General features: G+C 45.2%; 4 protein-coding genes across 26 annotated transcripts; 2 read left to right on the forward strand and 2 right to left on the reverse strand.

Annotated features, from left to right (window-relative positions):
• Window positions 1–1,485: 1,485 nt before the first annotated feature.
• Window positions 1,486–24,756, reverse strand: EIF4ENIF1 (eukaryotic translation initiation factor 4E nuclear import factor 1). 3 transcript variants are annotated; one of them, XM_081893289.1, is made up of 19 exons: window positions 24,638–24,756; window positions 22,619–22,729; window positions 20,985–21,058; window positions 20,751–20,878; window positions 20,099–20,394; window positions 19,407–19,608; window positions 18,165–18,340; window positions 14,754–14,889; window positions 14,309–14,488; window positions 11,676–11,902; window positions 10,936–11,007; window positions 10,053–10,245; window positions 9,618–9,697; window positions 8,610–8,749; window positions 7,754–7,856; window positions 7,297–7,426; window positions 5,679–6,023; window positions 5,000–5,164; window positions 1,486–3,053 (listed from the first exon to the last, which is right to left on the reverse strand). In XM_081893289.1, exons 2-19 carry the CDS (start codon window positions 22,700–22,702, stop codon window positions 2,827–2,829), a joined length of 2,958 nt encoding a protein of 985 aa, XP_081749415.1. In that variant the 5' UTR covers window positions 22,703–22,729; window positions 24,638–24,756; the 3' UTR covers window positions 1,486–2,826. The 3 variants fall into 3 exon arrangements, with proteins under 3 accessions (XP_081749415.1, XP_081749417.1, XP_081749416.1); XM_081893291.1 differs by lacking the exon at window positions 24,638–24,756 and adding an exon at window positions 24,393–24,516; XM_081893290.1 differs by lacking the exon at window positions 14,309–14,488.
• SFI1 (SFI1 centrin binding protein) lies at window positions 24,486–60,512 on the forward strand. Of its 12 annotated transcripts, none has more exons than XM_081893238.1 (34): window positions 24,534–24,587; window positions 27,169–27,249; window positions 28,274–28,360; window positions 30,838–30,990; window positions 31,522–31,593; window positions 32,247–32,357; window positions 33,515–33,609; window positions 35,274–35,391; window positions 36,921–37,023; window positions 37,501–37,657; window positions 38,916–39,077; window positions 39,609–39,679; window positions 40,275–40,367; window positions 41,118–41,215; window positions 43,881–43,947; window positions 44,757–44,887; window positions 44,987–45,068; window positions 45,719–45,897; window positions 47,294–47,369; window positions 48,298–48,393; window positions 50,429–50,505; window positions 50,662–50,764; window positions 50,935–51,031; window positions 51,711–51,871; window positions 52,024–52,098; window positions 52,482–52,556; window positions 53,242–53,418; window positions 54,490–54,752; window positions 55,483–55,578; window positions 56,162–56,426; window positions 57,021–57,183; window positions 57,520–57,652; window positions 58,798–58,900; window positions 60,013–60,512. In XM_081893238.1, exons 3-34 carry the CDS (start codon window positions 28,338–28,340, stop codon window positions 60,118–60,120), a joined length of 3,783 nt encoding a protein of 1,260 aa, XP_081749364.1. In that variant the 5' UTR covers window positions 24,534–24,587; window positions 27,169–27,249; window positions 28,274–28,337; the 3' UTR covers window positions 60,121–60,512. The 12 variants fall into 12 exon arrangements, with proteins under 12 accessions (XP_081749357.1, XP_081749364.1, XP_081749355.1 ...); XM_081893229.1 differs by lacking the exon at window positions 24,534–24,587 and adding an exon at window positions 24,878–25,023; XM_081893233.1 differs by lacking the exon at window positions 24,534–24,587 and adding an exon at window positions 24,878–25,023 and having other exon boundaries at window positions 53,242–53,412.
• On the reverse strand, window positions 60,357–97,551 carry PISD (phosphatidylserine decarboxylase). 7 transcript variants are annotated; one of them, XM_081893399.1, is made up of 9 exons: window positions 81,315–81,437; window positions 80,189–80,310; window positions 73,132–73,559; window positions 70,436–70,601; window positions 64,834–65,070; window positions 64,285–64,423; window positions 63,909–64,046; window positions 63,123–63,283; window positions 60,357–62,711 (listed from the first exon to the last, which is right to left on the reverse strand). In XM_081893399.1, exons 3-9 carry the CDS (start codon window positions 73,320–73,322, stop codon window positions 62,487–62,489), a joined length of 1,257 nt encoding a protein of 418 aa, XP_081749525.1. In that variant the 5' UTR covers window positions 73,323–73,559; window positions 80,189–80,310; window positions 81,315–81,437; the 3' UTR covers window positions 60,357–62,486. The 7 variants fall into 7 exon arrangements, with proteins under 7 accessions (XP_081749525.1, XP_081749528.1, XP_081749524.1 ...); XM_081893402.1 differs by lacking the exons at window positions 70,436–70,601; window positions 73,132–73,559; window positions 80,189–80,310; window positions 81,315–81,437 and adding exons at window positions 88,352–88,527; window positions 91,388–91,485; window positions 97,382–97,551; XM_081893398.1 differs by lacking the exon at window positions 80,189–80,310 and having other exon boundaries at window positions 81,315–81,443.
• Window positions 97,552–99,913: 2,362 nt separating this feature from the next.
• LOC309359518 (ovotransferrin-like) lies at window positions 99,914–116,816 on the forward strand. Of its 4 annotated transcripts, none has more exons than XM_081893330.1 (17): window positions 99,914–100,467; window positions 101,171–101,334; window positions 102,496–102,595; window positions 103,539–103,715; window positions 106,218–106,380; window positions 106,475–106,539; window positions 107,062–107,219; window positions 108,089–108,275; window positions 108,985–109,133; window positions 109,437–109,527; window positions 110,730–110,789; window positions 111,104–111,286; window positions 112,583–112,739; window positions 114,254–114,336; window positions 114,675–114,859; window positions 115,310–115,487; window positions 116,302–116,816. In XM_081893330.1, the coding sequence occupies exons 1-17, from the start codon at window positions 100,407–100,409 to the stop codon at window positions 116,352–116,354; spliced, it is 2,214 nt and encodes a 737-aa protein (XP_081749456.1). In that variant the 5' UTR covers window positions 99,914–100,406; the 3' UTR covers window positions 116,355–116,816. The 4 variants fall into 4 exon arrangements, with proteins under 4 accessions (XP_081749456.1, XP_081749454.1, XP_081749455.1 ...); XM_081893328.1 differs by lacking the exon at window positions 99,914–100,467 and adding an exon at window positions 100,603–100,833 and having other exon boundaries at window positions 100,933–101,334; XM_081893329.1 differs by lacking the exon at window positions 99,914–100,467 and adding an exon at window positions 100,603–100,833 and having other exon boundaries at window positions 100,933–101,334; window positions 111,125–111,286.
• Window positions 116,817–118,789: the final 1,973 nt, after the last annotated feature.

Below are 118,789 nucleotides of genomic sequence, written 5' to 3' on the forward strand. Positions count from 1 at the left end.
TTTATATAGTAGTATCTTTCTTTAGTGTCCAAAAAACTCAGCTGCGCCTTTCAATAAAAAAATTGTTTCTATTCCCTTGCTGCCACCAGGTGGAATAGTGTTTGAATAATAAGTGAAATGCGAGACAATCTTAACATGGGTGGTTAGGAGCAGGACTCTTGTTCCTAGCTGCTTCCATGTAGTTTAAGGGGTCAATGCCTGTAGCACACAACAGGATTAATTATAGAGTATTAGTTTTGAGGTGTCTGCCAAGATTAAGCTAACACCAGGTGCATTAACACCCCATTAGGTAGTCCACGCCCAAGATCCATTAGAAACTTCTAAAGCTGCTACTCAGAACTGCTGCTCAGCCCATTCACAAGCATCTTGCAATCCACACATTTTGCCACCTTAAAGGTAAAGTTAAAGGGACCCCTGACCGTAGGTCCGGTTGTGGACGACTCTGGGGTTGTGGCACTCATCTTGCTTTACTGGCCGAGGAGCTGGCATACAGCTTCCAGGTCATGTGGCCAGCATGACTAAACTGCTTCTGGCGAACCAGAGCAGCGCACGGAAATGCTGTTTACCTTCCTGCTGTTTACCTACCTACCTATTTATCTACTTGCACTGTGTGTGCTTTCAAACTGCTAGGTTGGCAGGAGCAGGGACCGAACAACAGCTCACCCCGTCGCGGGGATTCGAACCGCCAACCTTCTGATCAGCAAGCCCTACGCTCTCTGGTTTAATTTACAGCGCCACCTTACATGACAGGAATTCCTGTGACACATCTAACTCACTCAACTCCCAATACATTACAGTGGTACCTTGGGTTTCAGGTTACAGACTCAACTAACCCAGAAATAGTACCTCGGGTTAAGAACTTTGCTTCAGGATGAGAACAGAAATCGCACGACGGCAGCAGGAGGCCCCATTAGCTAAAGTGGTACCTCAGGTTAAGAACAGTTTCAGGTTAAGAATGAATTAAGTTCTTAACCTGAGGTACCACTGTACTCATATGCCAAATTTCCAATACTGTGCAAGTTGAGGGAGAGCCAAAAGGGCAAACCTTGCAACTAGATTCATTTTCATTTAAGAAAGTTTTCCTTACAATGCAGCAGCTTGTGAGACTCTCCAAACCCTTTCAAAAACTGAAAGTTGGCCCCAAATGAAATACTAAACAGGGTGGGAAATCTTACAAACCTTTACTGTTTACCAAGCTGCAGGTTTCTCATTTTCTAGTTTCTTTCAAAATTCCCAATTAAGCTGCTGAAATTGGTATGTTTAAGCAAGCTGTGCAGTAAAGCCAGGACAAGCTCACTCATCCATTGTTAAGTATGAGCAAAGTTGCTACATTCAGACAGAACCTGAAGTTCAGTCCTCGAATCTGACTTATGCTACTGTTTCCATCTTTAATTTGGCTTTTAACATGTAGTCTAACAGGCAACTGATACAAAGAAGCCAAGCCCACTCACTTCCAACATCCTTTTACACAGCGAGACAAACAGCTCATAGAATTGACTTTATTTACAGACCGTTTGGGGGAAATTGTCACTTAAAAAAAAAGTTATGAAACAATCTTACAGGGAAGAGTCTATGACCACAAAGTATACTTAAACTAGTTCACTTTTTACAGAAATATTCAAGTGTTCAGTTATTGATGGCCCATATGGATTCCAGATGCCTGGAGCATGTGACAGGTCATTTCTGAAGCCTATTCTGGGCCATCAATACTAGCCACAGCATTGCTTTCAGAGTGCAAGAGCTGGCTTTGTTTTGGACTGTATCAGGTTGTCATTTCACTTTCAAGAGTGGGGAGGAAAGAACAGGCAACTACAGCTACACTTGTGATGGAAGAGTCGCTGGTGATGGTGGGCCACTGAGAGAAGCTGCTTTTGACCTTAGCTAGTGGAAGGCAATTTTAAAAGACACACCACACAGCAGCAAGGACAACAATCGGGTGGAGCTACTGTTGTACTGGTAATTATCTAAGGTCAGTTACGAAGGTCCGTATACAGCAGCCCACTTGCCGTGTCTTCAGTGCGCTGAAGAAGGCTGACACTTCCAATGAAGTGGTTGCCCGTTGGAAGTTTTTCTTGGACAGGAGTAGTTCAGGATGCACAGTGGCTGCTCTTTTCCCACTTTAGCTACCGCCACATTACGGATGACAAAAAGGATACCGTGGAGAAAGACTTGAGACTGCAACAGGCAAAGCGACTTCACCCTGTTCACTCACACTTGACAGATGCAGCACCTTTAATCTTAAACAAGTCCCACATGTACAGTGAAAAGATCCCAAATCATAGGCACACAAACTAAAGCGTAACTTTTTACTAGCTACTCTTATGTACAGCTGTATAAGGTTTCAAAAAAAGCTATCTGGTGGAGATATATATATATACAAAAAGATGTTTATACATTGGTCTGTACACAAGGGTCTATACATTTAATTTCCTGTGAGGAACCCCTTAAGCTGCTACCTCTATCCTCAAGAGGATTCCCAGCACTTCATTCACATATCTTACAAAGAAAGCCAAACGCAAAAAAGGGAAGATGCTTTCAGAATTGGAACTGGTCCTGTCTTGCATCAAAGTTCCTTCAGGGTTCACTGTTCAGTCCAGGAGATTCTTTTAATCTCAATGTAGACATGGGAGCTCGGACAGGTGCCATGTGCTTTCAGTCACTCAAAAAAAGAATGAACAAAAAAAAGAAGGGGGGGGGGAGAAAAGAAAACCTTGCACAAAGTGCTAAAACCAAAGCGCCCAAAAGGAAATGCCAGTGAAGCACAGAGTTCCGTGTCTAAGGAGGCAGCAGCAGGAAGACTAAGTACCTGCTCTTCAACACAGCTGCTTACTGCCGGTACTCCAGTTCGTCTACACTGATTACTTTGGATGGCATGGAAGGGAGAGGTTGCTGTAAGACGTCCGAACCAAACCATTTTGCAAGACCAACAGGGGAGCTACTTCGCTGGTTCGCACGGTGGTCAAGCTGTGAGTGCACATGAGGCAGTCCAGTCCGAGATGGCACATTCAGAGGGGGAGTTTGTACACCAACAGCAGATCCTTGTGCACTTGAGCCTGGGGAAGGGGGAGCAGGGGGAGGAGAGAGAAAGAAAGGAAAAATGAAATATATGCATTGAGCAAACATGAGGCTGCTTTGAAAGTGTGATGCGAAGCTTCAGTCCTGGTGGTGAATGGACTGTATGTTTGGCTCTGGGTCAGAAGCTCTTCTTCAGCTTTTCTAAGAGAACAGATAGAACTCCTGAAGCGAGTGGCAAAATAAAAGCTTTCTTCATCCCTGAACTCTATAACCATTCAGAGCACAGCTCGACCATGCTACAGGGTAGATGCAAGCAGTTCAGTCGCTAGTTCTGTTTGTTGCAGCAGTATTCAGGGGCCAGCAGCATTTCCAAAAGCTCTGCTTGCCAGCCTCCTGAACTCAAGCATCAAGAAGGCCTGGACTCTTCACAAGACTAGGTGGCTTCCGCTCTCCAAGGTGGAGAGAAGCACTTGAGCTCTCCTCCAAAATACCACTTGTGGCATGAGCCACCATCAGAGCAGTCTTTCCCACTGGGCTTATTGGCGCGTTGCGCCAGGGTGCAGGCCTCTCAGGGGCGCCCAGCGAGTCCCACCAGTTGGGCCCCGCCAACTATATGGCTGGTGGCGGTGGCAGAGGAAGGGGGGAGCGGCAAAGCATCTGAAAGCGCTGTCCCCCCCCCCATGGGCGGATGGGTGGATCACACGGCCGCACCAATCAGCACCCCCAACGGGTGGGAGGATGGCGCAGCTGCGGCAATCGGTAGCCCTGGTAGGGCTCCTTCCCTCCCAGTAAAGTGGCTCCCCTGTCCCCCTACCTCCCTGACTGACTCTCTGGCAAGCCAGCGGCTCGTGAGCAACAGCAGCGGCAAAGCTGCTCCTCTCCCTCCCTCCCCCAGCTCACTGTCAAACCGCAAAGCAGCTCCCCCTTCTCCCACCACTGGGGCAGGCACCTCCTTGTTTTCCTTTTCAAAAGGGAAAATAACTCATCAGTTGGTTTCCTCTATTGTCTTTCTCTTTCTTTGGTGTTGTGTGTGTGTGTCTGTTTCCCTTTCCTCTGCCTGCTGCAGTAAGCCACCAAGAGGCAGCAAACTTGTACGCTTCTGCCTCCCAGCCCCTCACCAAGCTCGGCTAAAAGAAGAGGAAGAAGCTTCAGCCGCCAAACAAAATCACAAGTGGATCTGTGTTGGGAGGCACACTTTGCCTCCCTCCTCCAGGTCATTTTCACCCAACGCATTGTCAAATTCACCTCTGCAAAAGAGCAGTCTTCTGCTTTAAATGTCCTGTTCAAACCTTAGTTTGCAGAAATGAACTTAGTGATCGTCTCCCCCCTTCTGCTTCTTTCTCTCCTCCTAGATGTCTCCACTAGCTAGCATTTATATGGAGATCAGTCCCACCCCACCCCCATTGTCAGCTCACTAAAAAAAGGTCAATAACTCTGGGGAATCTTCCCTAAAAAAGGTCAACAACTTTGGGGTTCCTTCCCTTAAAAAAGGTTGACAACTCTGGGAAGGGGGGGGGGGCACCAGAGGCATCTTTGCACCATGGTGCTGGATATGCTTAAGACAGCCCTGGCCACCATCTGGTATCTTCTAGTGCAGAAATAGGCCTACGTTAGTCTTGCTGAGCGATTTCCTGTGGGCTACCAAGGTGTTTTGAAACTTTACAAAACAAAGCAAGAACATAAAGGATTTATTAACACAGACTAGCTGCAGCATAGCTATTAAATATCCAGAATGTGAAGTTCTACTTAAGACAAGCAGTGCCTTGCTGGGCCTACTCAGCTCATCATTCTCTGCAAAATCTTATCAACAGGCCAAGGTGGTCCACTGAAGGATGGCAGCCCACCATCTGCTTAACTCTGCTCTAGCAGCAAGGAGAAGTACTGTAAGCTGCTTGTTTCTAAGTGAGAGTTTTGCTGTTCATGCTGGAAAGGAACCATTTAGAACACTGGCAGTCCCTGATTACCTTGGGAGGGAAAACCTTACCTGATCTCTGTAGCTGCTGCTGCATCATTGCCAGCTGCAGAGGTGTCCCAGAGCGAGGATTCAAGAGAGGATGGCCAGCTGTTGGAAGCGGGTAACAAGGCTGACCAAGGATGGGAGCAGACACTCCCTGGAAGTGAGTCAGGTCTACCCCAGGGGGAATCATACCTGGTAGGAAGGAAAAAAAAATTCCCGATAAGCAAATGATCTTTCCTCAGTTTTGGAGATTTATCTGCATTTCTAGCCCAACCATTCCCAAGAATTCAAGGCAAGTTAATAGCCGTTTTGACTCAAAACCACAAGCCACTGTTTAAATGGATTTGATCATTTGCTTGGCCCTGGTCAACACACTGCCTGTTTCAGGTTCTTAAGGAGATCCCAAAGAAATTATGCCCAAATCATACAACTGAAAAGTTGGAATGGAAACAAGAGGATCTTTTAGTCCAACTCCCTGCAATACAGGAATCTTTTACTGAAGGTGGGGCTCGAACCCATGACCGCAAGATTAAGGGTCTCATGCTCTACCCACTGAGCTATCCCAGCAGTCCCATCACTCATTTAAGTTCCACCTACAAGGTAACAGAATTCATAAAGGTTGCTGTGCTTAAGTATTCTTTCTAACCTTGCAGTTAATAAGATGGCCCGACAGTTTGTTCCTGTGTTAGGGAGGAAGAAAGATTACCTGCTTGCAGCAGAGGTGGAAGATGCTGAGGATGAATGCCTTGCTGCAGCATCCTCTGGACTAATCCCGGGGGCAGTTGATGAGTAGGCCGTACCATTGGTACATGAGGAACCAGGGGGACCTGGTGGACGGGACGGAGGAAAGTAGACCCTGGGACAGGGGAAGCCATGGTAGGGGTTTTTCTCCCAGTGGACTTCGGCCTGTAGTCTTGTTCTTTGGTGCAACGATTGGTCTGAGAAAGTGGCGTTGAACAGGCAGAGCGCTGTAGCGATGCTAGCTTGGTACCTATGGAAGGTGAATTCTCTTGATCTACGTGTTCTATGGACCTAGATGGCAGCAAGCCCTCTGTGGAGAGACAAGAGCAAATCACTTAAAGTTTACTATAATTTGGGGTGGGGTTTGGAAAGAGAGCACACTCACTGCCCATGCTGACAAGAAGCCACCACAGCCAAATTGGATCGAGCGGCTTATCCCACATTCCCACAACAACCCTGTGGTTGGGGTTGGCTAGGCTTAGCCTTTACTCCCCCCCCCCCCAATTTAACTTAAGAACCGCCTGCTGGATCAGGCCAATGCCTCAGGTACTCTAGCATCCTGTTCTCACAGTCGTCACCCAGGTGCCAATGGAAAACCCGCAAGCAGGACCAGAGGACAAACACACTCTCCTCTCCTGTGGCTTCCGGCAACAGGTGTTTAGAAGCATTGCTGCCTCGGACCATGGAGACAGAGCGTAGCCATCATGGTTAGTAGCAATAAATAGCTCTCTCCTCCATTCATTTGTCTAATTCTCCCTTAAAGCTATTTAGGTTGGTGACTATCACCGCCTCCAGTGGGAGTGAGTTCCATAGTTTAACTATACACTGCTTTTCCACAAAACTGTTTCCCCAGAGACCAGGCTAGAGAAGATTCTATAGCCCAGGCATCCCCAAACTCGGCCCTCCAGATGTTTTGGGGACTACAACTCCCATCATCCCTAGCTAACAGGACCAGTGGTCAGGGATGATGGAAATTGTAGTCCCAAAAACACCTGGAGGGCCGAATTTGGGGATGCCTGGTATAGCCCATGATCACATGAAACTTCATGCCTGAAGCAAGGATTTGTGGCCAGGCCTCTCTGGTCCAGATTGGAACCCCTCCACTACCACCACACTGCATAGCTGTGGCCCAGGCACAGCAGAGCTGGTATGAGCCACTTAACCCTCACAAGAGATGTTCCATGCCCTGCTCCTTCACAGTGCTAGCTTCCAAAGGTTTGTTTCTTCTCTACTCACCATTACTGCCTCCCTGTGCTTCATTTTCTACTCTATGGATGCAGAGGAAGCTACACCATGTACATTTGCCAGGCCTGCCTAATTTTGATTTGTCAATCACATTTAGATGAGAAGATTTAATGAATTTTGGCAGAGAATACCAAGTAGCTTGCCTGTCTTGTCTCTCTGCGCAACCCATGAACCACAGAACACTCTCCTGCCTATTCGCCAGCTTCTTCAGGAGCGACCCCTCCCTTTTGGCTTTACAGAGATTTTCTGGACAGAATTTATGGCACATGGTGGCATGGACTTATTTAGACCTCCGCTTTGCCTTTCACAACACAGATGGCCGCCACACCATCCCGTACCTTCACTGTTCCTCAGACCTTCATCTCTCTCACTGCATTTCAGCTTTGCAGGATTTGGTTCATCTTTACTTTTGTCTTTGCTTTCATACATCTTGCGTATCACTGAGGTAGGAGTAAAGGAAGGAGACAGCTAGAAAGGAAACAAAAAGATCACCAGAAATTAGTAGCCCATTGTGTGGGATAGTTTTTGTGCATTGGGCAGCTCATCTAGCTAGAAAAGTTCCAGAGCCCTAGATACACCAGGCAGTGCCTGGGACCCCAAGGAGATGCTATAGAAATGTACAACTAAAGAAGAGTTTGAAGGAGAAGTGCCACCACAACAATAATAAAGTCAAGTTCATCTGGTATTACAACACTACTATTAGCTGGAAATTGAAAGAGGGGTTCTACTACACTAAATCTGTTCCATTTGTCCTTTGTTTTTCATACAAAAATCAGGTCTTTCAATAGCACTAACCATGCTAGTAATGGAAGCAGCAGGGGCTGGAGGAGAAGAGGCATTCCCTCTGTGGCCCATGGGAGCAGGAGATTTTGACAGACGCTGTTGCTGCTGCTGCTGCCTAAGAAAGAGAAAACACACATTAACTGTTGCCCCATCCTCTTTCTGCCTGGGGAACAAGAAAGCTCCTTGGCTAAACTGTCCCGGGAGTCTGGCCTGCTCTGGTCTACTGATACAAATCAGTTTGGAGGCAGGATAAAAATGGGCTAGTTTTTAAGAGAGGAAATGGAAGGTACTGCTTAGCACAACACTAAGCTTGGTCTTTGGACCTGGTTCTTTGTGTAATTGAAAGAAAGCAGGACAGACTACCTTTCATCACTAGGTCAGAACTCTGGTAAAGAAGCCACAGTCCTTTCTCTGCAGGAAAGCAGGCTGGGAGAGTTCCAGCAGGACCTGGGCATGGCCAGGCAGAGCAACGTGGAGGGGAAAGCAGGTCACTTGCCTTGTGCCAAGTGTTTTCTAGGCGAAAGCAATTTCACCCTAAATACTACAGACCAATCCCTGCAGTTCAGATTCAGTGGTCCCCACAGCTTTTCATGCATCAATATCCAACAATCATTGTGCAAAATATATGCAATATATGCTATTACAAATATTTAATGTTTACAGGCACTGCTTGGGTTTAATGAAGTTACAGTCCAAGCCCTACGTCAGCAAAACTATTTATTCCTAGCAAACTTGAGACCCACATTTCAAACTATCTTCGCCAGAGCTCTGGGATGAGCCTCCTATGAAAAATAAGGTAGGACAAATAGACATAGGAAGGGAGCATTGAAATTGCTCTCCCAGCTACCAAACTGCTGTTTATGCTCACCTGTTCCTGAAGCCATCTCGGTTTTTGTCCATTTGTAGTTTGCCAAAACCCGGCTGGTAGAAGTTCGACACCTGCATGGTTAAGTCATGTGGAAGCGAGAGGCCTTCTAATGCTGCTTGCTGCAGCTCAAGAGGACTCATCTGAAATAAAGATTTCAGCAGAGTCGTAAGTCTAAAAGCCAAGGCTTTTAAACTGTTAGATTATTATTACAAATTAGCTGCAGATGCCAACACTAAAAGGTTTCTTTAGTGTTAACAAGTCTGTACCAAAAGGCAACATTCCCCTCTTAAATAGGAGGGTCACCACCTCATGCTTGCACTATTTAACCCAGATGTTAGGAGTAAGATGCTGAATTACAGCACAGTTGCAAGGAAAGCACTTCAACACTTCTGCTTCAGATTATCCTCCAACTCTATTCCGAGATAGCTTATCTGGTAACCCTCATTTTAAAGTATATCTCCAAAGACATTTGCCTATTGTAAAGGTAGAATCCAAATGTACCTATGATCTAAGCGAGAAGTCATTTCTCAAAACTGTCTGAACAGGACAGTAACAAGGCTCTAACTAGGTCAGTACAGGTATTTTAGATTTTCTCACTGGAGTGCCCTTGTATGCTGGGCAGAGAGAAGGAATGCTAACTGGAAAACAGGTTATTACCCCACCCTCCAGTTTCTTAGACCTAACCACACATCTCCCAAATCCTTTTGAGCTTCTGGCATGTTGTAGGAGCTACCTCTCCTACATTCCCTGTACACCCCAACATTGACCAAGATGTTTGCCTTATAATAGGCCACTCTCACCGTAGAAGTCCCAACTTTTCAACACGGCATGCAATTCTGCAAGGAGCCTAACATATGTGTGACTGAATAAAATACAATTCCTTCATTCAGCAAGATAGAATCGTTGCCGTTCCTAGCAGTGAGCCAGCTAGCCTAGGCTACATTCCACACCCATCATGATTCCAACTTAAAACACCAAAGGGTAGGAAAAGCATTCCTCCCCCCTCACCTGTGCAGCAGCTGGGCTCATCGACTTCCGGATCCCCTGAAATGGATCACCAAGCAGCTGTTGAGAACCTGATCCAAAGCCTGCAATGAGATAAGTGAGCAGCTTCAACATTAAGTGAACCAGTGGCCTAGTGGTCCTAAAAATCCTATAGAAACAGAGGGTTTTCTCTTAAGACATTTTGTTCTAGGAAAGCTGCAAGCTCTTTTGAACACATAAAAAAGAGCTACTGACTTTAGAGAAATCATCTGGACTTGTTAGTTTGCAATTCAAATTAATTCTGATCCAAGGTTATTATTCAGAGCCTGAGTCCAACTTTTTTTGCTTAGAAACTCTGAGTCGATTGTAGGAGTGTGAAACAATGAACTTCCCAGGAGTACCAGTAGGCAGGCAATGGATGTATCCAAAGGAAGCTGATGGGGAGATTCCAGCTCTTACCAATTGGTGAGGAGATCTGATGCCTTAGATAGTCGGCAGAAGCAGCTCGAGTCGGAAACATCTGAGAAATCGGAGGCTGCGGTGGAGAGGGGGCTCTTTGGCCAAGCAGAGATGAGACAGGTTCCAAGCCACTCATCAAGTTGTTGAGGACATTAGATGAAGCAGGTCTGCCACTGGATGGCCCAAGGATCTCCTTTGGAAATAACACAGGAATTTCAGATCCTCCAACTATGACGACTACTTAAAGTCACTTCCCAGCAGCACATAACAGAAAGAGATGCTCCATAAAAACAAGTCTGTCGAGACATTCCAAACTGCCTGTGGCAGAAAGAATTGCCTCCAGGCAAGCAGAATGGGAACTTCATCTACTTGTTTTCTTTTAGGCGGTTGTCAAATGGAGCACAGGTTCTCATTAAAACAGACATGGAAGGGCAGGCAAGCAGGCTGCAACTTTCTGTAAATCTGCAGGGCTGGATTACAAAACTTCTGCAGCCATACTAGCTGAGCCAGTCAACAAGAGCAACACTCCTGATTTTTTATTTATTTATACAAATATTTTTTAAGTCATTGTAGCAGCTGCATGCAGCTTCTTGTGGTAAGCTCACTGCCACTGAGTGCTGCAAACATCCATTTGCATGCATGGAGTATGACAGTTGGACGCTTCAGCTAGTGCAAAATGGGGACAGGCTACAACCAGCATTTAATTCCAGTGCTCAAAAGGTTTGCACTGGAGGCTCATACATTATTGAGCCAGGTTCAAGGTTTGTGTAATATCTTACAAGGCCCTTAGTAACTTGGGTCCAGGTTACATTAAGAACCACCTTATCCCTATTATTATTATTATTATTATTATTATTATTATTATTATTATTATTTACTCTACCTGCAAGATATTCTTTGTGGCCGATTGGCCTTGCATCTCAGGAGGCGTTATCAAGTGGCTTTCAAGGGTTTGCTGAAAATAAGGTGACATGCAGTTTTTGTATCACTTTGTAAGCATTCATCGCCTGCCCCATCCTCCCAGTGTAGCCCACCAGCACATGTAAGAATCAAGATAAATCTACCAGTGTAACGAGGCATCAATTTTATAAGTAGTTTGATAAGCAGGTTATAAGGATGCCAACGTCAGCTCACCCACTTTAAAGAAAGAGGTGGAGGAGATGGTCTTCCACATGTCAATCCTTACTACTGTCACCAGCAAACTGGCACTGGCTGAACCAAAGGTGGCCTGCTCAGTAGTAGTTCCCCATTTACAGAATGCCCCCTCCCCTTATATATTGATATTTAAGTTTTGGATGGTTGGTGAACAGTTTTTGCCCATGCTTTCCTGATCATTAGGAAACAAATGACATCTAATAAAAAGTAATGAAAGTTCATACAATTTCTAAAATTTAGATTTCCAATCTTTGTGCATTAAGAACTCTTACAAGAAATCATTTCCCCATGTCATGGGATGCATCCAGTAAGACGCCCACTCATATAGTTTTAAACTATTGATCCGAAGTATGTCTGCTATACAGTCATACAAGCAGTACGTGTTGGTATATGGAAGTGGTTTCAGTTTGTGCCCCAAGACCAGGTGTGGTTGAATTTCTATCATTTACGCACTCCTTCTCTACTTACATTGACTTTTGGTTGGGAGGGCAGAGTCCCACTTGCCTTCATAGTACTGACTAGTTTGTTGAAGGCGGACATATCGCCATCCTTAAGGTGCCGGGAATCTCTCATGTTTAGTGACTCTTCCATCTGCTCGGCCGTTAAGGGGGCGGCAGGTTTCCTCTCCTGGTCCACTTTCAGGGTTTTCAGCCCAGCTTCTACTTCTTCCACTGAAAGGACAACTCCTGAATGTGCTGAAAGGGGTGGGGTGAGGGAAAAGAGAGATATAATCAAGAACTAGATGTTCCATTGATGGGGCAGATTCAGGGATGACAGAGATTGCCAGAAAGGAAGACCACAAGGATACGGCACTAGCTCCATTTTTGTTCCAGGTCACTGCTTTAAAGCGTCAGTCATTCCAAGGCCATGCAAGGACTTATGCACATCCAACACCGAAGCTGTAGCTAAATCAAAAATTAAGATTCCAGATCTTCCAAACAGCAAATAAGAATCAAACAAAGAGGTGACACAGACGTCTTATGAGACTCTCAATAATGTATGAGTCAGAGATAACTCTGAGCCCTGTGAGTAACTTAGAAGCCAGCCCAACAGCTTAGCAGAATTTAGATTACATACAAGGGGTTGAAGCATATAAACAGCCACGCATATTTGTACAGTACAAGAGCTATTAGGACAATGGGTACACTCCAGCACCAAGTGCCCCTATAAAGCAAGAGGCGGGACAATAGCACTTTCCAGTGGACGACACCCCAAGGCACATGCACAAATGATCTGCAACCTGAGCAAGCTTTCTTTGAGTCACTAAGGATATGGACAATTTCTTCCAAAAATTTTTCAATGAAAAAAACTATTTTTCAAATAGTGTTTTGCCTAAAACAGAATAAAAGATCTCTTGGGCTTCTTAACTATGGGTCTCTCTCATGGTTCTAAGTTTTTACTTGCAATACCAGGGCGCTCTTGGAATGCATGCCTTCACTTCTATGCAGAAGCTGACATCTGAAAGCATATATTCTGCTTACAGGAAGCTGCACTGTCATGTTTGATCCTTATGTCGTGTCAGTCAATGCTGAACCACTGGTGTTTGAAGTCAGACTAAAATAGAGGCGGATTTTCTATTCACAAGATCATATGTATGCCTTCCATTACTGCACCTCAGAAAGATAAGAAACCACAACATGGTCAATTTAGACCCATCTGAGCAGAAGCTACTTGCCATTTCACAGAAGCAGTTAACCCAAGCAAGTTCAAGGCTGTTGTATAAAATTGTGACGCTCCGGTCTTGTGTTTTCCAGGAGCAGAAGTTGCCTACATCTACTATGGAGACTGAAGAGTAGTCAATAGAAACACCAAGTGCATTGTTTGTTGCACTAGAATGGCTTGTCCAGTCTTTAGTCACAGATCATGCAAAGCCACAAAATATGCATCACAAAGAAAACAGTGCTCTGAAGCAATAGTTAGCCATTTAGGCAAGATGCTTCCAGTTAGCGAACAGATATTGGAACACAGAGGCACCATGAGGTAATAGGCAGTCTTAGGTCTCGTTTAAGAGTTATTGGCCTAAGAAATGTAAATGAATGTATTTCCATAGCAGGAGTTGCCTTTTTATTTATTACAGAACAAAATTAGCACCCAATGCTGCAATTCAGATGCCCTGTCAGTCGTGCAGATGCAGGAAAGGACCCAAATCACTTAACGTTCAAGCACATTCAGCAAACTGTAGCAGGAAGGTAGAGACTGACATCTGAGCACAGGGCTCGGCATTAGTTTGGGTGGAAACCTTTACAGCAGGGATTTCCCAGTTTCCCACTCTGCATATTCACTGGATGAAAATTCCAACTCCTGCTCCTGACTGTCATCAGGATGCACCAAATCAAAGACACGTATTTATAAATTCCTCAGCATTTTTGCATGCCAGTACCTGCTGCTCAGACCTGCCAGCTGAGATTCTGAACTGAAACCAGATTATTATGCAGCATATGCAGCACATACAGGGGAGCTTCTGAACATGCACAAGCAACATGCAGATCAGCCATGCCAAGCCTTTTGCAGTACATGCAATTTAAAAAGGTGGGCCTCAGTAACCAAGACATACGGCATGCCAAGATTTCGGCAGGAGAATTTATGGCTCAAGAATTCATTTCCCACCTTCAGCCCTCACCCCCACATCCACTGCAAAGCTGCCATCTCAGGTACTGGCCAAATATATTTCTCTTTAATATATCCAGGTTTATACGACATCCAGAGAAGCCGCAGACTCCCTAGCTGAGAGATTAGTTGCAGAAAACTTTGCTTACGTTATTGAGGCAAGAGATGCTGTGGTGCAAGCTTGGGTGAAGAGCAAGAGCGGCTCAAGTGGCAAGCTTTGCAGTGCTCGAGGCTTTCGCCACCAGCTTTCAATTTGGAAATTGATTCAGATGCCAGGAAGGGTTGATACCAGGAGCTTCGTTTACACCAGGAGTTAATCCTGCTGTTATAGCCTATGGATAAGGATCAGGCAATAGCAAGGCAATGCAGATATCCATAGGGATCCCTGAAGTCAATCTTAGCACTTCCTGGCCGAGAACCAAAGCTTGGCACTTGAACATGTTTTTGCCGGAGGCACCCAGAGGCATCACAACAGCAGAAGGGGGAAGACTTACTGCTCTCTCTAAGCTTCTCCTTGTTGGCTGAGAGACTTGAGAGGAGGGGTTTTAAGTCCACTTTGGCTTTCTGCAGCATCTCTAAGATGTCCACTTTGTTTTCAGAATGGTCTTCCAAAGGAATGGGAGCAAAGTAGTTTCCAGAGTTCTGACCAGGGGACAGAATGCCTTGCTCTAGACCTGAAACAGTAAAAACCAGGACGACTGCCTTGTAAGTCTTTTCCGCTATACGGCTCTCAGGAGAACAGAGCAAAGAGGTTTATACTCTTGAGAGGAGACAGCATTCCACAGACAGACACACTCCTACCCAAGGAGTTTAGGGTTCTCCTCCAGAAGCTGAAGAATCAGAATGAAGGAAATGCCACTGGCAAGGGGTCCTGCAACATGGTCCTGCAACTTTCTAGAAGAAATACAAATGGCCATAGAATGGACAAGACAGTATTACCTGCCAGTCTCTCCAACTCTTCATGGGGTGTAGATCGAAGGCTGCTCGAACGGCTTCCGGAACGGCTGGGATTGGAAAACCAGCGGCTGAACCTGCTGGCCGACACAGCACCTTCCGCCAGCACATCTTCTATCATCTATATAATAAAAAAGGGGTAGTATTGCAGGCAATCATAACCAAGAACAGGTGTCTGGTCCCTGCATAATCCCTTTGACTGTAGCAGGCCTGCTGTTTCCAAAATTCTTCCAGAAGCAACCACACAAAGCCTGTTCCCTGAAGGTTAGTCCCCAAACCACTTCTGTTGGCAGTTGGCACTTTGCCCTGATGGCAGAAGTGTGTCATGACCTGGAGTCCATTAAGGGTCCTCAATTTACTAATCCTAAAGGTTTAGATCAATGGTGAGGGCCCTTTAGCCCTCCAGATGTTGCTGAACTACAATTCCCATCAGCCCCAGCAATAGCCAATAGTCAGGGATGATGATGGAAGTTGTAGTTCAACAACATTTGGAGGGCCAAAGGTTCTAGAACCTTAGGATAGTCAACAATACTTCATGCTGTTCAGCCTCCGCCAGTGGCAATCTTATTTGTTTTCTCAGAAGCAAGTTCCTATTGTGTCCAAGGGGACTTAGGATTCCAACCCAGGAGGTGCTACTTATATTGCAAAAGGCAGCTTCCAAAAAGAGGCACTTTTGCCTCCAAAGACCAAGACTTTGCTGCAAATATACCATGTCATTCTTGTATATGAAAACATTACATACAAATGGGCTCCGTTACTATACAGTCGTACCTTGGATCCCGAACGCCTTGTGAGTTGAACGTTTTGGCTTCCGAACACTGCAAGCCAATCGGAAGCCGCACCTTAGTTTCCAAACATTTTGGAAGTCATATTGGAACGGATTCCGTTCGACTTCCAAGGTACCACTGTATTTGTACTTTTATTTATTTGATAAAACTTATACGCTACTTGTTTACAAAAACCCAACATTATTGATTAAAACATTCAATAAAAACACATCAGAATTTTATATATCTGCATAGGCTTTTCTAAACAAAAATGTTTTCAGCAGGTGCTGAAAACCAAGTGAAGGCACATACACGTTCCAAAGTGTATATGCTGCCACACACCAAAAATGAGTTCTTACAAATGTGGACCAGGTATTATGTGGCACCTGAAGAAGTGCCAGTTTTGCAGATTGAAGCAGCTGAGGGGACCTCTTTGCATATCATAATGTATGTAGGGAGCCTGCTTGAGGGCTCCCATATGGGTCTAAACAGCAGTATATCAAATTTAAAACAAATCAATATGCTATCCTATATTTTACTAGAGTATCAAATGCTATTTTGACTGTGGACAAAATGGGACCCTCTATGATGACCTCTTATTGGCTTTACTAAAGGGAGAGTGGAACAGGAGTAGCACAGAGTTCAGGATGAATTCCTCCCACCTGCCCTGTGGAACTTGGAAGCTTGCTAGGTACCCACAGTTAAGTATTAACTAAATCATTTTTTATGCTATGTCAAGTTAACACCGTCACCCAACTTCAGACATGGCAACTCAAGGGTCCTTCTGCTCTTCACCGCACAGTACCACTATCAACCAGCACCACTGCTTCTGATTGGCAAACACATCCAAGGTTGAGCTTTGATAAGCTACTTTTGAAGGTGTTTCCTCTTTACTCTTATGAGGGGCGGGGGGAAGTCACTAGCCTATTTAATTTTTTTGCAGGCCATGCTTGAGAGGGAGAACCTACATGCATAGAAGTGAAGCCTGCGTTCTGCAAGCCTAGGCATGATCCTGGCTGCTGTTGCTCCCACCCTCAAATCCAAGGCAATCCATTCCTTCATCCACCCAATGTTTCCTATGAAGCCCGAGTTCCTCTTGCAAAATAACGCTTTGTTGTGAGGCAAGTCAAAGCCTGAGAGATTGCATTTGGGTGTCAGGTATTCAATATTGAAGGTTAACTAATCTTATTAGTTTATCTTAAGGACTGTATGTATATGAAACTATTCAGCTTTGAGTAGTCCAGATATACCTAACCCATTTTGGGGGATAAGGAGTCACGGATTCAAACTAATAATCTGGAGCAGGCATAGGCAAACTCCAGCCCTCCAGATGTTTTGGAACTACAATTCCCATCATCCCTAGCTAACAGGACCAGCAGTCAGGGATGATTGGAATTGTAGTCTCAAATTATCTGGAGGGCCGGAGTTTGCCTATGCCTGATCTGGAGTATCCAAATACATAAAATTTTAGGTCTTGTTTTTGGGAAGGGCCCTCAATATTTTGATTAAAAGTGAATTCAAGAAATTTCGAGCATCATACCTACAAAAAAAAAATGTGTGTAGCCTCAAAATCTTTCCTTGGATAGTTCTCTCCTGAGGTAACTGTGTATAGCTCTGTATGGACACATCTGGCAGATTTCAACCCCAACATACCTACCTTAGAATAAGACAATTTAAATAAAGCTTCCTGTTTTTAAAACTAAATATATCCGATGAACAAACAGGCATATTCACTTGCTGGTTTGGGAGAAAGTCTCACCTACTTAATCAAGTCAGAAGTTCTTGTAGTTGTGCTACCTCAAAATTGTCCCCAGTACTTCCTGTTAAAACTAGAAGCCTCATGGCTCCCACCACCCAAGTTCCCCATCTAAAATTAAACCGGAGTTTTCCATAATGCAGCTCATAACCCATACCACTACTAAACATATTCAAACACTGTTGCTTACAGTAGCCAGAGGAATTTTAGAAGACATAACTAAGTTCGGAAGGTCATTGACCTCATTTATTTGACTTGTTTCTTTATCTTTTTCTCAGTTCCTATCACAAGGAGCAGTATTTAAAATATTTTATACCCCACCTTTCCATAAAAAGCCTATACAGTGGCACCTTGGTTTAAGAACAGCTTAGTTGGATTAAGAACGCTGCAAACCCGAAAGCAGGTGTTTTGGTTTGTGAACTTTGCCGTGGAAGCAGAACATGTTTCACTTCCTGTTGAGTGTGTTCCATTTGTAAATTGAGTCACCCGCCACTATGGGAAAGCATGTCTTGGTTTAAGAACGTTTTGGTTTAAGAATGGACTTCTGGAATGGATTAAGTTCATAAACCAAGGTACCACTGTATTCCAGATGATCCAACTCAGCATAGCTCACCGTCTGCAAATTTTCACAGAAGGGTGAAGTACAAGAAATGAAGCCATATCATCACTACTTCCAAACATGCAAGTAAACCCACCCATGGCAGAGGGCTGCCTTGAAATATTCAAGTATTTCCACTTCACTTGACAAAGTTTTTCAAAGCCTTCTACAGAGCAACAAGACATGGGAAAAGCCACCACCAGAAACAGGGTGCATTAGTTCAAGATGGTAAGCATCATGGCAGAGTTGGGTGTTTTTTAAAAAAAAATACTTACCGAAGCCAAGCCAGGAACACTCTTATCTAGGTTGAAGAACTCATTGAAATCGAACTCTCCTGGAGCTGGTTCCGGCAGGACTATTTCCCTTGGGACTTCTTGATCAGCTACTGTCTCCTGGCCATGAACAGACTGCACTTCTACCTCTTCTGCTAACCCGCCATTGCATTCTATTCCTTGGGAGGGATAAAGCCAAAATCAGCGCACACAAAATAATTTCGAGAGGCAACAGGTGCCACTCTTTGACACCCAGGGACACAGCTGCCTGTTTCAATTGTTATACAGGTCTACAAGTTCATAGAATGCTTCCCTAAGTTACATTTAAATATGCATTACTCTCAAGTTTCATCACAGTTGCTCCAGAGAACATTCAAAACAGATACCAGAAAGGTGCCAATTGTATGCACTGTTAAGTTTTCAGGTGGCTAAAGAACTGTATTTCAGTGCTGCTAAAATGAAGTTTTTACAGTCTGCAAAAATGCATGAAGCCTTAAGGCCTACCAACACCCAGTTCCATTAGAATGCAGCCAGACAAGGGGCAGATGGGGCCAATTTAGCTATCTGTTCCCAAAAATCTCCCAAGCAAAATTTTGTTATTTACCTAGAATGCGTTAACACTACAGCTGCAATCTTAACTATGCTAAGTATGTCCCACTGAATTCAATGGAGCTCACTCCCAGCAAAGTAGTTAGGATTGCATTCCAACATCTTATCCTGATTCCAGATTAAGAGTGCATGAGATACTGTCCTTCAAGAAGGCTGAAAAAGGACCTCAGATTAAGGCCTTAAATCCCCAGTATGACAGCTACGTACCACATGCATCACCTGCTAGCATCACACTAGTTAACTTGCTCACCATCACCCAGCCTTGCTTAACTATTTTTTTCCTCCCACATCCTGGTCTAGACAGGCATCTGAGGTTTACACTCATTTAAGCAAATAATATTCTAAAATGAAATCCTCTTATGGCTAGCTTTACAGCACAGCAGAGACACAGAAATGCCCTCTATACCAAGTCACACACACCTAGGACCTATAATCCCACTCTAAAGAACTCAAGTAAAGATGCATATCATACCTGCATCTACAAGCCAGAAGACTGATCATGAAGCAGAGAAAGTTTAGTTAACGGCCAATGACAGAAATGGATAGAAGCAGACACTTCAATGCACAAAATGCCCCCCCTTCTGGGCCATAGAGTTTTTCCTCGTTATCCAATACACAAAGTTTCTGTGTTAATACCTTCCTTCAGAGAAGTTGGACGCCGTCTTGTTCGCTTCCGCCCTTTATGTTCTTCCTCTAGTATTTTATCATCAAAGCCAGTAAGTTCGATGGTTTCCGACTGACTTGTGGGGCCAGCAGAGAACCACTCCGGCTCCTCCTCCGTATAGGAGTCATTCCTGCGGCGTTCTCCAAATACACGCTTGCTGTCCCCATATTCTCTCTAAAGTTGACGGGGAGAGAGGTGGAAAACATTCAATATGTGGTCTCTAGCCAATCATAATAATCAACCCTTTAGTGGGATCCAGCTTTTAATTTTTTTGTGTTGAATCCAACCAAGTCCTACTCAGCACCAACCTACTGAAATTAATGGGTCTAACTTTGCCATGTCTGTTAATTTCAAAGTTTACCACCTAATGGCCCCAAGAAGAACCAATACCGGATACAGCCCTCTGCTTCTAAAGCAACATTCCTCTCCATCCCTCTTTGCTGCCAAATAGCCTTCAACACAATCCACAGGTTACAGGTGTTTCTGCCATTATCAGACGTACAGCAAAGGCATTTATACTTTGCTGTATAACAGGAAAGTGCTGTGTTGTTTTCTGAACTTGCTCTGGGATGCCCTGGTGCGACTTATACAAGTGGTCAAGAAAGTCTATCAAATACATGAAGCAGGCACAGGTACACCTTCCTGTGTGGTTTTAAGGACTAACCCTGAAACGCTTGTCTTTGTACTCCCTGTCGCGGTCTCTGTCCCTTGGGTCTCTTGAGTCCCGCGAGTCCTTCTCACCACCTCGGTGGTCTTTATCAAAGTTTCGGGCGGAGATTATTCTCCCACTGCCAATCCTACGGCCGCCAATGACACGGACACAGTCATTTTCTTTCTCCAGTGGGCTTCCTGCTCTTCGTGAGCCTACAGCTGCAGTCACGTGGCAGCCCCCTCCAAAGCTTCGCCGCTGTGGACTCAGCACCACATCCAAGTCATCTTCTTTTACCCGTTCTCTGGGATCTACAGGTTGAAGAGATTTTAGTTACGTGTCAGGAATGTGTTTATGTGTTAAAGAAAGTAGGTGCTACAAGCTATATTCACAAGCATGGCAAAATCATTTTACATATTTGCTGTGATTGCAAGGAGTTGAACTAGAGGACCCAGCCCTACAATTCTATGTTATATGCAGTTTAATTCATTACTCAAATCTGTCCTAAAACAGTCCTCACTACAATTTTAAGTAACTCTATGGAATGCTCCTTCCTTATTTTATCCTGCTTTCTAAAGCACATACTGAGCTCTATGAAATAGTCAAAGCCACACAGGAATCTCTATATTTCAGTTTTGTGATTTATGCGCTTTTGTGAAGTGCTCACCCACTATCCTTCTCATGAGCGAACTCCGGTCTGAATCCGTGTCCTTCTTAAGTCCTTCCACTGGTGAAGTCCTTCCAGAATTTGGATATAGTGACGCATGCCATTTTTCAGGATCCCAAACTCCATCACTGCAACGTTGCAAAAGATGCACATCACTCATGTTTGACCCCCTATATATTTAACATTTCTGTAACCAATGAAAGTCGTAAGTTGACTAATGATTAATAGAAATACCTGTCATATTTTTCTGAAAGACATGATGGCCTCCGTTTAGAATGGGGACGCTCTTTAATGTCCAAGAGCTCTTCCTGGAGAAAGGGGAGGGAAAAAATGATGGTTTTCTCAATTTTCCACCATGACAATTTATTGTACACCATATTTCATGCAACACAGCAAGAAGGCTTGTCTGGTATCTGTTTTGACTCAAAAGGAGTATTTAGAAAACAGCTGAAGGAGTGTCTGTTTGGGACAGGGGTCAGCAAACTTTTTCAGCAGGGGGCTGGTCCACTGTCCCTCAGACCTTGTGAGGGGCCTGACTATAATTTGAAATTCCTATGCCCTACAAATAACCCAGAGATGCATCTTAAATAAAAGCACACATTCTACTCATGTAAAAGCATACTGATTCCAGGCCCGCCCGCGGGCCAGAATGCGAAGGCAATTGGGCCGCATCCGGCTCCTGGGCCTTAGTTTGCCTACCCATGGTTTGGGAGGATTATACCTTCCAGCTGGAGTTTAAAGGATTTAGAAGCTGAAAGAATGTAAGATTCCCCATAAATAAGAATCTCAAATGCTTTCTGAAAGAAGTCCTTGTACATGGGAGATTGTTCCATGCAAGAGACATCAGTAATGTGCTGTCTGGTGGCAGTTACTGCAAAGTGACAACTGTCCTGCTGAGATTACTTTCAGGAAATCACACAATGGTCCATTTACTATATGTAGCAGCTATACATCTTTGAAGTACATTTCTACTGAAGGCTTTCAATGTTATTTTATACTGTTCGTTTTTATAATGTGGCCCTGCCTAGAAGCACAGGCCTTCTCCTGGAATACTTGGCATAGCAAAAGTGCAAAGCTAAATAGAATATATATATATATATATATATATATATATATATATATATATCCTGCTTTTCACCATGTAGATGAATGCAGGCATCTCTCCATTGACATGCATACCAAAAGGAGGTGGGGCAGAATAAGGAATTCCCCATTTGCATGTGTCCCGGTGATGAATGCAGCGGACCGGACCCCTCACATAAGTGGTGAATCCCCTATATATGAATTTTAAAACTAAACCTCCAACATTTAAAACCTCAAGAATCTCAAAAGACACTAAAACATCTGAGAACTATTCAGGGGTCAAAGGCCTCCAGCAATAAGCATTTTGACCAGGTGACATGAAATTAAATTAGATCTTAAATCCTAATTACATCTACAACTTATGTTCTGAAACAAAATAGAATTTCAGATTAATATTGTTCATTTGGTAAAATAAATTTGCTATCAGTCACTTCAGTGGCAAAAATTAGAAGGGTGGTGTTGCAAATCTTTATGTTTAGGTAAACTAGTTTAATATAAAATTATTGTATCATACACCAGCTTGTTTAGTGTGGTGACAAGTTGGAGCTCTCTAGAAGGCTGTTAAGTACACCTATCCCTTAAATGAGTTCCTTTTAGCTTTACTACAAAAACAAGGTTTAGGAATTAAATCCAAAGAAGAAAAATCTCACTGACAGTTCTATATTTGTATGCTCATTTACATGAAAATTACAAGTTTTTGCAGACTGATGGCAACTATTAACAGCTTGATTCTACTATCACTTCAGAAGCAATTTGATACTTATACTAGAAGCATAAAAGCTTACTTTTGTGTAGCGATGAGGGAATTTCATTGCACCAATCAATGTATCGCCGTTCACAACTTCTGTCATTCCCCCCTTTTTATCCATAGTTGCTTGGAGGCCTTGAACATGCGCCTGTTAAACACACACACAAAATGGAATGTACAAAACTATGCAACGTAGTTTCACTTCAAGCATTCCATATGCACTTATGACAACTTTTGCCATTCTGAGCACATTACAAGCACCTGGACATTTGATGGTGGCCTGTAGTATGATTTTTCAAAACTGTTTGCTGGCTTTACTCCTTCAAAGCAAAAGTCTCCAGGTCAAGAGTTACTCCTTTAAATAGTCTTTTTACATACATATTGTTGGCCAACAAGTTATAATAATAGTGCTTCTTTCAACAACCTATGAGTATGAAGGAGATAAAGCAACATTGGCTGACTCACTTTTCTGCTTTAGGAGAGTCAAGGACCAGAGTATTGACATTCCAGGATACCATGATGCCTCCCTGAGAAAGTTTCCCTATCAAGACCGCTGCAGTTAATCATAGCTATGTTTATAAGAGAGACCCTATGTTCAAGGAGACAGGCATCCTTATCACAGGTCAGAAGCACATGGAGAATGCCACATCAGTACTTCCAGATAGCTGGGGGTGGAGACACACCATATTCAGCAACAAGTCCTTCAAAGGGGGCCCAACAAGCTCTTGTGGGAGGGGCCGTAGCTCCCATGTTCTGCATGCAGAAGGTCCCCAGGTTCAATGCTCAGCATCTCCAGTTCAATAAGAAAAAATGGACAACAGGCATAGCAGGTAATGGACCCTCCTGCAGCCTGAGACCTTGGAGAGTTCTACTATTGACTAGTAATGCCTTCCTCAGCATGGCGGCCTCCAGGTGCTAAATAGGATGCTGTCAAGCCTTAAACCTGGGAACTTCTGCATCTAAGCCATGGCCTTTCCCCTGAACATAAAGATTCTAGTCCTCAAAGTTCTGAATAAAGGAATGTCTTAAATAGGAAGCTGCCTTGTACCAAGTCAGACCACTAGTTCAATATTATCTACAGTGACCAGTAACAATGGCTCTCCTAGATTACAGGTAAGGGGCATTCCAGCCCAATCAATCAATCAATCAATCAATCAATCAATTACCCTCCACCCTAAGGCCTTCCTACTGCGAGGACTGAACCTGCATGGAACCTTCTGCATGGAAGAAAAGTCCTCCTCCACTTCCCTCCATACTGTTGGACTCCAACTCTCATCAACCCCCAAGCCGGCGGGGCCAATGGCCAGGGATGCCAGGAGTTGTGGTCCAACAGGCTGGTTGGAAGAGACAGTACAAGGAGCGACACAAGCCATTCCGACCAAACTGCAATGGAGGTTGCCAAGGTGCTCAACAGGTAGCCATATTCGTCAACTCCTGCCAAACATTATTGCTATTAAACAGGGGCGCACACACACACGTACACTTAACCCTCCTCCAATCCTAACTCAGAACGTGGGAAGCCACAATCCTAGGCGGAAGGCGCCTCTCTTCACGCGGCGACCCCTTCCTTCCTTCCTTTCCTTGGGGGCAGTATCATCTCCGACACCACTCCGCTCCTCCCCGCCGCCGCCCCCCACTTTCGTCCCTTGGATAACCCGTGGCTGGCCGAGACAAGACGCTGCAAGCCGTGGAAGTGGGGTGGTGGAGCCGAAGCGGGAAGCCCTCCGCTTCTCCTTTGCTCTCAGCCACAGTCTCCCCCCGCTGACTGCCCAAGAGAAGGGGGCGGGCGGGTAGTAGCAGCGGCGGCCTACCTGGCAGGGCTGTTGTTGAGGCCGGCCTGCCCGCGTCGCAGGCGCAGTGGTAGTACGGAGACGCCCCGCCCAGGCAAAGGGGGGACGGTTTTCCGGGGAGGCCGCACACAGCGCCGGCGGAAGCGGGAAGGGAGAATGTGGCTCCTCGGCCCCCGCCGCCCCGAGGAGAGGCGCCCCCTGCCCCACGCCCGGCAGGTGACTCAGCGGAACCCCACCGGGGGCCCAGGCCGCGGGCGGCTTCTCACCTCCCTCGCTGGCGCTCCCTCGCTGGGTGTCTGGCCTTCCCGCCCCCTCTCAGTCCGGCCAGGGACGACGACGACGGGGGCGGCCGCCGCCGCCGCTCCCTCAGACGCCGCCGCTTCTCCCGTCCTTCCTCCTCCTCCTCCTCCTCTCTGTGCACACGGCCCGTCCGCTCCTCAAGCTCAGCCCCGCCTCTCCCTCCTCTCCTCAGCCGCCGTAACCGGGGCCTTCGTTGCCCACCCCTCCCCCTTTAATAGCCACGGCGCATGCGCCACACTCGCTCCTCGCCGAGCTCTCGCTTCCACCTTTCCTCCGGCTCGCGCACGCGCAGTGTAAGCCGGCGGGCAGGCCCGCAGAGAGCGTGCCGTTGGCGATTGCCTGCCCAAAACGGGTGGAGGGGGGCGGGGACACACACATACAAAACAAAGTATAGGAACTTCACAGACTACTTCCAAATTCGAATTCCCATTTCTCAGCTCTGGCGAGATTTATAGTTGTATAAATAAACCCGCACACAATAGGCAGGTGGCGATAGAGTAGTGTGTTAAGAGGCATGGAAGGGTCCTTCAGGCGTTTCGGCCGGACAGCCTCGTTTTCTTATCGATTGTTGCCTGCAGCGGGGAGTCCCCGCTCAGGAGGCGCTGAATGACACCTGTGCGTGGTTGGGTTGTTCTCTGCACTGCTTTGGTAGGGCTTTACTCCCCGGTTAGTGCGCATAGGGTTGCAGCCCAAGAGATTGAGCCTGTGCAGCGTTGCAGGGTGCTCTTTCAGAAGTTAAGCCCCGCTGAAAGTATAAAGGAACTCGCTTCCAAGTAATTGTGTGCAATAGGATTGCAGTCTCGGACGCGCAGAGCGGTGGAGAAGACTGCGATGCTTCCCGGCCGCGTACCTCTTTAAACTGCAAAGCCTAACCCCATTTACCTGGTAAGCCCCGTTTAATTTGGTGGGATTTACTCCTGAGTAGCATGGTTAGGATTGCACTGTAAACTATGAGATGCCTTTTGTGTGGTGGTGGCGGGGGGGATACTTAGCTATCCAAAGCAATGGATTAGCTTCAATTAAATCATTTAGCCCCGATGTATGTCACAAGACAGGTCATGAGATCCTGAATTGTACTGCAGCACGATCAGTTGATTCTCGTTAATTTTTGACGCGTTTTGTAATGACACAAACGAATATCAGTTAATGCGGATTAGTTATGGCTTCAGAAACGCAGATAAAAACTTCTATTTCATCTATAAGAATGACACACTCGCCTTTTAACCGCTCTGGCTGTGCTTAAAGTGTGTTAAGGAGCAATTAATTCTTTCTTGCATCATTTGGGCTGCAATCCTAAACACATTTACTGGGTGCTAAACCCCTCTGCCATTGGACACAATGAGACTTACTATTGAGTAAACGTCCATAGAACCACCATGTTGACATATGACAGACCTTTTTCCGCCCCACTGTTTACAATCACTTTTTTGCAATAAAGGGGGCTCTTGTTCATGAAACTTAAGATACTCCGCTTTGAAAGTACCTTTCCGTGCAATTCACATTTTCTGGGTGGGAAGGAATGTGTTTAGGGTTGCAAAGTTTGTTCCTCCTTATAAGAGCGATAAATCACCGGAGTACCCCCTCTCCTGCATATTTGTGGGAGAAATGAGAATGCCAGCCCACATTACAGTAATTATCCTATGGAACCAGAGGACAATGCAATCCTATGCACGCTTACTCAGAAGTAAGAAGCCCTAGTGCGTCCAATGGAGCTTACTCTAAGTCGATAATACTGAACAGGATTACTTGGGAGTCGGGTCTGTTAAACTGCGCGCGCCCCGTTGAAAGCAGCTGGGTCTGCTCCTCAAAGAAAAACGTGGTTTACGAATTGCTGGGTGGCTGTGCATCCCCCCCCCGCCCCCTCCACTTTTCATTCCATACGCTCCGTGGAGGACAAAAAGGCAGCGAAAGCTCACCAGGTGCTAGCCAGATGCAGCGGGACTTCAACTCCCATCATCCTCAGCGGGCAGTGCCAATGGAAAGGGATGCTGGGAGTTGAAGTCTCGCAATGTTTGGAGAACCCCCCGCCTCTGGTACCCGTCAACTTGCTCCGTGCGTGTGGATGGTTGGTTGGTTTTGAGGGTCTATGAAGAGCAACTTGAGTGCGGCTCCAGGCTCCCTCGCCCCCCCCCCCGAAGCCTGTTATTCCAAGTCAGAGGACCCTCCCAAGTGTAACTAGGCAGCTGTCCTGCCGCCGGCCCGCCATGGCGACCACTGGGCGTGTGCCGTGCCCCAGCCAAAGCGGAAGGCTTCGGCCGCCGCCGCCTTGCGGAAAGACGTTAGCTGAGGAGGCGGCCGCGGGCCGCCTTCCCGCGCTTTTTCCTGAGGAGAGGCGGGAGCCCCTTCTCTCGGTGATGCTTCCCTCCCAGTGACTGCCCGACACGGGCATAGCGAGAAGTGTCGTGGAGATGCCTGCTACACGTGTAGCAGGAGGAGGAAAGGGGAGAAAGAGATAGTAGACTGAGGAATTCTCTTTTTTAACACTCGGTTTTTGTAGACAAGAGAATGAAAACATCTCTGGAAACCGAAAATTGGCTTCTGAGGCAGTAGGCTGTGGCAAAAGCGAAACCCTAGATCAGTATCCTGCTATCCAATGGATCCCCTCACAAGGGATTATCCTCTGCTTTCCTTTGGACCATCTCAGTGAGGGAGAGATTGGGGGGGGTCGTCTTCTGAGCAGCCCAGGACTACAATTGAGGGGTTCAGGCCCTTGGGCTGGAGAGATTTGGAAAGGAGAAGAAAATAAAGTATCCAGCATCTAAAGACCCTTATGCAAGTCTATGATGCTACCACATTTGGGGTCGCTTCACCTCAAAAGGAATAGAGTTGGAAAAGGTACAGAAAATGTTCCAAGAGGATGGAGTGACTCTCCTATGAAGAATGGTTGCAGGATTTGGAAATTTTTTAGTTTAGATAAAAGCTGAGTACAAGGCAACATGATAGAAGTGTATAAAAGTATGCATGGGATAGAGACACGAGATAGAAAGTTTTTCTCCTTCTCTTACGGCACTAGAACTCAGATCCAATGAAACTGAATTCTGGAAGATTCAGGACATAGAAAAGAAAGACCTTCTTCATGCATCACATAGTTAAACAATGGAACTCCCTCCCTCAGGAGGCAGTGATGACCACCAACTTGGATGGCTTTAAAAGAGGGTTGGACAAATTCATAGATAAGGCAATTGATGGCAATTAGCCACGATGCCTATGCCTCTGCTTCCAATGTTGAAGGTGGCATACCTCTGAATATCAGCTGCTGAGAATCACAAGTGGGAAGAGTGTTGTGCTCATGTTCTACTTGTTCTACTTGTAGCTTTCCTATTGGGGCATCTCGTAGGATGCTGGACTAGATGGGCCTTTGGCCTGATTCAGCAGCTAGGCTCTTTTTATGTACTACCTTCAGTGTCAGAGGTACTGTGTCTCTGGATGCTAGTTTCTCCAGGTAGAATTGAGAATGTCCCCTGACTGAAACCTGGGAGAGCTGCCGCCAGTCAGTGTATGCAATATTGATCTAGATGGACCAATGGTCTGACTCTGTACAGGGCCACTTTCCATGTATGCTTACTGATTTTTAAGAAAATAATCCTTATGCTTTGACAAAGGATTTTTCTTACCAGAAAACAGTGGTCTGGGCTGGACAGTAGAGGACACAAGACTGTTAACGTTATGGAAAAGAAGGCTAAAGTCAGGTAAGAAACACTTAAACAGAAGAGCCTGTACTTAAAACTCAGCTGTGTTGTTGCTAGTGCTTAAATAGTTCAGGGGGGGGGGACAGTTTGTGAACAAGGATTGCTACCACTGCAGTGGAACTAGAAGCTGTAATATTACACAAGAAGCACATGGTAGCTTGATCAAATTATTTTTGTCTGTGCTACAGATTCCTGGATGTCAGACTTCCCCCTCACTTTATTTATTCATTTACAGTGGTACCTCCGGTTACATACGCTTCAGGTTACAGACTCTGCTAACCCAGAAATAGTACCTTGGGTTAAGAACTTTGCTTCAGGATGAGAACAGAAATCATGCTCCGGCAGTGCAGCAGCAGCAGGAGGCCCCATTAGCTAAAGTGGTGCTTCAGGTTAAAAACAGTTTCAGGTTAAGAACAGACCTCTGAAACGAATTAAGTACTTGACCCGAGGTACCACTGTATTACCTTTCCTCTAAGGAACTCAAAGTGGTGTATACAGTTCTCCCCCTTCCCCTTTTATCCTTACAGCAACCCTTTGAGGTCAGTTAGGCCCCTGAAGTTGGCCCCTGAACATCATGGCTGAACTTCAACAAGAAGCAGCCTTCTTCCTGCCCAGTACATTATCTCTGGTAAATTTACAGAGAGATGTGGTGCATTGTCAGACCTCCCTTTGCTGGAGGAGAGTGCTCATTCAACCACCAAAATATTTTTTTGCCAGATGGTCTAGAATATATTGTTTAACAACACCACAGTTTTTCCTTTCCACGGAATGCTGTGAGGCTTGGCTTCTCTTTTCTTGACCATTAATTCTTCAATAATTTCTATGCAGATTTATTTTGTAGGTTTAGCTTTAGTTCTGGAAGAGTAATCAAGTCTGAGCTTGTCAAGTGGTTGATAAAAGAGTTGTTTGATAAACCTAGGTTGTAGAGAAGCTGGAGTTGAAAGAAATATCACCTCCCACAGGTTGCATGCACTCACTGTGTCCCACTGTCACTTCTGGACTAACAGGTTTTGTGGGTTTTGAAACAGTACAGAATGCTGCAAAACCTGCATTGAGGAGGGTGAGTCTGCAGGCCACAATCAGACATCCTTCTTCCACATCACTTTTTACTCTAGGGGGGAAACCCTATAATGTCGTGAAGTAGGGTAGAAAATTCTCCATGGACATTTTCCCAGTGCTTTCTTTCTCCATGAAAAATGTTCTGTTTTATAAATTCATTAGTAACCATGAATGGATGCCAGTTGCAAATATAATATTAGGGAAGCTGAGTAGTTCCAACACTTAGCTTTGTTTACTAAATACAAGTACAGTACAAGAAGCATTCTGAATTAGAACACTTTCTAGGCATCAGAAATTTTTCCAGATGGTGTAATATGCATTGGATTTTTTTTAAAAAAAGAAATTTTATGGAAAAAAATTCTGGAAAACCTACATCATTGCTTTCTTGGGACTGGCACGCAGAAATTGACCTATCATATATATCATCAGTTGATCAATATACAATCACAGTTATTTATAACAATTTTAGCATATGTCTCAGACATATTGATAAATACAGTACAGTGTGGTTTTGTTGTTCTAATAACGCTGTAATTTTAAAAATATTTGCCTATTATTTGACAATGTTTGACCATCCAATTGTTCATTTTTATTCTATTTTTTGGCCAGTCAAATGTGCAGCCCTGGCCTATCTCCTAGTCTCTCTAGCTTTAGAAACAGCAACAGTATTTTCTATATGTATTAGGTTACATATGCTCTTTCATACTAAGGCAAATGGAGGCTGCAGACAATTACTTTTATAATTTTCCCTGTCTTAGCATGTTCTTTCTTGTACCAAAGCCCGTGATGTTCCCTAGAACCAGAAATTCAGACAGGCTTGTTCAAGAATGTGGTCGCTCACGGAATTGCCTGTTGTCATCAAGTTACACCATTCCTGAAAGGCTTGAACTGGCTGCCAGTTAGAAATTGGGCTAAGTTCAAAGTATAGGTATTGGTGTCCACAAAGCCTCATACAGCTGGTGACCACAATACCTTATCCATTATATATCTGGTGCTGTTGCTCTGAGGTCCTGCTAGTGGATTTCCCATAATGGGCATCTGGTTGGCTGCTGTGAGAAAAGGATGCTAGATTAAATGGACCTTTGGCTGATCCAGCTTCAGGACTCTACTTATGTTCTTTATTAGTCACTACATTCTGTAGGAAAGGGCCTTCTACAGATACTGTCACATCAAGAGGTCTAATATGTGCAGTGTAGGAAATGGGCCTTTATGAGAAGCCCATAAGCAAGCAGGACATGAGTGCAAATGGAGCAGCACTCTCCAATTGCAAAAGCAGCATCATTCTGAATGAACTGGGGTCTGGGGGAAGAGCGCTCACTCAATCCTGCTTCTGTGCTTTGTGAAAGTCTTAAGTTACCTAGGGACTTGAAAGCTTAGTGGCAAAAACAGCTTATCTTCTTTATTTTCTTTATTTTAAGTTCAAAGTTTATAAAAACACAGACACAGCATAGTCATAAAGGAGGTTCAGGTGGCCAATTCTCTTCTCCACGTCTGATTGGGAATCGCAGGATCTCATACCGTGTGACATACACTTGGAACCGAGGTGGGAGATTAAAAGAACTCCGTATCAGGTAATAGACATGTTTATGTTTTATATCTTATTTGTAGGGCTTATTAACCTAGTATAAAAAGTAGCTGTGTCCAGTAGGTATATTTTTATTGTATTCATTTTAAAACGTTGATCTGGCTTAATCAGTCGAATCAAGCAGGGGAAGAGATTTTCATTTAAAAGATTCCCCCACCTCCACTTTCCCCTTCCACAAAGGAGCTGCTCAAAGCAGGTTAAACGTAAAAAGCAAACGTAAAAAAGCAACAGTAATCAGATAATTAAAACACAGATTTACCAAACTCTGAACAATATCTGTACTCCTAATTGATACATTAAGCAGCAGCAGATTCACAAGTTTGTTAACAAGGAAAGTTTTTAACCTCATTTTTGAGGAAGGGTGAAGTAAAAATGTCATGTAAAAGATGTTTTTTAGTGGTGGACTTAAATGGAGGAATTAGCATTTATGTGTGAAGTTCCTGTTTGTTCATCTTTGGCTGAAAGTTTATAGATAATAAATACATGCTAAAAAGCACTGAGAGATAATGTTTTTCAGACACCTGGCTAGGAAATTCCTTTACTTGTGGATGAAGAAGGCATTTGGAAGAGTCCTCCCTTCTAGTGCCAGGTAAGCAAAGCAACTTCTTTGCTTAAAAATGATAAGTATTTCTCTGTGAAACTGGTCTACACAAGTGGACTTATGGCTAGTGCATGTGCAAAAAGTGATTATTTTGCTAAAACTGTGCAGAGCAGTGTCCCAGACAAGAGTGTTATTTTACATGGAACATGAAACTACAGTTCGGCCAAATCTGCTTCAGCCTGCAGTTTCAGATCCTGATTTGGGGGCAACTTGCAAACCATGCTTTTTTGTTGTGTCTGAACCATCACAGCCTCCTGTTGATTACTGGAGCACCAGGATGTTGAAATCCACAGCCTTTCCTTGTTAGCAGTGTCAGCTGCTGTGCTGTGATATTTTGGGAGAGACTGAACTTCTCTGGGCTTTTATTGCTGGTACAAAATGAAGAAAACCACTCATAAGAATTATTGAAACTGTAATTGTCTCTAGGAACACTTGTTCACAGATGAAGGGCATGTTTTAGCTCACAGTTCAGCATGCTTAAATGTTGTTGATTTCAGCAGGACTAGAGCAGTCCAATCTGTGAACTGGAAGTGGAAAAAATGATGACTGAACAGATAAAGGGCAGAAGTTTACAATAATTGATTTAATATTGTGTGTATGTTTCCATTGCCTTATATGTTTTGTATTCTTTCCATTTCTAGGCGCTATTATGATCAGAAGATACTGCGGAAAACCTTTGGAGGGTGGAAGGAAGAATGGTGGGTTATTTGGAAAGAATGGAAGCTCACCATCCGGGCTGACTGCCATTACAGGTCTGTTAAATGTACTTTCTAATACTACAGAGAGAAGAAATCCCCTGTTTGTTGTAATGCGTCAAAAAGCAAGCTGTGCTATCCTCGTCAGCAAGCAGCCAGACGTGTTGGTGTTTCTACAGTTCAGTTCAGTTTTCCTAAGTGCATGCATTTCTTCCTGTGCTCTTACTAGGAAGACACATTGGTCCAAACCATGGCTCACGCTAACCATAGTTTACAGCCCAAATCATCCTCAGTTTGATCATTACAAACAGGACAAAAAAGGGGGTCAGGGATGCATTGCATCGCTGCTTTTCTTCTTCCTTGATATGTACAGCTGAAGGTAATTGTCCTGCAGTTCTGTACATTTATATTTTCCATGATCTTCCAAACCGCTTTCTCATAAGCTGCCTGCACTGGCAATTCCCTGCTGTTTCTTTCCATTCCGGTGTTTCATGGCCAGTCACTCGGCCACCAAAATTCCTCTCTGGAACAGCACTATATGTAGCTTTACCAGTTCCTAGGCTTTGGGTACCCATCCAAATACAGCATGAACTCATAAACATATTTTGATGAATAATTACTTAGCAAATAAATTCACAAAAGTACTATCAAACAGAAACCCTCTCTATTGTCTTTTTGGCACCTACGAAATACGCTTCTCTTTCAACAAAGTGTCTTTATCCCAACTGGTATCTGTCCCGCGTTTGAACTTATTGTGTGTATGTGCTCCTGTTGCTTTTATAATTGAGTTTTAAACTTTTTATATATATGTAACTGTTTTATATTTGTTACTATATTGCAAATTGCTTTGGGGCGGCTTGTGGGAAGCAGTTCATAAATGAAATAAATAACAAGCACAACAGTAATAATTACTAGCCCACAAAAGTTTTTACTAGGCCGCCTGCCTACACATAACCCGTACATAGTCATTTTTAAACAAAAAAGGAACAAACTTCTCTGTCTGGAGGGGATTCTTACTTGCCTTAGGCAAGCAAGCAAGTGGTTGTTTCCCAGCCTGTTTTGCCACCTGCGTAAATAAATGAATACTTTCTGCGTTGCAAAAAATTACAATGCAAAAGCATTCCTCAATAGTAGTTTGGAATGAATCATCTGTATAGCAAATTGGTAGGCTGGGTTCTGACCCTTGCAAAGTATTATTTGTTTTTGTTGGCCAGGTATTTCCTGTACAACCTGATCTTTCGGGCCTGGAAGTCCTACGTACTCCTGCAGCGAGAGAAGAAGGTGACTTATTGTGTTGCAGATTCACATGGTGAGAGAATAGAATCTGTTGTGGAAGAATGGAGTAGGGAACTTGTAGCCCTCCAGTTGTTGTCAGGCTACAACTCTCACCACCCTTGAACTTTGTCCAGGTTGGCTGGGGCTGTTTGGGAGATGGAGTTGAACAACATCTGGAGGACCACAGTTTCCTCAGCCCTGGGGTAGAAGAGCCTGGGCTGCTGTGTCCATGCTCTTCCAGTGCTGCCTGCTTGAACCCAGCATTAAGCCTTTTCTCTGCATATTTTGCTGTGTGTTAAATTAATCCCAGCTATCAAAGGAAGCCTCTGCCAAAGCTCAAGGGGTTCTCCATCTGCTCTGCGGTATTTCTGAACAGCAACATGTATTTTGCATTTAGAGTTTTGTTGCAGCCAACACATTATTGGATAGTTCTCTGAAAACCTTGCTTGCTGTGAAATCCATGAATTTCTACTAGGACCTCGAATCTTACAGCACAGCAGTGCAAACTATGTTGATATATCTACTAAATAAACATTACATTAGCATCAGTAATTTAGCAGACATTTTGCTTAGCTAGCAAGTTGCATTGCTAATTTAATGACACCTAAGTGGCGCCACTCACCTTTTCCTTACAATTGTCTTTTTCAAGAAGCTTTAGCCCCGTGCTCTGTATCCCCAGTTGAACCAAAGTTTGTGCAACTGCATTGGCTTATCTTTACTCATTGCTCCCTCTTTTCAGTTTCCTTTCCCACCCTCCCCATGCTTTGCTGTTTCTCCCAGTGTAGAGAGGCAAGCACCTATATATATATTTTTTCCACTGGAGAAAAAAATACCCTTCTGGTTTTCAGATAAGGAAAGTGGGGGGTAGGACAAAGCGTTACTCTCCCTACCCCCAGTGTTGCTGCTCTGATCAAAAGTGGAGCAACACTTCCAGCAGCTGTTTTCAAGCTTAAATACTATATGTGAGGCATCATCATGTATTAGTTGGTCCAGGTGTCTTGTGAAGACATCTTTTTGCCCTGGTGGAACCATATTATTTCTTGTTTGTTTGTGCTTTTTCTAGACCTTTTAATTCTCAAAGTTTCTAAGCTGGGTACATAGAAATTAAAAGCATATGACAGATAAGATAAATGAAATTTAAGTACAAAAACAAAAAAGCTTTTCCAAAATGCCTGCTGAAATAGAAATGTCTTTCAAGCACCTGAAGTTGAACTGTTTTCTTATATGCTGCTTTTTATAGTTTTATGCTATGTTTGTATACTGCTAAGAGATACTTAAGTATTGACTGGTTTAGAAATGCTAATAAGGAAAAGTAAAATAATAAGTAAAATAATCAATCTGGAGATCCCATCATGGACTTACTACATTCCATTTGGCCTTCAGAGTCCTATTCATGTGAGTTCCAGAACTATGAAGCATTTAAGGTGCCAGTCCTCCCTCTTTCCCCAGTGTAGCCCTATTTGCAGCTGCTTGTTGCTAGGGTCTCCCCTTGCAGTCCTCCTGATGAGATATGAAGTTCCTTTTGTGTCTGAAAACAGTCTGCCGTCAGTCTTTTGACCAGCCACACCTCTCTCGTGGAGCCAGGCTTTTTCCGTATCGGCCAAAAAGGATTGGGAAGTTCTGTGTATTGGACAAAAATATGGAATCTTTAAAATACTCGTGCCTGCCATTAAAACCATGGCTTCACATTTTTCACAGCGGCAAAAATGAAAACCCTTTGGACGTGGCAGCGCTGGCTGAGCTACGTGGAATTGCGCCGGATGAAGTGCCGAATGCACTTGGAGGCCTTCAAGTTCAGGGAAAAGAGTGCCTTGCGGTGAGAACTAGTTCAGGTTCAAACAAGAGTTAATGGGGCACATTGGCGCTCCTGTTCCATCTTTCTACATATTCCAACCCTGAAACAATTAATTAATTAATTAATATCTCAATTAATATCTCACCTTTTACCTACATGGAGCTCATGGCGGTCTTAGTCTGAAACTCTAAACACTATACAGTGGTACTCAGGTTACATACGCTTCAGGTTACAGACTCCGATAACCCAGAAATAGTGCTTCAGGTTAAGAACTTTGCTTCAGGAGGAGAACAGAAATTGTGCTCTGGTGGCGTGGCAGCAGCAGGAGGCCCCATTAGCTAAAGTGGTGCTTCAGGTTAAGAATAGTTTCAGGTTAAGAATGGACATCTGGAATGAATTAAGTACTTAACCCGAGGTACCACTTTACCCCGTTGGCTTTCAATTCCACACTTCAGTGCAGACTCGCTCAACCTGGTTGTTAGTCTGGGCTACTCCACATGGACACAAGAGATTTCTGCACCCCTCGTGATTTGATCCCTCAATATTTGACGGCTGGCAGAGACGTATTATTTATTTACTGCATTTACATCCCACATTTTTTCTCGAAGGCACTCAAGGTGGCATACACAGTTTTCTCTTATATAACCCCCTCAACAACCTTGTGAGGTAGGTTATGTTGAGAGGCAGTGACCAGCACAAGGTCACCGCCCAGTGAGCTTCATGCCTGGGTGGGAATTTGAACCTTGGTCTTCCAGGTCCTAGTATAATTCTCTAACCACCATACCACACTGGTTTGGTCTCCTGCTTTTAATTGCTGGGTTTTTAAAAAAAATAGAAAAGGAATGTTTTTCATGTTGTTCTGTGTTGCCACCACCACTTAGTGCCACAAGAGCTGATGATACATGCTAATGATAAATAAATAGATTTCCAAGGAAACAAGAACTCACCCACCTCCAAGAAAACAGTTTTTGAAAACGACGGTGGTACCTCGGGTTACATACGCTTCAGGTTACATATGCTTCAGGTTACACACTCCACTAAGCCAGAAATAGTGCTTCAGGTTAAGAACTTTTCTTCAGGATAAGAACAGAAATCGGGCTTCGGCGGCGCGGCAGCAGCAGGAGGCCCCATTAGCTAAAGTGGTGCTTCAGGTTAAGAACAGTTTCAGGTTAAGTACAGACCTCCGGAACGAATTAAGTACTTAACCGGAGGTACCACTGTACTGTAATACGCAAAGAATGCTATTCAGTTAGTTGGTTGGCGTGGTAAGTTGTTTATATCATGTAAAGGATCAAAAAGGGACCAGAAACAACCTGGTGCCCTTCAAATGTTTTGGATTACAACTCCCATCAGACCTAGCATCACATGACCGTGGTGGCTGGGGCTGATGGGAGTCTTAGTCAAAGATGTTGGGAGAGCACCATGTTAACAAAAGCTGCTCTAAGAAGCAGATGGGGCTCTATAATTCTCCAGCACATACATTCATAAAACTCTTTGTTTTCATCAGAGTTAAAGTCTAAAGTGTGTCCTGACCTTTTTATTTTCAACAGACTTGCCTGGAGGTTGTGGAGAAAGAGATGGTCACAGAATCAAGTTGCTTGTGAAATGGATGGTCAGGCTCTACAGCATTGGGCCCAAGGCTTACAGTTTCGTGTGAGTGCTGGAAATATTAACCCTTTAAATCCTGTGTGCCTTTGTGTTGTGTGCACACACTAACACTGGCCAAAGGCCCAGATTCAGTGTTCTCTGACAACCAGTGCAAGGGCTGTTGTAGTAGCATAATAAAGCACAATATGAAATCCAGTTAAAGAGTTGCGCTAGCAGAGGTTTTGTTGTGGAACTGGTTGTGCAACAAGAAGTATAGGAGCTAGTGCAAACTGTGGCACAACTATCCATGTGAACCGTGCTGGCTCTTTTCACCTTCTCTTGCACAAGCCATTCTTGCTAGCGCAAGAGTAACTAGCACACAGCTGAATTTCGCCCATTAGCTAACAAAATTATTATTATTAATTGCTGTTTGTAATGATGGGTGCAATTTCTGTGAATTGTTTGCAGATAAGATCTGCCTTGCCTCTTCTTTCACTGCCTTGCTTTCGGACCCTTATTCTTCCTGTTCCTCCTTGTTGTCAGGCCTGGCTCAAATGGAAGGAGTGCTATACGTGCATCCAAGATGAGAGAAAGGAGGAGGCCAGGGCAGTGATGCATGAGCAGCACAGGGAGATGTGGAGGGCCATGAAATCCTGGCATGTCTATGTGCAACTCCGAAGGGAGAAGGAGCAGCAGGACAGTGAGTTGCGCACAATGCTTTGGGACAAAATAGAGTTGATTTCTCTTCCAGCACCACAGAATGATGCATTGCTTCTAAGAGAAGTTTTTGTTTTTCCCTTGGGGTGTTGGTTGTCTCCAAGTGGGCTTAGCATCTTCTGTTGCTCAAAGACAGGAATCTCGGTGATTGCACTGCCAGTATAGGATGGCCTGGTCCAGAACTGCAGAAAATCTCCACTGCCAAGAAATCCAGTAGACCACTAAAAGCCTGTACAGAAGGGTGTAGCATAATATTTCAAATGTGATGACTTTATTGCTTTGTTTGATAAGGGTGGAGCATAGTAGAAAACCATGTCTGGGTGCCTTTGAGAGCTACATACGTATGTGTGCCAAAAAAATCCCCTCTCTAGTTGGATATTTCAAGAAAAGTTGTTATTCAGTGGGAGCAGCTCCATTGAGAGGTTGGTTGTAGAGGAGATCCCATTTCCTTAGTTGCTGGAGGGGGACTTTAGTAGAATTCAGCATGAATCTCTAGATTTCTGGAAAGGCTGTGAAGTTAGAGGTACTACAGGTGGAGCTCAGTCCCTCTGCCCTTGCATTCTTGCGCCTAATTCAATTCTAAAATAATCTTAGAAGCAGAATTCCACTCTCTTACTCCTGTCACAGAACACCAAATTGTAGAGTAAACAAAACAAAAGTCCTGTTTTCGTTTTGCTTTTTGCATTAGTGATTCAGCACATTTTGTGTGTGTACTCCTAAAGAATCACAGAAACACAGAATTATAGAGTTGGAAAGTATCCAAGGGTCATCTAGTCTAGCCCCCTGCTTTGCAGGAATTGCAGTCCTGGTCTTCCAGCTGCCACCCTGGGACAAGAGCTCTAGAACAGCCTGTTACATTGCCCCCCTAGCTCAGCCCCTTCAGCACCCACAGTGGGGGCGGGGGCAGAACTTCTCCTCACTCCACCTTTCTGTACAAGCTTGAACAGTTGCTCCTGTGCAAATGCTAATTTGCTTTTCATGCAGAATACCATGATCCCTCATTTAAATACCATAAAAGCCCTGAAGCTGAATCAGGCCAAATGCCCATCTAGTCCAGCATCCTTATAGTATCCAGCCAGATGCCCCAGTGAGAAGCCCACAAGCAGGCACCATAGATTACTTTAGTTTCCAGCTCCTATTTCATACCAAAACATCTGTCGCTTGAATACCCAATGCTTACGCACCACCCCCTGACCCTGATCCTAGCACTGATAGGACATTTTCTGCCTCTTTTGTTCCAGAGCTGGCCTTGCAGCACAACCGCACCCGGGTCCTCTTTCAGAGCTTCTCGATATGGCGTCTGACTTGGGAACACAGACAGCAACTGCATGCCCACCAGGAGCACCTTGCTCAGCTGGCTGCAAGGGTCGCCTTGCGAAGAGTTTTCACACGATGGAAGCAGTGTATCCATATTCTCCTCGTGGTCCTTTCCAGTGGTTTGGGGGGACATGAGTAGTAAGAGTTGAGGTGCTTGTGTAAAATGATACTTCTGGTGTGTTTTTTAAAAAATGACTCCTTTTGAACATGAGGAACGGCTCTATATTTCAGTAGGTTTGTTCCAGGTCTGCAGCACTGAAGCAAAGACTGAGGAAAGCCCTGCTGTTTGATTCTGTGAGCCCTCGTGGCTCAGAGTTGGACCACTGTGTCACAGTCTTTAAGAAGACATGCGTGTAAAACCATGAAAGTATTCAGAGAAGTTGATCACCGGGTGCTTATTTTCTCTTTTGCCTAACAATCAGGAGTGGGCACACATTTGGAAAGTATATTTAAAGTAAAGGGAAGAATGTTAGGATAACGCAGATTAACTTGGTGGAATTCACAGATGCAGGATGTAGATTTTTCCCCATAACTTTTATCCAGGTCACTAATAAACTACTGAAAGGTTGATCTATTTTAGCTGTTAAGCAAACTTTTTTTCTTAACCTGAATAACAGATGTGACGTTGTGTGCCCAAAAAGCTAAGCACTATGAACGTGCTGAGCGCCACTACAGACGTCACCTGCTGGTAAGAGGTTTGCCATATCTCTGGTGGCCTCTCTGGAATGACCTCTGACCAGGAAAAGTTGGTTCCTCCATGATGATTCTCCCATGGGGCCACTTTCCACAGTAGCAAGCAAGCACTGTGTGTATTCAAGCAGCTGGAGGCCACAGCCAATGTCAGGTCCCTGCAGCATAATTTTAGGAAGGATGGGGCTGGAGATGAACAAACTACAACAGGTTTGGCCCTCCATTTGTTGCTGAACTACAACTCCATTCATCCCTGGTCTTTGGCCATGATTGCTGGGGCTGATGAGAGTTGAAGTTCAGCAATGTCTGGAGGCCCAAGGTTTCCCAGCCCTGCACTACAGCTCCATGGTCAATGCTCTTGTACTGTTCCTCTCTATGTGGCTTGTGTAGGAGAATATCCTGGTGGTTTACGCTTAGACAGTATCCCATTTTATACCAAAATCTGTTGTCAGAGGCTGCCAGTTCCCCATATCTCTTCTGTATGAAGCCGATCGTTATAAATCGTAAATAAGATGGGCTGTTGAAGACACACCTTTGCCTTTGAAGTAGGAGTGGCTTCTCCATCGTGCTTCCTGCTCTTTTGCTTTTCACAGCACTGTGGGATGAGTGCCTTGCGAAAGAATGTTACGGAAGCTTCTGTCAAGCAAATGAGGATAAACTTGGCTCATCAGCAGCACCAAGTCATGGTGAGTTTGACCATGTTCCCTGCTTCATTTACACTAAACCAGAACCTTTAATGTGCCTTCTGGGTCACATTGGCAAGAAAACTACCATCTTGTGTTCCTGAGTTGTTCCTGTGGTAGAAGCAGTGTAGCAAGCTACAGAAAACTCTGTGTGTGTGTTTGTGTGTAAAGTTAGGAACAGTTACTTACATATGGACCACTGCATGACAACATCATGAAAGGATCTTCTTTGTGTACCTGTGGAGGCCAACAGGAGTACACTGACTCTGACTGGGCTGGACTCAGAAATTATGGTGATGTTAGGGATAGGGAAATAAAAGTTAGGGATATGGAAGTTACCATGATGTGTCAGAGCATCCAATCTTCCAGGTAGCAAAAAGTTAGGTATCGTGTGTTGACCATAAATAGGTTGACCTACATGTGTGCTGTTGTCCAAATAAATTGTGGCCTGTCTATTTATATACAGCATTCAGAAGTATATTTAAATCCAATTTATTGGTATTTATATAATAGTTGTATCTTATTTTTTTTGAACTTATGCGATCACGTGTTATGGCACTTACTTACAATAATAATAAAGAGGAAGAAAAAGGATTGTCTGTCGCTTTTATCATTTGCCATTGAAAGCAAACATCCCTTTGCTGCTCTGTTGAGGTTTTTATTTCAAAAAGACCCTCTCGGTTGGTCTATCTGTGTTTAAGGGAACCAGGCTTTAGGGTGCTTCACACTCTGCCTCTTCCGATTTTCTTTTAGCTCTTGCTCAGGTTCTGGAATGGATGGAAGTCACGTTTGGAACAGAAGGAGGAAGAGCAATACCGTTCCTTGACACTGTCAGCTCATTCTCACTACAGGTGAGGAACCAACTATATTGAGGCAGCAACAGAGCTAAAACCTGGTAGCTCAATTCTTTTTGAAGTTTGGAATGCTCCCATATCTTAAACCTTCTAGGCCCCAAGTTGGTTTCCTCCAGAGGTTTCGGACAACAACACATATCAACCCCAGCATCCTGCAGCCATGCTGGCCAGGGCTGATGGGAATTGTTGTCCAAAACAGCCGGCGGGCCCCAGGTTGGGGGAAGGCTGTTCCAGGCCCATGTTATTAGGAATGAGCTCAATCTGCCCATTCTTTCTTTGTTTCCTTTTAATCTTACATCTATTACTATTACATCTTTCCATCTCAAAACTCACAGTAATCTTGTCTGAGCTCCTGGGAATCCCCCTGTTTAAGCACTAGCCAGACATAGCCTTGCCTAGCTTTTGAAACAGGATAGTAATAATAATAATTATTATTGTTACTACTGTTATTCATATGCAGTGGTACCTCGGGTTAAGTACTTAATTCGGGAGTGCGCCAAGGATGCATATTGGCTCCCTGTCTATTCAACCTATTCATCAGCGACATGCGAGCACCCCTAGTTAACTCATCTCCAAGTACACACGCGCCTAGACTTGCGGACTATCGCTGCCCACTCCTTTTATATGCGGACGACGCGGTAATTCTATCCTATACACGTGTTGGACTAACCAGAGCTTTGAAGATCTTTGCCACGTATTGTCAACTCAACCAATTAACCATCAACCATGCTAAATCCAAGATTCTGATTTTCTCCAGAAGCCGGAGATTATACGAATGGAAGCTTGGTGGAGCAAAAATAGAGCAAGTCCTAAAATTTCAATACCTAGGAGTTATTTTTCAACACAACTTGGGGTGGAAAGCTCAAATTCAACACCTACTTAACAAGGCCAAAACTTTGTCATATGCGCTCCTTCGATTCTTTTTTTCGGATGGAGCTTTGCATGTTCCCTCGGCCCTAAAGGTGTTCAAGGCAAAAGTGGTCGCCGTGCTAGCTTATGCTGCCCCGCTTTGGGCCGTGATGACAGATCTTGCTCCTCTTGAGACACTGCAAAATCAATTCCTGCGGCGGCTCCTAATGCTCCCCCTGTGCGTAAGCAACGCAGCCATGCGACTAGAACTGAAGATCGCATCCTTAGAAACTTGCCTGTGGAAGCAAGTCTTCAATTATTGGTTATCATTGTGGCATAGATTACCAAACCACTACCTTGTCCAGTGCTTATGGCGAGATGAATTCGCTAGCCTTTGGACTAGTAGAATTCATGCCAAACTCCTGAGCTATGGAATCTCTCCTTCAGATTCCCTAAAACTAGACCAAATTACTGCTCAAAGACTGATCCGCCAAAGACTGGATGACATCGATCTACAGCGAAATTATATGCTGGGGGGAGGTGTTTGTTCGCCCCAGAACATTGGTATCACTTTAACTTACTGCGTTCCATCATACCTCTCCTCCCTCTCGACTGTTGCCCATAGACTGGCCTTCACCAAAGCGAGGTTCAACGTTTTTCCCTCCAATGTCCTGAGACATAGATTCTCAAAGGGCCAAGCCCCCGCCACGTGTGAATGTGATAAGGAGATGCCGGAGTCGCTCCAGCACATCATGTTCACTTGCCCCCTGTTCAATGTGCCACGGGCAAATCTGTTGGGATCAATCATACAGAAACTAGAGGGTACCCCACCAAAATTCCACCTTGCTCAAATTTTGCAGGATAAGGATACCCATACGACCCTGAATGTGGCTAGGTTCCTGGTCGCTGTCCTTACCCAAAAGCGACGCCAAGGAGCACTACAAACTAACTAAGGCGTAGTATGCCATTCCATTTTATAGTATTTTATTGTTACTGTGGTGTTTTAGCGACTGTTTTTCCCCCCCCCATGTGCACAAGCTGTTATTTATGTGTTGTTTTTACCTGTATGGGCCTATGGCCGTAATAAATATTGTTGTTGTTGTTGTACTTAATTCGTTCCAGAGGTCCGTTCTTAACCTGAAACTGTTCTTAACCTGAAGCACCACTTTAGCTAATGGGGCCTCCTGCTGCCGCTACGCTGCCGGAGCACGATTTCTGTTCTCAACCTGAAGCAAAGTTCTTAACCCAATGTACTATTTCTGGGTTAGCGGAGTCTGTAACCTGAGGCGTCTGTAACCTGAAGTGTATGTAACCCGAGGTGCCACTGTACCACTTAATCAGTTTCCAAGCAGCAGATCAAGTGTTACTCTCTGGGTCATGGGAACAGGGCAGGGAAGGGGTACCCAATGTTGGTTCCCTTTGGCAGAATTTTACTACTTCATAATTGCTTGTGTTGGCATAGGTGGCTTTGTCACTTGTTGATGGTGACAAGAAGTGCAGTTGACACTGGCAGAACTGCTTGTAATGATACAAAGAGCAAGTCATTGATGGCCTTACTCCATCTGCTTTCTTTTGTGCTTTTGCTGGCTAAAGTCCACATGAAGCAGCACAAATGAATCCAGACTGTTGCATCCTCATTGCCCCCAAACCATGGAGACCTCTACTGAGTAGCATGAGTGGCAGGTTAACCCTGTGCTTTTTCTGTTAGCACTCATTCTGTGTCTGTAGGGAGCTGTCCTTGGTCCTGAGCTGAAGGGAACTGTCCACTATGTTAGAGGCAACTGTTGACAGAACTGCATACTTTACATTTCAGGACTGTGCTGCTGCACAGGTGTCTCAGGACCTGGTCATGCCATGCCAACTGGAAAAGGCACAGGAAGGTAAGGGGACATAGTCATCTTCAGACTATTCAGGCTCTGAATTTTCCAAGTGGGATCTACTTTTAAGTGATACCCTTTCCCTTCTCCATATTTATCCTTTTCTCATTGTGTATTAATTCCAATCTTTAATTGTCTCTCTCCATCCTTCTCATCTTTCTTTCTTTCTTTCTTTCTTTCTTTCTTTCTTTCTTTCTTTCTTTCTTTCAAAAAAAAAACATGGTACGTGATGCTGGCCTACATGGTTGTGTATCACCAGTCAAAGACTGATGTCTTATAGGGCTGCCTTCCCCAGCCAGACTCCCAGCTCCCATCAGCCCCAGCCACCATGAACATTGGACAGAGGTGATGGGAACTGCAGCCTAGCAATAGAAAGGTCGCTAGGGCAAATTTAAGTTCTGCTTCATGCAGTTCCATTGTGGTGTGGGCTCTTCAACACCCTGCTAAACTCTCTCTGCTTACTAGTAGGCCCTCTAAGCCAGCATTTTTCAACCTTAGGCTCCCAGATGATTCTGGACTACAACTCCCATCACCTGTAGCCATTGGCTAAGCTGGCTGGGGATGATGGGAGTTATAGTCCAACTGCTTCTTGGAAGCCAAGGTTGAAGAACACTGCTCTATAAAGGTAGAGAGTTGTTCCTTACTTTAAATGGAGCAGAGCCAAGTAAGTGAAGGCTGCTCTATAGGTAGCTGCTTGCCATTCTAGTCGCTTTGTATTGCTTGTGTGTACATGTGTCTTTGAGATAGCTTAAGCCTTCCTGGTTTCTCAGAGTGAGGCTTTTGCCGCTTTTGCTTTTGCCATATGTCTTCAGCTGCAATATGCCAGAGCCAATAAGCACTACGAGGGTGTGATCTTGCCTGCCACTTTTGAGGCCTGGAAGCGATTCAGGGATCATCAGTGCTGGTGGAGAAAGATGAAGGGGATGGCCGTGCGTTTCCACAGGTAGGATGGAGGGTCAATAAAAAGAGAATGTTGGGGAACAGCTCTTGGCATGCATTGAGTGCCTGATGAAAATCTAGTGCTCTTCTCCCTGCTTTCCAGAGAAATTTGCACAAGGCGATGGTTTGAAAGGTGGCGGCTGAGAAAACAGGAGCACCAAGAGAACCACATGGCAGAGGAAATGGTAAATCTAGATTTTTTTTTGTTTCAGGATAGTAGACAATTTCTACACTGCTGTTCTTGAATATACAATATCAGGGGGTTTCAGACAGGAGGCAGTGTTGGTGGATGCTTACCGTGTTACATTCTGAAATGTCCTTGCTGGCTGTACCTCCTTAATGTACCTGAGATGCCTGTGCCAAGTCGCAAATCTTGAAACACACGTGTCTCCCAGTGCCTCACCTTTAAGGCACTTTTGCTTACTTGGAGGCACTTGCCCTGGCCTTCAGAGACATTGCTCTCTTCTTACTCCTTGTGCACCAGAGAGGAATCCTATAATTCCAAACATGCTCTGGGTCTCAAAGTGATGATTAGGCCACTTGGAAAGAGGAAGTAGAAGGAAGCAGGGTATTTTTTGCACCCACAGCTGCCTCTGATGGTGCTTGTGCTGCCATTCATTCCAGCTCTCCTTCCTGGCTCCCCTTCTCATATTTGAGTGACAGTGTTGATGTATGAGATTTATTTGGGTTCCTGAACTCAACTGGATGGCCGTCTTCTTTTTAAAAGACTGTTTGGGTTATTGGGGGCAGGTTGCTGGCAAAAGAATTATCCTACCTTTGCAGGAAGCTTGGCACAGCATGAGCTGGCTTCAAAATCCCTCCTCTCCCTGTGTAGGCTGTTCTGCACTCTGAGCGACGGCTGCTGTCTCAGTCCTGGTGCTTCTGGCGCAGGAGAACTGTGCTTCAGCTGCAAGAGCGTGAGGGACTGTCCTTGGCCAAAGAGCATCACAGCCACCAAATCCTGCAGACTGCTTTCTGTCTTTGGAAGGAGAATGTTCAGGAAATAAAGGAAGGGTAAGGTAACAGAGAAGAATCAATCATAGCATAAGATAAGCCTGGCTGCTGGTGTTCCATTCCACCTTAAAAAGGGAACAGGCTGTTGTGTGTCATGTGCCTGTTTACTTCCTGCTTACTGGGAGTTTCCGTTTTGTATATAAGTTGTTCCTGCTGTTTTCCTGGACACAGAGGCAAGCAGTCGTGTTTTTCCTTTGTTCTGATCTACGTTGAATAAAGCTGTAAATATGCTCTCCTGTCTGAATCTTCCGTTGCGGAGATTGCTAAAAGGGTGTACACGAGACTTGGAATGTCTCTGAGGCTCATGTCGCTAATTGACTGATGCTGCTGTTCCACGGGAGACCGGTGATCGTCTGGAGACGACTGGGGGGCCTGCCTGATGGCTCCGTCTCCCTGGCAGTATCCCAACAGCTGGATCAGTAGCTCATCTTGCCCAGCATCCTGTTCTTTCAATGTCCAGAAATGTGTCCTAGTGGGAAGCCCACAAGCAGGGCCCAAGTGCAACGGAAACTTTCCCCATCTGTCATTCCCAGCACCTGGTATTCAGAAGCATCTTGCCTCCAACAGTAGAAGTAAAAGCACAGCCATCAGGGTTAGTAGCCACTGATATCCCAGGTCCTGCAGCTATAACTCCTTTAGGCTGACTTTACCTGACTGGCAGTGGCCATGTTCTTTCAAAAAAGGCCTACACCTTTGTCCCTTCAGCCTGCAGTCTGCATCAAGCCCACCAAGCCTTTGCAACCTGAATTCCTGCTGCTTCCCCTTACCTTGCTGTTGCCTTTATGGACATGAAGGGAAGCAGCAGACTGGAAAGCAAGCCTGATCCAGATCTACTTGTAGAGCTCAGTCCCCATATGACCTGCTTGAGACTCTTGTTCCAGAAGCTTACTAGCTGGTTCCTCTGCGGCTCCCTCCTTTGGCCCTGTCTTGGACAAGGCAAACAGGCAATTCCCAAGCAGATATCCTTCAGGCCTAGTAGTTCAGGAATAGTGCTACAGTGGTACCTCAGTTTTCGAGCGTCTTGGAAGCCAAATGTTTTTGTTTTTGAACACCAAAAACCCAGAAGTAATTGCTTCCATTTTTGAACATGCCTCGGAAGTTGAACGGCTTCTGTGTGTTTTCCCATTTTTCCAGTTGAACTTGCAGCCAGCTTTGCACCTCGGTTTGTTAACATTTTGGAAGTCAAACAGTCTTCCAGAATGGATTACGTTTGAGAACCGAGGTACCACTGAAACAGCATTACCATTTATAACACCACCTTGGGAAAGTAAGTACTTTACATGAGATAAAATGGCAGGCTGTGCTTTGAGGCTCACCACCTAAGACAGTAGCACAGAAGGCCCATGTCTATCCTGAAGGTTGAGAGAGGGTCTGCTGTGCTTCCGCTTCCCTTTAGGAGGACAAAGGAGGCCAGAGCTTCAAGCTTCCACTGTGTCAAGCTCCTTCGATGGTCTTGGAGCAAGTGGCGACAGGTGAGAGATATACCTGATGGATTTCACATTGGTCCTCTACCTGTTGTGGCTCACATTCCTAGCCTTGTGGGCAGGAGTGTGTGTGTGTGTGTGTGTGTGTGTGTGATGTGTTCTGCGTACCTTGAAATTCTGTCCCCAATAAGCCAACATTTTGTTACGAAATGAAGTAACATAAATTGGGTAGATCTGCATCTGTCCGCTGGTGTGGCATAATTCTGCCACACGTTCTCAAAGAAGTTTGAAAATGTTGGTAAGGATAAAAGGAACGAAAGGAGGGAAGAGCACAGAGATGAGGAAGAGACAGGGAGACTGTGGAATAGCTAGTGGGGAAGGTGGAGGAGACAATTGTCAGCCTCTCCTCCAAATGCTGACAATCGCTACCTTGCTGACACTTTGGCTTTGAAGATGCCAGTAGTCACTGCCCACACGGTTTCAGGCTTTTCTCTACAAGTGCTAGAAGGGTTGTCTTTAAAACAACAACATTGTGAAATCCAAGATTCCTGGGGTACCAAATCCTGTGACCGCTGTTAGATTCCAAATGTGAAGAACTTGAGACCATGAGAGAATTACAGCAACTGAAGGCAGAGTGTAAATTGTTGCTGTTGATTTAAATAAAATGGTTTGACTGTTGTTGCAGCCATTCACTGTAGGAGGCAGGAGAAAGATGATTCTCACAAGGAAGTAGGAGGTGTCTCCTAGTCCAACCTTTAGCTGATTCTTTTTTTCTGAAAGGAACACGCTTCTAAGTGCCATGTGAGGCTCATGGGAGGTTCATCTGGAGGGTAGCAGTTTGGAAAAGGCTGATCTAACTCATCTGAACAGCTCTAACACTCTGCTTGGTTGCTGTCTCACCCTGCCGAAGAAGCTGCACTTTCCTTTCTTCACTTTGTCCCACACAGTGACGTTCCGCTCCCCTTTTCCCTTGCAGTACTTGAGGCACCGCTCTGAGAAGTGGACGAAGCTGGTGAGAGCCGATGTGCACCACCAGCAGGCTGTGCTGCGCAGGGCCTTGTCAGCCTGGAAGGTATGGCTGAGCTCTTACTTGTGACACCCCAGGTAGCTTGGCTGTGCCCACGGACAGCAGCCCCAAAGAACCACCAAATTTGGCTGAACTGGGATGGAATTCACTGTTGCCTTTGCCTATTGATGTGGGATTCCTTTCCCTTTTGTGTCATATTGGTGGCATGTGTAGAGGGCTTTGCAATGCTTGTCATGAGGTAGGGGCTCTTCATTGCAAGGACAAGTTATGGGTGTGCTCAGAAGATGTGTTAGCCCTTTACATCAGGAATGCTTTCCTTCCTTAGAGCAGTGTTTCCCAACCTTTTTTGGGCAAAGGCACACTTGTTTCATGAAAAAAATCTCGAGGCACACCACCATTACAGCCCCGTGACGTCAGCGCGCAGCGTCACGCCGGGAGGGACATGAATTGCTAGCAAATTACATAATCACCTCCTTGAGGGCTGGCTCATCTTCTCCGAAGGCAGAACCCCATTAATTAACAGCACAGACTCACACCATAGCCAAGACGAGGGGGGAAAACCTCAGTCATGCACAGTCATGCACATGTGGGGGCTAAATTAGGACGAAGACCGGGCAGAGAGCAGGGTTCAAATCACCCCACCTGGCCAGGACAATCCCTGGGTGCTCCCTTGGGCCACTCGCCTGACCCACCTCGCAGGGCTGTTGTTGCGAGGATAACACGGGGAGAACCACGCGCGCCCCTGGGAGCTCCTTGGAGGAGAAAGCGGGCGATGAATGCAATGCACGAAATATATGAGAGGTGACCAGGTTTTGCAGGTGAGGGGCCCCCGCCAGCCTCCGCTTCCAACACCCGGCGCAACGACGCCGAAGTTTCCCCCCGGGCTCGGCTCGGGGAGCACCGGTGCTCCCCCCACGGCTCCCCTTCGCCCTCCCGGCTCTCTCTGCCGCCCACTGGGCACCCCCCCTCACCTGCCAAGTCCGGAGCGCCGGTGGAAGTTGCATGCATGCATGCAGGGCGCCGCGTTGCCATTGCATTGCACTGCACTCCATGCAACGCCTGCACGCATGCATTGCCTTGCACGCCCGCCAAGGGGTCTCCCCGCGGTCCGATGCATCCCCTCCGGCGCGGATGCAGCATTGCAAAAATAAAAAACCCCCGACGCAGCCCTACCTGGGGGGCAGCCTCCGCCTCCGCCGCTCCGCCTCCGCGGGGATCCCCGGGCTCCATCCTGCCGCCCGATCTCCGGAGGGCGCAGGCAGACTGTGCAGGGTCTGTGCGGAAGAGCCCCTGCCCGCCCGGCTGCCGCCGCTGCGCTCATTCCATGGCCGGGAGAAGAGCGCTTCAAATAAAACCCCCGGCCCGCCAGGCCACGCTGGGAAACGTAGTTCGCGCACCCCGCGCGGGCGCGGAGCCCAAGGGCGAGGGGACTACGGATCCCGGCAGCCCCCGCGCCGGGGACAGAGGAGGAGAGGCCGGGTGCAGGGATGGAGGGACGGGTGGGCGAGCGAGTGAGTGAGTGGCAGCCGCCAAGCCTTGGCCGAGAGCCAGGAAGGGCCTCCCCGGAGGAGGAGGAGGAGGGAGGCGCAGAGCGGGAGGGAGGGAGGGAACCCCAGGGGTCATCTAGTGACGGCGCCCCAATCGAAAATTTGACTTTTTTAAAAAAAATCTTTCAATTTTTAAATTTTTCCCGCGGCACACCAGGCAACATCTCGCGGCACACTAGTGTGCCGCGGAACAGTGGTTGGGAAACACTGCCTTAGAGAGAGAGACTGAGCTGCGAAGAGGAGCAGCTTGCCAGTGAAGCTGCCTTGTGGTCCACATCAGCCAGAATCCTTAGCAAAGAGGATATCAGACAATGTGGCACTTTGGCTCTCTGCCTCGGGGGGGGGGGGGAGCCAAGAGAAGCAGAAATGTCCTGTTTCTTCCAAGCAAACACACCTTAGCATTTCCTTAAAAGGGGAACCTGAACTGACAGTAAATACCGCTGATTGGGGCACCTGTGGGCTACACAGCTCTAACTTCTGCTTTGGTAAAATCTCAAAATTAGGAACAGTGATTTCACATTTTTCTCTTGCAGGCTTACCAGAGTCACATCCAGCACATTCTGTCCCAAGTAGCCAAAAAGGAGGAGGAGCATAATCAGCGGTTGCTACGGTAAGCCTTCTTAAATCTGTGGCGATTCTCAACCTGGTCTGACAGTCCTGGAGGAACCCTCTCTCTCAGCCCTCTGCCTTTTCCCCATCCTGGGCTTCACAGAGGGAAAGGATTTGCTCTTGGTTAGAGCTTCCCCCCATCTCTGTCGGCCCTCAGGCAAGCACTGTGCACCTGGAAGGAAAATGCTGCAGATTCCAAGCAAGAAGCTGAGAAGGCTGCTCTGGCAGAAGAGCATCACCGAAGAGCGTTTCTCTCAAAGGTAAATCCCATCAGGAAGGAAAGCTAAACTCCCAGTACAGGTCCCTTGTCCCTGGACTGGTTGGGGTGTCTCAGGCATGGCATGATGCCCTTGAGCCTCCAGTTGAGGAAGTAAAAGACAACACAGTATTTGAAGTCCTTAATGCTGCCGCCCCTGTTTTCTCTGCCTAGGTTGTGCTCAGATGGAGGGATGCAGCCTCCTTGTGTGCATACCATCGTCAGCAGGAGGCAGCAGCTGTGATGGAGGCCAGGAAGCATTTGCATGCAGGTGAGTGTGGCGATTTGCTTGAATGTGGCACATGATCCCAATACTAGCCTTCTGCCTCCTCCTGCATTGGGTCACTGGACTGGGACTCTTTGTTTGGCAGCCATATACCCCCTCCCTCGTGTAGTGGAGGAGGAAGGTCTGTGATGGGTGATTCTTCCCATGCATCAGTAGATGCAGGATGCATAGCAGCTTCAAAGCCATCCACTAGGGAAGGGCTGTGTGTGTGTGTGTGTGTGTGTGTGTTGTGTGGTTTTCTGCAGCTCTGGATTGTTGGAGATAGAGATATAGATATATATGATGGTTATAAATCACCCAAAAATAATAATTGAAGGTTAATTTTAAAAGCATCTGTGTAAAATTTATGTCCACAAAGCTTTTATGTACATGGGTTCCAATACAGAATTGCACCGTTCTCCAGGTTTCCAATCTCAATGTTACTTGTTGCAGTGCTGTTTATTAGGGAGCTGCCTTCCTCCAACCTGGTACCTTCTGGATATTTAAGTGCTGGAACTTCCGTCACTCCCAGCACCATATGCCCAATGCTGGCTGGAGTAGATGGGAGTTGTGGGGCAAAATACCTTGGAGAGCACCAGGTTAGGGAAGGCTACTCTGAGAAATAGGATGGGAGGAGGGCTGGGCTTCTTCTCGCTCACTATTTATTATCTTCCTGTTTGGACAGTGAGGCTGCAGGCAATGTTTCTTCGCTGGAAGGAGTCCTACGTTCAGTCCTCTAAGCAGAGAGGGCAGTTTGTCTTGGCAGCTCAGCACCATGGGAGACAGCTGCTTAGCAAGTGCATGGCCAGGTGGAAGCAGTATCACCTCCAGTGCATAAGGAAGATGGTGAGGAAATTTGCAGATTTCTGTCTCCAGAGGGTAGGAAGCAGTAAACCAGATGTGTGGAAGGCTTTCTAGGACAGCCTGATAATTTTCATAGGAAAGGGCTGGGCTCTGTGCCTCAGAGTGGCAACCCTTGTGCCTCTTTCCCCCTGCAGCTCCTGCAGAGACAAGGAGATCAGCTGTTGGCCCGGAGGCTTTCCTCTAACTGCTTCTCAACCTGGAAGACACAGGTGAGGTCAGACACATCCCTTTCCCCTTCCAGCCTCTGACTGCAGTGAGTCCATCTGAAGCCTGGGATGGAACAGTGAGGCTGCTGACTTTTTTCCAGCATGTGGCATTATGGGAAACCATATTGTGGGAGGGGGAAAAAAAGGAGTTCAACTAAAACATCTCCCCTAACCCTAGGTGCAGAGGAGATGAAAGGGGACAAAGGAGAAAAAAATTTCAGTTAATGCTGAAAATGCAAAAGAACTTCATAGCTTGTATCTGTGCTGGGGTTGGGATTTCCCCCTCCCTCCTTAACCTGGCCCACATGGTCTTTCTTTCTTTCTTTCTTTCTTTCTTTCTTTCTTTCTTTCTTTCTTTCTTTCTTTCTTTCTTTCTGCACCAACAGTTGGCGTACAGGCAGAGGGAGCGGCAGGAAACCATGCGGGCGCTTTGGCATTGGTCCATGTCCCTGCAGGGCAAGGTCAGTCTTGGCAGGCAAGAGAGGAGGTGCATTCACGTGGTCCTGTTTGGAGGAAGCAGCTCTGCTTGCAAGCAGACTGCCTTCTCTTTCTCCCTTTGCTGGATTGCAAAGCCAGGATGTAAAGAACCACACAGCTTGTTCCATGCGTGGGAGTGGGAGGGAGCTTTCTGCAGTTTGGTTAAGTACATATTACCAAGGAAAGAGGAGGAGGAGGGTGGAGACACAGGGTGCTCTGTTTGCAGCTGCAGCTGTGCATCTCCCAGCAGCCGTGGAGGGCAGTGCCATCTCTGTTACTAGCAGCACCGCATCGAAGGGCCTTCCACCTCTGGGCAGGGCTGGGGAGCTGCTTCAGCCTAGAGCATCATATCTTGAGAGGGAGCACAGCAGTTGCAGCTAATATATGTATTTCCACTACATATGTCAGACGTAAAAATGTTTTCAAGAATATAGGGACGATCAATCTCTCACTTGTGGATGTTTTTGCACCACCTCCCACACTGCTGACAGTTTTGGATCTATACTTGAAATTCTGAGAGCTTAAAAAAGAAAAAGAAAAACACTGGCATGTGTATTTGAGTTCCTTGAACCTGTTTGCTTTCTCCAGAGGGAATTTTTGCTGGTTCCTTTGTCGCTGATGAATACGAGAGGCTGTGCGGCCACTGCCACCTATGTGTCTTGCCTGCAGGTGTTTGATGCTTGGCTGGCATTTGTCCTGGAGCAGCAGCGCAAGAAAGGTCGGATCGAAAGGGCTGTGGAGATTTACCGGGCTGATTTGCTGCGGGAGGGTGTGACCCGCATCCTGAGGTACACGGCTGGCATGAAGGAATTCCGAGGGCACTTGCAGGCCCAGCATCAGGTGAAGGTAAAAGAACGGGACCCATCTTGTGGCTCCCTCTCATTTCACATCTATACAACTTTACCCATTTTATTTCGCAACAGGTTGATAACTGCTTCATACACAGTGGTTTCTTTTTTGCATGCTAGATGGATCGGATCCACAATGATGACTAACAATTGTTTGCTCTATTACCTGCCCTTCGCCCCAGGGTCTCAGGACATGTCACAATAATTTAAAGTACATGTTAAAAACAGTTTTAAACAAACTTCAGTTGCCAGAATAGAGGGTGTTCTGAAAATATTTGGTTGTTGCCTGTGCTGGCTTCTCCTCTCTGTACATAAGCAGGAATCACAGATCCCTTATAGGGTTCCACCCCACAGCAACAGATAGAAGCACACGCCACCCTCTCACAGGTACTCCAGGGACACGTATAGGCACAGTAGGTCCTATCAGGTCCACTGCCCAGCTTCTCCCTCTAGGGGGCACTACAGAGCCAGAGAGCGACATCGTCACAGGTGTGCCTGGCCCACAACTTGCCCCACTCAGCCTTTGGCTCTGTTCTTAATCTCTTTTGACATTCTATGTTGGATTGAAGCATTTGCTGCTTCTCCAGATTCAAAACTGGAGACTTTCCTCCTGACTACGGAGGAGCTCCTTATACAACTATCCTCCACCCCTCAAGACCAGACTTCCCCAGCCTGGTGCCCTCCAGTTATTCTGGACTATAACATCCATGAGCCCCTGCATCATATGGCTCTGTGAGCCAGGACTGATGAGATTTGTAGTCCAAAACATTTGGAAGGACACCAGATTGCTGAAGGCTCCCCAAGAAGTACAGAAATTAACAAGCTCCTTCTCTCCATTTCCCCTGCCCAGCCCCTCCTTACAGCAGACTGAAGGGCACACGCAGCCCTCGCTTTTGCAGCACCACCTTCCCACCAACCTACCATGTGTTTCTTCCTTGCACTCATAGATCGCCTGCCATTTCCCCTGCCCAGCCCCTCTTTACAGCAGACTGAAGGGCACACGCAGCCCTCGCTTTTGCAGCACCACCTTCCCACCAACCTACCATGTGCTTCTTTCTTGCACTCATAGATCGCCTGCCACCGTCAAAAGGCTGTCTACCGGTGCGCCATGCTCTGGAAATTAAAGGCCCTCTGCCAGAAACCCAGTCTGTCCAATCCGGGGGCCCCTCTCAAGAAGCGAGTGACATTCCAAGTGCCAGTGCCTGCTGCAATCTCAAGAGCCGATGGAGATCTTGGAAGGAGAACGAGCCTTCGTTCCACGGCAAGGCCTGCACAGAGTGACCACCAGGCCCACATTTTCCAGGCTTCCGGAGATTCCATCCTGACTGATCTGTGAGTAAGAGGCAAGGCTGCAACGCTTTACGCTCGCTTCCCCTTGAGCCACCAAACTGTGAATTTAATTGCACAGTGGCCTCCCTCATTTTGAAAGCCACTGCATATGCACAGAGGAAGGCTTCTTTTAATTTTAAAGAGTGGGGAAAGAATGAGTTGCAGCTAGCAAAAGGACTCGGCAGCAGATGGTTAGACTCTCTTCTCCAGATCTCATTCTCTCTCTCTGTTCCATGCAGGGAAGGTGTCATGCACAGGAAACTTTTAATGAAAATTTGGGTATTCTCCTGGGCCTTCTCCTATCCCTAAGGCTTTATTTGCCCTATCTACCTGGCAGTCATTTGCTGTTGTAATAATATTAAAAATCCTCTTAAAATTGACTAGTCTAACCAATCTTTATTACTAGCCAAAGGGCAGGCAAAGAAGGCTTGTGTCCCTTAGGATTATTGAGTGGCATGAAGTACTGGAATCATTACTCAGTTCTCAATAGCAAGCCTCAGAGTAACTGCGCTGGCTCTTTGGTTTTGTTTAAACTTGTAAGGCTGTAAGTGATAGGTACAGTTGCTTGTGTAAATCCACCTGTCAACCTGCTTTTCTTAAAGAAGTAGTAGTGCTGAGAACATGCTTGTAGGCACTCCTGTGCATAATTATCAGTGTGTAAAAGGTATGTATGTACCTCAGTGTTCCCTAATTCTAAAAAGGCCTCTAACCCTCCCTCCTATCCTCCCCACAGGCAGGCGGCCCGCCAAGGCAGGTTACAGCCCCGTAGACCTGACTTTCTGCTGCAATCTCTGGAGAGAACAGAGCTGCCTGGTCCTGACTTGAATGGGTAGGGAAGAATGTTCAACTTTCAGACATGACAAATTAATAAATAGAACAAAGACTACATAGGGGCTACTCCCACCAGCCAAGTTCAGGGTCACTTTTACCTCTAATGAAAGGGAAGATCCAGGATGACATTCTCACCACATCTTGGTACTTAATGGATGTTCAAACTAGAATAAAAATGTCTGCCCATCAACCATCCTGTTGATGAAATAAGAAGCAAGGCTTCTTATTTGATTGCATGGAGAATTTGGAGTGTAGCAGAATACCAAACTCAAAAACAAGACTTCTGCAACAAGAAGCTCTGATGCAAGTCATAAAGCTACACGGCCACAATTCTTCATGGAATCTTGTGGATGCCTCCAGATTCTTGGAAAACTTCTGCCTGGTACATAAAAGGAAAGGGCTGGGGGTGGGATAGGTGGGCACTTTATTTTGTAGAGCAAAGCTTAAAATGTGCCTGAGCTAGAAAAGTGGATGCTGACAGCTTGGAAGGTAACAGGAAGAGGGATTTTTCCAGATTCTTCCTTGGTGTGCTACAGATTCTTATACATCTAACAAATCTGATCTTTGTCTTCCTCTTCTAGACTAGAAAGCCTTGCTGGGGCTTTGCAGAAAACGACTCCAAGCCACCCACCTGATCTGTCTACGGCCCTTTTGTCATCTGCCCAAAGCAGTGTCCCTTCTCCACCCCAGTTCAGCAGCTGCCCCTTCTCAGCACCCCCACTTCCTCAGGCTGCTCCAGTGCTGTGCACACCCCCTTGGCCAGATAGCACAGCCCTCCCAAAGCCAAACCCGGAGCTGTTGCCACCTTCCTCCTTCATGACACGGAGAAGGGAGAGGCCAGGAACGGTGAGTTCTCACACCTTGTTTGCTGCTTCATGCAGTGGAACTGCCCTAGCCTTACACTCACTTGATCTGCCTGAGTCAGCTAAGGCTGCAATCCTAACGCTTAGCTGGCAGTGGCAGGCTTGATGGAATGGTTCAATCAGCCACATCCGCAGTCTAGCTAATTGCACCAACCAGAGTGGAAGGGAAAAAATGCAGCAGCGGGGCTTGCTCAGTGGATCCTGGCCTGACGCCCTCTTCGCCCTCAAAAGGGCCTGTTTTGGATTGACCATATTGCAGCATTACTTGCCAGCAGGGCTGGACAGAGGGACACCACTTCTGCTTCATCCAAACCCCCTCTAGCATGGCAGATTGCTGATTTTGATTACTCTGGAAGGTTCCCAGATTCAGAAGTATTTGCCTCTCTGTTAGTCCAGTTCTGTAGCACAGAGCTTATCCCTCTATCAGTTTCTAAGGTGGGGATCCTCTTATCATAAGAACATTCCATTCAAAGGGCTTAGGGTACCTTGTAGTTTGTTTAACACCAAATCCATAAGCACAGCTCTGATTGGTGTCTGGGACAGGGTTAAGTAACATTCTTGTTTTCCTGCCTTTCAGGTTGAGCCTTTGGGCCTGCAGCCTGGCCTCTATTCCACAAGCCCTCCGAGACCAACCACTGGGAAGGAAAAAGTGCTGGCAGACTCAAGGGCAGATTTCCTCCTGCCTGAAGATTTTTCATGGAGAGAGAGCCCTCCTCCCCAACCCACTTGTGGAAGGGCAGGTAACAATGATGGTCCTATGAGTGACCCACTTTTCTCACTCCCAGATAGCAAAAGGCTCTTTTTTTGCCTGCAGGGAGACATTTTGTTTCCTAAAGGAAGTGAGCTGCTTGTTTTGAGGCCAGGGGTGCAGTGGCTTTCCAGGAGGTTTGTCCTCCTACCTGGGTGTAACTGTGTGCCCTCCCGTTTTTGCTGCATCTGCAACAAGAGTAAGGGGGCTTGTCTCTGAGATGTGATCCTTCCCAGATGACCCACAGTTAATATGGCGGCTACAGAGAAGGGAGCAGAAGCTGCTCGGAGGGATTCCAAAACCCACACTGCCTTCCTTTTCATTTTAGGAACCAAAAAACCAGAAAAGGCAACAGAAGGTTTTACTCAGGAGGCGCTGGCAGTTCACAAACAGCTGGGAGCTGAGCTCCAGGTTATTGGGAAGAAAATGCAACTCTACCACCACAACCAGCAGGAGCTGAAGTACGTAGCCAAACACTACTTCTTCTCCTACTTTGCAATGCGTGTTTGGGCTTGTGTTTCCTCTGGGAAGGAGAGATCGGTTCAGGAAATCCTAGTTGGAAGGGGCCACTGCTGTAGTCTGCTGTGCTGGTGGGTGCAGGGACACAGTTCCCCTCCAGCACTCTTCCATGCCTCCCTTAACTGTTGCCCTCTTGTAGCACCGCCCAGTAATTCTTTCTATTGACGACTTCGGAGCAAGCTGTAGGCATATCCAAGGGCTGGCTCCCTTCCCACACTAACAAATTCAGGAAAGGGAAGGTGAAAAATGCCCTAACCAAGGCCGCAATTACCCCGTACATTTAAAGCGTTATGATGCTGGCTTCCCCAAGTAATTCTGGGAGCTGTGATTTGGTAAGAGTTTCTAGGAGACCCTTATTCCCCTCCCACAGCTATGCTTCCCAAAGTCATTTAACAATCCAACTCTCTTCCCAGGGAACTCTGGAAATTGTAGCCCTGGGAGAGGAAGAGGGGCTCCTAGCAATCTCGGCACCCCTAATAAACTTCAGCTTCCAGAATTATTTGGGGGAAGTCATGACTGTTCAAAGTGGTATCATAGTGCTTAAAACATTCCTGTTGCTCCTGAAATGCTTTTCCCCACAAACCTAACTGCAGGGGAGGGGAGCAAGTGTGTATGTGTGGGTGGGAGATTTATGTGAACTAGCCCTGGCCCTGTACACTTTGGCTCAGCCCACTCCTTTTGTCCACTCCTTTTGACAGAAAAAGATTCTCCGCCATCAGTGTAATAGTTCTTATGGTCCAATTTCCCCAGTAAACCACAGTAAGGAAACATCAATAGTGCTCTGTAATTAAGCAGTTATTTAGACAGATACTGGGATCAGGCAGGATTTGTTCAAGGCAGTCCTACTGCAGATAACGGCAGAGGGCATTACTGTGAAGGCAAAGCAACTGGAGTGGATGGGCTGGGTTAACCTACCTGACAGGTTTATAGAGGAGGAAACATTTGCACAGGGCTCACTTAAACCATTGCAAATCCTGTAAGTGCAAATGGTTGCATTGGGCCTAATAGAGGAAAGTGGTGGGGATTGGACCCCCGGCCTTGCTTTCATTTCACCAGAACAGGATGACATTCTGGCTTTTTATTCCAGGTCCTGCCAGCGGCAGCAGCGCCTTCTGCTTAAGTGGCTGGAGATGAGACCAGGGGATGAAGAACAGGTGGCTGTGCGTCAAGTACAAGAAGAGTTGGATCAGGTACAAACAGGAAGTTCTCCCTGCGGCCACTGAAGCAAAATTAAATGGCTGCAGCGAAGCCCACACATTTCCCAAAGGGCATTGCAAAGAAGAGTAAAACCTTTATTCCCTTGCTGCCATCACCACTTCTGCCATTATTCTATCAGCTCTAGGGCTGAGATGGTGTGAAAATCTGGAGCAAGAAAGTGTTTATAGTGAGGCTGGAGGGAGCCTCCATGTCCCATGAGCCTCAGGGCTTGCATGACTTCTCTGTTCTGCATTGCTCTGGGGCCCACCCCATTGCCACAAAAATCCAGATGTTCCTATTTCAGGATTTGCTTCTCATAAAGTTTCGGTGATTGCACTTTTAAAAGAACGTATCCCAAGTATCTGATGCTAGTTTCTTGTTTTCAGCAATAGGTATTACTATGCTGGTTAGCAACTAGAGGGTATTGATTAAATAAACTACTTGGTAGCTCAGCATGTTCTGGAGAATCTGGAGGAGGTGGGCCTGTAGTATTGGAGCAAACTCCCACGAGCTGAGGTCCCTTTGGTACCCTCCATAAAATATCTCAGGGGGCTGTGCCTCCCAAAGTTGCTGGGCATTGCCATTCAAATGGTGTGTGCGCCATGATCGATTAAGGGGGGTGGGGCTCACATGCCCCCCCCCAATATTTTATTCAAGATGGCATCCCTTCTGTAGCAAAGCTCCCCAGTAACATTGTGTTTCTCACTCACCTGTCACTTGTGGTACGTGGTTGCATGCGGCAGACAAAAAGGGGAAATATAAATTTACTTATAAATCAAGATGCATCAGCTTAGCGCTTAGAAATGGCAAACTGGCATATCCGCTTGTGAGTAAATCAAGTTTTTGTTAGTTGGAAGTTTCCACCACCCAAACTGCTTTTGAGAAGAACTGCAAAGACCTACTCCATTTGGGATTGGTCTGGGAGGTAGTGCTACCCTAGCAGTTTGTGCATGTTTTGTGTGTTGTAGCTCAAAGCAAGATTTTTGGATGAGGGAGGCTAGGAATAATTTCTTGGGGGCACAGATGGCTGCCTCTCATGCTAGCTGGGGCCTGAGCCAGGCTGCCCCTCCAAACTACCTCTCTTTGTGCTTCTGTTTCTTTGCAGCTGAAAGTGAAGATCAGTTCCCTCAAGAACATACTGGGAGAAGAGCGACAGCTAATGGAGTCCTACATCACACGTGTCCAGGATATTCGAGTGGCTCTTAGCACTTAAGCATGTTGGACTCGCTTGCATGATATGCAGTGGGATGGCTGGATGCTGTCCCTTTGCTATGCAGGGGGGTGGGGGGTGGCAGAGGAGCCTCCACCCCAGTAGCTGTACAAACACTGGTGGAGGCTGCAATCCAATATAACACATTTACCTGGGAGTAAGTCACATTGACATGCACAGGATTGCACTGCATGTCTCTTTACAGCAGTCAAATGCTTTCTTTTAAAAAATCAGCCATGGTAAGTCATTCGTTTTTATTTTAAAACATTTGCAATTAATGAGTTAATGTCCTTAAGTTGTACATTTTGACATACAAAAATACTGTGCTACTGATACAGTTGAAAAATTAAATGGATTCTCCGTGCAGGAGAAATTCACAGCGTCACTAAGAAACCCACTCCCATTTTGCTTAGGATCAATGTGACCTCCTCTGGCTCTCAGCAGCCTCAGGCCCCCACCACAATCTCCTCCCCTAGACCGGGAAGTTCATCCAGCAGAATTCCCGTGTCCTCAGTAAGCAGCAGAACCTTCAGTGCCGCTCTGCAAGCAGAGTAACAAGAAATTAAAGCTCAAAGAGGAACTGGCAAAGCAGCCAAGTGGAAGCAATCGAAGGAGCAATGGATGGAGCAAAGTTTACCCCCTTCGGGTAGTTTTGCCTTTTTTGATAATGCACTAATAGAGGAGCTGTGACCCATCATTCTATCCTATGGTTAAACAGGCCAGTTAGCTGGTTAGAAAACCCACCTTCACACTGTGCAAAGATACGAAGGATGGATGACCAGCCATCATCACCAAGGCCACTTCTCGGCCCTTCATCAGCATCAGAGACGGGAGCCACTATCATTGGAAACATCCATGCCTCAAATGGCACACGCCTCAGATGAAGACTTGCTCCTTTTTCTAACAGTCACCATCTTAAACTTGCCTTGGCTTCTTTTCTTATGGCTGTGCTCATTAAAAGGGGCAGCTTCTCTCGTGTGTGTGTGTGTACAAGGTAATACTAAAGCAAGGAAAGCATAAGGAGGAGACTTTTAAGGGGAGGGATGCAGTTTTAAAGCCAAAATGAGCTCAACACTCCTGAGCCTCAGCCATGTTCACAACTTGGTTTCTTGAGGTCAAGAACAAAACCCAGACATCATAAATAAACCAATCCCTTTTCAACTGCCCTCCCCCCCTTTGGCACCAATTTCTATGAATCCCCTCCCAGGGGAAAAAAGGCATAGTAAGTTTTAAGATTCCCCTTATTATTGGTCTACGCAGCAGTGCTTAATATTTTGCCACTGATCCCCACTTAGATGTGTGTGGGATGAAGGTTCAGAATAGAACTCTCAAGCTGGCTTTGGCAAATTTGGCTTTTAAGTATTTTGCAAGTCCAGCAAAGAGTGGGGGAAATGGTTAACACACATGAGAAAAGGAGGACTACTCCTTTTGCTTTTTAGGTAGACCTGGGCTGACAGGATCTTCTCCCCCAGTCCTCTGGTTCTGGCAAGTTGGCAGTAGCTGCGTAGAGAGAGGAAAGAGGCTTTCACTGCTGTCCACAGCAAGAGACTTCCCACTGCCTTTGCAGAGAGAAAAAATAAATCTGGGATTTTTTCACGTCCCCAGCTTAACAAGAGACTAGATATTTCCCATACAAACCAAAAAAAAGATTAAGGCCAGAATAGCAATACAGAATGGCCGGGTTAGAGTGGGCTCGAGCTACAAATAAAATAGGCTTCCTAAAAACAAAAACAAGATCAAGTCAAATGTGGAATGTGGACACAGTGTTTGAGGTTTAAAAATACAGTGCAGACTTCTGTTTTAAAGGGATAGTACCAGATTTATAAGAGAGGTTTCTAAAACAATGGCACACCCAGATGAACTCTTTAATGTTTCTATATTCCACTCTGCTGAGTCTCCTGGTTTTGGCATTGGACTGTTCAGTCTGGTGTGAAACATAAATTGAGAATACGGCTGGGTGAGAGACATAATTAGAAAATATGGAGCATGGGTCAATCTGACAGTATCCCTTGAAAGCAGGAATCTCTGCTCTCCTTCCTCCCTCTGACTGCAGCATTTCAACCAAGACTTCATCGTTTGGTGCCAAAGCAGGCTGAAAATGGCATCTTGGGGAGAAATGCCTATTTCTACAGGCACAGGGAAGAAGCAGAAAAGCCACCCTGGTCAACATTCTTAAAGGCCACAATCCCTGATATGTCTGCAGCTCTCATGGTGGGAATGCACTGCCGGCACCCCCCCGTTCTAAGAACAAGGGGGCTTTAGTTTCCTCACTCAGGTCCTGCTGAGCAATACTCCCACCTTAGAGAAACTTATCCTTTTACGAATTGAGTCCCTGTTGCATATAAAAAGCCCCCCTGGCAGTGGAGTCTCTAGAGAGATCCTAAGGCCTCTCCGAAGCGGATTTTCTGGCCAGGCTTCAGATAAAAATTAAAGTCCTTCGGTGCCTCGAAGATCAGGACGATGGTTGAGCCTAGATTAAACTCTCCTAAATGTTCTCCCTTCCTCATGGGGATGCCCTCATGATTGTTGTTGTTTACGAAGCTGAAGTCGTTGTATGAGCCTTTGCTGTAGCTGGGGCTATTTGTACGCAGATCCTGCACATGGGGAGAAGAAAAGAGGTGTTACGTAAGGACTCCAGGAGGGAAGCAGGTAAGTGCCTTGCAAAGAAGCCTGTAACGTTTTGTTACTCAACCACTGGCTACTTTAGTCATTTGTGAGTGAAGTGCAGGGAGGGAGGCATTTTTGTGGTGCCTGCCTGCCTGGTCACCATAAGAAGGTTCTTATTCACCATGGGCAACGAGGCAAGAGGCTACTTGAAACCTCGCTCAAGGCCCAATTTACATGTATTCACAGTGATACAGTTGCCGCCAAAACCACACCACCCTCTTTCCCAGGACCTATGAATTGTTCGCAGGATGCTCAAGAACACCTGCTCCCAAGTGGTGGTGTGGGGGGGACACACAGGACAATGACTCCTTCTCAAGTGTTTGAAAGGCTCGACTCACCTGATCAAAATAGATGCGAATTGATCCCACATTTTGGGCTCCTACTGCAGTCAGAGAGAAAAAACCGTGCTTCCAGTAGCCACTGAGTACAACGCGTTCATTATGGCAGAAGAGTTCTTTGATCCAGCGAGCAACCCCTGGATTCACAGACATGAGGGAGCCTATGGGGAGCAAGGAGAAAAATGGGCAGTGCCACCCTTTTATTTCCCCAGCCACTGTTGGGAGGATGAAAGCAAATTCTCAGAAACAGCTTGAATGAAGAAGCTTTCAGTTCTGTAAGACAGTCTTCCTGCATTAAGACACAAGTGAGGCTTTGGGCTGGAGAGTGGAAAGGGGCAAGCTGGAGAAGCCCCAAATTGAAAGGTATGACACCATTTATTACCTAGTAGCTTTAAAATTAAGTTAGACACCCAGGAGCAACAAACACAGGGGTACTTTTTTAAGGGCAATAAGGGAGGAAGGGAATCCAATCATTTATAGTATGAGCATGATCACAACCATTTTCCCACTTAAAAGCCTGCAGAAATATTAATTTGAGAAGCACTTCGAGATGGGATCACTTGCTATTTTTAAATGGCAAATTCATTCAGTGCCTTTTATATTCTGAACTCTTCCTAGTAAACCATGCTTCTCAAAGGAAGGATGATGGCCAGCATCAGGAGCCACTGGATTTTACGCAAAATCACAGAGTTGGAAGGGACATGACTTCACCGACAAATATTTATTAAAATGCAGTGTTTAGCAGCAACCTTCCACTGCATGTGTATCTCTGGAAACCTGGCCTACCTGGGAAGTGACGCCGGTGAGACACTTTCCAGTCGGTCGGTGAGTGGAAGCAGTGGTAGTCTCCAGGCGCCAGGTAAATCACACAGTGATAGAGCTCATTGCAGTCCTTTGTTACCAGCTGCTTTTGGAATGAAGAGGCTGAAAGAATAACGAGTAAAATGGTTTTTGAGGCTTCAACGCAATGTACAAAACAGGAACGTAGGCAGCTGTAGGTGAGACAGAAGCAGCTGCAAGGAGGAAGGGGTGGCTCAATGCCTCTGCCCAGTCAGGGCCCAATGCAGCTATTACATGGCATCCAGTGGTTGGTCCTTTGCAGATGCCAAGTCCAGTGGAATGATGTTGAGCCCCAAAGTGTGCCTGTGTGCACTGCACTTACCTGGCTTGCTTTTACAGTTCTCTTTATCAGCACGTGGACCCAGAAAGGACTCCAGTGAGTAAGTGATGCCTTTTACTTGCTCCACTTCACAGTTCTTCACTTGTCCAAAGCTGAGAATCTTGCCATCGGATGGACTGATCTACAGGGAGCAAACAGCACCAAAAATTCTCGTGTTAGCATCTGCCACTTCTCTAAACACTATTATTTTTTAAAACAATTCTATCCCACTATTCTATTCAGAAGATGATCAATGATTTTAAAAAACCCAACAGTTCTAGAACAATCCGCAATGCAACTAAAGCATAAATCAAAAGATTGGCATAAAAACCACAAAGCAGCCATCAGAATTAAGCATCAAAACACCAGAAAGAGGCCTTTTTAAACAGCCCATATTCATCAGCTCCAGTGAATCAGGTCTGATGCAGTTAACTTGGCAAAGAAACTCATCTAAAGGTGGATGGGATAGGGCCTTGATGGTGTTCATCAGCAGTGAGGCTACTGCTTCTCCATAAACTCAACACCACTGCCCCTCACATCTCTGCCACTTACCATACTGTGGATGCCGCAGACAGGTCGGGCTTGGGGCTTTAGCTTCCGCCTGAAGAACTCACTAAGGTTTCTGTAGTGGTGAAGGTCTTCCACAGCAGCCTCCTTCATGTTGACACCAAACGTCCAGATGTATAGGCTCAGGACCGGCTTCCGGAGCCAGGTGGGCAGCTCAACACTGTTCAGGCGCCCCCAGGCTCGGGAAAGGAGTCGCGTTGGCACAGATTTGTACAGGGAAACCTAAAAACAGAGGAGGAAGATGGGAGCTACTTCACGACACCCACTCACCTGAAAAAAAGAACTGAAAACCTGCCCTTGGCTAATTTTAATGCAAGAGATCAGAGGCTGCTGGTGGGGGAGTATGTTGGGAGGAGAATGCAATTTCCCATGTACCCTCTACTGATCTACAGAGGTGGAAAGGCTGGACGTAAAAAAGCTGGCAATTAAAGACTAATTAACATGGGTTCTTACACACACACACACACACACACAAAACACCCAAATAATGATCATGGCAGCTTCCACATTTTGGTCTAACCATGAAAGCTCCATTCATAGAATCATAGAATTGGAAGGAACTACAAGGATCATCTAGTCCAGGATTTCCCAAACTTGGGGCTCCGGCAGCTTTTGGACTACAATTCCCATCATCCCTGACCACTGGTCCAGCTAGCATGGGATGATGGGAGGTGTAGTCCAAAAACTGCTGGAGACCCAAATTTGGGAAACCCTGATAGTCCCAACTCCCTGCAATATTTCACCCAGTGTAGAGCTTGAACCCACGATCCCGAGATTAAGAATCTCATGTCCTACCAACTGAGCTATGTTGAGCATATCCTCATAGCATATGCACCTCAGATAGATGACTGGTTCTCTCCCCTGGATTAGGCAGTGAGGCTGGGAGGAGAGGCAACTCCGCAGCTGCTAACAACTTTGAAAGGGCCTCCTGTGGCTTCAGGATGCCCATCTGCTGAGGGCCACCATGAGCAATTTGACATCTCTGAGGATGTTGTGTCTTGGCAAAAGTATATAGGAACAGCAGTAGCTGCCTAACACAGTCAGGCCCTTAGTCCATCTACCTCAGTACTGTCCACGTTGACCAGCAGCAACAGCTCTCCAGGGATTCAGTCTCAGGCGTCTCTCCCAGTCCAACCTGGAGATGCTGCTCTAGACTGAACCTGGGAGCTTCTCCATGCAAGGCAAATGCTCTGCCACTGAACTGCGGGCCTCCCCCAAAGTAACAGCTCCCTGACTGCTGTACTGGAAAAACAAACCCATGGAGATCATGCACATTCTCAAGGAAGGGTAGAAGGGGCTAGTGGTGGCCCAGTACCCCTTCTACCCCTAAAGAACTCTTTGGGCTAGTAAGGACTTTGTGGCAGCACATACCCTGGATATGATGCAGGGAGTGGGAGTTGCCCCTAGAACAAGGAGGCCATGGTTCCATTTGCACCAGCACCCAGACCTTGATGCAAGAATCTTGCATTCTGCTGCTTCTGTGCAACTGGAACACATCTTAGCTATATTCCTGATTAATTGCTGTGACTGGCAAGGAGAAGGAGGAGGTTGCTTTGTATTCTGTGTGTGTGGGGGGGGGGTGCTAACTGTAAAGCAGGGATAAGATCTAGGTCAGAACAGGGTGGGAACAGGTTAAAATACTGTGGGATTATCTGTAGGCAACAAGGCCTGAGGAAATTGCTGTAGCTAATTCCTTCAAATCCCCCCTTGGTTAATCCTGAAACCCCTGGCATTCCTCTTGAGGGACGCAGAGCAGGGAAAAGAAAATCTCTCAACACAGCAGAGACTTTAGAAAAGCCATGCCACTGTCTGTAAATTGCTTACCGAAAAGAAAAGGGAAAAAAGCAGAGCATCACAAAACTAGCCAGAATGGATCTTCCAATAGCAAATCTTGCCAAGCTAACTGTATCCCCCTTGATAAAGATCATGCTCTCATTAGATCAGCTTGGTACCCTCCAGATGTTTTGGACAACATCAGTCCCATCAGTCCCAACCAACACTTGAAAGGAGGAAGCTATCTGGAATGGGAATGTCCAAAAACAGTACACCTCAAGCTGTGGAAGGGTGTGGGTAGGGTGTCCTTGAGAAGGACAGAGTGACAGGATGAGAGACGCAGCACAATGATAGACCATCTGCTTTACATGCAGAAGATCCCAGGCTCAGTCCCCAGCAGATAGAGCTGGGACTGTCCCATCTTAAACCCTGGAGAACTGCTGCTGTCAGTCAGTGTAGACAATACTGAGCTATATAGACCAATGGTCTGACTGTTCAGGGATGATGGGAGCTGTAGTCAAAAACCCCAGAAGGTAATGCATTGGTTGTGCCCCTCCAGCCCTTCTAGTATGAGTTCCTGTGGATATAAGGACAGTCTATAACTGTGCACCAGTATGTCAGGTCGGGGGTCATTCCTTTAGGATAAGTAAAGAGACTGCTGGTACGATGAAAAGGTCTGGCTGGTGCACAGGTGCAGCCCGGCTGCCATCAACACTGGGCAAAGCTGTTCAACGGCTTTCTGGCTTAGGAAGGAAGAGCAGGGTGCCCCAGCAGCCACTTCCACGGACCTATTCTCCTGCATCTGCAGTTTCCTACATGGCTGGCTATTGGCACAGCCATGTCAGGCGAGGAACAATGCCTCAAGGAGGGGTGGGGGAAGTGTCTAGGGTTGTATTTGCTCAGCTGAGTTCAGAGGGAAAATGCTTGGAACTGAGCTGTGATCATGGCACACAGACACACCAGCCTGTTGCCACTGAAGCTTGTACACTCGGGATAATGCAGGACAACTCATGTCCTTTCACTGATTTTAGCGATTTTCAACATTCCTAATTATGAGGCTCCTCATAAAAATAGGAAAATAATTATCTTTCTCCTTAAAAGAAACACCACCTTATTTCACTCATCAGAACACTCTGAAGACTGAGCCAGGAAGCAGAAAGAAAGCTACTTTTTATATCTCCTGAATTTTTCAAGCTCCCTTATGATCAAAAGAGTGTGCAACCCATCTGAAGCACTTGGTGTTAATGTGCTGGTGTCACCTGGGTTTAAAATGTGCACTTCAGCAACCCGGTGGGTTAGCCAGGGGGCAAAGTATAGCTGGTGATAAAGACCACATACTCAAGATGGCAACTGATACAAACGAACTGGTTTGCTGATCCACAATCCTTCACTCAGAAAATAATATTATCCTTCATACAGAAGATAATATTATGACCTTCAAAGAAAGACTAGAAATCTAGTATAGCAATATAGCAGTTAGAAAATAATATGGATTGAGAAGAGCATTATAATTGCCTTGACTAAGCAATCAGAATAATTTGAATATGAATCCAAGACTTACTATTTCCTATCCTTACTTTCTCCAGTGCAACTATTCTTTAAAATGATTTCCAAGTTTCCTACAGTATTTTGGAATAAAGTTGTCAGGGGCCAACAAGTCTTGTGGTCTGAGCAAGTGCAGGAGGGAGAATCTTCCTAGGTTACTGACTGGCAACTGTACCAGCTTTTATGTCAATTTCATCACTTAGGTTGGCGACCCTACCTAAGTACTAGATTATGGGTGCCCGTAATCTGAGTAGTGGAAAGTGTAACTGGGACTGTAGCTCTGTAGTACAGTAGCTCAGTAGCAGAGCACTTGCATTGCATAACGAAGCCCTCAGGTTCAAGCCTCAGTGGCAGCTTCTCCAGGTAGGGCTAGGAATGTCCTCGGCTTGGAACCCAGGAGAGCCACTGCCAATCAGTGAAGACAAAACATAGGCTGTTTGCTATGTTCTTATATTCCCTTTATTTTTTTGGCAAGCCTTTACTGGGGTCACTTTGACACATTCCAACATACTCTTGAAAACAACTCACTTGTGACACTGCTCCTTTTACTATCTTATTAGGAATGAAGCTTTCTTTAACCTTACATCAGGTCCATATCATCCCCCAAGATCTCACATTAATTGCCACTGCGATTCACCAAACATTTCAATCAGTTGAACTTTTTCCATTATTGGCATCCATTTTGGTTCATTGTGTGTTCTCTGATATTTGCCAGGTAAGTTCCTCAGGCCTAGAAGGCCCCAGGCTAACTCAGGGCCACTAGCTTGCTACACACATACACCCTGTTCTTCTTTTCAGGTGAGCTTCTGCTCTACCATTTGGAAACAATGAAAAGCTACACATTTGGGAAAACCACAGACTGCAACACACAGCATGCCATTAAAAACTGCTGGTGGGCTATGTATTACTCAGCAGCTCCTTGTCAGTAGATTCTGTTCTTTTAGGCACCCCCCTGCCACCACCCCTTTTTATTCACAGTTCTGTTTCAGAAGCATGCAACAGGCCCACTTCAGTTTGGAAGGTGGGTGCTCAAATGTAGAGTGCTGCCAGCACAGAGGAAAAACAGACACTCTGAAGGGAAGGCTGTTGGAGGCAACTGTTGAGTGGCCAAAATCACTTTAATAGAATTCAATATTGTGCAGCAGAGGAGAGAAAATAATCCCTCTGCCTGCCTAGCCTGCTTTACAGGGTAGTTGTGACCAGTACTTTTTTTTCTGGGGGGATGCAGGGGTGCACATACCCCTAAACATTTTGTGAATCTTCGTACTTTTGTCCATTTACTGTATTTATTTTTCCCAATTTGAACTATAAAATGGTGATTTTCTTGAGTCAAAATGAGAGTACCCCTAAACATTTTTAAAGAAAAAAAGCACTGGTTGTGACGATAAAAATCAGAGAACCTCCATACAGACCACCCTGAGCTCCCTGAAAGAAAAGGGATGTGAGGTTTATAGCCATGACTGCCTGCTCATAAGATTCTCTCGTGGCTGCCTGAAATGGACTTAAGATGAAGGAGGAAAGTCAGCTTTAAAATAAAAGTAGTTGGACCGAAAAGCAAGTGAGCAATAGCCACTCTGAAGCTCACGCTAATGATTTTTCAGCTAATTCTTCTTCTCAGCAACACTATTCCCATTTAAAAAGGGGGGCGGGGATGAATGAAATGGCTGTGAAGATAGACTCCTGCCCAGCAGTTTCCTGGCACGACACAATTATATTCAAAATAATGGCATGATATGCTTGTAATACCAGCATGACTAAGGCACAAATGGCTTGTTTTAAAAACTCCTATACTATACAAGTTGACAGTGTCCTTTCATGTATTGCACACCCGCAGAGGTCTGGCACAGACATGTTTGCATGAAGGGATGCAACAAAGCATTCCTGCAACATGTGCAGCGTCAATCTCCCAAAATATCACAGTGCCCAGTGAGGGTCCCTGCCCTCTCAGCAGCCATGGATGGCGTAAGCAAACATCCATCTTCGCATCGTAATAAAGGCACCTTGGCTTATCCAGAATTTTCCTCTCATTTTCTCTCTAGGAGCTGATTCCACACATAACTTTCACACATGACGCTAGCAGGTGAAATTATCCACTAGAAGGAAATGCTCTCCAAGCACAGAAGCTCCACTAGTGATGTGATTGAGAAAGGGGTGGCAGGGGAAGGGCTCCATATGCCAGCTCTACTTCAGCCTTTTCTCCCTGCTAACAGCCACCCTCCTCCTCCAAATGACGCGTCAGAAAGCGCAGTACAAACCTGCAAGCACTTACCCTGCTCATAGGCCTCCATCTCACTCTGGTCAAGGGTTTAAGAGCACCAAAAGGCAGAAGGTAATAGAGAATAGTCAGAGGCCAAGAACGGAGTTTCAGAGCAGGCCTAGACATACAGCTCAGCTGGCCCAACCTCCGCCTCAGGGCCAGCTGGGGAAATTGCAACCTGTAGGATCACACACACACACACAAAAACGGTCAGCCAACTTGAGCTCAGGCACTGATGACTCTCAAAAGTCAAGCACCTGCTCAATCAGAAGCACCTCTCTGTGGACACGGGAACATCTCTACCCTACCACCTGCCCATCCACCCGCTCTTGCTCTTTCCCAAAAGTAAAAGGCCAGGAACGAGTGTGAGAGTGTACTTGCTACTCAGCAGTTGTTTCAGAAGGGAAGCAAGGCTGTCTTTAGGCTGACCTGCCTAAGCCACACTCTACTTTTTAGAACCACTCAATAAAAGGCTTCGCCCATAATCCACTAGAAAGAAAGCAAGGACACATTTGGAAAAGACAGAATACTCTCTAAAATATAATTCAGTGTGGACATGGAATTGTCTGCAGCAAAAGAGCTGTAATGGAGGGTGGCAGAGAGGCGTTATTACCAAGTAATGGAAGGTCTATCTTCCCACTGACGCTGTAGGATGAATCCAACATGGCCTCAGCCTTGTTCCCTGCTATTTGAGAACCTGTACTTCTGTGGGGCTTGCAGTAATCATACCCAAACTACTACTATGTAGAAAAGAGCACAGAGGGGGTTTCCTGCCTTTGTTTTGGGGTCCCAAGGAAACTGTCAGGCAAATCCTAGTGAAGGAGCTGCTAAGGCTAAAAGTTACCAGCCAGTAACAGGTCCTGCACAGAGCCAGGGATAGGATCCTACAGCAGCAGGGCTGCATGAAACCAGGAAAATGTTACATCCTAAGCCATCCAGGGAGACCAAAAGGTCTCGCCTAAAGCAGAACACACCTGCTACTAAGCACCAAAGGTTCACTCCACTTCCAGGGTGGTTATAAGAATTCTAAGGTCTCAAATATAGAATAAATGTTCATAAATGTACAAGGCAAACACGTACATAAGGATATAAACCACGTGTCTGAAATAGTAGAGGAGAACAATCCTGAAGCCATTTTGACTCTCCCAAATTGACCTCAAATATTTCTCTGCAAGGAGGAAGGAAATGGGAAAAGCTTTCCAATTGTCTTTGGACTGTAGGGGCTTACACCTCCCTGCAAATACAGTCTCGCAAGTATCTGTTAAACTATCAATACGTATGAGAGATTCAGGAACTAAAGTGTTTATCATCTCAAAGGAATGGCCAGGCTACCCAGAAAATATCAGGTATCCTGGCAGACGGGAGAGAAGCAACACTCTCAAATTTCTGCTGGAGACCGCCTCCTTCTGTGATGTATGTATGATGTTTTGGGGGGTGGTCTTGGGTTACAGGGTAGGCAATTTCAAAAGTCTTTATAGGGGCTTGCACACCATTGTTCTGGGTCTCTCGTACCTCCTTGCAAGGAGGGGAGGGAACTCTGTTGCAACAGAAAAATAAAAATCTGCCTTGCTTTCTATGAATCTTGCCCCCATCAATTGATCTCTGACCGATCACGGACTTAGGGGACTCGGTTCCTTGGGGAGTGTGGCAGCAAAAGCCAATCCCCTTATTTTCTTTCTATAACAGTTCCCTGGGCCTTCAGAAAGTCAAGGGGTTCTACACCTCTTGCCATGGGACTGAGGCCAGAGGAACCTCTCACTGGACAAAAGCAAAAAAAGAGACCAGTGCTGTTTTGATTATTCTTTCTGGACAGGTAATTCTCTGCTTTCCTGTTTTAAATTACCTGCATTTTTGGAACAACAACTGAATAAACCTCCACTTGGCTGCAGCCACTGGCACTTCAATCTCCTTTGAGCCTAAAAGTGATCACTTGCTTAGTAGGCCTGTTCCTTGCCCACACACAGTTCACCCATATCAGGGGAAAAAGGAGAACCCATCCCTTTACTTCCTTCTAAGGAGGAAGCGGCAAGAGAGTCTATGGGACACTCCCAAGCACACATTCTGGTCAGGATCTGGACCCAGAGTGAAAACTGGGGAATAGGAGTGCTTTGGGGTCCTGACGAGGTCAATGAAGGCTCAAGCAATTCCCCACAAATAAGGGGCAGCCAGGTTTCCTTAGGGCCAAAGGAGAGTAAAGTTTACTAATCTTCAAAGGGAAGCTCGGCCTGGAGGGGGGAGGCTGTAATGGGGCCTCATGGATGCTGCTCAGCCTCCTCTCACTGGCTGGACCCACAGAGGGGAGCTCAAAGAAAAAGATGCCTTTCTCTTGCCTCCTTCTTCTTCCTCCATCTCCCCCCTTTCACTGCAGACAATCATGGGCCAATCCCCGCAGAGCTGCAGCTAACTGTAAAGCATCCTTGCTTGCCCCCACATGGCCCTTCTTTTCCACACACACACCCAGTTGCTCTATTTCACTCTTGCCCCACTCCTCAAAAAGGCTTGGAAGGGGGAAAGGATGCCCAACTCCAGTGCAACACCCACTTTGACTGTCAATCAAGCGCATAAAGAGCTTGGGAGTAAATTGGGCCAAACAAAGGCTTTGCAGGCAGCTGCCACTCTTCCTCCCTCCCTCCCTTCCTCCCCTCCCTTCCCCCCTCCCCCTTCCTTCCAGCACCTTCTGACAAAGCAAAACATATGCTAGACAGTACCTGAAATGGGCTCTCCTATTTGGGGTGCCCCCACCTGGGCCCGGATTTTCCAGCTGCGGGTGCTGCTCCCCAGCACAGCTGCCACTGCTGCCACCATTCCCTGAGCTCAGCCTCCGGACATGAATTCTAACTTTGTGGAGGTTGCAGCAAGAACGAGGAGGGTTAGATAAAGCTTTGCAGCATCTCACCATTTCCCTGAGTGCAGCTCTGGTCCCTGCAGGGCGCTTGACTGACACATCGTCCTCTCTCTCTCTCAATATTTCTCTTCCTTCCTCCTCTCTTCTGCCTCTCTTTCCCTCACTCACTTCTGGGCACAAGAGGGAAAGGTGCGATGTCACGGCTCTCAATTTTCCCTGCCGCCGCTGCTGGCTGCCGGTCTTCCCTCCTCCGATCTGCCCCTGCCTCTTGCCCTCTTAGGACGGTCTCAGCTATTGCAAACAAACAAGCATTGTGTCACAGTCCGACATCCTCCTGCAGAGACAAAAGCAAGCCCTTCCCACATGCCAGCCCTGCGCTATGAGGCTCTGCTTCAGCCAGGGGCTGCCATTGGAGCCGGGCTCCGGCGCCAACGAATCTGGAGCTGCCTGCGAGGACTGATGCACTATTGTCAGAAGTGCAGCCCGCCAGCCCTGCACATCTCTCCCTATAGCCAGGCTGAATGCAAGCGAGCAGGCGGAGAGGGGGGAGGGGAAGGGGAGGGGAGGGGAAGGGAAGGGAAGGGGGAGGCAATCCCAGCTATGACTCTGCAGTGCAGCAACTCCATCTCCCTCAGTTGTGGGCTGCTGTTCAGTCAGGTCTGCATGCAGCACTCATGTTGCCAGAGAAACATCTCCTGCCCACATTGCCCAGCCAAAGCACACACCACTCCAAGCAGGGAGGGAGCCTCCCATCACAGGCAAGAGGAATGCCCCCCACTGAGCCTGCAGGAGGCCCTCTATCGCATGCTGCACAGCTAGGAACAGATGGAGGCCACAGGAATCAGCCATCTCTTCCCGGAGGAATAGGCAGAGGCAAACTCTTAAGCAGATTCTTCAAAAACAAAAAACTCAGGAGGCACATATTTATGAATATTCACAAGTGCATATTGTTCTTTCTCTCATTTCCCAAAGGCTGCACCTCAAAGCCTGTGACTACTCAGGTCATATTATAGACTAAAACTGGGCGGTAAGATGAGGACTGACCAACCATGGAAGTTAAGAGGGCCAGAGGCACAGACCAGAATAAACCTGCTTATATTGGACTTCACTCTCAAAGTAACAGCCAAGCAATGTAGAGTTGTTTAGTCAAGAAACAATGTTTAGTAAGAAAACCATTAACTTCGTTACTGGTCCCCCGGCACAGCCAAAATGCATAATTCATGCTTATTTTGGACAGGAAGTTAGTATAGTGAAGCAAGTTCTTCTTATTTAACTAATGGCCACACAGATATTCCCTATTTCTTAAATTCATCCAACATGTACACTTTAAACGCTGCCCATGATTTCAAGGAAGCTTATTTCCACATCAATACCAGTTAGCACCACATTTGAAGGCCATCGTTGCTGGACAAAACTAATGGCACCAGTTCCTCCTGCACAAGCCTCACTGTTGTGAATGTGAGTTACACAAGAGCATTCATTTCTTACTGGTTTCTTCTGGTTTTCCATTAATTCCCAGCCTTTACCATTGCTTCAAATTTACAGAATTTGTGGTGACTACAATCTAAATTAGATTACTATTATCTTTCTATGCACATGTATCCCACCCCCTCCTTGCACCCCACCAGTTTCCAGAGCAGCCTTTGATGATTTGGTCCCTCCAGGTGTTTTAGAATACAAGTTCCATCAGCCCCAGCATCCTTGAATGGCTGTGCTGGGTGGGGCTGATGGGAGTTGCTGTCCAAAACATTTGAAGGTCACCAGGCTGCTCTAGAACATGATCTCCTTCTGCCTGCCAAGGCCCAAAGAAAGGAAGTAATCCAAGCAGGCAAAGGATCCAGCAGCACAACTACAAAGTTGGAACCCAAAGGCAGCATTTCAAAATCAGCAAAACTGCCCAATACAGCAGGGCTTTCCTGGGTCAATTGGCAATGGTTTGTTTAATATATCTCTGTCTGTCAATTAACCTCTTCTTTCCCCCCGTTATATTTTCAAATAAAAAACAGGGTGGAGTGCACTTTTAAGGGCACCATCTCCAGCTCAGCTCTCCAACCTCCTCTCACCTAGCAAATGCCCCAGGCACTCCTAGGACACAATGACCACAGCGCCGTGTGCCACCCAACTGCTGGCACTGCTGTGTCTGGGGCAACAGATGTAGCAACGGGCCTGGCAAGGAGTGATAGGCTTCCTTAGCCAGCAGCCACTGTAGCTGACCTGGGGGTAGCTTTTGAGGCTGCTGGGTTGCAGGCTCCGGGAGCCAGCCATGTCTGCTCAGGCTCAATGCCTACGGCGGTGCAGAAGAATGTTCCTTGCCAATACTCTGGGAATTTCTGTCATCTGCCTGCTCAGGTTGCCATGGCTCTCTGTTAAGCCAAGCAATACTTCTTTCACCAAGCTTCCAAGAAACACAGCCAATCCTTAAAGTGCTGGGGGGGGGGGCAACTGGACAAAAGAGTGGCTTGAATAATGGTGGCAGGATGACTTTCTCCCCTCCCCCTCGCATTCCAGACGGGCTGAGTCTGCTCTCCTGAGTCTCCCACACCGGGAATTTGTTCAGCAACCTTTTTTCATGCTGCCTTCGGAGATCACACCTCCGTATTTGCCTTCTACGCAGAAAACGCCAGGGCAGATTGCAATCATTACAAACAGCATATTCCACTTGGTGCTATTCAGAAGTCATTTCCAAATGTTTCCCCCTCATCAGTGGGGCAGTCTATGGACTGTTCCATAACCCCCATCTCTTCTGCCACACTGGAAACCACAGCCTTCCCCAACTTAACGCCTTCCAGATGTTTTAAACCACAACTTCCAGCAGTCCCAGCCAACAAGGTTGTGCTGGAGTAGGAAATATGGCTTTGTTGGCTGGGACATATGGAAGTTTTAGCCCCAAACTTCTAGAGGACACCAGGCTCCTGGAAAGCATTACAGCCAAACATCCAGCAGGAGGTTCCTTCACTTTGGCCTTAAAATGCAGAGCTCCTGCTCATTTCCATTGGGCTTGCACAGGGGCAGTTCCTGCTGTTGCACTCTAGGGATCAGACCTACCTGTCTTCCAATCTGCTGCTACCCTTAGCAACACCCAAAACCCACCACTTAAGGCAACTATCTCTAGGAAGGCCTGCCTCTGTTTTGAAGCAAAGCAGAACTGGGGATGACACTCAACTGCCTCGCTTCCTGAAAGGTCTTACTGAAACAGGCATTTACTGCTGGGTTTCTCTTCTGAGCTCCAAGTTGCTCTGCAGAAATGATCTGTCAATCTAGGGCAGTGTCTTAAATCAAATACTCTTTTTCATGATTATGGTATCCCTGTGTTTTCTAGCCACTCACTACTTCCACTGAATTTTTAACTTCACTCGAGTATGGATGTAGAAACAGGCTTATATACAGCAGAGGAAAACATCTCATTCTTTGGATGAGAAGCAAAGAATGCAGTTCAATGGCCTAGATCCAGAGTAAGTTAGCTGAACTTTGTTACCATTGAAATCAATGAGACTAGGGATTATTATTATTCATAATTATTCATAATTAAATTCATCAGTCACTTTATACAAAAGAGAAGGTCTCAAAGCAGATTAACAGTATATAATACAATACATAAAAGTGATTTAAAACAAATAACTACCTGCCATTCCCAGGGTCATTATTTTTATTTTATTATTTCCTAACTATATCATCCTTCATCTGGTGATCACAGGGTGGATATATATATGGTACAAACATTGTAACAGACAAAAACAATACCCTCCGCCAGTTTATTACCCTCCGCCAGTTTATAAGGCCCTTGAAAAAATATTTCATCCATGGGTAAGCAAATACTGAGCATCCTTGATTTGGAGGTGAAATGCTGAAATCACTGCCAAATGCTGCTTGAAGAGAAGAGACAGCTAAGGCTTCAGAATGCAAGTGAAGATATCATCTAAGCAGGGCCGACCACCCATTCAAAGCCCTCACCTGCCCCCCACCCCTGGTCAAGCAAGTGCTGTCTGTTCATAACCCCTGCAGCTGCAGGGTCCATTTCTTCAGTAAAGAAAAACAGAAAGGCAAAAAGATGGCTACCTGATTCATAAGAGAAAGAGAGAGACATGCAGGCTTCACAGAGTAGAAAGTTCCCCAGAGGAAGTGGCCAAGAGAGACGGAAGTGCTCAGTTCACCCCTTAAAGCTATGCTCAAAAAGAGAAACTCTTGCAAGTCCCTGAAGAACAACCATCATTATGCTCTTAAGGCAAACTTTAGCTTTGCTTGGCTACATTTATTTCACTGCTTTTTTAAAGAATTAAATGTAGAGTCCATATTTCTGTTTTATTATTAACACTGAAAATTATTCTGACTTTTTCAACTGGAAGTTCCAGCTTCACCTTGATGCACCTCCTGGCCTTGCACTAATACCAAGTGGCTCTAAAAGGAGCTCTGGTCTCAAGTACTTCAGGAGCCAAAAAAAGCACAAAAGTCCTGCAGCCAGATTTTAAGCATCTCACTTGCAACATCAGGTTGTACTTCGTGAACTTTGCTGCCACCTGGGAAAAGGGATAGAGTTTGCCAAGTACAGTCGTACCTTGGAAGTCGAACAGAATCCATTCCAGAAGTCCGTTCGACTTCCAAAACGTTTGAAAACTAAATCGCAGCTTCTGATTGGCTGCAGGAAACTCCTGCAGCCAATCGGAAGCCGCATCAGACACTCAGGTTCCAAAAGAATGTTTGCAAACCAGAACAATCACTTCTGGGTTTGCAACGTTTGGGAGCTAAAACGTCCGAGTTCCAGGGCCTTCGGGATCCAAGATACGACTGTACTCTTATCCACCTGACCCCCAAGATTGCAGTCTAAGGAGGGCAACAGAGAGAAACACCCCAACATTCCATCTCATCAGAGCACTTTCTTGGAACTGACTGTTTTAAATGGAGAATAGATTTGTCAGTATTGGGTCGCAGTGTCATGTTTTTCCAGTCTTAAATTCAGTTTCTGTGGAAATTTGTGAATTTAAGAAAAAAAAATCCTCATGGAAATTAATCAGCATTTTAGGGCAAATTTATCCTAATAAGCACCCTTTTAATGCAATTTTGACTAATATACATGTTTTTGCAAAGCAATTTCCCCTAATATAATGTATTTTTGTATGCTGTTTTCACAAATACTGTATATGCATTTTCATGCATACTTTACCCAAATATACAGTTGCACTTTGGTTGTCAAACAGAATCTGTTCTGGAAGTCCATTCAACTTCCGAAAACATTCGACAAGCAAGGCACAGCTTCCAATTGGCTGCAGGAGCTTCCTGTACTCAATTGGAAGTCGTGGAAGCCATGTAGGACATTCAGCTTCCAAAGAACATTCACAAACCGGAGCACTCACTTCTGTGTTTGTGGCGTTCCAGAGCCAAAACGTTTGAGTCGCAAGGCGTTTGAGATCCAAGGTACAACTGTATGCTTAAAAAAACCACAACTTATTGCTTGGCTGGGGAACTGCACTGTAATTCATTCAGTGATCTTTTCAGAAAGTGTGAATCTGGTAAATTTGCCTTTAAAAGTAAACTGAAGTGAATTTCTCCCTCACCCCTGGCTTTAAATTCACTCAAATATTCCAGTTCCACGACACTCACCACACCTCTGTAAACCTAAAAGAATGACCATCTTTTAGTCTACATACAAACAAAACTGTGGTAAAAGCTCCTGGGTAGACAGCCTTATTTTTTCCTCACTTTTGATTAATACTTTGGTGATTAAAAATGATGTATATTTACAGGGCAATATGCTGAATTATAACCAGCTTAGATTCTGACTGCTCAAACAAGCAGATCTGGCAATCTTCACCTATTTATAAGCAGCAGATTAATAAATGTGTTTCTTGGATGTAACACTTCAGGCTGCAGATGGAGACTCACATGGCAGAATTCTCCTCTATTAAGAACAATAGTAACAACAACAACAACATTATCCTTGCACATAGAAAGCTTACATGTCAGGAAGAATTGAAATGTTACTTTGCTGTGTGCAGGGAACTCCTGCAAAGAAAGGAGCATTCAGTTATCGAGGCAGCACATGCTAAATCTGACCTAACAACGGAAACATAAATCATGCGTCTGACACAAAGTCACATGATTTTCCAGACAGCCTTCACCATGTAGCAGAGAATGGCAATGCAATTATGTATACATTCAATTGAAGGCAAACTTCTTGTTTTTATTAACTCTTTGTAAAAATTTGAGACAGTATACAGTACAAGTGCTGAAAGGGCTCCGTACTCTATGACTACTATAGGTCAGTGGCAGAACAGGTGCTTTGCACACAAGAAGTCCAAGGTTCAATCTCTCCAGCTACAGAAGGGTCAGGTTATGGGAAAGAATTATCTGTCTGCTGCTGGGGCTGCAGTCCAACAACATGTGAAGGGCACCAAGGTGGCAAAGGCTGCTTAAGAGGAATGCCACAGCCAGGGCAAATGAAATGCTACTTAAAGTTCTCCAATTATTCTGATGATGTTTTTATTTCTCAAATGGGAAGTACCGTATTTTTTCATGTACCGTATTTTTTCCTTTAAAATAATGTCCAAATTTTGAGGGTGTGTTATACACGGATATCCCATTTTCTTAAATCAGAGTCCTCCAAAATAGGAGGCATCTTATACACGGGGGTGTCTTAAATACGGTAGTTATTTCCATGTGAAAACCATAGAAATAACATTAGGAAATAACTTTCACTGACATCATCAGCACCCCCTTCACAAAGTCCTCACCCCATTTATTAAAATCACATCAAGCAGATGCAATTATAATAAACAGGGGCACTATCTCTTAATACTATTATTGTAACAGCAGGAGAATGTGCACGTGCATTGTAGAAAGCAGTTTACATTATGTCAACTAAATATTTAACAAGCAATTAAATTCTCAAGCATATTCCCAGGAAGAAAAAGCTTTCCGCAACTCACATCTTTGCATGCAAGACTGCCAGGAAGCTGAAGCCCTGGTTCAGAACTAAAGCAACCTTGCCCAAATAGCTGTTTTTGGTAGAAACTCTTCCAGTTTAGATGTAAAGGATCACTGCTGTAGACTTAACACAGACCAAAAAATAATAATCTGAATAACAAACCCCACTTCTTTCTAAAAAACACACAAAAGGGCAAAAAATGCCCCGAGACTTCTGGGTATAGGGTGGTATATAAATTCAATTAATAATAATAATCACCACCACCACCACTATCTCATATTTAGACAGTGAGAAAGCTTGTAACAAGTAAGAGATAAATTATATACATCTCAACATGGAATCTGAAATTTTGCAATAACTGAAAAAATACCCGTTACTCATCCTCTCATGGAGTGCAGGCTCAGAACACTGGCTCAGTCTGCTATTTTCATTAAGAGATCAACAGAAAGTGGAAACTGCCTCTTTCAGCTGAAGTTTCAGTTACTTGGACTTGCAGAATGAGAACTCTTAAGGTTGTTCCATTTCTGTCATAAAACACAGATATCCCCCAAATGCCAGAATATGCCTCATGCGTCTTTAAGAGGAGGCGGCAAGGCAGAAGGCCTTAGAGTGAGGAAGGAGGGGCGATAAAACTCATGATGATAACAAGGCACTCTGACTCCCACCGGTTGCTCACAGGCTCTGCCCAGCCTGTACAGAGACCAGCAGGGGGCTGGGAAGCTGCTGATGAGTCATTAGGACTCTCACAAACGCCCCAAAATATTTCAGGCTGAGGCTTGAAAAAGGAAGTTTGAAAAAGGAAGCCCTCTTGGTCTGAAAGAGCGGCTTTGGGAAAAGCACTAAACCGGTTTATAGGAAGTCCAAAGTTCTTTCTACACCCAGTGGATTAAAGAGCATCACACTTTTGTGTGGACTTTCTGAATAGTGTGATCATTTATCCTGAACTATTTTGGATGCTTTTCAAGGCTACAACCCCGTCATAAAAGAAACCCCATTAAAGAGGGGAAACTCAAAACTACCTCATCTTTCTATCCCAGGACTGTAATTAAAATTTTATTCACACGAAAAGACTCTCTACAGAGGAGAAACAGTAGAAAACAGTAGACCATGTGAATATATTTAGCTACCCGATCTTCAGAGGGTTCTCAAGCACCTTTGCAAGGGCAAAAGGTTGGGCGCTGTAGGCTGGGATGGTGACTGCCTTCCTCAAATCTTGGCTCCGCTGTACTGTCACCGGCTCCAACTGCAGACTGTTGTTGCTCCAGCTCCTTTTATAAACCACTGTGGGAAGGGAGAGGGAGGGCAAGCCCCTCCTTCTGTCCACTAAGTCCCCTTTCTCACTGTTTCCAAGCTTAGCTGACTGGGGCACTTCTCCAGCTTTCAGACAAAAGGAACAATAACCACACTTCCCAGATCTTAACTCACATTCCTCCTCCACTTATCCCTACGCACTTCCAGGAAACATATTTAAACCAGCAACTCACAAGTTTGCAGTCAAAATTATCAGCCAGCCACAGCCATAAGCACTTGCTGTTGCCAGGCACCAAATATACTCTTCCTCTCCCAACAAGCACAGACAGTCCTTCAGGGGTGGGCAGATTGTGCAAGCCTCTGTCCAGTAACCAGAAGAAGCCAGATGGTAGCATAGCAGCAGCTGCACCTTTTCCAGAAGGGGGTTTCCGCTGCATTTGTTTAGCAACTTTGTATTGTTTTGCCTGCTTTGTATTGTATTAGCAATCTGCTTTTTAAATCTATATTAATATATTATTTAATCTATATTATTGCTATAGTGCTTCATTTTGGTTTATTATAAGATGCCTTGTGCCTTCTGCTTTGCAAATAAATGCATGGTAGAAATTTTACTGCAAACAAATAAAGCACTTAGTGATTTGTTTGATTAAGGAGGAATACCAATCTTGTTAAATAAATGAAAATACATAAATAAAAACTGGCAAAATTCTGGCTAAAAATGTTGGCATAACTAAATGTTTTGTAGCATTCCCAAATAGATTTTCTTTGTAGAAATGTCTCTGTTTTTCTTATGTGCTCTATGTAAGGATCACAGGAAGCTCTATTTACACAGAGACATATCATTGGGTCCCTCTACCTTAGTATCTCTCCGGGGTTTCAGACGGGCTATTCCCAGCCCTACTAGGAAATGTTGCCATGGATTGTGCCTGATAACTTCTGCATGCAAAGCCAAGGCTCTGCCACTGGGCTACAGCCTTCAAAGAAAGCTAACTTTTACTGAGTCAGACCAGTTGGTCCTTCTAGGTCAGGGGTCGGCAAGGTTTACCTCACCTGGGCCGGTTCACTCCAGTGGAGATCCCTCCATGGGCCGGACTGCACGCGCACATGAGCGCACCCACCCACAATTTCCTGCGTCTGCGCAGACGTGATTTCAGCACTGTGGAAGTGAGTCCCCGCACTGCGCTGGTTTAGCGCAGTGCGCGGGGACCTGCCAAGCAGGCGGCTCGGTTCGGGGCTGGTTAAACGACCCCCGTGGGCCGCTTGTGGCCCATGGGCCTTAGGTTGCCTACCCCTGATCTAGGTCAGTACTGTCTTCATGATTTGCAGGGAGAATCAGATGGTGAGAGATGATATAATGTCTTCCCCAGCCAGGCTTTGATTCAAGAAGTTACCTTGAGGGCACTCCTCCCACAACCACCAATTCTACCTTGTGGGTTGTGAATTCTGCCTGTAGTTATTCCACAGAAGCCAGGTGTCACAGGGTTGGGAATATTATATGTTTGCCAACAAGGCACCAAGTGGTTCTACCCTAAACAAACCACTACCACCCCATACAATTACCCAGGCCTTGCTCCAAAACCCTTTGCTATGCCAGGTGATGCCATCAGCTGTACAGAGCAGTGTCTTTAGTGTACAAGCTTTTCTGAGGATTCTAGGTTCCTGTTCCCTCACAACTTTCTCAACAGAATGTAAAGCTTATTTATGCAGAGGGATATTAGCTAGTGCTGGTTAACTACTTTGTGTTTTATTTGAGCTTGTGATTTTATACTATTTTTTCTTTAGGTGAGCTGCATTGGAAAAGCAGCATGCATTCTAAATACTGATGGACAAGTTTTGTTCATTCCAGAGTGGATTATAAAAGCAGTGAGTGTTTCTAGTTCTCAGTATTGCAAGGTTCTGAAAATCACAGATACCAGCATGCATACAGCAAAGACTGGTAACTGTATGGGATCTGAACTGATTTGGTGTATGTGTTGTTGTTGCAAACATGTTTATGTGTGTGTAATTTGTTTTTATATATGCAATTGTTTCAAACTGTTGCACATGTGTAACTGTTTTATATATGTTCATATTATATACTAAATCGCTTTGAGATGCCTCATGATAAGTGATTCATAAATGAAAATAAAATAAAAGAATAAAAACCACAACAATTCTTCACAATAATTTTAGCACAGCTTAACTTCTGTATCTCTGAGGAGATGACTCTAGGTTTTAAACGTTTGGGGTTCTTCTTCTCTCTCAACCGGCTAAATACTTATTTGCTCAAAAATGACTCAGAAGGTACAGAGTCAAAGACACGTGGCTTCTGTGGAATAACTACAGGCAGAATTTTAAAGAAGTCATTTTTTTTCCATTTAACACTATGTGGTTTCCTGAACAACCATTTCCTTATTTATACATTTATCTCTGGCTTTTCTCCCACTCAAAGTTGCTAACATCAAACAGCTGATATTTTTCCACAGAAAAATGAAGCATTGGGGGGAAATTGTTTTGGAACATTTTCTGTCTCACATCACTGCATCTAGCAGTGATCTACCTATACTATTGTTTTACTGTACTTTTTATTCTTTTATATTCTGTTTTAATTATTTTTATGTACACCATCTGGAAATTTTGGGCTATGAGGCAGCAAAACAAATTTGTTATTACATTTCCAGGTGTTCAAAATACACTTACAATAACCCTGTCCATTAAGTTCACACTGCAGATAGAGGAGGCTGCTTGCTGGGGCTACTTTTCACTCATTTTAACTATACGTATTGGCAATGCAGCCAGACTGACCCACATTACAGTTCATTCTGTACCGGCAGCAAACTTAGGCTCAGGAAAGGAATCCCCGCTTGGGGTTTTCCATTGATTATTTTCTGAGTCAGGATCTCCAGCAGCAGGAGATATCATATTGCAACAGAGCCCACAGATGCAATTTGTACCCTTTCAGCAGAGTGTGCCATGTCATCAGAGTGGATCACTCATCAATGCATGCCACTCCCCTCCGCCAGGAAAGGCTACGTCGGTGAAGCGCCACTGGGGCTTCGTGTTTTTTAGGGCTAGTCAGGTGCCAAAGTATGGCCCATCACACTAAGGTTCCCTCTCCAGAGCTGGGAACGGCTAAGCTGCATGAACAGGCCAGGTTACACGCCGCGTGCTCAGTGTCAGATGTCACTGTGAACTGGGCCTCCTCCAAAGTTCACAGAGTTCTCTTGGATCTTGGCAGCACCTTTCCTACCTGGGTTGTAGGCAGCATTCCCATTATCTATTCTGAGCCCAGTTGTGCAATAGTATTTGGTGTTTACATTTAAATGAAAAACTAGCGGGGAGCAGGGGAAACAACAAAAAGCTCAGCAAATTAACCCTCTCTCAGTAGCTTTATCTGAGCCTATGATGACCACTAAATTTCACCCTATGCACACAGGAGAGCCAAATTTACAGGGGTTCACTTATACAAGGAACTTGGTCTGAGGCAAACCGAGATGTCCTTTCATTTGCCCAAGTGTTGTAGAGCTTTTGATTTTACCCATCATTATACCTGGCTGCTAAGGTTATCCCACTGCTGTTTTGTGCTGCTTTTATATGAATTTGTTGCTAACATTTCTAGTGGGTTTTTTTTGTTAGCCACTAAATCAGTGAGATATACAATGGTACCTTGGTTTACTAACTTAATCCATTCTGGAAGTCCGTTCTTAAACCAAAGCGCTCTTAAACCAAGACGTGCTTTCCCATAGCAGTGGGGGACTCAATTTACAAATGGAACACTCTCAACAGGAAGCGGAACATGTTCTGCTTCCAAGGCAAAGTTAACAAACCGAAACACCTACTTCCGGATTTGCAGCGTTCTTAATCCAAGTTGTTCATAAACTAACCTGTTCTTAAACCAAGGTACCACTGTAAATTCTCTTCATTAACTGAATAGTAAAAGAAGTTACTTTTGCTGCTCAATTTGCATTCTACCTTTCCAACAAATGGTACTCAAGGCAGCTAACAAACAACTGGAAGGGGTAGAAAAATCATTTATGCAGAATTCCCAGGTCTGCGCCATACAGAAACATCCATTCTGAAATGCAAAGACACAAAGCAGCCCACTAGAATGGCTAAGAGTCTCTTCATTAACAAAAATGCAGGGAGCTTTTTCACACACCAAAGGAAAATATAAAATGAACATGCTGCAGCTCAAGGCGAAAAGCTGCTCTCATCCGGCCAAGTGTACACAAACACATTCTTTGGTCAAGGCTTCCTTGTGTAAATCGATGTGGCAAGAATGCCGAGCTCTTTGGAAGAAAGGCTTCTTCTCCCTAAAGACCTCTAACCCCTTTGGACACAGCCCGTGAACACATTCAGGAAATGCTTTTGGGATTCTCAGCCTCCTGGCTACATGATAACATATCTACCCAATGCAATCTGAGCCATCTTCATTCATCTAATTAAATGGAAGTAAATCCCCCTCTCATATTCACTGTGCGATCCAACTTTGGAAAAGCTGGAAGCAGAGCTCTATGTCAAAGCAAAAACAGGGAACTAGTGGCCCTTCTCCAGGCGTTACTGGACTCTGCAACTCCCAGTAGCCCCAAGCAGCAACATTTGAGAGGGCATAGGCTGTACTCCATCCCTGCCTTTAAAGCAGGCTTCCTCAAACTCAGCCCTCCCGATGTTTTGAGACCACAATTCCCATCATCCCTGACCACTGGTCCTGCTAGCTAGGGATCATGGGAGTTGTAGGCCAAAAACATCCGGAGGGCTGAGTTTGAGGAAGCCTGCTTTAAAGCAAGGTTGGTGCTTAACAACTTAATGCTGACACCTGCTGGGAATCAAATGGCCATCTGTCAGGGAATCTTAATTGTGTTTTCTGCATTGCAGAGGTTGGACTCGATGACCCTTGGAATCCCTTCCAACTCCGCAAATTCTATGATTCTATGACATACTTTCCATAAATTTATGTTGATCTCACAAAGCAGTTTTGATTCACACCAGCAGTGGAGGCTCCAACAACTGGGTGAGCTGACAGAACACAACTAATTTTTTGATAAAATTAGTGCCATGGAAGTCCTTGATTTCTTCCTGCTATGACCGATACTGCTTCTCTGTGAAATTTGCCTCTTTTATACACTCTCACTCTGTGCACCCTTGCCACTTTGCAGCAAGCTCAAGTGCAATTTAAAATGTAACACCTTCCTACCAACACAAATAGGCTAGCCCTGTGCTAGCCCTGTGTACTGGAGACTGAATCAAGGGGCGAGCCCCTCTCTCTCTCCCAGCAATCCATTCCTGTCCTGGTGATGGGCAGCTACACAACTCATTACCCATACAGAAGTGGCAAAAGCTCAGTCATTTGTGACCAAGGATACAAAAAAACCTGCAATGGGGGGGGTCAGCAAAAATAGACTCCACTTTGAACAATCAAGCTTTTATATTTTTTGAGCCTCCCATTGTTGTAACAAACCGTTTGCAGCAAGAAAGCCCCCCCCACTATTAATTTGGCAAGCCATTCAATTCAGGGGTGCAATTAGGGGCCAGCCAAGCCGTGGACTTGTCAGTAAACACTGCATTCCAATGTCTTAGCACTTGATTTGAGGCTCTGAGGTGGGACACTTGATTTACAGGGCAGGAGGAAGCTATACAGAAATGTTAACATCAAAAAAAGGAGCATTAACTATAACCTGTGTTCATCCCACCCTACAAGAGCGAGATAATGGGCAGATGCAAAAGTGTAAAGCTTGGGTGCCAGCAGTTTTTAAAGCAAAAGGGGCATACCACATTTACACACCGTGGAGACCACTTGCAGAAACACAGAGAGAAATAGAAAACGGTCCCAGAAACATTCCTCAGCACCAACAGAACAAGCTGTTCTGCTCAAGGAGTCAACTACAGGACACAGAAGTCACACCAGCAGGAACAAGAGGGCTGGCACAGCTCAGACCTTGTATTCAACAACTGCAGAGTCACTGGCAGAATACACACAGACACACAGGAGCATTAGAACTACAGTCTATGCAGTTGCACTCCTTCGTATCTAGTTCCTAATGGAATCAAGCCATCCAAAGTTCACTCATTTAATTGGCCACCCTAGAGCCCTGGTGAAGGAAAGCTCCATGTTGCAGGTACTACAACCACCGGTGACTGCATTACCACTCATTCAGATAAGAGACGCACGCATAGAACCCCCTTTGCACTCATCACCCAAACGCTTTAAAGACCCCTCTCCTTTTGCGGTCCAGAAAAGGCCCTGACTATAAGTGGCTCTCCAGGGTTTCGGACTGCTGTCTTTCTCAGCCCTACTTGGAGAAGCAGGGAACTGAACCTAGGACCTTCTGCATTCAGAGCTGGTGGTCTACCATGGAGCAATATGGCCCTCCCTCCTTATTACTATCACACAGGGCTTTTTTTAAAAGCCAGAACCTCGCCAGAACTCATTTCCAGCACCTCTCAACTGGCACCATTGCCATTTTAAGAGAACAAGGGAGGTGTTCATGGTGAATTCCAGCACCTCTTTTTCTAGAAAATATTCATTGCTATCATCACTATTACAACAGGCAACTAAACCAAAATGCCACTAGTCATGACACCCCCAGGGAGCAAGATAAAAGGTGATAGGTGGGTCCAAAAAGAAAAAGAAGGGGGGGAAGGCTGAATACTTATGAATGCATACTGGTGTTCTGCCCTTCCTCAAACAAACTCAGAATGATGGTTACACATCATAGCAGCCCTGGACTGGCACTCCGTGACTTGCTCAAAGCCACTCTGCAAGCTGCAGATCTGAACAGGGAATTCAACTTGGGTTTCTCACACCCAAGACACAAAACTTTAGAGCCACTGGACCACACCATTCCTTTCATTTTACATTCGGCAAGTTCATGTTGTTTTTAGCAAGGGATGGTGAGACATTTAAACACATGGCATAAAAACTTCCACAACTTACCTCCCAATCACTTGCGATTTTGGGGGGTGGCTCTATACCCGACTTTCTGAGCTGTTTCTCCTTATAATTCTCATATTGCTTGTACCCCGCATAACCTCCGCCTGTAGCCACCAAAAGGTGCAGTGGGCGTAACCGCAGTACACTCCTCACCGGTGCAGTGTAGAGTTTCCGCTGACCTATAACAAAAGGAGATAGTACTTTAGGAAATCAGGCAGGCAGCCATTGACACTGCGGTGTAACAGAGGAAGAGGTTGTACAGTGAACCTGGCATCTCCAAGCCAGTCCAGAGAGAAACGTCACCATTGTTACAAAGATTGGCTGGGGGTTCTTTCAAACCATCAATGGTCACTTCCTAGACAAATCAATTCTCAATTCACAGCTTCAGTTCTCAAACATAGAGCACTATGGAACAGAGCCCACATTCAAGTAAAACAATTATTTTACTTTGACAATTTATATACTCATTCGCTACATCAACTCTAAGCAGTGTACATAAAATTCAATACAATGAAAATAAAAATCAGTTAAAATTATAAAATCAGAATTCAGTTAAATAGCCTACTAAAATAATAAAAAAATTCATTAGGCACTGGAAGTTCAACAGGGAGGGGACATGTCTGACCTCAACTGGAAGGTAGTTTCATAAAATCGGGCCCACAATATTGAAGGCACTGAAACTCCTCCAAAGAACTCAGTGATTGGGCAGAGATATAAGGGACCAAGTGATTCCTGGGGCATCTTGGACCTGAGCTGTTAACTTAAGAATGAGAAACTGAGAGAAACCAAAATGGGCATCCTTCTGGGGATGTTGCATTGCCTGTGAAAACCACCTTGGAAGCTGGAGATTTTCGATGGAGGGCTACTGCCACATTCATATTTTTGCTGAATAACAGCTGGCAAAATATGATGGGGAGATGACTACCAAATGTGCTTCTGACCTTTGTACCTCTTACATTTTGGCATCAAAATATTTCAAATGTTTTTTTCCTTTGTTACCATTTCTGAAATGTTATTAAAGTAGAACATTGTGTTTCTTTGGTATTTGGCACAGTGGGAAACGGCTGTTTTCCAACATTCCAGCAGTCTGGAAGCTGCATAATCAAAAAGAGAGCAAACAGCTACAAACATAAAGACTGACAACAACCCAAATCACCAGAGAGCTGTGAAAGGCAAAATACACATAAAGCCAGGGCTCTGCTGCACACAACAGGCACTTCTTGCACTCTATGGTCCTGCAAAGAGACACATGGTGCTTCCACTCAGTTAACAGTGCAAATTGGAGAGCCAAAAGATCAAAGAAAACAACGAAGGGGGAGGGGGGAAGAAACCTCATATCATTCTAATCCTTTTCCATCTCTATGCAAGCATGGATATTATTAATTTGTGTTTCTTATCATAGCACAAGAAGCATCTTGCACTTCCCTACTGCCACCTGCTGGACGGGAGCATACACTAAAATGAAGTCTTCTGGGAATCAGCTAGGATGCAAACTGGCATACATTTGCATACTGGCAGATGCTTTTTACTGACGAGGTTTCTTCACCATAAGGTCCTATGGCTGGTTAAAACAATGTAAAAATAGTTTCAGCAGTGAGCCTGCTGTGAAAGCACTCTCACTGCATTTTAGACACATGGACCAGATTCAGTGGAAAGGAAACATGTTTGTCCAGCTTGCAGTAACAATTGCATTTGCACAAAACTAATTGGCTAGCCTTTATGTAAATCAGCAAGCCACCAACCTTCCCTTCTTGCCGGTGAGAACAAGTTAACCATGACTATGTTATTCTGAGCTTTCTTCCTTCTTTTGGGACCCCAGAGACTGACCCAACTAGAGAGAATATGCCACATTAGCTGCATCGGTTTTTTCTGGATTAGAATGTATTAATTAAAGGCCTTGGGGTCAAAACTTTTATATTTATCTGTGGGTGGGGGATTATTGTTTTTTGCTATTGTAATTAAGTTATGTACTTTGCGTTTTCATTTTGTATTTTAATGCTGTAAACCAGCTTGTGATCTTTGGATGAAGAGCCACATATAAAATTAATTAATTAATTAATTAATTACAGTAGTTAATTAAATTTCTGGAAATGGTTTCAAGTGTTCAGGAAGCCAAGGCTTTTGCACTTCTTCCAGCTATATTACTTTGTTTACACATCTCCTATATAAATCTGTATGGACATTATTCAGATCTTCTTTAGTGGCCTGGCTCTGGGTGTCCCCACTAGGAAACGGGGCCTTCTCTGAGGTGGTTCATGGTCTGTGCAACTCCCTTCTCAAATCCATTTGATTAAAACTGGCAAATATGCCCATCTTGCTTGGGACTGGACACCTCTGTGCTCAAGGCAGAACAAAACCACCCTATTCTGGATGGTCTCCCAACTCTATAGAGCAGATTTTCAGGGGTCACTGGAGTCTGCAGGCCAGGGGCAGGGGGAGAAAGTAAAAAGTTGCCTCACCTCCTCTGTTAGCAGACACTTTCACTAGATTAAAAGTCATTGTGCTTGCACATAAGGCACCAATTGGCCACAACCAAACAAAATTAATTTCAAAGATTAAAACATAATTAACAGTTCTGGCCTACATCACCACCAGAATATTCACGCTGCATATACATGACGAGTAGCTTCACATGTTTGATTCAGCAAGAACTACAAGACCAACAGGTTTAATTTTCATCTAATAGTCAGAGACCGAAAATTTCCCAAGGATGGGTATCAGAAATTTAACATCAAAGAGCAGTTGCAATACATGACATGTCACAATCATCATCACATACAGATTACAGATTCTTTATTATGTTGTGTCACAGACTCAAACAAAGCAAAATTGCATAAGTATCAAATATCAGAAAACAGGATCATGTCCTGTTCCGTGTATTGAAACCAGCCTCCCTAACCCTCTCTTGCAAAAAGCTTCTCTCTTCCACTTCCTGAACAAACCAACTACCTTTAATACTGTGCTTCCAAACCATAATTTGTAATCATAGTTTGAAGTGGTAAGAGAAACAATAAGATGAAAAAATATGAGGATTCTTACCAGTAAGGAGGAATGGGGAAAGTGGTTGCTTCCAAAGTACCAACATCTTCTTCATAGACTGATTATCATGTCTTACAATGCTGCTGTGGAAAAGGGTACTGGTGGTGATGGGTATAAAAACAGGAAAATACAAATAATTATGGACGCATATCTATATCTATAAATCTACGAAAGCAAATATCTATATAAAGAATCTACATTAACTACACATATTCATAAACCGAGCTACAAATCATTATCTTCCTCTGGATTACTGTATAATATTTACCTACTCCTGCTTTACCTTACCTACTCCAGATGATGGGCAAGTTATAAATCTTTTTAGAATTAAAATAAATAAATCACGCAATGTGTATTTTAGAGAGCTCATTTCATCTTTCTTGACTGGCAGGTTCAGGGCTGCACTTCATTATTTTTAGCCCACTTTTTCCTGTTTCTGCAGGCTTTCCAAAATCTGCTTTTACTGAGGACAAATTTAGCAGTAAAGAAATACAGGAAGCCGCACCTGAAGCCCTGACCTTTGCAACCTCTTCTATCTTGAGGCCAGCAGCAGAGTTCATGGGCATTTTAAACCCATCAACCTTGATGTGTATGGAAAATCTAGAGCCGTGAGGAGGAAAGTACATTACTGTGGCCAAGTGAACACCCTCTTGTTAACCCTGAGAGGTTCTGCAGTGTAATCACATCAGAGAACATGAGACCTTACAAGCTGGAAACTATCACACTAAAGCAAATTCAAGCCAATGGCCTAAGCCTACTCCTAATTAAAGTATTTGAATTAAGATTTGCTCCCTATGGAATTTATTTTCAAGTTTTCTATGTCGCACAACACTGTATGGGAGTCACTGAGAATCAAGCCTTGTCATTACAGATTTGCTCCAGGTACAGTTCCTTGGTTGTGACAGGTAGGTGAAACTCAGGAACTTTTTTTTTTTTAATGAATAGCAAAATGCTTCTCATCATACCAGGTGAGGGAATGCATGGGGGAGAGGAGAATAGGTACCCTATTGAAATCCTCCACTACCACATTGGTATGGATGAGAAGGAACACTGGAGGAGCACTGTTGGGTCAGACGAAAAGCCCATCTAGTAGTCCAGCATCCTGTTTCCACAATGATCAACCAGATGCACCCATAAAACCCCCACAAGCAGAACTTCAAGGGCTAAACCACTCTTCCCACTTGGAATTCCCAGCAACTGGCATACAGAGACATACTGCTTCTGACACTGGGTATAGTATATAACCATCAATAGACAAATGTGTGAAAAATAAGGCTAACTTCCACTGAAAGTCTCCAATGTGGTGGCCATCTTGTGGCAGCAAATTCCAGTTAATAATGCACTGTGTGAAGAAATGCATCTCTGCAGAGACATGTGACAATCTGCAAATGTACACAAATGTGTGCAGTGATTTACTATTCACTGTATGTGTGATTAGGGTGGGGAAGATGCCCTCGGGGACCCATTAAGATAGGGCTAAACCAAACCCTTGCTATTTGTGACACACACACCCTGCCAGAGTTTGAGGCATATCCCAGATTGCTTACTTTGGCTCACAAAATTTAATGGGGGTCACTGGGTACAAATTCATTGGTTCTATTTTATGGTCACATTTTACAATCCTGACATTTGTCCACCTGCACTGAAAACTATGCCACTAATACAATTACAAATTGTGAATGGAATTAGGCAGAGCCACTTGCCCAAGACCACTCAGTAAAGTCCAAAGCTGAACCATGATATGAGCCCAGATCTCGTAGCACCAAGCACAGCTCTCTACACTGACTGATTAAAACTGTTTCTCATCTTGTTGTTGCTGGCATCCATCTGTCTCAGGAGACAATGGAGGAGTGTGCCTTTTGGGGGTGAAGTCAAACTGCTGGAAGTCAACATACACAAGGCGAAAGCTTCCATCATGAGTTCAATGGATTTCAACAGCTGCATATATTTCAGCTGTTAATAAGAGGTGTCTCTGAGGTACTACCGAAAAGCTTTGAATAGGAGCTCTTCCTCTTCCCAATAGCTAGTTGGGCCTGCAGATAAAGCCTCCACGGAGGAAGATCAGAATGTTCCAGACTTACTGGAGTTGGCTGTCTTCACCTGCCAGGGAGCCAGTTCATATTACAGTCCTTAGGGCCAAATAAAGTGCAATGACAGAACCGTGCATTTAGTTATAATTTATATCTCACCTTTCTACTGACGCTGCACTCAAGACAGCCCACATTTTCTAGTATAAACTGGTGACAAGGGCCAGGGCCCCTTGGGCAGCTAACACCTTTCTCCTCACCCTTGCCTGCACCTGTGGTGCTATGCCTAGAGGCTTGCCTGGTGCGCCATATTACTTTTTTGGCACCCAGACCCTTTAATGTATTTTATCTTTTAAGTTCTCCCAGACCCTTTAATGTATTTTATCTTTTAAGTTCTCCCAGACCCTTTAATGTATTTTATCTTTTAAGTTCTCCCAGACCCTTTAATGTATTTTATCTTTTAAGCTCCTTGAGGGTTTTCAGTATATTTTCCCCCTTTTCCTTTTTGTTTTTCTTTGTCCTAAAAGGTAGTGGAATAAGTAAAGTGCATTGAATTCTTTGTCATATGAGCTTTATTGTATTTTTAATATTTTGTTGGAAGCTGCCCAGAGTGGCTGGGGAAACCCAGCCAGATGGGCGGGGTATAAATAATAAAATTATTATTATTCTGAAAAATATAATAAAGATGATGATATATCATCATTGATATCATATTAATATTTAATATCATTTAGTTTTTATAATAGAGTAAATTGGTCATTCTTAACTTATGTATGCAAGTTGAATTAAGTTGATATGCAAATAGGACAGTCATTTGATTTAGGCTGAAATGGATTTTATGGCTGGAATTATTAATGCACTAATACTCCCCCCAACCCTGCATTTTCTGAAACCATGGTTTGAACATGGCTTGCTTTAAACTAACCATAGCTTATGTTAATCACAGTTTGCCTGTTCTGACAAAATTACAAACTGTGGTGAACCAAAAGCAAAAGCTTCGAAACTCCTCCTTCCAGCTGTGCAGAAAGAGAGGAGCAGGTTCATCAATGCAGGGCTAAAACATGTTTTAGCATTGTGTTAATCCTGCTTTAGGTGCAAGCATAGCACAGTTGGCTTTCTCTCATTTGCACATGTTGCTCGAGAGCCTCTTTCTTGTAAGTTCTACCTGAAGGCTGAAACGAAGAGGGAGTAACTAATTCAGTATCCTGAGGAAGTTCATGGAGGTTGATGAGGGGACAGAGAACCCAGTCACCTCTGCTCCCAGTCTCCTGAGATTTTATGGAGATGGAAAGATGAGCAAAGAATGTCTAGCCCCTGTGTGTTCTCAGTGACCTACAGCTAGGGTGGCAGGGGAACATTCAAGAGCCCAAATTTATATATTCCCTGGGACTTGATTGTGTGTATATATGGTAGCAATGATGAGGTTATTTAGAGTCCAAACTCCACACTATAAATGGAATTGATGTGAAAGAGAGTAATTCAGATCAGAGTTCCACAGAGTTCTCGTCTGTCCTCTGTGACTCTAGTGGGAAAGCACATGCAAGGCACTGAGAACCACAACTCTGTTCAGCAGCTTAAAGGAGTTTGTGAAGAACACCAGAAAGGCCCTCCTTTCCCTTTTTGTTCATATTTTACAACATACTGTCGCTGAACACAGGCATTATGGCTAGCAACTGTTGACAGACACATCTCCTGTGAAATTAAACTACCCATGAAATAAACTACTTCTGAGAGATAATCATATATGCACAGAGTAAGAAATTTTAAGACTTAACTTAAAAAACGCACACACAATTCAATTTCAAAAGTAATTTCCTTTGCATGTATTAACTATTTGCCATCACAAATACACTGTGAAATTATATGTGTGTTTGCCCAAAAAAAAGCCAACTGAGTTGAACATGTCTTACTCTCAAGAATAGGTGCCTAGGATTGCCACCAAAATTTCATTATTACAGTGCAATTCTAACCATGTTAATTCCAATATCCCCATTTAATTTAGTGGAACTTACTTCTGAGTTAACACTCTTATGAACACACCTGGAGGCTAAAGTCCTACACCCACTTACTTGAGAATAAGTCCCATTCAACTCAGTGGAGCTGCCCTCAAAGTGAAATATACATAGGGATGGGATCAGCATGTTAAGGATTGCAGTGGTAACTTACAAACTTTAAGGGCTTTTAAAAATCAGTTTGCACTGGCATAACATGCAAAGTCCAGAGCTAAAACAGGATGGGTAAAAATTATTGATGCCAGTCAAACAGGCATTGTTGGTTAGGAACACAAAACTAGTCTAATATGCTTACAAAGGCCCCTCAAGAGCATCCATTTCTCCTGATGCAACATTTTGTAATGTTTTCCCAATGCAAATTCAGTGCCAGGTGATTTTGACACAGAGAGTTATTGAGTTCTAGTTTTATTTAATGCTAGAAGGAAAGTTTTGTGTTGCATTATTTTATCATATCTGTCATTGTTTTTTAATTCCCACATTAAGTGTTTAATACTATTTTATCTTTCGCTTCTCTGAGCCACCCAGAGAGACAGTGTGGATGGGTGGCTTAATAAAGTCAATAATGATAATAATGTGGATAGGCCATTTCCCCCAAATCCTCCAAGTTGAGCTAGGGCCCAACAGGCACACATTGCAAGGGGGGCAGTGAACTGACCACTTGGCTAGGGCTTCCTTTGCACCAGAAGGGGAACGCTAGGTCCCTGTAATAAAGCCTTGAATATCTGTAAGTAGAGCAGCCCACCCATGCCTCCATTTTCCTCCATTCCCTGCTTCCCACATCCCTCTTATTTTCTACCACATTGTAAGCACCTCAGGGCAGAGACCTCCCCTTCTCTCACATTTTGGGAAAGCACCATGGATGGCACTAGAGAGAAATAAGAGAAGACAAGGACTCCAGCAGCAATACAGGCAGTTAAGAGCAGGCTTAAGTGCCCCTGAGCACAGGCAGAGTGCATTTCCCTCACCACACAAGAAAGCAAATGCCAAACTTTAAACTTCGGGCACTTTCCTAACACTTCGCTGCTGCTCTTCACAATCCTTATCCCGAAGTGTGATCTCCCACCTTAACACTGTAGAGTACCACAGATCAATTTAGAATTAAAACTTTATAGTGAGGCTGTGTACACACTATACATTTAAAAGCACCTTTTAAGCTCATCCCAGGCCCTCGCACCACACAAGAAACCTGGGACCCTGTCGTTTACCCCTCACAGAACTCCAATTCCCAGCACCCTTATCAAACTACAGTTCCCAGGATTTGGGGAGTATATACATGTATTGGGGTGGTGGGTTGTTTTTTACCAGCCAGCCGTATATAAATTAATCAACTAATAAAAATAAGCAAGTGGTGTGTACCGGGCCTGAGGAGTATTATCCAGCCTTTAATCATACTCAGTCCATGCCTATGAATTTCAGCGGCTCTACTACGAGTAGGGCGCAACACTGAATATCGTTAATGACACATTGGTTTGTTTCACGTTTAGACTTGTTTTAAATTTTAAACTGTTTCATTTCTCGTCGAGATCCGCTGGGTCATAAATTTGACGGCGACAAGAACCTGCACACTGCTTTGGCAATCTTTGTGCACACAAATTCCCCTGGAGGGAGAAATAAAAAGGCAACTGCAAGTTCCACTCGGAGAAGAGCCCGCTGAAATAGGATGCCCCCATTAACTCCAGTACGTCTCCTCTGAGTAGGACTGAGGTGAGGGGTTGAGGAGACCACCCCCCTCAGGGGTCCTCCGAGGCGGGAATCCGCCGCCTGGCCAAGGGTCACCCGACACCTGCATGGCGAGGCACGGAGCACGCGCTGCGCCCCCTGCGCCTCACTCCCCGCCATGTCCGCCTGCCTCCCCCCACCTCCCTCACCCTCGAGGGCCAGCCCCTTCCTCCGAAACCATCCCGCCTCCCTCTCCCTCACGCCTCGCCGCCGCCGCTAGGACTGCCGCGCGGTACCTGCCGCTCGCCCTGGCGCACGCCACCCTCAAAGCCCCTGCCGCCGCCGCCGCCGCCATCTTGGCCCTGCTGCTGCTCTCTCGTTCGGTGGAGGGAGAAGTCGCCCCGCCGCGCGGCTGCTCTCTGCTCGTTTGCCGCGCCGCCGGGGCTGAGGGAAGGAGGGAGGGAGGGAGGGAGCGACTGGGCGGGCGCAGCTGGAGAGCACGAGCCAGCGAGGCGGGCCTCGGGTCGCAGCAGGAGGAGGAGGAGGAGCCGCCGGTTCTCTGAGGCGCTGGGTTAGGTCGCAGCGCCTCAGCCGCCTCGCCTCAGCGGGGCTTGAGGGAAGCCCAGGAGCTTCTTGGGTTTCTTCTCTCACGCAGGAAAAAGCATAATAATAGTAATAATGCCGCAAAACGTCTCACGCACACATTTGCAAACAGCCACCAATAAATCAATGCCAGATAGTTTATCCAGTTCTGGAACGACTAGCATCAGGGCAGCCACGCCGCTGTTAACAATGATGCGTTTGCTTTGTTGGAAAGTTATATTTCGGTTTATTCGTCTTCGTTCTGCATAAGTTATGGGGAGCTACTGTGTGGAACAATAATTCGTAATAAATATAAATAAAAGTAACCATCAGGTTAAAAAAAAAAGCCACTACCACCACGCACATGCAGAGAACAGCAATGATAATCCATATTCCCTTAAATGGCTAGGAGGTGAGATGCATAATGACAGAGCACAGAAAGGGTTCACTACTGTACTGTGATCTACACCATACATTTAAAGTACATGGCTTCCCCCCAAGTAATCCTGGGAGCTCTTGTTTGTTCAGGGTGCTGGTAATTGTAGTTCTGTGAGGGGTAAACTCAATTTCCCAGGATTCTTTGGGGGAAGCCAGGTGTGGATGTGGCAGGTGTTAATGCCAGCAGCAGGCAGGCCTCACTAGGGAGATCATTCTGTTGAGTTTCTATATCTTGCCTTATTTACATTTATTAAACTCTATCAAACAAAGCTTTGCTTCAAGGAGCTCAGGTCAGCATAAGTGGTTCATCTCCACCCTCCCTTTATCCTCACAAGCCTGTAAGGTAGAAATGGTCAGAGGCAATGAGTAGCTCAGAGGCACAGTCAGCTTCTGGCGAAGCATGGCTTCAACCTGGGCTACCCTGGTCATAGTACAACCCTCTTCGTGTTGCAGTTGTCTACACACTGCATACCCTCCAACATGCCACGGAGGGGGGAAAGGGGGCACGCGTCTTTCGGGGCCTCGCTTTGACATGAGTTAGGTGACTCGCATGGGAGCACAGCCCTCCAAAATGTGTTTTGGGGGGGCTGCAGGAGTAGTATGAACACAGTTACCTGGTAGTAAGTCACAATAAATTCAATGGGACTCATTTTTTAATAAAGACAGGTCTTGCTATACAAACACAATGCATTCTTGGGAAGTCAGGCAAGCGTTTGCATAACGAGTCAACACTTCCCATTGATTCCAAAATGATGGGCGAAACCAGGAAAACCCTCTGAAACTTTGCAAAAGGCAAACAAATGCTCTCTTATTTATCTGATCTCTCCTCATCCATCCCTCCCTCCCACCATGTGAATCTGTTGCAGTGGAACAGCAAAAGACAAAAAAGTATGGCTTCTTATTTGTTTACAGTAATGCATGCAGGTCTGGCTGTTTGGATATCTGAATCTGCGGTGCATATTTTTGTTTGGGTACAAATTCCTCCTGTTTGGATCAGGTAATTTTTGTATAGTGAGTGTTTGGATAGCAGGACTTGTTTGTACATGTATATAGGATTGCATTGTAAATCACCTTTCCCAATCTCGTACCCTCCAGATGTTTTGAACATCATCAGCCCCAGTCAACATAGCTGCCCAGTGATGTCCCTGGGGCTGATGAGAGTTGTATTCTAAAACATCTACAAAGCACCAGGTTGGCAAAAGTTCTAACCACTATATTACACCACACCAGCAGTCTTTCTGTCACACACTCTCAGGGAAGCTAACAGTAAAAACATCACAATATTAACAATAATCAAAGTATTGCCTTAATTTATGGTAGATTTATTAATTACTTAGTTCAGATCTCATCTCTGCTATGAACTCAGGTGAGCCACCTGCAATCCAGGAAGGGTGCGTGTGTATGTATTGTGAGGATCCCTGAGTGCAGGCCTTTTTTCAACTGGCTTAGGCAGGCAGGGCCCTGACTGACTCCAGCTACAAAAGCTGAAGCTGTTGAACAGACTCTTGGGCTGAAGCATGGTTTATGTTTTTGGTTGGGAAGCAGTTGCTGCGGTTGATTTATAGTATTTTTATTTAAGATATGATTTATGTGGAAATTGTTCAGTTTCGTGGTATATTTTTTAATGTTTTATTGTTTATATCTACTTTTATTATGTTGTAGTTATGTGTTTTTTCATATTGTAAGTGTCTTGAACTGTGGAAACGTGGCATACAGATAAAGTTATGTATGTATGTATCTGGAGAATGCAGGTGAAGGACTCTGAACCTTTATAAAAAAACTGAGGGACTGAGGGTGTGCAGGTAGGTAGATCACATTCTCTCTCTCTCTCTCTCTTTTCAAAATCCATTCCTGACACTTGAAAATCCTCAGAATGCTAGGTCAAAAGGAGATTTAAGATTCAATTGCTTCTGTTGAGTGTGAAATGCGGTTCTTAAAGCCCAACACAGTGCTATCTATGACAGATTGCCAGTGTGAGAAGACTGAAAAATGTTATAACTCATCTATTCTCTGTATCTCGCAGACTCGCCAGGCCAACTCTTGACAAACCCCTGCTAACACTTCCCATCTGTGCCTAAGAATGGGGCCCCTTTCCCCGCCCATCATCCTTACATCCAGTGGATGCTGCTGCTGCTGCTCTCTCGCTTTTGTCAATCCTCCCTCAAACCCGAAAATAAATATTTAAGGCAGTGCCAAGACCCCTTGTTTGTTTCGGTCATAGCTCTGGAATCCCTGGTATGAGGCAAGGCATAGGCTTCAGTGTGTGGAGGCAAACTGGATTTATGCTTTGCATCTTTGGCCATGAAGGCTGCGGCAGCCACTGTGTTCATCCTCCTGACCGCTCTTGCTCTTAGGTCTACAGGTAAGAGTGGAGGCACTGAGGGAGATGAAAAGCAGCCTCCACCCTGAACAATGCTAATTTGCTTTTAAGAGGCAAACGCCAGCAAGCTCCTCCACCATCACACTAGTCTTCTGCTTTATTTTTAATTTAATTGGAATGCTGTGCCAACCACCAGCACCGGTGCTCCTCTTGTTATTTATTATTTGTTTGGTAGCATTGGGGCAGAGAAGCTGTGTTGTTGGGAACAAAGCTAGAAAGAGAGGGGTTGCTGTAGGTTGGAGTCCAACAACATCTGGAGGGAGACGGATTCCCCATCCTTATTTTGCAGCTCCCTCTTCCTTACAGGCAATGCGTATCACCTGACTTGTTTCAAAATGTGGTACTCCTGCTTTGAGCATAGCTGTCAACTTTTCCCTTTTCTTGCAAGGAATCCTATTCGGAATAAGGGAATTTCCCTTAAAAAAATGGGAAACGTTGACAGCTATGGCTTTGAGGTGGGGACTCCTCCTCATTCTGCCAAGTGGGGCATTGACTTCTTCCCCCCAAATCCTGTCCTGATGGCTCTGCCATTCATCAATGATGTGCAGACTGCATAGCATGTTTTGTTGTTGTTTTTCAAATAGGGACCAGCTGTGTCTGCTCCTCAACTTTCTTCATTGCTTAACTTCAAGCTTCTCAGTTTCTACCCTATTCATAACATTGCCTGCTCTTTCTGTTCCTGCAGGAAAGAAGTTCCGATGGTGCACCCTTTCTGACCTGGAGCAAAGGAAGTGCTCAGAGCTATCTAAAGTGCTTCTGGCAGTGTTGCCTCCTGCCACGGTCAATGCCTTTGCCAGGGTTTCCTGCATCAGAGCTCACAACACCTATGACTGCATTGACAAGATCAGAGTGAGTACCCAGAAATTCCAGAGGTTATCAAAATCATTCATTTCTTCTACCTCCACAGTCGGAGCAGGCATCAATGCTTTCAAATACCTGGAAACCACAGGAGGGGAGAGTGCTGTTTCGCTCACGCCCTTATTGTCAGCTTCCCTTTAGGAGATCTGATCAGCCAATGTGAGAACAGAATGGTGGGCTTGATGGTTCTGGTGTCTTTTGGGCATTTTGGACTACAAATCCCATGAGGCCCAGCCATCACGGCTGTATGCTCCTGAGGCTTATTGGAGTTGCATTCCAAAGCATCCTGAGGACACCAGGTTGTTGATGCTGGGAATCAAGGGTATGTGGGGGGGCGGGCTGCTGGTGTGATTGCCCCGGGTGCATTTTTCTGACAGGCACAGTGTGCTGCTCACGCTCCCCCTCCCCCCCCCCGAGCCAGCCCTGCTCCAGGAGGGCGCAACAGCCATGTGCTCTTCGATTCCAGACCCTCAAGGGTGAGGCTGTGATTGAAGACATCTAAAGGCAGCCCTGTTTAGGGAAGCTTTTAATGTTTAATAGGTTATTGTATTTTAGTGTTTTGTTGGAAGCCGCCCAGAGTGGCTGGGGAAACCCAGCCAGATGGGAGGGGTATAAATAAATTATTATTATTATTATTATTACGGGCACATGGCGTCCTTCTCATGCCACCTTCTCTGAGCCTCGCCTCGCAAAGTGCTGCAGGGCCCTGTGCCTCACAAAGTGGCTCAGGTATGGTATTACTCTGGCAATTTCAGTGGCGAGGGCTGAGCTGGTGCACATGGGGCTCCGTTCACTGCGCATGCACCGGGCACCATACAATCACGCTCCACCGCTGGTGAGAATGAAGAGTCGCACATTAATTGTGGGGCTAGCTGAGCACAGCATCTGTTCAGGGTGGAAGCGGTGTTGCCCCAGGCAAATAACTGCAATTATTGTGGCAGGTTTTCATGCTTAATATGTGAGAGATTACAGCCCATTTATTGCTACATACGTACTTATTAAATCCTAACCAGAGGAAATTCTGCCATGACTAGAGGCAGGATGTTAGCCAATAATCCCAGGAAGTGTTGGGAAAAGTCTGCCTGACTAGAATAACTTGTACAGAAGATATTCAGAAGCTTGTTTTAAATACTATTTCTCATTCTTAATTAGGTGAACAAAGCTGATGCTGTCTCCTTGGATGCTGGAGATGTGTATTCGGCTGTGAAGCTTTATGGCTTGACTGTGGTGGCAAAGGAGATCTATATGGAAGGTCAGTCAGTGACCATACCCCCAGGGCTGGTGTCAGCACCCAGCTAATTGACCAGAGCCTACAGAAATGTAAAGAGCCTGCCCAGCCAAGCCTTCAGTCAGCACAATCCCTGGTGTACCTAGGTTGGCAATGGAGGTCAAGGGTCATGGAAGTGTTCCAAGCAGTGTGCTCTGGAGGGAGGCCCGCTCCCTTGGCTCTGGGATTTTATTATGGGATAGATGCTCCTCAGGGTCCACATGACATCATTGGCATCAAAATGTCTGTCCATACCCTGCCCCCCAACTTAATCTGGGATCTAATCTTTCCAGCAGAAAATCAATAATTTACGAAACAAAACTGGTGCCAGTAGCCCAACTGTAAATTAAACTGCCATCTGGAAGTACCGTAAACATTTCTTTAACAGAACTGGCCCTGCTTTTTCCACACAGACATTGCTTTGATCTGTGATAAACTGAGAGCATATCAACATAACACAGACTTAACTGGCTCAACCAGGATGCCAACTTGAGTAAAATATGGGGAGGGAGGTAAGGCAAGCCCCACCCTGCGTATTCGATCACATGATGTGGTGAACGCAATCATTTGAATGGCAATGCCCATTAGCTCTGGGGTGGACAACCCCCTCAGATACTTTATTGGTGGGGCAAAGCCCCGTCGGCTCCTAGGAGTTGGCTCCTATGGGCTCAACCTTCATTCCTTCTCCCTAGGAAATCCTGAGAACACGAAGGAAGGCTTAGTGTAGTATAGCCATTTCCAACCTGGTGCCCTTCTGATGTTGTGGACTACAACTCCCATCAGCTCCAGTCAGCATGTCTCTATGATGAAAGTTGTGATCCAAAACAACTGGAGGGCATGCAGTTGAGGAAGGCTGTTCTGTTCACACAGAGATCTCTCAGTGTTCATTAACATGGTTCCTGTATCTTCTGTACTTTTTTATCACTAGGTAACTGTGTGTTTGCTGTAGCTGTGGCCAGACGAGGAACGCTGGATATCCAAAGGCTAAAAGGGAGCCGCAGTTGCCACAATGGAGCCAGGTGGACCTCTGGTTGGAACATCCCTTTGGGCTTCCTTCTGGTTAGGAATGACCTCATATGGGATGAAGACCAGCCCCTCAGCCACAGTGAGTGCACAGTGAAAGATCAGATGCTTAGCCTTGCATCAGTGGTCTGCAACCATGGGAATTTGAGGGGAAGGACAATGTGCAGAGCACCTACCATAGGTCCCAAGTCCTTCTACTTATATTGGGACCACTTCTGCCACATGACATCCTCTTTAGTCCCCCTGGTTTGAGCAGGAGAAATGTCAGAGCATGTTACTGAAACAATAATAATAATAATAATAATAATAATAATAATAATAATTTATTATTTATACCCCGCCCATCTGGCTGGGCCTCCCCAGCCACTCTGGGCTGCTTCCATAAAAACCAAAAATACAGTAAAATATCACACGTTAAAAACTTCCCTGAACAGGGCTGCCTTAAGATGTCTTCTGAATGTCAGGTAGTTGTTTATCGCTTTGACATCTGCTGGAAGGGCGTTCCACAGGGTGGGCGCCACTACCGAGAAGGCCCTCTGCCTGGTTCCCTGTAGCTTTGCTTCTCGCAATGAGGGAACCGCCAGAAGGCCCTCGGCGCTGGACCTCAGCGTCCGGGCAGAATGATGGGGGTGGAGACGCTCCTTCAGGTATACTGGACCGAGGCCGTTTAGGGCTTTAAAGGTCAGCACCAACACTTTGAATTGTGCTCGGAAACATACTGGGAGCCAATGTAGGTCTTTCAAGACCGGTGTTATATGGTCTCGGCGGCCGCTCCCAGTCACCAGTCTAGCTGCCGCATTCTGGATTAGTTGTAGTTTCCGAGTCACCTTCAAAGGTAGCCCCACGTAGAGTGCATTGCAGTAGTCCAAGCGGGAGATAACCAGAGCATGCACCACTCTGGCGAGACAGTCCGCAGGCAGATAGGGTCTCAGCCTACGTACCAGATGGAGCTGGTAAACAGCTGCCCTGGACACAGATTTGACCTGTGCCTCCATGGACAGCTGTGAGTCCAAAATGACTCCCAGGCTGCGCACCTGGTCCTTCAGGGGCACAGTTACCCCATTCAGGACCAGGGAATCCTCCACACCTGCCCGCCTCCTGTCCCCCAGAAACAGTACTTCTGTCTTGTCAGGATTCAACCTCAATCTGTTAGCCGCCATCCATCCTCCAACCGCCTCCAGACACTCACACAGGACCTTCACTGCCCTCACTGGTTCTGATTTAAAAGAGAGGTAGAGCTGGGTATCATCTGCATACTGATGAACACCCAGCCCAAACCTCCTGATGATCTCTCCCAGCGGCTGCATGTAAATGTTGAAAAGCATGGGGGAGAGGACAGAACCCTGAGGCACCCCACAAGTGCACCAAACTGCTTAACTGTTTTAAGGCACCACGATACCCAGGATGTTACGTGTCAAAGAAAAGCAAACCGCACCTGAGAGCTGATCATGACATGCACAAGGTGTCCTCACAATGTATTCTCATACTCTTCTGTGCCCACAAATCATAAACATGTGATGAGATCCTGAGACAGGTTCTTAGATCCTGTTTGGCCAGAGCTTTATTTCAGGGAGAGCTGCAAACCAATTTGACAACACCCAAAGGCAGCACCTGTTGTCATTGCGTTGCCTGGTAAAGTGCTCCCTTCCTGTTTTTGTTTTTTGATCCAGATCATTATGAGGCATCTTTAATTTCAAAAGGATTAAGTCTGTCAACCAATTCAAGAAATTTAGTTGGCTAATTATCTTGTCTTTTACCAGTTAAGTTTCAATAAACCCACATTTTACCAAAACTTCAATATAGGAAAAGAAAGTGCAATATAATTTACAGTTAATTAAAAATTAATGATTAAGCAGAAGCTACCATTCATTGTTAGCTGCAAACATATTATTGATTAATTTCTTTTTCATTCACCGCTGCAGAAAGAGACCAGACCCCAAAGTAGCCTAAGTGAAACAAGCACCTACATTCTTAACTTGCAGCCCAGGTGATGAACTATCACCTTGCCAATGAGACATTAAACTCCTAATTCTAATTTAAAAAATAGATGAAGACTGGGGTCTGATTCTTGAAAATGTTTGGTTACAGCGTTAACATGCAGTATTATGTCTGCTCAAAAGTTTGCCCCATTGAGTTCAATGGAATGTCTTCAAAGGTTATAGATTTGTTTTATATGGTTATAGATTTGCAACCTCAGGCTGCAGTCCTGTACCTAGAATGAAGTCCCAATGGGGTCTACTTCTAAGTAGCCATACTTAGGAATACAACATAGTCGGTACATTTCTGTGCGTGCGTATCTGAGGATAGGGCTACATTCTGCCTCTGTTGCTGGAGGCAGTATGCCTTTGAATTTGCTGGGAATCACAAGTGGGGAGAGAGCACTGCTGTTGCACCCAGGTTCTGCTTGTGAGCCAGAGGCACCTGGCTGGCTATTTGAGAACAGAATGTTGGAGTAGATGGGACTTCTTGGGTCTGACCGAGATGGGCTCTTCTTACATTCTGATCATGCAGAGGTTGAGTGGAGAATCTGTGTTATTTTAGCAGTGCGTTTCCATGAGAATGTCTCCCCTTCTCATTTCTCCAGTTGTCGGTGGTTATTTCAATGCCAGTTGCATCCCCGGCATCGGAGTCGCCTCTCCGCAGCTCTGCTCCCTTTGCCAAGGACAGAAATCCTACATCCAGGACAAGAACCACTTCTGTGAGACCAGCGGTGGCGAACCCTTCTCTGGTTCAGATGGGGCCTTCAGGTGGCCTTGCACTTGTGCTTGAAGTGCAGGCGGGTGGGGCTGGAGCAGGTGCTGGGTGGCCTCCTGTGCTAACGCCACTTCAATCTGTGTGCAGGTGCTTGAAGAATGGGGTGGCAGATGTTGCTTTCCTGGATCACCTGGCCATCATGAACGCCACAGGTAAACTTCTTTTTTTTAAATAGAATATTTATTAAGGTTTTTAATAATAATACAATAAAGGTAAAAAAATAAAAAATAGTAACAAAAATACAAAAATACAAAAATAATTAAAAAAACATGCAGATTTCCCATTGCTTATTTTCCTTTAACATGTTTCCCGGACCTCCTCATACCTCCCTGCTGCCAATTCAAATTGTTAGTTCAGCAAATCCTTACCATTAAGTTTTCTACCATTAAGTTTCTAAGCCTTTTCCCCCCCCTCTCATATTCCCTTAAAGCATTACAGCTGGAAACCACTTAATTTCTATCCAACATCATTCTAACATTCATTAATTTTGCAATATTTCTGTAGGTAGTCTTTAAATTTCTTCCAATCTTCTTCTGCCGACGCCACAGGTAAACTTCTTGCTCAGGGACTCTCATCTTAACATCTGCCCTGGAGTCGTACAGCAGCCCGATGTTAAATTCTCTCACTCCAGCTTCTCTCGATGCCAGTTGTTCTTTTCCCCTCCCTTTGTTCAGAGCCAGAACAAGAAGAATATGAGTTGTTGTGTCCTGATGGGTCAACAGCTCCTATGACTGCTTACGCTGCCTGCAATCTGGGCCGAGGGCCAGGACGGGCCATTGTCACACGCCACAACTTCAAGAAGATCGCCAAGAAGTTTCTGACTATCATTCAGGTATTTCTTAGCCAACACAAGGAGGGGTACAGTAGGGCTCAAGCCCGAGGCCTAGTTGACACAAAGAGCTACTGAGAGAGCCAAAAGGACAATTCCATTTTAAAAAAATTAAAAAGTGTTTGGCAGACAACAAAATCTGGCTGTTTTGAGTGTTGAAACTGAATGCTCTAGTTTTTGTGCTCCTAAAAACAATCTGCCATGCTGGCTGGGGCTGATGGGAGTTGTGGTACAAAACATCGGGGGGGGGCAGGCTGGTGAAAGCTCTCACCAATTGAATGGCTTGTAGTAGGTGCCAAGCCAGTTTCGTAGGGTGTTGCAATCATGTCCACACTATTCTGCTGCTGACTCACTATATTATCAGCTAAATAATAACTAGAAAAGAGATGCTGAAGCATTTGGAAGAAAATAGCAAAGAAGTATGTTTCTGGGTGAGTCATGGCAGATAATTTTTTTTAAAACCCAATACTGGTGTCACTGCTACTTACCAGGATGGCACTGACATGATAAGGAGGGTGTGGGTCTCTATATGGGTGCACCAGGAGCAGCACTGGATTGGCAGCAGCAGTCCCACTGGTGCAGCTGCATGGCCCTGACCTTGCTGAAATCCCATCCCATCCAGAGAGGTGGCGGTGATGCTGGTGTTGGGAAGATAGCTTTGCCCCATCATATGTGCCGATACTGCCTCCAGATGTTGTTGCGATCCACCTCTCATCCGCTGCAGCCAGCATAGCCAGTCATCCAGAATGATGGGCATTGCAGTCCAGCCATACCTGGAAGTTGCCATGTTGGCTGTCCCAGTGGCTTGTTTCATCGTATAGCCACCTCTGCTGGGTAGCCCAAGGCTAGCTGAAACTTGCTCTTGTCCTTAGCACCTCTTTGGAAAGAAGGGAAGAGAGAAGGCCAGATTCGAGCTTTTTGCCTCTGCGCCATTCAGAGGGAAGAACCTGCTCTTCCACGATGCAACGCACCACTTCCAGCTTGTTGATGAGGAGGCTGAAATCAGCCACGTTCTTGGCCTGGATTATGTTGCTCTGCTGCAGGGCTTGGGCCATGAAGGTGAGAGAGTGCCTCCCTCCCTCATGAAATCATGGGGAGTCCCGAAAGATCCTATATAGGATCCAAAGAGCCCCGAAGATCCTATATAGCACTAGGAGCGTAGCTGGAGGTCAGCCCTTGAGGTATGGGCCAGATCATTTTCTAGGAGTCCCAGGTGTTTCTGGATGCTTAATTGAATTGAGAGGCAGAACTGGGCTGGATGCTGAATTAGGAGTATAAATTAATTCAATGTGATCTCATCTAGAGATGCTTTGGAGGGCAATGAATAAGAACATAAGGACAGCCCTGCTGGATCAGGCCAGTTGAGGCACAGATAGCCCAGCACCCTGTCCTTGCAGTGGCCAATCAGCTGCCACAAAGGCCACCCAAAAGCCAAACCTGAGTGCAACAGCAGTGCTCCTCCACTTGCAGTTCCCAACCACTGGACATTATTCAGGGGCACACTGCCTACGAATTTTTGTAATGGAAGGGAAACTGAACTGATTTGGGGTGCAAATCAACTAAAGTATATATCTGGGGTGATCTAGATGGGAAACCACCTGGCTCACCATCTAAAGTTGCTTCTATAATATAAATTAGCATCTGCAGATTTTACGCAAATATCTTTCTGTGAGCCTATGCCTCAGATCTCTGAAGTACTAGCAGCTCGGTTACTAGGTGATGCAATTTGTTCTCCTTCCTATGACAATACCTTCTCCTGCTGCCTCAGGGAGCTCCCTGGCCAACAGCCTGGTCCGCTGGTGTTGTATCAGCAACGCTGAACTCCGCAAATGTGAGGAGTGGGCTCTGAATGTCAGGTCACACCCGCTGGTCTGTGTCCAAGCAAACTCTATGGTCAACTGCATTGAGCTGATCAAGGTGAGTTGCACACAGTCTGGGAAGCAAAACCGGCAGCGTTTTCTTTTTACATAAGCAAAAGATACAAATAAATAACCCCATCTCAATAAGGCCCAGATTGACTGGAACAACACAGCCAGATGGGCGGGGTAAAATTAATAAAACTAATATTTTCTCCGGTTCTACCTGTTTCCCAGCCCAGACAGACGATGGCTGGGAAAAGGCCTCGATTCTGGCAAGAACTCCATGGCTTGCAGGGAAGGGGGTGGCTTTCTTTAACATGCCAATGTCAGACTGTCAACTGTGCACTTTTTCACGGGGCAGAACAATGAGGCAGACGCCGTTACACTGGACGCCACACATGCCTACTTTGCAGGGAGATGCGCGCTTGTTCCTGTGGCTGCAGAATGTTATGGTGAGCTGCCTCTTTTTAAAAAACACACACAGCAAACTAACACATTTTAATTGGTTTTTCACTAGAGTGGCAATAAAAGTAAAACATAAAAAATACCTCTAAGCATTCAGAGGGAATAGTCTGCAAGCTGCTGCAGATAACCGTAACTGTCAGTTGTGTGTAAAATGCCTAATCTGGTGCACGGCAGAGGTGAGGTGATGTGATGTGTGTGTGCGCATCTGTTATGGTATGATAAATATTTCTTGCTCATAGCCATAGAGTCATTGCAAACAATAAACATAAAATGTCTTGTTGCCACAAACACAAGCAGATGTACTTAGTATTAAGATAAAATGAAAGTTAAAATAAATCCTTAAAACATCCTGGAATGACGCTTAGCTTTAAACCACTCAAATGAATGAATCGCCTTTATAGCCTTTACTGCCATCCAGTTCAGAGTTCTCACTCCAATGGCTTTCGTTTTCAGTTCAGCAAAGCTTGCAACCCAGAAGAATTAAAAGAGCACTTTGCTGACTCATGCACTGAAGTGCATCACTCTGTGACTTGGCACTTGATGACTGGTAGTTGAATAGTACAGTCAGTATTGTGCTGCTGTTTTCTGACACTGACAGGTGATATTGCAGTGCTCACAGTGGTGTTTACTCTGTGACTGATCATTTACAAGGCAATAGCTGATGCTGCAATCATCGAGTAATGAACAGGCATGTACGAAGAATGCGCCTGTGGTCTTTTTCTGTGCCCCTGTCTTCTTGGTGCAAGTTCCTCAGTGCCACAGTGAATTTGTAATGGAGCAAATGGATATTGCGATGTGGCCTGAAGGTTCAGTTCTGGGGCCAGAGTGTTCACATGGCATTCCCAACATGGGTATCTTAGCTAGAGCATCCTGGGATTCTGGTTTCCAGAGGAATTCTCCCTCGGAGAAAAAAACTGATAGCTCCTGTGTCTGATATAAAGGCACTTTCCTAAAGGAGACATGAATTGATCTAATTCCCAAACTGACAACCTTCAGATGTTTTGGACTACAATTCCCATCATCCCCAGCCATTGACACTGCTGGCTGGGGCTGATGTGAGCTGTAGTCCAAAATATGGGGGGAAGGTCAGGTTGGAGAAGATCCGTGTTTAGTATTGAGCACCTACCAAGTGGTGTAAGGCATGAGTCTTTTGTTCAGATGTCACTTCCTTATGCCTTTTTGTGTATAGGAGAAGAATGCACTTCAGCTCAGGGAGAAGAGGAAACTGAGAAGCTGGGTCACTTTACAGGTAAAGGGAAGTGCCTGTAATCATAGAATTGTGGATGGGATCCTGAGGGTCATCTAATCCAACCCTCTGCAATGCAGGAATCTAGACTAGATCTTACATGACAGATGGCCTTCCAGACTCTGTTTAAAAACCTCCAAGGAAGGGGAATCCACCAGCTTTCGTGCAACGCAAATTGCATCTACTAGACCCCTCCCTTTTTAAAGTCGCTTCTGGGGCCCCTGTAGGATTAGGGGCCCCAGAAGCTTAAGCTTCCTTTATTTCATAGTAGATCCGCTCCTGCTGCCATGTTCTAATGCCTCCTTGTTGCCACACAGCTCTTCCTCCAATTTATGCAGTGGGCCTTGTCAAGAAGAATGCCAAGCATGTGAACATCTACAATCTGGGGAGGAGGCGCTCCTGCCACAGCCATGTGTACAGCCCAGGAGGGTGGCTCCTCCTTGCCCAATACACAGTGGGGGCTCAGGAGAATGGCACTGCCAGCTGCAACCTCAGCTCTGGTGAGAATTACAGCAGAATCTCCAAAACAAATGGGGACAACTTGATTCGAGAGGAAAGGTGGGAGTGGGTGTGTCGGGGGTGGTGTTGCTAGATCAGGCTTCCTCAACCTTGGCCCTCCTGACTACAATTCCCATCATCCCTGACCATTGGTCCTGCTAGCTGGGGATCATGGGAGTTGTAGGCCAAAAACATCTGGAGGGCCAAGGTTGGGGAAGCCTGTCCTAGATCTTTATTGAATCAGGATAAAAGCCTAGGCCACTTCCCTTTCTATGTTCCATTTAAGCCTCCTACTTGTTCTAGCCAACACCTTCCAGATGCTGTTGGATTACAACTCCCATCAGTCCCAGCAGGCAGCATGGTCAATGATGATGGGAATTGTAGTCCAGCATCATCTGGAAGGCAACACATTAGCTACGTCTGGTTTAAACATGTGCAGCAGGAAATGGGGCCTACTTTACTGAATATTTCAAACGAGTTCACGACCCGGTACAGTGTGGGCTGGGGAAAAAACGTGGTCCTGAGGATTATGTTAGATTTCCATCAGCCACATGGTCAACCATCAGAGAGGATGGGAGGTGTGATCCAGCAGCATCTGAAAGTCCATAGGTTCCCCGTCCCTGTGCTACTGTGTCCACAGAAAATAAAATAAGCTGCACATTAATGCCTCTCTCTATCTGGGGCCTGAATGCTGATGGGAATTGATACTGCTGAAGTATGACAATACTGGGCTTGTGGTACAAATTTATCCAGCTTGCGATGCACAAATGTATTTTGAGAGAAGCTTACTGTCCCCAGAAAAAAAGGATTTTAATGTGTAAATTAAATCAAGGTGACGTGTGCGGCAAGTTATGCATGTGTACAAACTGCATTGCACAGACAAGGTATACAAAGAAGACTCTCTCCTTGGCTGCTTTTCACTGCTGCAACAGACACAAACTTTTTTTTATGGCTGATTTGCAGAACAATACCTTGGTTTGGAAGTTCTGATTTAGACAATCAGTTCAGCCAAAATGTTCAAGTTAGCAAAACTCATATGGACCGAAAGAGCAGGGGAAGCATCACACAAGCGTTTAGAAAAGCAAATGATACCTGGCTGCTGAAAGAGAAATAAATATAAACAACCAACTGTTTAGTTTTGCTTTTAAAAGTTTTCTGCACAAGCAACAGCAAGCTGAGTAAAATTAGCTATCCTGTTCCTTAGTTTTCTTCGGTCATCAGGGAATAATTTCCTCCACTGCTTTTAACCACTGTTCCACTGCGAGTTTAACTACTGGCCCTTCTCTCCCCACTGAAAGCTTACGAGGATTTCTTCTGGAAGGGGTGCATGCCAGGAGGTGATGGGAACCTTTGCAAAGTCTGCATTGGGCAAAAGGAGGCGGAGGGAGGAAGGGGGTCATCCAGGTGTGCAGCCAATCACAACGAACTCTACTATGGAAACCTGGGTGCCCTCAGGTGAGTCGAAGGAGATTGCTTAAAAATGACTGCTGTATACATTATAAGGTTAATGCAACTGATTTGTAGAAAAGACTGCTGCCTGAAAAAAGAGACAAAGGGAAAACATGTGGAAAATGATATATAGGTGGTACCACACACCAGTGAAACTGGCTAAGATCTACAGGTTAAAGAATAAAAGATGTTGGAAATGTGGAGAGGTAGATGGTGATTTCTACCATATGTGGTGGTTATGCAGCAAAGTGAAAGGATTTTGGGAATTGATTTACAATGAACTTTAAAAAAAAATTTAATACACCTTTCCCAAAAAACCTGAAGCTTTTCTGCTAGGAATGATGGGTAAAGAAATTAAAAAATAGGTACTATTCCTATATGCCACAACAGCCGCAAGAATCATGTTAGCACAAAATTGGAAAACGGAGGCTATACCTAATATAAGTGACTGGCAGGTTAAATTGACAAATTATGCCGAGCTCGCGAGAATAAAGGGAAGAATAAGAGATCAAGATGAACAGAAATTTCAAGACAATTGGGTTAAATATTGGACGTATATTGGAATCAAAGTATAAAAGACACTGGCGGGACTGGAATAACTCTAACAGCAATGGGTTATTATCTAAAAGAGATAAAATACGTGCCTATAGAGTCTATCTGATACTTACCAAAGGAGTGGAGGGAAGTCCAAGGCTCAGCAGAGCCTAAAATAATTGTATTTATGATTTATGGAGTGGATATATTATGTGTAACCTTAATGTTGGATTTTGCATACGTTTATATGTATATATGTATAATATCAATAAAAATTTATCATAAAAAAAGAAAAAAGAGACAAAGGATTTTGTAACTGAAGGAAACATTTAATTAAAATTATATTTTAAAAAAACCAATGACTGACTGCTGCCAAACTCTAAATTCCTTGGTGGCAGTCATTACACACTAAGTTAAATAGTGGGTTTTATCAGACTACTAAGTCATGCTCAGAGGAGGAATGGAGAAATCTGCAAATTTTGGCTTCTCTCTGTTTCTCATTTTTCCTCAATCTTAAATTCAGTTTGTCACTTTCCCCACCAGTCTGCGATGTATTTTTTTTAAGTCCTCATGAAAAATAATCAGCATTTTAGTGCTATTTTCTCCTAACAGACACATATTTGTATGTTGTAGGTTTACCTAACACATACATTTTGCAAGCAGTATTACATAATGTAATGCATTTGTACAGGTTATTTTCATTAATATATACACTTATGTACACACTTTATATTTGGAGAAGTGCAAATTTCTAAGAATAGCTACATTTTGGTTCATGTATCATCTTTGGAAGTGAGAATCAGGCAGATTAGTATCAAAATGCAAATTGAGCCAAATTTCTCCACCGCCCCTCACTCATAAGGGGCACGTCCATGTAAAAAACACTGTAAATGCAGCTTGCAACACAATGGGGGGGAATGATCTGACTGTGTTTTAAGCCATTCACGTGACTAACTTTTGCTGGATTTGGACCACTCTTCTTCCAGATGCCTCTTTGGTGATCCCAGTGGAAGAAGTTTTGGTGATGTGGCTTTTTTAGAACACCATAACCTGCTCCAGAATATTCAGTGTAAGATGAGTCTTTCAATCTTTTAAGATTCCAGTAAGGTGTCAAATGGAATTTTCAACTTAACCTCCCTCCAGATGTTATCACCAGTTAAATAGCCTATCTAATCTAACGTCGTAAGAATGAACTAGTACTACTGTATTTTTGTTTCTGAGAATATCGGAACTCTTGGAACTTAACACCTGCATAAAAAAACAATTGTACTGTATTCTTTTGTTCTATTAATTCTTAAGATACCGTAAGAGATCTTTAAAATGATCAATAGTTCAATGACAGATATCTGGATCTTATTTACAAAGCAAATGGATCTCATGAAGAACTTTGTTTTTGCTCCTTCGCAGACCTGGATAGCTCAGGCTGGGCAAAAGGATGTTCTCCAAGTGACCTTGAACTCCTGTGCCTCGATGGCAGCCGTGCAAATGTGACAGAATGGAAAGTCTGCAACCTGGGACTTGTCCCTCCCAATATAGTTGTGACACGCCCCGTAACTGTAGCAAAGGTCTATGACTTCCTGGTGAAGTCACAGGTCAGTTTGAACGTGTCGCACTGAACGATAAGAGCTTAAACATTTGTGAGAGCTTCCAGCCGTGGATGGTTTAAGTAACACCCAGTTATTGCTGTTTGGCTTTAAGCTGCAAGTGGAAAAACAACTCTGCATCCTAAGAATATTCTGTGGCCTCCTTTGGTGGTGTGATTTTAATTGGGAACATGATCTGGGGGATGGGGGGGGGAATTACATGCCCACCCGCCACTGCTGGACATCCAATTACAATTGCTGCCCCTTGAGGAAAATAAAGGCCATGCTTTTGGAAAACAATGAGTCAAAATTAGAGAGATGATTCCTAGCAGACTATAGAGAGGGAAATGGGTGAAGCAATCTGTACAGTCCATAACCAGACAGAAAATATATTAAAGCGCTCTATATTGGCTTTGCTTGTACTCGCGTTTCCACAGCTTCACCTTTCTCTTTTTTTAGGAACAAAGCGTAGGCTTGACCTTTCAGCTCTTTCAATCAAAGGCGTACGGTGAAAGTGACCTGCTCTTTAAAGATGCCACTCGGCAGCTCATTCCTACAAGCCACCTGGACTATGAGACAATCCTTGGGGAGCCCTTCTTCCAGCTTGCAGAGTCTGTTTTCAACTGCACACCTGCAGGTAAGGTGGGCTTACCTGGAAGGAGACATATGGCAGGGTCCAAGTTGTGCACCCCACTTGCCCTCTACTGCATTGTACTTGACATGCTTATGAGGGCAAGAATACTGATCCCCTTGCTGGAGAGCTTCTACAGGATCTAGTAATAGAATGCATGATATGCAAAATTGTTGGAGAACTCTCAGGTTATTGAATGTCTGACAGACATTAAGTTGAACTGTGTAAGACCAATGAAACATAATAGAATCCATGCCTGCAAAATTATTTGAGTAGTCTGGATGTGCTATGCACAGGTTAAGTGTCAGCAAGATGGTGCAAATTATGCTCAAATCAGTTGATGCTAGGCAATTTCTGATAAATGATAGTTATTATCATCATCATTAATTGAATTCCTTATCCACCCTTTATGAGGTTTTTTTTTGGGGGGGGGAATTACAGTATATAAAAACATAATGCAATTATAGCACAACAACCCCACATAACACCCCTGCAAATTGTATTTTGCTTGGTTATTGTAATGGGTTAGGGTAGGAACCATAAAGGGCACAGAGCCCCTTGCTTCAACCCAAAGATATACAGATTTCAGACCATTGTCTGGCTTTGCTAAAAAGATTTCAGCAGCTGTCCAAACACATTCTTGCAGCTGTTAAGGGCTGAAAACATGTTTTACAGAAAGCAATTTTGAGATTCTGAGGAAGCTACATTCTGAGCTTGTTTGACTCTCAGAAAATCACAGCGGGTGCACACACACACACACACACACACACACACACCTGCCTAGTGGCATAACTTAGATATATCCCATTTTGGTTTTCAGGCATCCTGGACTTCTGCAAACAAGACACTTGCATCTATTCAGAGCAACACTGATGTTGTTTCTAGGGAAACTCCCAAAACAGAAGTGAGACTGCAGTGGAAGATTTGATGCATTCGCCAGGAAGGCAGAGAATTGCCAGGAGGCTCTGTGGGCTTCATCAGTGGCTGGCTGTTTTCCTTAGGAAACATATGCAAGGTGGGTTTAGTACACCAGCTAATACTAGAATGTCACCCGCGTTGGTTGCCAGCCTCCAGTACCACCATGCTGGAAGAGTTCTTGATTTGCCTGCTGCTTAAGTTTTCCTCAGGCTGTATCTTCAGTTATTCCAGAACATACACTTGCCTAGAAACATTTCACAGCAGCTTACCCTGGAATGGCTTGCATAAGATTTACTTGCAGATCTACTGATATTTTAACAACTAGCCATGCATTTCCCAATCTGATACTTTCCAGGTCTTGTATATCACTGAAAATTTAAATAAAGGCATTGCTATAAAACAAAGAAATCCCTTTAACACACGCATTAAATGTTAATTTTTTTATTTCCATAATTTAACATACGAAGAAAGCAAAAATTCAAACTCAGACTACTGGAATTAAAAACAAAAACACATAATAATGGCATGACAGGTACAAAAATGTGCAAGTTTCCATTCAGTTTTTATTAATGCAAAAGGCTTAAAGAAGCCATTTCTGAACACTAACCACAAAGCAGTTGGAGCCTCATCAAAGAGCTCTGGGGACAACGTCAGCCAGACCAGCCTGACAAGGAGACAGTCAAATCTAACCACTGGCAGAGATGACCCATGCTCTGTCCCTGGTGATGTTACCTTGCAAGCCCTATTTCCTCCTGGCAGCTGCAGAGGGATTACATTTTTATGTACTCCTGATTTCATTCAAGCAGACACAGTCCTAACAAGCCACATTATTTTATTACAAAACGATGTTCCAGTCCCAAAGAGCTTACACCAGAGGCTGCCTTGGCTCTTTCCTGACAGGGAATTTTCGTTCAAGTGCTCTGGGTAGAATTTCTTCAATGATTGTACTGAAAACTAGGAAAGGAAAAGAATTCCAGTCCCCACCTTGGAAAGGGCCTTGCCTGAAGGCAGGTTCTTCCTCGGGAACCTATCCTCCAAACCTCTCTCATGCGGTAGGGGCAGCTCCAGAGGACACTTTTCACCAGCCACACGACTGCCACAACCCATCTACGGGTCCTATAAGAACAGGGGTTAGAGGAACTTGCATACACACAAAACGACGCCTTTAGAAAGAATCCCAGGTAGGGAAGAAAGCCTCTTTCAATGCCAACCATTGTTGGGATTGCCACAGATCCCACCATGTTACAGGGAAAATTCGGCCTCATGTTCTGGTCAGCTGCAACAAAACAAAGGCAAGAACAGTCCTTGCGTTCCCATGTTGCAGCTTTACAGAAATGCATTCTCAAGAGGAAGCGAACAAAACGGGAAAGAAAACCACACCCACACAAAAGACACCAACAACAGACAATTCAAAATTCACAGTGGAGGACATACTCCTGTTCAGAGCACTGACCCTGCCTGGCACTCATGGAACATCAGCTCAACAACGGAATTGGAAATCCCCACATCACAATCTGTCCTGGTGTGCTGTGTCATAGAATCCCACTATGGGACAAAAAAATGTATTTTAAAATGTACTTCTAACGATGATTCTATTCAACACATCCAAAATATCGAGACTAGAGATGTTCAGGGATCGCCTACCATGATCAAAGTATTATTTGCTAGCCAGGAGCGTCCACAGATTTGCATGCAGTAGCAAACATAACGTCAGTCACATATGGAACTGGCTACGATATCTAGTCCAACCTTCCCCAGAGTGGCAGAACTGCAACTCCCACCAGCCCCAGCCAGCATGGCCATACGATACTGGGGCTGCTGGGAGTTGTAGTCCAAACCATCTGGAGAGGGTGCCACTTCGGGGTAGGTTGCACCATACAAAAACGATTCCCAGTTTTCTCACCTTTATCACATTGGGGAAACTATTTCACTTGCCCATACAGATGAGTATGCAGCAGGAATCCAACGGTTGCTTCAGGCACATGTGCGGCAGCCCCCCACCCTCCACTTCTCCAGTTTACAGGCCCAGGGTTTTATCACAGGCAACTGGGCTGACACCTTCTGCTTCTTGCTTCCTCCGATGTGGGGATGGCAGAGAAGCGAGGGCAGCACATATTTCACCCCTGGGCTTGCCCGAGTTACCATCATCTGCTATATTGATTGGATGCCAGAGCAATGCTCATTCTGGAGGTAACAAGAAGGTATCCCAAAGGGGCATTTGAGGTACAGAAAGTGCAAATTTTAAATGAGAGGGAGGCGAGCTATGAGGATTTCAGCCATTAAATCTGGCCCAAATTATAGGCACTGCAGACACACAGCAGCTGCTGTTCCCTACGGTAAATGCTCAAATAAAAATGGGGAGGGGAAGAGTATCCCAGAGCACAGAAATT

The sequence above is a fragment of the Podarcis melisellensis genome (genome assembly GCF_964234715.1).
Source record: "Podarcis melisellensis genome assembly, chromosome: 16".
In the NCBI taxonomy this organism is placed as follows: domain Eukaryota; kingdom Metazoa; phylum Chordata; class Lepidosauria; order Squamata; family Lacertidae; genus Podarcis; species Podarcis melisellensis.

Coding starts and splice junctions, on each gene's coding strand:
- EIF4ENIF1 (XM_081893289.1), bottom strand. CDS start 22,702: ATGGATAAAAAGGGGGGAATGACAGAAGTTGTGAACGGCGATACATTG. Junction 19,609..20,098: donor ACAAAGACAAGCGTTTCAGG/GTTAGTCCTTAA, acceptor CGTCAACTTTAG/AGAGAATATGGGGACAGCAA. Junction 9,698..10,052: donor TCAGATCTCCTCACCAATTG/GTAAGAGCTGGA, acceptor ATCTCATTGCAG/GCTTTGGATCAGGTTCTCAA.
- LOC309359518 (XM_081893328.1), top strand. CDS start 101,023: ATGATGTGCAGACTGCATAGCATGTTTTGTTGTTGTTTTTCAAATAGG. Junction 106,381..106,474: donor GGTTCAGATGGGGCCTTCAG/GTGGCCTTGCAC, acceptor ATCTGTGTGCAG/GTGCTTGAAGAATGGGGTGG. Junction 109,134..109,436: donor ACTGCATTGAGCTGATCAAG/GTGAGTTGCACA, acceptor TTCACGGGGCAG/AACAATGAGGCAGACGCCGT.
- SFI1 (XM_081893229.1), top strand. CDS start 24,899: ATGCGCCACACTCGCTCCTCGCCGAGCTCTCGCTTCCACCTTTCCTCC. Junction 55,579..56,161: donor CCTGGTCCTGACTTGAATGG/GTAGGGAAGAAT, acceptor TTCCTCTTCTAG/ACTAGAAAGCCTTGCTGGGG. Junction 56,427..57,020: donor GAAGGGAGAGGCCAGGAACG/GTGAGTTCTCAC, acceptor CCTGCCTTTCAG/GTTGAGCCTTTGGGCCTGCA.
- PISD (XM_081893398.1), bottom strand. CDS start 73,322: ATGGTGAGATGCTGCAAAGCTTTATCTAACCCTCCTCGTTCTTGCTGC. Junction 64,424..64,833: donor TCTGCGGCATCCACAGTATG/GTAAGTGGCAGA, acceptor TGCTCCCTGTAG/ATCAGTCCATCCGATGGCAA. Junction 63,284..63,908: donor TCACCGGCGTCACTTCCCAG/GTAGGCCAGGTT, acceptor TGCTCCCCATAG/GCTCCCTCATGTCTGTGAAT.